The sequence below is a fragment of the Notolepis coatsorum genome, assembly GCF_963971535.1.
Source record: "Notolepis coatsorum genome assembly, chromosome: 10".
NCBI classification, from domain to species: domain Eukaryota; kingdom Metazoa; phylum Chordata; class Actinopteri; order Aulopiformes; family Paralepididae; genus Notolepis; species Notolepis coatsorum.
In genome coordinates, this window is record NC_140174.1 from 96,617,043 (window position 1) to 96,738,938 (window position 121,896).

Genomic DNA, 121,896 nt, shown 5'->3' on the forward strand with positions numbered 1-121,896 from the left:
CGGGGAACAGAAAGGTCCGGCTTAAGTCAGGCTATACTGGAAATTATCCGGCTAACTCAGTTAGCCAGGTACGGGGAACGGGGCCCTGTTTGGCCGACGAGACTCTAAGAAACAGTTGTTTTGTTGTTAGGCCTTGAAAAAGGAGGGCAGGGTTCGTTTGTTTGAGAGAGTAGCCATTATGAGTGATACAAGATGGCCGCAAAAGGGGCCACGAGGAGGATGATACAAGATGGCCGTGAGCGACGAGGAGAACAGATAAGAACCAGGAAGTGACACGTCAACTAAAACACCATCGAGGAGGAGTAGGTCGCCACCTAGTGGCGGAGGGGGGGTAGTGCTGGGGAGTTTTCATTACCCATAGGGGAATATTTAGATATAAGTCTGTACTACCATCTAGTGGCGGAGTGGGGGAGTGATTCAATAGTCAATCTACTGCAGCACAGAGAGTGGATCTATTATAATAATAATATTGATATACAGGTTGATTAAATAGAGTTTAATCATACAATGGATTACATAAGAATTGCACAGACAGAGGAGGTGCAGTTATTTGTATGGGTCAATTATGGAATAAAGAGGGAGTTTGAATTCCAGTGGGGCCTTCTCACACCTGATAGATAGGCAGGGTCTTCAGAAGACACGTCACCAGAAGAACTGGCGCGCGCTGGGGGTCAAACTGGGATGAAGAGTTGCGCGGAGTGGGTATCGGAAACTGCAAGTGTCACGCCGGAAGACAACAAACAGGGAACCGCCCTGTAAGATGGATAATAGGTGTGGAGAAGGTGGTAGACTAATAGCAAAACAAGGGAAGTCGAATGTACAGACGACTGCCGGTGTTGTGTTTCTGCTTTCAAGGGGGGAATGACACCGACAGCGATGGAGATGACCAGGAGACAGACTGGAGGAGGAGGAAGCCGCAGGGGCCAGGCACCGCAGCCTGGGACACAGATCATCCGCGACGAGAGAGAGGAGACGGCGGCGGTGGAGGAGCAGATGTGGAGAGGACAGCCAGAGACACTGAGCAGGAGCAGACCAGGGGAGACATTTTTGCCTAGGGGACCGCGCCCTGGGAGGGCGACCAGCTCAGGAAAGGAGCCGTCACTGAAAGGGGCCCTTGCCCTAGAAGACGGGACCGGCCCAAGATGGGAGGTGTACTGTAAGAGGGAAGGGAGCGCTCTGATTTGGACGCGGGGTACCTAATAGGGGGGCCGAAGGGTTTTAGGTGGGTCGTCTGAAAAGTTGCAATCTGTGTTTTTCTCTGTCTCTCTCTCTCTCTCTCTCCTCCATGACCGTTGTTTATCCTTTCTGGTTTGGGTGTGATGCGGGCAAAAACAGCAGACGGCGGGGCCCTAATTGTTATGAGTCTATTTTTTGTGTATAATTAATTGAAAAACCAAGTAGTCTGTTGATTCTGAAGGTTGATTAAGAATCAAAGGGGGGAATGAAGGATTTGGGGTGCTTTTTCAATGAATGTGATGTATAGATTGGGGGGAGTGACCACAGCTAAAAGGGTGCCGGGTCAGAGAGGTCGAAGTGCATGCGGACGGTGGAAGCAGGAGACGGTGGTTCAGTAGAGCAGGGTGATTGTTGTGAGCCACACTGCCAGCGAGAGAATGTTTGTTGACATTCCTTGGAAGAACATCTGAGATAAGAGCGAGTGTCTCCCAGAGCAGGAGGGAGAGAGGTTCATCTTAATGAAACGTTTAATGGTGTGAAAGGTTATTAACGCAGTTGTCATGACAACGCGGCACATGACAACCAGAAAGGGGTGGGCTATCGTTGCTATGGCGAGGATCTATAAGTCGAACGGTGTTTCCGGGTGTAAGGCAGACTAGAATCTGACCAAGAGCGAGTAGGACTGAGATCACACAGAGGACACTCTCTCCTCTCATTGAGAAGGGGGGGAAGGGGGGGAAGAATGCCACATCATCTTTAGCTTCGGCTAACGCGAGGAGGGTTAGGCTAAAGACCAGGCCTGAACACTATTGGACTGAATAACAAAAGGACGATAGACGAACACACCGAAAGATCATTAGAATAGACTCTTCAAGGACGATACAATTTGATAACATCTGATAACATCTGATTATGAGGTTCTGTTTATAGCAATAAAACAACGCTTTTCCTCATAAGGTATTTCACGGTGTCGAAGTGTCGAATTCTTACGGAGGTGGAGAATTATTATGGTTTATGGATTGCACTAACGGGGGAGATAGGATCTTATCAGCCAGTGTCGTAGACGTCAGGACCATTAAAAGTACACAACGCAGAGGAATTGGATGGAGAGCCAAACAGACGAAGACGTGATACTGGCCAGTTTGATCAGGATCTTACAATATGGAATTACTTCTTAGTCATTTTCCTTAATAGTTCTTTAGATATTTATTAGATTCCATTGGAAGTGGTCTTAAAAACGTCTTAAAAAGTCTTAAATGTAACCTGATGAAACTCGCAAGAACCCTGTCCGTTACCTTCAGTGAGACCATAACACCTGCCCATCATGAAGATGACGTGTCACCCACCTCTGCAAGCAGCAGTATCACCATCACCACTAAAGGTTTGACCTCACAAGACCCTGCACTATGGCCAAGTGTCATAGGCCATACAATGTGGTATCAAGGTGACCAATAGGGAGGTGTAGTCTGACGTCACTGGTTGTTCCACCCGTATAGGGATTTATCATTGGGAAAATGGATTATCGGCTATTGTAACAATTCTGCCGCATGAACATTGGCAAGTTTTCCATTTTTGCACAAAATGAGTTCCCTTCTACCACTAACATGATTGTTTAAGCATTTTTGGTTGAAAAAAAGGTAGTTATAAGGTTTTTAATTTGTTGTAAAAAAAGAACTACACTTACCACTAGGCAGCCTGTTGTTCAGTACACAGCCGCTATTGGTCTGTTAGGCTGTCGCCTTATCCCCGTCACAGGTCATAGTACCAAGCTAGCTAGCTAACGTTAGCATTATGTCTACTGTCGTGAACCATTTTAAATCGGGGCATGTAGAGGAGTTTCGGGAATGAGTCAAATGTGCAGGTCCTCTTCTCAGACCTGTGGGGCAAAGCACTGCACGCATCATGCCGGCTAGCAAGCTAGCTAGCTACACGGCCCGTTGATAGCACGATAGTAGCCCCTTTCGTGACTGTGATGCACTCTGTGCATCACAATCACGAAAGGGGCTACCACGATAGCTAACTAACGTTAACGTTACAAGCTTAAACACCTTATAACTACTACTACTGTCGTGTCCATAAGTTCCCTGGCAGAATACTTTGTTTGTGAGGAAAAAGGTATACAAAGAGGAGAGAACCATTTTAAATCGGGGCATGTTAGGAGTTTCGAGAATGCCGGCTAGCAAGCTAGCTAGCTACTAACGTTATAAACTATACACAATATGTACAACGACACTGATTTACATGAGTATTTACAGTGATTTAATATGCAGCGAAATAACGTTATACGATTTAAATTATAAATACAAATATGGTAACGTGGTTGTGGCTTTTATAAATAGTGGTTAGCTTTAGAGATAAATGGCTATGATCACAGAGCACTAGTGTTGGGTGAAACAGATACTAGCCACAAATTCAGGGTCAGTTATTTTCCCATTGTACGAATTGTTAAGCTTATGGAATGTAAGGGAAATCTGATCCTAGGTCTGTGACTAGTAGGCAGGAGGCTACGCTGTGGTGACGTCAGTTAGCAGCGCCAAATAGCAGTGTAGCGAACGAAAACAAACGTTGTTATTTTGCTACCTTTACGATTAATTGCGAATATTTTCATCTTGAGCTATAGATTGTGGATAAATACGCACAGAAAGGTACACCATGCCAACGTTAATGCTTTATTGATCTAAAACGAGACGATTTAGAAATGGTCAATGGGGAAATACATTGCATTCCACAGAGGGTGGAACAGGAAAAAAACGAAAATGACGTAACCACTACACCTCCCTATAGGCCTACAGGTCAAAGATATTGTTTCCTCCCCAAAATACAGCGAACATGGCTTCTGTATTCGGTTAGCACAGACTCAGTCTTCTGTTTGATATTATAAAAAAAATTAATGATGAATAAATGCCTCGTAGTTAAAAAAAGCTTGAATTTCTGACTTCTTTATTACATTTATTTTTTTATCTCTCCCGTCCACTCCAATTTTTAACTAACCAGCCACCACTGACACACAGTGGGGGATGTTTTAAAAATATAATTGTCTACTGTCTAACTGTATCCATGCATGTTTGACTGTGCCTGCAGGTGAGAACTCATCAAGAAGGTGTGTCTCAAGTGTACCTACACAATCTACAGATGGACGACAGCACAGTCTGCAGCACGTGAGCCCACAAAGGCAGCATATATTGACCCAGAGACCTCAGACAGCCACAGCTGAGTCTGAGAGCCCAATAGCAGAGACCACTGGAGGCCAGAGCAACCATGATCGTTCACAGGTCAGAGCCGGTATCAAAGAGTCAATTATAGGCACAACTCCCAATATTATACGTGTACAAACACTGTGGGCTAGATCCACAAAGAATGGATTGCATGAGGGCGGCTACGTGGCGTAGTGGGCAAGGCGCTCGCCACGAAATCTGGAGACGCTGGGCTTGCCTGTTCGAGCCCAGCGCTCCACATTTGCTTTCAGTTTAGCTGGTCGTCCGTACTAATACACATTGGCCGTATTAGGGGGTGGGAAACTGATGGGTGGGGATCGGGCGTTGTGGACAGCGACTCCTACAGGTCGGTTGGTGCGCCTGCGCAGTAGAATCAGGAAGTGTCGGGGGCAGCGTGAGCCTCCCACGCGTTACTCCTCGCCACTGAGAGATCGAGCTGCGCAGGTGAAAAGATGCGACTGCTGTTACCTCAAGTACCGGAGGGGACTTGTGCTATGTATGACTTAGTCCACATTGCAGCCGGCTTGTGGGAGGCAAGAAACAGCGTTCGTGACAGGGGAGGGTTGAATTGGATGATACGAAATTGGGATGGGAGAAAATATATAGAAAATGGGAGAAAAAGTGGATAAAAAAAAAATAATAATGGATTGCATGGTGCTAATTGCACCATTACTTACAATTCATCATGAATTGAAAATGGGGGACCCTGATGTAAACAAGACGAAAGTCTTTCTCTGGTCTGCATCCCCTTAACAATTGTGTGTATTGATCCGTACTGTATTGTACCCATTCTGCAATCTGTTAATAAAATGTCCAATCAATCACAGCGCAGGTGATTGATTGAATGAACATTTTATTAACAGATTGCAGAATGGGAACAATACAGTACGGATCAATACACACAATTCATTCTTTGTGGATCTAGCTAACTTTACAGTGTTTAATGCGAGATGGTAGATTCAATACACCAAGCTAACTTACTGTAGCCTACACAGTTGAGTGTTTAATGAGAGATAGTGGATCCAATACACCAAGCTAACTGTAACACAGTGTATAATGAGAGATGGTAGATTCAATACACCAAGCTAACATACTGTACACAGTTGAGTGTTTAATGAGAGATAGTGGATCCAATACACCAAGCTAACTGTAACACAGTGTTTAATGAGAGATGGTAGATTCAATACACCAAGCTAACATACTGTACACAGTTGAGTGTTTAATGAGAGATAGTGGATTCAATACACCAAGCTAACTTTACAGTGTTTAATGAGAGATGGTAGATTCAATACACCAAGCTAACTTTACACAGTGTTTAATGAGAGATGGTAGATTCAATACACCAAGCTAACTTTACACAGTGTTTAATGCGAGATGGTAGATTGAAACACCAAGCTAACTGTAACAGTGTTTAATGAGAGATGGTAGATTCAATACACCAAGCTAACTTTACACAGTGTTTAATGAGAGATGGTAGATGGAAATTACTTCTATGTTGCGATAACTTCTCTGGATCATGTTTAAATGTGTTTGGGGGGGAAATGTCCAGGCTGCAAAGTAAGCAGTATGGTAATGGCCAATACATGGAATTACTTATTAGTAATTGTCATTAATAGTTCTTTGCTGGTATGGCAACATATTAGATTATATTGAAAGTGGTCTTAAAAGGTCTTAAATGTAACCTGTTGAAACTTGCAGGAACCCTGTCCGTCAACATCCACCTTCAGTGAGACCATAACACCTGCCCATCATGAAGATGACGTGTCACCCACCTCTACAAGCAGCAGTATCACCACCACCACCACCACTAAAGGTTTGACCTCACAAGACCCTGCACTATGGCCAAGTAGGCCATACCCAACAATGTGGTATCAAGGGGACCAATACAGGTCAAAGATATTGTTTTCCCCCAAAATCCAGCGAACATGGCTTCTGTATTCGGTGTACTCAGTCTTCTGTTTGATATTATAAAAAAAAATTATATGATGAATAAATGCCTTGTAGTTAAAGAAAGCTTGAATTTCAGACTTCTTTATTACTTTTAATCTCTCCCGTCCTCCCCAATTTTTTAACGCACCAGCCACCAATGACACACACATTGTGGGATGTTTTAAAAATAAAATGTTTGCTTCACCAAAAAATTTGGTCAGCAGCCGCCACTGCACATCACATATACCATTTATATACATAACGGATGCATAAACATGCAAGGGTGCCTTTTTGCTGAGTGTAGGTTAATTATAGTCCCTTTTGAGCCATGTCTTCAGGCTGGACTTGAATCTAACAGCATTGACTACGATTTTCAGGTCACTGGGCAGACTGTTCCAAAAGACAGCTGCAGAATACAAAAATTACTCCTTCCCCATACAACTCCTGTATCTGACTGGCACAAAGTCAGTTGAGCTACGCCTAGTTGGGTATGCATGGGTGTCCCTGATTCGGTTGAAGTAGTTGTTGAAGTACACTGGCACTACCCTGTGTATGATTCTGTGAACTAGGCACATCCCTATTTGGTTGACTCTGTCTTCCACCTTTAGCCATCTCATGTTCTCAAAGTGTGATGGGTCAAGGTGGGTTCAGGCAGGTAGCCTTAGTATTAGCTTGTTTTGTGATGTCTGTAGTTTTATTTTCTGACTTTTGGGGTCGCTGTTGTACCAGGAGCCACACGCATAGTCATAGTGACACTGTATGAGTGCTCCAGCAAGAATTTTCATCGCTGACTGATAAAAAAAAAAGGGGAGATTCTGGCTAGGCATCTAGTCCTGTTATTGATCTTTGTAAGTACTTGTTGAGCCATGCTTTCCCCTGATAAGCTGTTTTCCAGGACGCAACCAAGATATTTCACAGATGTTTTGTCGGTGAGAACAGTATCTCCTATTCTAATGTTAAAACCTGGCGATTTTCTGAGCCTGACCTTTGACCCGAATAGGATGGACTCAGTCTTCCCCACATGGAGGGACAGCTTGTTGTAGCCTAGCCAGTCACTAACCTTCTCTAGTTCTGCACTCAATATCTGCTCAACCACTTGTTTGTCTTTATGAGACACTAGTAAGACCTCTGTTTACTGTATTACATGGTCAACAATTGTGGTTATAATTTCATTTGAGACGGATGTTCTTCTGCCTCCTTGGCCACGACCCCGTCCATGACCCTGTCCTTCGTTGTGCAACCTCAGCTGCACCAACTTTCTCCATGTTGCTCCTTTCTTCAGATTTATAAGCAGCTTTTTATGTAGTGGTGAAGATATTATCAATTGTATTGCAATGATACTCACCTGGGCAAGGCTGTTGAAGGTAATGAGACATTAGTACAAACACCTGTTGGAATTGATTTAGTGATCTGCCTGTGTAGCAATAAGCAATTGAACATTGATGTAGTATTAATGTAGTAAAATTATGTAGTAAAACCAAGGAGCTGATCGTGGATTATAGGAGAGGACAGCAGGAGACACACACACCACTGATGATTAACGGGGCTACCGTGGACAGGGTGAGCAGCTTCAAGTACCTGGGGGTCCACATCTCAGAGGATCTGACATGGTCAACACACATAGACACAGTAGTAAAGAAAGCGAAGCAGCGCCTCTACCACCTGAGACAGTTAAGGAAGTTCAGAGTATCGGGGAAGATACTCCAGTCCTTCTACTCAGGAGCTGTAGAGAGCATCTTGACCGGAAACATCACTGCCTGGTATGGGAACAGCACGGCACAGGACAAGAAGGCCCTACAGAGAGTGGTGCGCTCAGCCGAGCGTACCACGGGTATTGCGCTACCTCCCCTGCAGGCTCTATACAACAAGAGGTGCAAATCCAGAGCCTGCAGGATAATGAAAGACCCCCACCACCCCAATAACAGCCTGTTCCAGCTGCTGAGGTCAGGCAGACGCCTGCAAACCCCAGCTACTAGGACGGAGAGGCTTAGGCTAAGCTTCTTCCCCCAGGCCATCAGAGCCTTGAACAATGAACATTGAGAGACACAGAAACTGAACTATCCACACACAAGCACACACACGACACGCACGCTGAGCACGCTCACACACTAGCAGCCACTTTAACACTCATGCCGCACACACGCACACTTATGGCCAGAGGAAAGGCCACTTTAAACTAGTAAAACAACAGGAACAGTGTATTGCACTACTAAAGCTACCTAGCATGTCCTATATGCTCTGTAAATACTATGTACAGATACCGAGATGGCACACCATGTTACCTGTTTATTGCACTGTTGTTTTTATTGGATTCTATTATATGTTGTACCACTGTATTTTATTGGATTCTATTATATGTTGTACCACTGTATTGCACATCGCCGCGGGCAAGACCAGCCGCATTTCATTGTATACCTGTATGCCGTGACAATTAAAACTCTTGACTTGACTATTAGGTGGCTGTATTCTGAGACTGGAGCATATGATTTAGAGTTTTGCACTTTATATGTAAGCATAGCATTTAGTATCTTAGAGTATGCATTTTTAAAGTCAGTTTAGCAATTAGCATTTTGAGTTTTGCACATTGAAACTCTGATGTGCAAAATGCGTCAAAGCAGTCGTAAAAAACTGTAACAAGAGCCCCAAACAATGGAAGGTAGTGTATTGTTTTTAATTGATTGTATGTTATGTGCAGTGCCTAACAGTGGTGTTGATAGTATGCCAATGAACATAACATAGATCATTTTGTTTGGCCCCCCCTCTTCCACCAAAACACTCTCCAACAGCCTAGGACAACTCTCTACCCACCTCAAACCCCACGTCAAGAGCCTGGGTGTAATCTTTGACCCAGAGCTCAAATTCGACCGGCAGGTAAATGCCGTAGTCAAGTCATGCTTCTTCCAACTCCGCAACACCAGTAAAATAAAAACAATCCTTTCACCCGTCAACCTGGAAACAGTAGTCAATGCATTCATCACATCACGCCTTGACTACTGCAATGCCCTCTACACCGGCATCAGTCAGGCAGCCATGTCCCGCCTCAAAATGGTCCAGCACTCTGCAGCTAGGTTCCTTACCGGCACCAGAAAGAGAGAGCACATCACACCACTCCTAGCCTCCCTACACTGGCTCCCAGTCCCACTAAGAATAGATTTCAAAATCCTCCTCCTCACCTTCAAGGCACTATCGGGTGCAGCACCCATATACATCACCGAGCTCATCACCCCCTACGTAGCACCCAGGTCACTAAGATCCTCCAACCAGGCTCCAACCCCCCCCCCCCCCCCCCACCAGACTAAAAAAGAGAGGCGATCGCTCCTTCAAGGCCGTAGCCCCCAAACTATGGAACCAGCTTCCCCTGGAGATTCGATCTGCCCCTACGCTGGAGACATTTAAGGCCCATTTAAAAACCCACTTTTATTCCCTAGCCTTCGATTAATCCTGATTCTCGGACACCCTAACCCACACACTCCCATGCAATTTTATCCTGCCCCCTCCCTCTTGTATCTCTTCTTGTGCTCCTCTGTCCCCGGTGTGCTATACTGTACTTTGTGCTCCCCTATCCGCTTGTCCTTTTGTACTGTCCTGTCCTGTTGTGCCTTTTTGTATTTGTGTATTTTATAGGACATTGATTTTGTGCTTTGACTGTACTATACAGCACTTTGGTTGGCTCTCGAGTTTTTAAATGTGCTCTATAAATAAATTACTTGACTTGACTATAACCTGTATACAGCCTGATGGGATCCAGCCTTTCTAAAGGGTCTAGAGACATGATTTTAACTGCTAAAATCATTATATTTGTTTGTTAACACAAAAAAAATAAAAAATTAAATTCCTCCCCCCCATGGGGACCGGTGGGGGAGGGATTTCAGGTTTTTTTTTTTTTGAGAGTTGGGAAAATGTCAAGTGGTTTTTGTGTTAACAAAAAATTCAAATGATTTTAGCAGTTAAAATCATGTCTCTAGACCCTTTAGAAAGGCTGGATCCCATCAGGCTGTATACAGTCATGTGGTCCCCATGAGGTAGTATAAACCCGTAGATATCATGTTGAATCAATTGTTCACCTGTCAAAAAGTGCATGCACACATTACACCATAATCCAGTTACTGGGGATACACTAAAATAAGTGCCATTGCTTAACTCTTTCTGCGCCATACCCAAGAAAAGTCGGGGTTCACCGCCATGCGTTGAGATCCTTTGATCTTTTTCCTTTGATCCCCATTCTATTCACTCCCCCGGAGGAGCTGCCTAGGTCTCCCTGGCTCATCTGCCTACGTTAGAATTGCAATGAGTACTTGGAGTACTTTCTGACTGAGGTAAGGTCTATCTAAGGGAACCTGCTGGTATTTTTATTACGTAAAACATGCTTCTGTACCGATCACAGTGTCGTGTTTTACCAGACGTAAAACGACAAACTTCCCTTCTGCCACTCCCCGTCACTTTAGAACTAGCACTCAGGTGTTAATTTCCGGGGGCTGGTGGCTGGGTCTAAACGTAAACAAAGGGAGGGTACTTAACTTAAGTGCTTCCACAGGGAGGCGGTCGGGGGCTACTGCCCTCTGACCCCCAAGATAATTTGTATATGGGCAGTCTGACTTGGGGTACTGACCATATATTAGTGTTGCAATGCATGATAAATAAACAGTGAAAAAAGCTAAGAAATCGGATGGGGCTGGGACATTTGGGACGAATAAAAATGTAAGATGAAAATCTCCCCAGCCTGTGGGAGGTGTGAAATCTGGCCCGGTCCAGAACAATAGGAGTCACAAAATAAGTTTGGAGTGGAGTGGTGGAGTAGTGGTAGAGGAGCAGTAGAGGCTTGATTTTTCAGGGCTGTATCTGTACTTGTCCTTTCGGACAAGTTATGTTTTTGTCGTTTTTTATTGGGTTTTTACTACCGGGCAGTCCGGTAGAGAGAGAGAGAGGAGAATAGGGACACAGAGCAGGGGAAGACATTCGGCAAAGAACGCCGGGTCTGGGAATCGGGCGCCCATGATCGCAGTTTCTAGTTAAAACGACCCCCCCCCCCCCTTGATGATTTTGTGAAGACACATATGTACATGGTATATACCTTTGATTTGGAAGTATTTGGGGTTTCAGCCGATCAACCAGAACGATTTGGGCATATATGATATTGCATATAACACGTCAAATATAGGTTCCCATATTTTTTTAAACCTTTTTTAGGACCCTAATGATGTACACCAGTAGAGCCCTAAAAAACAGGTCAAAAAAAATGCCATGCGTGTACATGAGAACCTACAGAATTTATATTTAACTATATTTGCAGTATATACAATTATATTATGGTATTATATTGTATATATCATGTACTATATATCTCATATCACATTATATATGTGCTGTATACACTATTATGTACTATTATATATACTATTATATACTGCAGGTATACTATACTGTAATGTGTACTATATGCGTGTACTATATGTACAGTATGTACTATGTATGTATGTATGTAAATGAAATCAAAAACAAACAAAAATTAAATGAAACGTAAGTCTTCAGGGGTAGGGCCCGACAAGCCTAGTGCTTCTCCCTAGCCCTTTTCGGACAATTGGACAATGCTGCAATAGCAGCTGGTAAAACTTTGGCGATTTATGGAATGACCGTTGTGTCCAAAGCCTGAAATAAAAAATAACTGGACTGAACTGAACCTACAGTATTTATCCTGCTAAAATAAGATGGAGGTCCCTGGGACAAAATCAAATGTGGGTCTGTCGCGGGTGGGGGTATGTGTGTGTCTGTATGTATGTGTGGACCCTGAGAGGAGGACACGCCCAGTGATGGTCCTGATGAGGACCTAGATGCTTACCTGGCCGTTTGAACAGGCAAGTGTAATTCCGATGAACTGTGCTATAAGGAACTTTGGATAATACAAACTGACATTACAATTGAAGAGAATTGAGAGCACTGAGTGCTGAAACGCTGCTACTATTAACATGGGCCCGCTCGTTGGCGCCATTTGACTAACAAATGAACGTAGGAGCTCGACGTGTGTAATTAACTGTGCTATTTCCTTGCCGCCAGGAGGACACTACCGCATTACCCTGGTCTGCTCTGTACTAAGAAGTACCCTATTCCCCGGTCCCAGTCGGAACGCTTTTCAGCCCGGGGCCGTGGGAGAGAGAGGGAGGGGGGGAGAGACCCTCCCCACCGACGCGCCTCCGGGCCGCGTTATATCCTTTTTGTCGTATTGTCTCCCAACTATGACCAGCGCTTTTCAGTGCCCCAACCTAGGCTAGGATGTGGGAGGAACATTCTGGCCCCAGACCTAAACCTCGTAGCACCCCATACCCACTACCCTAGACACGCCCCCTTATCTTTGCTGTGTTCCACCAGTGTGTATTGTTCCTAATAGTACTTGATTATGTGCAGTGACTCCCTGAGACCAGATGTGTGGTATTTATATTCTCAGGCTATGTTTGTAGTGTAGTGTGCAGTGTGATTCTGGATTAGTTCGTGACCATTTCCCACGTGTGCAGTGCTTCAGGGGCAGAACAGATAGTGGGGGTGGGAGTAGCAGCTTGGGGTTGGCCTACAGTGCAGAGAAGCGCTTCCTCTTTTATTCACCCTAGGCCTACGGGCACTGGTCTTTTAGATTAGATTAGGTTAGTTAGTAGTTATTTATCTAGGTTTATGAACTTGTATGCTATATATATATATTTCCTGTAATAAAGTATTTCTTATTGTTTCTTGAACATTCTCCCGTGTCCGTTTGTGGTCTTGGGGAAATTCATGTGTGGAAGGTCAGCTGAACCCTTTGGGAAGTGTATCCATTTACATTTACATTTAGTCATTTAGCTGACGCTTTTATCCAAAGCGACTTACATGTTCTGTACGACAAGCCATCAGGAAGGGCACAACTCTATCAGCTGAGCAACAATGTTCATCAAAGTGTTGAGTGCTACAGTGTAGGTTAGTTTATTAGGACAAGTGCATGACAGTAAGGTTAGTTCGTTTTTTTTAGTTCGTTTTTTTGAGGGTGTGTAGTTAGAGACCATTGACCGGAGGTAGGCGGGAGCGGTTCCCTTTGCCGCACGGTATGCTAGGTCAAGGGCCTTGAAGCGGATTCGTGCAGCAATGGGGAGCCAGTGCAGGTCCCTAAGAAGTGGGGTGACATGGGCCGACTTCGGTAGGTTTGAGATCAGGCGGGCCGCTGCGTTCTGAATGAGTTGAAGAGGCTTAGTGGCAGTGGCCGGGAGGCCAGCGAGCAGTGCGTTGCAGTAGTCGAGGCGGGAGATGACTGTTGATTGGACAAGGAGTTGGGTGGCTTCTTTTGTCAGGAAGGGGCGGATCCTTCTGACGTTGCTCAGGAGGAATCGGCAGGTTCTGGTTGTCGCTGCGATGTGAGCAGAGAAGTTCAACTGGTCGTCGAGGACAACACCAAGGTTCTTGGCGGTCGGGGACGCGGTCACAGCTGCATTCTCGACTGTGATGGAAAGGTCGGTCAGGGCGGAGGATTTGGCCGGCAGATGGAGCAATTCTGTTTTGCTTAGGTTCAGTTTGAGGTGGTTGGATGTCGGACAGACAGGCCGAGATCCGCTCAGAGACGTGGATATCTGAGGGAGGGAAGGAGAGGAAGAGTTGAGTATCGTCGGCATAACAATGGTAGGAGAAGCCATGAGACGTGATAGTGTAGAGAGAGAAGAGAAGGGGTCCTAAAACCGAGCCCTGGGGGACACCCGTCCGCAGGGGGCGGGTGGCCGACAGGGTCCCTCTCCATGACACTTGGTAGGAGCGGTCATTGAGGTATGATGACAGCCATGTCAGCGCAGAGCCAGCCACTCCCATTCCTGCGAGGGCCGCGAGGAGGATCTGGTGGTTGACTGTGTCGAAGGCTGCAGATAGATCTAGGAGAATCAGGACAGAGGAGAGGCCTTTCGCTTTTGCTAAGTGAAGTGCCTCTGTGACCGCAATGAGGGCTGTCTCTGTGGAGTGACCAGTCCTGAAGCCTGACTGATTAGGGTCTAGGAGGTCATTCTGTAAGAGATAAGCAGTAAGTTGGCTGGATACAGCACGTTCAAGTGTTTTAGAAAGGAAGGAGAGAAGAGAGACAGGACGGTAGTTGCCTATGACGGTAGGGTTCAGGGATGTTTTTTTTTATGAGGGGCGTGACTCTGGCTTGTTTTAGGGAGGTGGGGACCACCCCTGAGTTGAGTGAGGAGTTGATGGTTGCAGTTAGGAATGGGAGGATGTCTGGTGCTATGGTCTGGAGGAGTGGGGAGGGTAGCCGGTCCAGCTGGCATGTAGTCGGACGGTTCGACGTTACCAGGGTCAGGGTCTCGGCTTCTGTAATGGGAGAGAAAGATGACAGAGTGAAGGATGAGGTTCTCGATTCAGCATTTGGAATGGGTGGGGGTTGGGAGAAGGAGCTGCGGATGTTCTCCACTTTTTCCTCAAAGAAGATCTTCGGCAGAGAAAGATGAGGGAGGGGGGGGTGGGGGGGGAGTGAGGAGGGAGGACATGGTAGCATGCAGTTTGCGTAGATTCTTGGCAGAGGCCTTTATGGTGAAAGAAAGAAGCGTTATCCGTGCGTTTGCACACTTTAACCCTAGATCTGGATACTTCCCATGGGGGTCTGGTGACAGGTCCTCTACATGAAAACTGATGAGAACCACTGGCACGGTGATGTCGTCGCTTCATCTAATAATAAGAGCATCCGCACACTCACATCTGTGCAAGAATAATTTATTAGCAAGCTTTAGGACAGCTCAATTCATAAATAAATATGATTAAATAAATATGATTCTTGCAGATTTGAGTGTGCTGGTGCTCATTCAGTCCGCTCCAGCACCTCAATAAAATAAGGCTACTACTGCTTCAGAAAGTACTGACTAGGGGGCGGTCAGGTGGCGTAGCGGAGATTGCGTTCGTCACCAACGCCGGAGATGCTGGATTTGCGTGTTCGAATCCAGCTCCCGGCGTTGTCACCAGCTTGGCTGGCCGTTCAGCTTGGTCCTGGGCGTTGTGGACAGCGACCCCTACAGTTCGGTCGGGGCGCCTGCTCAGCAAGGGTAGGATCTGGAGAGAGGTAGTGCGGCCTCCCACACGTTACACTCTCCCAGTGAGAATCTTGCGTCGGAGGAAAGCATGTGAGTCTCCGGTCTCTCGGACCAACAGTAGGGGAAAGTGCGCAAAAACCTGGAAGGGTGGGATGGGAGAAAAATCGGAAAAAGAAGGAGGGGGAAAAAGATAATAAAAAAAATAAAAAAGTACTGACTAACACAAAAGACAGCAAAACACATTCATTTACATTGTTAAGTAAAGGTTTTATATAATAATGGTGTACATGATTTAAGAATTATGTTAATGTCTCACAGAAGAAATAGTATCATACACATGGACAAGTTTTACATGGGATTTGCCTTTTCAACAACTTATTTCACATAGTGCAGCCGGTTTCAAAGACACTTTTAAAAAGGGAGACAGTACTTTCGTAGGAGTGTTAGACATTTCCTGGATAATTTTGTATCGCCGGCTCCAGCAGTGCCTTGTAGCCGTGTACAGCCTGGCCAACTGTTAAGATTTCATGACATCATTTAAAACTGATGAGAGACCTCATCAAAACACAACAAACTAAAGCTTGTGAGGTATCCTTCGTTCTTCTCAGCGAGTGCAGTCAGTGCACTCACCGCAGCCCCGTTTCTGTAGTGTTTCAAAAGTTTCAGCATAGAATCCTTGCTATAGCTAGGGAAATAGATTGAAAGAGAGGGGGGGTGGGTGCATTGATATCTTCCAGATTGATTTGTCAGAGATATATATAAAAAAAGATTCCAGTTTGTGTAGATTTCAGTTACATGGAACAAAACCACAGTTAGGCCTATATTACATTTTATACATCGATTTCGATTAGAAATTATACTGTGTATTGTGTTTAGTTAGAGCCTAATATCAGTATCGGTTAGAGAGATAGCAGTTATGACCGTCAAGGTAGACGACTAGACGTTAGTCTGGGGTGCTTACTAATAGTACAGTCATAGTAATTCACCACTCACATACGATTTTTGCATAATACAGACAGTCAAATAGGCTATTATGTTGCTTGTTTAAAGCCCTAAACCAGAATTCTAGGTATATGTACATATGCCATTGACTTGTAGATGGAAAATATGCTTTTTGAAATGTTCTTAACCCATCATAACTCCAAATACAGTTCAGCTTTACACCAATGTGCAAACATTTCCCATGTAAAAGCTTTTAGTTGTCATATCAAGAGCTCACAGCTCAAATCTTCCTTCAATACCGTACGTGGGTTTCCAGTGGTAGGGATACCTTTTGTTTATATGTTGATTGAGGATTAGGCTTTTATACCCGTTATATTCCTATAAATGTGTCTCCTCTCTAGCAATCAATTTAAACACCTTTTCAATAACTAATTATGTAATATTACCCTGTTTAATGCAACATTCACCAAAAAAAGGGTAAATTTCACCCTCATCTCCCTTTGTCAAAAGCCAAAAACAAGAGCAGAATTGGCTGTGCAAGAGAATACGATTTTTACAGAGGGGAGGGGGGGGGTGGGGGGTGCAGTCAAACAAAGCAGTCCGATTCCGTTCATGAACCAGCACATGACATCATGTTGAGGATTTTCTCTGCCTCCAGTTTATTTTTTTCCACATGCCTTCAAAAGTCCTCAGAATTGTGAGAGCATCCTTGTTGAACTCTCCTTGGTGGTTGTTGTTGTTGTTGTTGTTGTTGTTGTTGTTGTTGTTTTTATTATTGTTATCCTTTGACTGCCGGAAAACGCTTTAGAGCGTCATTCCCGGCCATGCTCAAGTTGCCGGAGGACGCTGTACAGCGTCCTTATATCAATATTTCAAAAATCTGCGATCGGATTCATATTTCCCCTCCGCTGGCCTGAGATCCACCAGGAGGACCCACTGAGCTCTCTGGCGGTTCAGGAGCGCCATCTGGTGGCCGATCGGCGCAATCGCCAAACAGGAAGTGCTATGGAGGTTGTGCTGGTCGACCATATTACTTCCGGGCACTCTGTTTGGCTCACGGGACTCGATCTCGACACAATACATAGCGATCGATTGCCAATAACTCGATAAACAACATGATTTGGACATATATACTATTATACAAGCTGGAAATGGACCCGATATTTCTACATACCATAATAGGTAAATGACTGTTCCACGCTCATCGCCCAACGGCCCGTGGAGGATACGGTAAGATTCAGCGTTATTTTTGATCGCATTCCATATAAACTGTTATGATGAACATATCACCCACACTAGATGAATGATATAACGCTGCCCACGGAATTATAAACGATCCCCCGCCCATCCGGTCATCATCAGATCATACGTAGATCATTCTAGAAGTACGTCCAATTGAAATTTTTTATATCGCCCCGATTGCCATCAAACTGTATTTCATCATCAATATAATGCATTTGGGGCTATATATCACGTTCTGGAGAAAGCTGCAGAAAGAGATGAAAACATACTTATACATTAGACCATACTTTACTATGAATATGTGAATGAAAAAGTTTAACGTTGCTACACAATGAACAATACATATAGGACTTTGAATGGGCCCTAATAATGGCAATGTAGCAATAGAATTAAAAAAGTTATAGCCATGCAAAGAAGGGGTACTTCTCCATAGACAAATAGAGCCGGCAACCTATGGTATATAATGAATTTAACCCATGGCACCCAAAGTGTTAACACTTTGATCGCCGGGGTTAAATTCATAATTTACCATCCCTCGCCAGCCATATTTAACATGGAGAAGTTCCCCTTCTTTGCAGGGCTATAACTTTTTAAATTGTATTGCTAAATTGACATTACTATGGCCCATTCAACATCAAGTATCTATTGTTCAGGGTGTAGCAACGTTATACTTTTTCATTCACATATTCATACTAAAATACGGTCTAAAGTATAAGTATGTTTTTATCGTTTTCTGCAGCTTTCTCCAGAACGTGATTTATAGCCCTAAATGCATTATATTGATGATTGTATACAGTTTGATAGCAATCGGCGCGAGATAAAAAATTTCAAATGGACGTGCTTCTAGAAGTTACTACTTATCATCTGATGTTGACCGGATGGGGGGGGGGTCGTTTATAATTCCGTGGCCAACGTTAGATGATTCATCTAGTGTGGGTGATATGATCATTAGAGCAGTTTGTATCGAACACGTTAAAAAATAACGCTGAAACTAACCGTAGCTTCCTCGGGCCGTTGGGCGATGAGCGTGAAGCAGAAATATTCCTATTATGGGATGTAGAAATATGCGATCCATCTCCAGGTTGTATAATAGTATATACGTCCAAATCATGTTGTTTATCGAGTTATTGGTAACGGATTGCTATCCATTGTGTCTAGCTCGAGTCCTGGGACTATTAGCGAGTGATCGGACCGAATTGGAATGAGCACCAGCTTCCGTTTCCTGTTTCCGGTTTGAGCGATCCGCCAATCGGCCACCAGATGGCGCTCTTGAACCGTTGGAGAGTTGAGGGGATCAACAGTAGATCTCAAGTCTCCGGGGGAGAAATATGATTGCGATCACAGATTTTTGAAATATTGATATCAAAGACGTGGTACGGCGTCTTTGGCAGAATGAGCATGGCGGGGAATGACGTGGTAAGGCGTTTTTGGCGACCATAGTGTTAATAATAGTAGTGGTAATACAGTAGACGGGAGTTTCATCTCTCTCTTCGGAGCAGGAGCAGATAAAGAGCCGTGTCCTAGTACCTTGCCCCGTGTGTATGGCTTGATTCCGAGAGATGCGGTTACCGTGGTTACACTTGAAAGACAGAGAGTCAGATGTGGGACGGCGAGGGGGGGGGGAGGGACATACATGAGGCACTCAGGATTCTTTGAAGGTGTAGTGAGAAATCTTCCCACTTGTAATTAATATAAACAGTGACAACCTTGCAGGGACATGTTGCATCTGGGTACGTGCGATGAGGTTGTACTGGACACCTCAAAATAATACTAACAGACTTCCAGTTCTATCTAAAAAAAAGATGATAACAGCAAGTGATGGGGCATTTTTTTTTGTCTAAAGCAGAGAAACAAACAAACAATTTTTGGGTGATGAAATATGGACACGTTTTAAAATACATCCTCAGCCGGGGAACAGTAGTGTGGAGAGATAGACTGAGGTCCTCCAGGGATCGACTTCCTTAATCCATATGGGGACACGATGTAATCAACACAAGACCACCTCTTATGATTCAGTCCTCCTTCATGAAAGACAGACAGTGAACATGAAGCGAGAGATTTGTCTTCTCTTCATGAAGGCTGCATCATGTTCATCAAGGCCTTATCAAGACGCGTCTACTAAGGGCTGATAGTCGCTTGGCTAAGGCGGTCCGAGTTGTTATGAATAACAATGCGCCCTCTTGGTTTCCGCTCAAGTGAGTCAGTCACGTGTCTAATGGCTTGCATTGCATCTGTATTGCTTTCCAGTTCGCTTGACAGTTCGCTTGACAGAGTGTTAGATCTGAGAATCACTCTTGTTAAGCCTGAGAGATAGTTGAGATCTGGCTGTTATGTTTCAGCATTAAATATATGACGTATTGGATTATGGGGGAGTGGTAGAGGAAGATCATGAGAAATCTAATCCAGCTGCGAAACCAGCATTCCCTTCTTTGTTTCTCCAGAGCGGAATATATGATGGCGGATGCTCAAAAAAGAATGGGGGGGGAATCACATGGGCTGGAAAAGCCTTCGATTGGCTGGACCTTCCAGGCATACTGGACTTAAGTTGAGTGGAACTAATCTGGATCCCATTAGCAGAAACGAAAGGAATGCATTATGGTTCCTTTACGATTGCCCTTTTGTTTTGGCGACGCTCCACTGATTTGACGGGGGGTCCGGTCCAGGTAAGCCCGGCCCATCGCTCGGCTCAGGGCTGCACTGACGAGGCTGTCCCGGCGCGGCCGCGCTAGGAGAGCTCGAAGCCTGTGTTCATGCTGATGGCGTAGCGTAGCTTGTCGCGCAGGATGCTCTTCTTGCTGTAGTTGGGCAGCTTAAGCAGGTTGAAGCAGGTGGACGAGGTGGGCAGACGGCCGCCGGGCTCCTTCTTCCGGATGGTGAAGAAGCCCCTCAGGACACTCCCGAGGGTGTCTCCGGTGTCCTGGACACGGGGAGCAGGACGGGAAGTGGAACGTGGTTATTAACAGGGCGGGGCGATATCACGCCGATGTTTACTGTTTATCATCTCTCTTATTGTACAGTGGGGACTTTTTGATATTGTGAATTGTGATAAACAATTTAGCTGTTTAAATTAATTATAAATATATATGTAAATATATATGTGTGTGTGTGTGTGTGTAACTATATGTTAAAGGGAACAAATTCTGTGTGTGTGTGTGTGTGTGTGTGTGTGTGTGTGTGTGTGTGTGTGTGTGTGTGTGTGTGTGTGTGTGTGTGTGTGTGTGTGTGTGTGTGTAAATATATATATTATATATACATACAGGTGCAGCTCAATAAATTAGAATGTGGAAAAGTTATTTTATTTCAGTAATTCAATTAAAAAAGCGAAACCCTCATAGATTATAGATTCATTACACACAAAGTGAAATATTTCAAGCCTTTATTTGTTTTAATTTTGATGATTATGGCTTACAGCTCAAAATTCTGTATCTCAGAAAGTTTGAATATTACATAAGACCAATCAAATAGAAATATTTTTAATATAGAAATGTCGGCCTTCTGAAAAGGCCGACATTTGTATTCACTCAATACTTGGTTGGGGGTGGGGCTCATTTTGCACAAATTACTGCATCAATACAGCGAAATATATCGACTTTTCCACGATATTCTAATTTATTGAGCTTCACCTGTATATGTGTGTAAATAAATTACAATATATTTTATATTGTAAAATAAAAAATATTTTTTTTTACATATCATCCAGCCCTAGTCTATCAGCACAAACATAAAACATGGAAACATAAGCAAAAAGAAACAAAATGTTAGTCTACTAAATAATAGTATAGTGATGACATCCATTCACAACTCAAATATTTTACACAGGAAGGAAGCCATCCGCCTTAGCATGCCACATGTAACATCTCTATTTGCAGTCAATGATGTCCTCTTTTCTCCCTCTTACCTGATCGTCTGAAACCTCCACACAGCGGATGGAGAAAGGTGGTTTGAGGTAGGCAAAACCTAGAAGAGGTGGCCTTGAGCAGCTGGTAACAAACTGTCGGGACACAGGTACACAGAACACACAAGTTTAACCCTTTCACTACCAAAGGGTTAACCCTTTTACTGCGACAATACAGAAGGTTAATCCTTTCACTACCACACGACAAAGGGAACCATCTGTAGTGTGTTAGTGAAAGGTTAACCTTCTGTAGTGTGGTAGTGAAAGGGTTAAGAGTAGGGATGTCCGATATTATCGGCCTACCGATATTATTGGCCGATATTGGCATTAAAAGGTAATATCGGAAATTATCGGTATCGGTTTTCAATTTTTTTAATTTATTTATTTATTTATTTAACTTTTATTTACCCAGGCAAGCAAGTAAGAACAAATTCTTATTTAATTTATTGTCAAAAGTATGCATAATGTTGTGTTAATTCCACGACAAGATATATGTAATGTTAATTACCTGAAATGATTCCGTTTTTTTGGGGGGGAAACCCAGCATATATCGGTATCGGTTGATATCGGTATCGGAAATTAAGAGTTGGACAATATCGGTATATCGGATATCAGTAATAAAGAAAAAAATTAAATTAAAAAAAAAGCCAATATCGAACATCCCTAGTTAGGAGACTAGTTTTCGTCTTTCTAATCATATTTATAGTCTTTATTGTTATCATGCTTTCCATGTGCCCTGTATGTGAGGTGTCATTGTCTGTCGTACCGCATGTCTTTTCACCACATCCACCACAATACACACTCCTTTACACGCATTGTCCAAATAGAGAGGTATAGCAGTCGTCTGGTAATCTGGAGGTTTCCTGTGCGATTCTCGGCACCTTGCACGGTTGCCTCCGCCGTCGGTGTGTGAATGTGAGGAATAAAATTGTAAAGCGCTTTGGATAAAAGCTGCTATATAAAATGCACCATTTACCATTTAAATATAGTGTTAACCGTCTGTAGTGTGGTAATGAAAGGTTAACCTTCTGTAGTGTGGTAGTGAAAGGGTTAAGACAACAGGCTGTCCTGTAGAAAACACTGCACTCAGTAAAGCTTTATGTAGTGTAAACGCTTTCGAGGCGGCTCTTATTAAAAGCCTGTCGACTGTTAGACGTAAAAAGAGCTCAGCTTACCTTCAGGAACATAGCCCTCTCTTCAGCGGTGAAGTCACTGGACAGGATGTCCCACAGCCAGATGATGACCCGGTGGCTGCTGTGGAATCCTCCGTAGTACACAGTGTGTTTCCTGGAAAAGAGACCGCTTTAATGAGTGTCTTCATCTAGTGTATCGTCTTCTTATACACTTAGTTACTGTACGTGAAACATAAAGGGAAACAATCGCACTGGAAGCCAGGAGCAAAAAGGTACCATTATGGAGGTTAGTGATCAGCCGTTAGGATACTGATTAATGGTGAATTAAGGCGCCCGATAGCCGATATATACTGTATAAGACTGATATTAAAAGGAGTTGAGGGAATGAATATTGAATATGGCAATGCCGTTTTTTTCTGTACTTTGAAGCAATATTTAGTCCCTTTTCCGGTAAGCTAGCATGACGAGGTGGGTATCTACGGATTCCTTGAAATCTCAGGTAATGTTTTCTTATTTCAAACCTTTATTTTAACTCAAAAGACGGTTAGGCTACACTGGCACACCTACTTCCAGTGAATGACGCTAAGCTAGGCTAACGGTGCGGCTGTTCCCTAAGCCTAATCCATGCACAGAGAAGAAAAGGGTATGTATCTGCTTGTCTAACTCCAGGGTAGATGGCAAATAAGCTAATGTCCCAAAAAGTTGGCGTGTTCCTTTAAGGCCCGATGAGCGGATATATCTGTCAAACCCTAACATGGTGATGATGGTAGAAGATGAGGAGCTCACGTACTTGAGGTCGTCCAGGTCGATTTCAGCGTTGTCCCCCGAGACGAGGCGCTGGACCTCCGGAGTGGAGAACATGTGCAGCCACTCATGGTTGATGATGCTGCGAAACCCCCGGATGAAGGCCGCCGTCTGCTCCTTGATCTGGGTGTGCATCCGGAAGTGAGCCATGAGGTGGATGTAGCTGATCCTGTGAGGGAGGAGGTGAGAGGAGGTCAGAGGTCAGCGGGGAAAAAACACTAAACAACACGTTTATTATTGCTTCTATACAATAGAGAAGATTTTCACAGATTTTACCCACTTGTTTTCATTTGTGACCAGCATAGTTTTCCCTCCAGGTATCAACTCGTGACAGACCAGCTGTGAGGGAACATTAACACAAACTTAACACCCTGGAAGAATTTCATGCATTTAATGCTACAATCCGAAATTAACCCTTTATTCGCCAATGACGTGTTACCACGTCATTCTCCGCCATGCGTAATCTGCCAATGACGCCGTAAGGCGTCTTTGAGATCAATATTTCAAAAATCTGTCATGTCAATCATATTTCACCCACGGAGACTTGAGATCTCCTGTTGATCTCCTCTCAACTCTCCAACGGTTCAAGAGCGCCATCTGGTGGCCGATCGGCGGATCGCCCAAACATGAAATGAGCGGCAGGAAGTGGTCCTCATCCATATTCGGTCCGCTCGACACACTGGATAGCGATCCGTTGCCAATAACTCGATAAACAACATGATTTGGACGTATATATTATTATACAACCTGGAAATGGATCGCATATATCAACATCCCATAATCGCGAACTTTCTGCTCCACGCTGACCACCCAACGGTCAGAGGAAGCTGCGGTAAATTTCAGCGTGTTTGCTTATTATGATCCATATAAACTGCTGTGATCTATGTATCGACTTATAAACCCCCCCCCCCCCCCCCCCTCCAGTCACCAGCAGATGATGAGGCATGACGATTAGGACCTTGTACAATTGAACATTTTAATCTGACGTCAATCGGTATCAAACTACATTTGATGATGTAATATATGTATTTATGGCTATAAATCACGTTCTGCAGAAAACGATAAAAACATATTTATACTTTAGACCGTATTTTAGTATGAATATGTGAATGAAAAAGTAGAACGTTGCTACATCCTAAACGATAGATACTTGACGTTGAATGGGCCATAGTAATGTCAATTTAGCAATACAATTTAAAAAGTTATAGCCCTGCAAAGAAGGGGAACATCTCCATAGACTTACAGTACTGGCAGACAGTGGATTAAGATCAGAATAATCCCTGGCAGATAAAGGGTTAATGTTCTTGAAAATCCTTTTTCTTTTTTACTTTCTTAACACATTGACTGCCAGCCATTGTACTCATCAAAGTACCCAGTCTGCCACCATTGAAAGCCTATGGAGTGGCTCACCTTCTTTGCAGGGCTATAACTTTTTAAATTGTATTGCTATATTGACATTACTATGGCCCATTCAACATCGATTATCTATCGTTCAGGATGTGGGAACGTTATACTTTTTCATTCATACATTCATACAAAAATAACGTCTAGAATATAAGTATGTTTTTATCGTTTTCTGCAGTAATTCCTAGAACGTGAGTTATAGGCCTAAACGCATATATAGATTATCGATTGCGGTTTCTTCCCTAGACACGCTATATTAAAAAATTATGCTTCATCATGCGTGAAGGAAAGGGGGGGGGGGGGTCGTTTATAATTCCTTGATCGTCACTAACTGCTTTATGTAGTATGGGTTGATTTATTGATCAGATGGTTTATAAATAAAGAAATGTACAATTGGGCTGAAAATAACGTTAGTGTCCTCCTACCGTGCGTCAAAGAGACTGGCGGTGAAATATCCCAAGTATAGGACGTCGATCGCCTAGGTCCATTTCCGGTTTGTATGTCGCAATAAACGCCGAAATCATATCGATTATTAAGTTTAGAAAGTGATCCATTATGTACATTGTGTCCGTCGGGAGCCTTACAACGATATCCGACAGCCGGATGAATTTAATCCTGTTTGCCAGTGTAACTCGCCCGACCATCCACCAGGCGGCGGTATTGAGCCGTCGTTGCCTTCACCTTTAGGGTCCAGCTGGAGCGTTGCGGGTGTATATATGAATTATGTACAGCAAGGTCTGGCGGTCAAAGCATGGCGGGCAATAGCGCTTTAAAGCGTTTCCGGCAGTGGATGTGTTAAATGTTATGTTTTTGTAGGTTTTTATTGTTTTTTTTGCTACCAGGCAGTCCGGTAGAGAGAGAGGAGGAATGGGAGATAGATCGGGGAAGACATTCGGCAAAGAACTCCGGGTCCGGGTCCGGGAGTCGAACCCGGGTCGGCCGCGTTGCACCGCAGTGCTGTATGCGGTGCGGCACTCGGGCGCCCCTTCTTTTTACTTTCTTAAAGGTGCTATAGATGATATCTTTATTTAGATTAATCACCTTTTTAAAATAATACATCCACAGAGCTTTCAGAAAGGTGTGGAATAAAAGTATTGCTTCTCGCTCCAAAAAGATTATTAACAGTTTGAGTGCCAGCCATTAACATTGGAAACATGGTTAAATGCCACCACCCACTTCAATGATAGCGTTGTGAACGCATAATCTCTGTTTTACATTATGGCTATGTGTCTAATCTGCCTGTCGCTTATCAATGACTTGTTTGCAGTCAACATTGTCGAAACGTATTGTTTTTTAATTGGTTCATTTTCGTTTTATAGCATTTTGAAAAGCCCTCGTTTTCAAGGAAAATATATAGATTCTGTGATAAAAGGCATTTAATAATAATAATACATCTATTTTATATAGCGCTTTTCCAGGTGCTTTACTGGAATATTCTAGCATACACAAAAACGTTGTCATTTTTCGGCCTATTTATGAATCGTTTTCAAATAAACGCTAGATTATCGATAGTATATGTGTACTTATGCACGCTATAGAGGCGGGCTGAAAAATCGATTCTCTCATTTCCTCATCAGCGATCACACACGCATAGGGCAAAAGCTTATATCTCTTTGAAAACAGCTCTGATTATCCTAAGACTGGTAAAATAAATTCCTTACCTGAGATCAGATGTTATCCAAAAAGATTATTCCAATTCCTGATCGCCATTCCAAATATCGATCACGCTTATTGATTACAGTGTTGAGTCCTGTAAATACATAATCCACGCGTTTTCCGAGCCGGTGAGCACAATCGATCCTTCAGATGCCTTGACGGAAAAGTTAAATGAGCAAACTGACCACTCCCCCTGCATCAGTGTAAAGTAATGGGGTGCAGTTACACAGGGAGAGACGATAGGGGGCAGTATCTTCCCAATTGAGCTCAGAGAGACTCTAACCCGAGGCTCGATTGATGAAATATGAATTCAAATCGCCAATAAAGTAAAAAAAAATACAAACAACCGCTATTTAGCGTCTGGGGCACTCACAGGTCGGCATGAACTAACGACAAAAAGCGTCCATGGCACTCAATGTGTTAATTTATTTATTTATCATAAAAAAAAGTGCAGGTCCAAAATGAATGTTGTTGTTTACATGTATCCCCCCTCCCTACTTCCCATTTCCCCACAGGTGCGAACAAAAGAACAAAAGCGCGAACAAAAGAATGCAGCACAAACTTGAATGTAGCATTAACCCTTACCTGCCCCATGACATCCTCGTCATATGATAACGACAGTCCTAGATCTCCCACATCCCCATCATAACGCTGAAAGAAACAAAACACACACAAAATGGAACACGAGCCATAAGAAAAGAGAAAAGCAAAAGTAATATAAAACTCAATAAAAAAAAAACTGTTTCGGCAGAGGTGAATTATCATTACTGACCTTGATGGAGGTGAGGTTCTTGTAGAACTCGGAGTCGAGTGAGGGCAGCTCGTCGATGGAGCTGTAGAAGGTGCTGTGGTGGTGACCCAGAACCTGGCTCAGGAAGAAGGAGGCGAAGGGGACATCCACCACGATGCCCTGAACACACAAGCACAACAGACCTCTCTCAAACCCGCCCTCTTTTCTTGATCCTCCCATCACACGCAGTGTGAAGAAAAGAGGGGGCGGGTTTGAGAGAGGTCATACCAGGTCCACAAGATGGCTACTTTAAAAAAAAAAAAAACTCCCAGAATACACACTGAACTAGGAAGGACAGCTTTTTCTCGCTTCACACCTTGGGTATGGAATGGGCTACAGGACCATATCCACTTAGATATCCTGGTCTCTCTTACTTACTTACTTAGGCCCATCGCTCCCAATGGAGCATAGGCCATCTACGACTTTTCTCCATCCAACACGGCTTTGGGCTGTCCTTTCTGCCTCCCCCCAGGTAGTTCCTTGTCTCTTGAGCTCCACCTCAGTGTCCCGCCTCCAGGTGTTCTTAGGCCGCCCTCTCTTCCGCTTCCCTTGGGGATTCCAAGTCAGGGCCTGGCGTGTAGTACTGGTAGCCGGTTTCCTCAAAGTGTGTCCTATCCATCCCCACTTTCGTCTCAGGATCTGCTTCTCCACTGGTTCCTGTCTTCCTTTCAGCCATAGTTCCTCATTCTTGATTTTGTTTGGCCACCGGATCCCAAAGATGCGTTTCAGACAGCTGTTTATAAAGGTCTGTATCTTCTGCAATGTTCTTTGTCATTTTCCAAGTCTCTGAACCGTAGAGAAGGATGGATTTGACATTTGAATTGAAGAGCCGCACTTTGGTTGTCATGGCGATGTCCTTGGATGACCAGATGTTCTTCAGAATGATGAATGCTGCTCTGGCTTTGCCTACTCTTGCTGTGACGTCGCCATCTGTGCCGCCCTTCTTATCCAAGATACTGCCTAGGTAAGTGAAGGAGTTGACTTCCTGTATGGATTCATCACCTACTGTGACTGTGTTGTTGGTAGAGGTGTTGATCATCATTAGGTTGGTTTTCTTCCTGTTTATTCTCAACCCAGTCTCAAGGGATGTAGTTGCCAGCTTGGTTGTCTTGTCCTGCATCTGGTTGTAGTTGTGTGACAGGAGAGCCAGGTCATCAGCAAAGTCGAGGTCATCCAGTTGTGTCCACAGGGTCCACTGTATGCCGTTTTTATTTCCTTTTGTGGTGGTCTTCATAATCCAGTCTATGACTAGGAGGAATAGAAAGGGCGATAGGAGGCATCCCTGACGCACACCGGTCTTGATCTCTCTTGGCGAATTTAAATCTCTGTTACATAAGAAGAATGTCGCTGCTTTCAGTCGGGTCCCCACTGCAAAATTACTGTATTATACTGTGATACACTTTTAATATCATGTAGACTATTCTGTTTTTGTGTTTTATGTGATGTATTGTATATTGTATACATGCACATTTTATTGCTGTGTGATGTATCGCAAATGTTATTGCTGTTATCTTGGCCAGGTATCCCTTGGGACTTCCTGGTTAAATAAAGGTTAAATAAATTATATTTTTTTAAGTAGTAAAAGAGATGGAGAGATACTAGCACTCCACGAGATGCTTCTGTCAGACGTCACACACGTACCTCATACATGGCCTTGCCGAGCATCTTCCCCACAAACTCAAAGAGATGCAGGTGGTTCTCGTGGATGTAAGACGTAGGCGAGGGATACAGCCTCTCGTTTCCACTCGTAGTCTACGGGGGACACAAAACTGGCCGTGAGGATGATTCATTCAGATTTCCTTTATTGTCATGTATTTCAGTACCTTACACCAAAGAAAGGGCTAAATTCAATTTGTTGTGGTCCCTCGACCATAGCAGCTTCCAATAATATAAATACAATAAAATTAGCATAGAATAAGAATAAAATAAGATAAAATATGACTAAAATAAAGATGACTATATACAGTTCTAAAAAGGTTGCAGTGTAGATATTGATAACAGGATGTAGATATTATACTATATAAAATGTAAATAACAAAATGGCTATGTATGTTGTGTGATGTGCAATGAGCAATGTGCACATTTTTAGCAGTGTGTAAAATGCAATGTGCAATACGGTTTTATCAGCCGCAACAGTGTTTCTCAAGTGTAGTCCGGGGGGGATTAGGGGGGGCGTCAATGGGCTCTGTTGACGAGTCTGATCATAATAACCAACATGACCATTATCAGCAGCAGAAGCAGCATGGTTTAAAAACTAAATTCTTATCTGCCTGAATTACCTTAAAGAGGTTGAGTGCAGGGTTGAAGACTTTCTTGATGATCTCCTCCAGGAACTCTTTGAAGACGCCGTCCTGGTCGATACCGGCCTCGTCCACTCCCAGGTCGTTGACAAACTTCACACGGATTACACCTTTAATGGAGTTGGGAGGCAACCGGCGGAGTTGGTCGTATCCATCCTTCAGAGAGGGCATCGACGGGCATTATTGTTGGGTCACTGTCATTATATACTTCTTGGATTTATTATTGTTTTTTTTTTACCATGCCAAAAATTTTATCAACCGCCTCCATACCTCCAACATCCGCGATCGGCGAATGGTAATGTGGGTGACATGTGGAGAGGCGGAGCTTGTTTCCACCAATCCTAGACTCTCCTTCTCCTTCGTAACAATGTTCCGGAATAGCAGCACCCTCTGCATGGGGAGGAAAATTAACCATAGACTGAATATGGCGGTTCAGCATTTATATAACTGAACCTTTGAGACAGAGAAACATAAGTCCAGCTTAAAGGTCCTCCACTCAAAAACATGTTTCTACAGTTAACTCCTCTTTGGAGGCATGACTTTGACTATACAGATTGTTATTTGTGCAGAACCTGTCACCAGGGAGCCCTTTTTCACATTCTTCCACTGGAGGGGGAGGAGCTTCTCTGTACTTCCTCATCCAATCGTAGCCGCCTGTGTGACGCAACTAATCCTGGGAACCTATCATGGTTCGCTATTGCCCAGCTGGCCACACTGTCATCCAGGAAATGCTAACTGCTAATGTGAAATGCTGACGTGAAGCTTGCATTATAAGTTGATACATCTAGTGATGCATGAAAAAAAAGGTTTCAGCTCATCTCTTATTTATAACAAGATTGTGTTAGCTAAGAAGTGTTGTGATTGGGTGAAATACATTTTTGGTGAACCGTTCAGGTGGAAAAATAGGAAGTTTGGAAGAAAACGTTCTCAGTGAGGGCAAATGTGTAGTGATGCTGCTAAGCCAGTTTCCAGTAGTTTATTGAAGATTTTTGGTGGATAACCCTTATTAAAAATGTAGTTTTCAGATAAACGCTTTCAAAGTTAATTATCTAAAGATGTAAGTTGGAGTGTTGTGTACATTAATAGTTAAAGACAGTAGAGGTCGAGTACTTTCAGATGATGTATCACGTGCACCCTCTAGGTCAGTGGTTCTCAAACTGTGGTACGCGTACCACTGGTGGTACTTGGTGGTACTGCTGGTGGTACTTAAAAAAATATATATAATAATAATTACTTTTTTTTAGTCAGGCCACTGAACTTAGAAGCAGGACAGGCCGAGTCTATTCGAAGCCCAAACAATTCGTGCTTCCGCGTTCGAGTTTTGCGCTCTGATTGGCCACTGACCTACGCTATTACGCCCCCCTTATCTACGCCAGTTATCTACGCCACAAATAGACGCTACAGGGCAGCGTGGGGCTCTGAGAGTCACAGGGCAGGTAGTGGCAGGAAGCAGAGAGCCTTGCTACTACTAGCCGTGGAGCTAGTCTTTGTTTCACCTAACACTATTGCTCCGTGATCATAGCCATTCATCTCTAAAGCTAACCACTATTTGTAAAAGCCACAACCACGTTACCATATTTGTAATAATGTAAATCATTGTGTCGTTGTACATATTGTGTATATAACGTTAGTAGCTAAGTTAGCTAACGTAGCTTAGCTTGGTAGCCAGCATTCTCGAAACTCCTAACAATGCCAGATTTAAAATGGTTCTCTCCTCTTTGTATACCTTTGTCCTCACAAGTATTCTACCAGGGAACTTATGGACACGACAATAGTAGTAGTTATAAGGTGTTTGAGCTTGTAACGTTAACGTTAGTTAGCTCATAGCTATCGTGGTAGCCCGTTTCGTGACTGATGCACCGAGTGGGGCTGCGTCTATTCGAATCCCAACCGGTTCATGCTTATCAACATCGAATCCCAACCGGTTCATGCTTATCAACATGCCGTGACGTGTAGCTTGCTAGCCGGCATGAATGGCCGATTTAAAATGGTTCTCTCCTCTTTGTATACCTTTGTCCTCACAAGTATTCTACCAGGGAACTTATGGATACGACAATGAGAATGCTGGCTACCAAGCTAAGATAAGCTACGTTAGCTAATTTAGCTACTAACGTTATATACACAATATGTACAACAACACAATGATTTACATTATTACAAATATGGTAACGTGGTTGTGGCTTTTACAAATAGTGGTTAGCTTTAGAGATGAATGGCTATGATCACGGAGCAATAGTGTTAAGTTCACTTCTACTGCAGCCTTTACGGTAATCTGTTAAAAGGTGAATGGGCTCTGTTGTTGGGTGTGTCTTGTTTGGGACTGGAGGAAGGCTGTGGCCACTACGCTGTGGAGAGCGTGTAATAAACATGAATGAAAGATAACGGTTGTCTTATTTGCAACTTAACATGGTAGCAGAGGATGTCGGCCTCTAACGTTACTAACTACAGGCAGCCGCCTGGACTGGACGAAAAGACGTCTTTTGAGAAGTGGAAGAATGAAGTGGAAATGTGGAGTCGGGTGACGGATTTAGCCAAGAAGAAACAAGCGTTGGCTGTTGCTCTATCGTTGACGGGTAGGGCGAGGGATACTGCGTTGGAAATACCTGTCGATGATCTAAATAAGGATAATGGAATGGTAACTTTGATTCGGGAACTTGACAGGGTGTTTTTGAGAGAAGAGAAGGACCGGGCTTACGAAGCCTATTCGGAGTTTGATCAGATTTCGCGAGGAGACGGCGTCTCTATGGTGGACTATATTGTTGATTTTGAACAGAAGTACAACCGGATCAAGAAATTCGATATGGTTCTACCTGACGCTGTTTTGGCATTCAAACTGCTGGATACAGCAGGCCTCGACATCAAAGACAAACAACTGGCATTGACTGCCTGTGGTAAGCACACCTTTGTTGATATGAAGTCAGGACTGAAACGTATTTTTGGAGAAAAAACGGAGAAAAAGGCAGGGGGCATTACTGTGAAGCAAGATGCAGCTTTCTACACAGATCAGAGACGAGAGCAGCAGAGGCGGGAGCAGCCGCGATCTCAAAGTGGACAAGTTAGAGGGCCATTCGCAGGCACAAATCCGCTTGATAAATTTGGAAGACGAACGAAGTGTGGGATTTGTCAGAGCACATTCCACTGGGTGAAAGATTGCCCAAACAAAAAAGAATATGTAAAGGTGACGGAAGAAAATGAAGAACCAGATGAGTGTAATATAACACTTTTTTCTAAGGAATCAGATGCAGAAATATTCATGGTTGAGGCTCTGGGAACGGCTGTCATTGATACGACATGCACAAGGACTGTATGTGGTGAAAAATGGCTGGATAACTATGTTGGGGGACTAAATGAGAAACAAGTCAAAGGGTTGGTTAGCACAGAGAGTAGCAAACCTTTTAAGTTTGGGGATGGGCGAGTTGTACATTCTACAAAAAAGGTCAAGATACCAGCCAAGATAGGAGACACAAAATGTTGTATTGAAACAGAGGTAGTCTCATCTGACATTCCTTTACTGCTCAGTAAAACGTCGCTAAAGAGAGCAGGAGCTGTGTTGAACCTGGAAAACGATACAGCTATAATGTTTCAGAAACCAGTAGCTCTGGAGTTGACTTCATCTGGACACTACTGTCTGAACATACTGGATAAAGAGTCCCCAAGTGAAGCATATGAGAATGTGGTCCTGGCCATCACAGATAATATGACCAATGTGGAAAAACACAAAGCTTTACTTAAACTTCACAAGCAATTTGGACATGCATCAGTTGATAGACTAAAGAAGCTGCTGACAAATGCTGGAAACACGGATGATGAATGCATTGCTATTCTAGGGGAAATAGTAGGAAAATGTGAGATATGTCTCAAGTACAGCAAGGCTAAGCCCAAGCCTGCTGTTGGTCTGCCCATGGCCTCCAGGTACAACGAGACTGTGGCAGTTGATCTACATGAGCTAGAACCAAATGTGTGGTACCTACACATTATCGATCACTTCACTCGCTTTAGTGCAGGTAGCATCGTGACCTCAAAGGAGCCAAGTGTGATAGTGAACAACTTTGTACATTCCTGGATCAGTGTCCATGGTCCACCTGAGCGTCTCTTCAGTGACAACGGTGGAGAGTTCAATAATGAGGAAATAAGAGACATGGCAGAGAACTTCAACATCGAGATCAAGACGACTGCTGGCTACAGTCCATGGAGCAATGGTTTGCTGGAACGCCACAACCAATCCCTTACAGAGATACTACTGAAGGTAAAACTTGACAAAGGACTTGACTGGAAAACGGCTCTTGATTGGGCACTCATGGCAAAGAACACAATGCAGAACGTGCATGGCTACAGTCCACATCAGCTGGTGTTTGGACAGAACCCGAACCTTCCCTCTGTGTTTGTTGACCAGCCACCTGCTTTGGAGGGAACTACAATGAGCGCATGGGTGGGAAAGCACATAACTGCATTACATGCAGCAAGGAAAGCTTTCACGGAGGCAGAATGCTCAGAGAGAATCAGACGAGCTCTTCGAAAGCAGCTTCGTCCAACAGATGAGAAGTATGAAACAGGAGACAAAGTGTTCTACAAAAGGACAGACTGTGTTGAATGGAAAGGCCCTGGGGTTGTGATAGGGCAAGATGGGGTGGTGATTTTTGTACGTCATGGTGGGACATATGTCAGGGTTCATCAATCTAGGCTGCGAAAAGTGCACCCTGGGGAAAGTAATACTGTGGGCAATATCGATGTATCTGTTAGTGATAGTAATGTGCCTGTTACTGACAATGATATGAATAGTAACAGTGGGGACATGCCCGTTACTGATGGTGATATAAATGGTGACATGAATAATGACGTAGAGGCAGCGGGTGTAGCAAACCAGGATATAGATAACCCTCATGGGATCAATCAAGACAATTATCACCAGACCGGCATAAAGGTAAAAACCGGTATAAAGGTAAAAACCGGTCAGACAATCAGCTTTGTGGATAATGTAACAGGGGTTCCTCACACAGCTAAAGTGATGGGACGAGCAGGAAAGGCTACAGGAAAACACAGCAACTGGTACAACCTACAGTACTTAGAACCTTTTGACATCACCGGGGGTCAGTTAATCTTACTAAAGTAGACAATCTTCAGGTTAAGCCACTAGATGGTGTAGAACTAGATGGTGTAGAACTAGATGGTGTAGAACTATGCTCTGATATGCAGGAAAATGATGTATTAGTAACAGAGGGTGTATCATTTGATAAGGCTAAACAAGATGAAATCAGTAACTGGAGGAAAAATTAGGTGTTTGAGGAGGTGAAAAATGTGTGTCAAAGACAGGTGTCAACGAGATGGGTGTGTACGCTTAAAGAAACCCCTGATGGTATCATACCCAAAGCACGGCTAGTGGCTAGGGGTTTTGAAGAATTTAACACTCAAGATCTACAGAAGGACTCGCCTACATGCTCATCAGAGTCCCTTAGATTACTCATGTCAGTTCTGTGTCAGAAAAAATGGACATTGAACTCTATGGACATAAAGTCAGCTTTTCTTCAAGGAATGGAGCTGTCTCGGGATATACACATCCGCCCTCCTCCTGAGGCTAAAAGTGACGGGACACTGTGGAAGCTGAAGAAGTGTGTCTATGGACTCGCTGATGTCTCTCTCTACTGGTACAACAGAGTAAAAGCAACGATGATCAAAACAGGGGCCACTATGTCACAAGTTGATCCTGCTGTATTCTACTGGCTTGATGAAAACTGTATTGTGACTGGTGTTCTTGCTTTCATCTGGGGTGGCTCACACGCATTTGCCACGACGACCATCCCCCACCTCAAAACAGTTTTCCAGGTGGGACGTGAGGAACAAGACAACTTTCGCTACGTGGGGATGGAACTCTCTACAGTAGGTGGAGAAGTGCTTGTGCAACAGGAGATCTACATAAAGAACCTTCAGCCCATTCTCATAGACCCATCAAGAGCGTTGCACCGTGATGCTCTTCTCACAGAGTGTGAGACTGACAACCTAAGGTCAAAAATAGGACAACTCTTGTGGGTGGCTAGACAGAGTAGGCCAGATATCATGTTCGATACATGTGTCCTTGCAACCAATCTAAAACATGCTACTGTGCAAACTATGCATGACGCAAATAAGGTAGTACGAAAACTGAAATCAAATGTCACCCTGAAGTTTCACAACTTAGGAAAGGAGGACTCTTTGAAGCTTGTTGTTTTCAGCGACGCATCCATGGGAAACCTCCCAGATGGGGGAACACAAGGAGGGCATCTCATCGTTCTGATGGGTGAGAAAGGACGATTCTCTCCAATCTGCTGGAAATCAAAAAGGATCAGAAGAGTGGTTCGGAGCACGCTGGCAGGAGAGACACTAGCCCTGGCTGATGGTATTGATAATGCCATATTTTTGTCCTCCCTCTACTCTGAACTTACCACAGGTATGGTCAAACAGCGCACCCTACCTGTGATGTGTGTTACAGACAACTTCTCCCTTGTGGAGGCTATCAAATTCACCAAGTCAGTGACTGAGAAACGACTGAGACTGGAAATAAGTGGAATCAAAGAACTTATCCAGAACAAAAGGATCCAACGGATTCTGTGGTCTACTACAAAGGACCAGCTGGCAAACTGTCTGACCAAAAAGGGAGCATCTTCCCTTGTGCTGCTTAAAGCACTGAAGGATGGACAGTGGAAGCTAGATGACTGAATAACTGGTTATGATGACTGAGTTTATTTATTTTTGTTTTCTTGAAATATCCTTGCAGTCTATTTTTTTTAAGAGAGTGAGATTTGGGTTTTTGTTTTCTTGAAATATCCTTGCAGTGTATTATTTGTTTAAAAAAAGAGAGTGAGATTGTTAAGTTCACTTCTACTGCAGCCTTTACGGTAATCTGTTAAAAGGTGAATGGGCTCTGTTGTTGGGCGTGTCTTGTTTGGGACTGGAGGAAGGCTGTGGCCACTACGCTGTGGAGAGCGTGTAATAAACATGAATGAAAGATAACGGTTGTCTTATTTGCAACTTAACAATAGTGTTAGGTGAAACAGAGACTAGCTCCGCGGCTAGTAGTAGCAAGGCTCTCTGCTTCCTGCCACTATCTGCCCTGTGACTCTCAGAGCCCCACGCTGCCCTGTAGCGTCTATTCGTGGCATAGATAAGGGGGGCGTAATAGCATAGGTCAGTGGCCAATCAGAGCGCAAAACTCGAACGCGGAAGCACGAATTGTTTGGGCTTCAAATAGACGCGGCCAGGCCAGTGTTTCTAGTTGCGGCGGCGCGATAGTTAGATAACCTAGGTGGGGAACAACCAGGAGATCACTGTGACAGAGAGTAATGCAGTCTAAACAGTCATAAATCTTTTATTCAACTTCAGCCCTGATCATAACCATTTTTATTTTTAGATTTTTTGTAATGTCAGATAAAAAATGAAATACTCCCACCTTTCTGAAAAGAGTTGTTAAATCTGACATTACAAAAAAAAAAAAATCCATCCAAATCTGTGTTGTTGCTAATCATTGACACATGCCTAGCCTGTAATAATCCCCCCCAGAAAAATGTACTTTGCATTTGATATATTGAAAATATTTAACTTTTTGTGTGTTTTTTTAACAATAATTTGTGATGCCATCACACAAACTGGCATTTAAAGGGTTACAATTAGAAAATGTATTGAATGTGTTTTTTCTTTTTTTTTTAGCACTTTGATCGCCATGGGTTAAATTCATAATTTACCATCCTATTTGTCTATGGAGAAGTTCCCCTTCTTTGCAGGGCTATAACTTTTTAAATTCTATTGCTACATTGCCATTATTATGGCCCATTCAATGTCCTATATGTATTGTTCAGGGTGTAGCAACGTTAAACTTTTTCATACACATACTAAAATATGGTCTAAAGTATAAGTATGTTTTTATCGTTTTCTGCAGCTTTCTTCAGAAACGTGATTTATAGCCCTAAATGCATTATATTGATGACCAGATACAGTTTGGTAGGAATCTGTGCGAGATGAAAAATTCAACTGGACGTACTTCTAGAATGATCTACGTATGATCTGATGATGACCGGATGGGCGGGGGATCGTTTATAATTCCGTGGGCAGCGTTAGATGATTCATCCAGAGTGGGTCATATGTTCATCATAGCAGTTTATATGGAATACGTTAGAAAATAACGCTGAATCTTACCGTATGTTCCTCGCGCCGCTGGACGATCAGCGTGGAGTAGACCTTTTCGATTATGGGATGTTGATCCTGATGAACCATTTCCAGGTTGTATAATACTATATACGTCCAAATAACGTTGTTTATTGAGTTAGGGCGAGCGATTGATCATCCAGCTCCGGAAAGGAAATATGATTTCGATGACAGATTTTTGAAATATTGACATCAAAGACGAGTTACGGCGTCTTCGGCAGAATGAGCATGGCTAGGAATGACGTCTTAACTCGTCATCTGCGATCATAGTGTTAATGGGAACTATTTTAATATTTCTTTCACTATTTGGGCACTTTTACACAATTCCTGTGAGTTTATGGAACACCTCTGTAATTATTTTTTTTAATTCTTTGTTTTGTATTTCTAATCAAGTCCTCAAAAACAGCATTTTTCTACCTCAAGATCTCGAGCCGTTTTGAGGCTGGGCTCCTAAACCACTGTGTGGCCTGGTGGCATCTGCCACATTATCATGCAGCTGAGTCTCTCTGACATCACAAATCATCACATTTTCAGATGACTCAGTTCAGTGAGGGTGAATATGTGAGAGGAGAATTGGAAGAATGCACCAATATGAGAATTAGAGACATAGATCATATTAATATAAGTCCACATAGCTAAGAAACAATGCTAAACACTGAAAAAGGCCATTTATAAGATAGTTCCCCTTTAATATAATTTGTGATGCCCATCACAAACACTGGCATTTAAAGGGTACAAATTCTGTGTGTGTGTGTGTGTGTGTGTGTGTGTGTGTGTGTGTGTGTGTGTGTGTGTGTGTGTGTGTGTGTGTGTGTGTGTGTGTGTGTGTGTGTGTGTGTGTGTGTGTGTGTGTGTGTGTGTGTGTGTTGTGTGTTGTGTGTGTGTGTGTGCCTGCCTGGGTCATGTCCATAAGTTGGGTGTTAGAGGCCTTCAGTTGGCCGGTCTTCCGAAGAGAAGAGCCAAACAATTAGCAAAATATTGCTCAGTGTCAGCAATTATTGGCAGCCGGGCAATCTGGAGAAGACGCTGCTATCTGTACCCATGAGCTGTGTGTTGATTGTCAGGTTCATCATCCGTGTGAGTCTGTAACTTTGATTGCCACTGTGGCACGATTGTATCGGAATAATCCCACAATGTACAAGTGCACTGTTAATATTTGTGTCCTTTAAACTTTGTCTTTATGTGGACATAAATAAAATATTCTAAATGTGTGCGTGTGTGAGAATGAAGGACAATTGCTTGCTTGCTGTGTGTGAGAGAGAGAGAGAGAGAGAGAGAGAGAGAGAGAGAGAGAGAGAGAGAGAGAGAGAGAGAATTAAGTACATTTGCTGAAATACAGATAATTTTCTCTCTTGCTATGTGAGAATGTTAGTTATTATGTTCTCAATGCCCCTTGCATTGTATGAGTTGTGTGGAAGCGTTTGCTAGTTCTAGTGCTACCCCTTTGTACATTGTGGCTGTGTCTGACAAAAGTTAACAATAAATAATGGTATTAGGAATACATTTGCCTCCTGCGTGAACTGTGCATAGCTGAATAGACTGTATTTTAACGTCGGTCATAGTCAAGTCAAGTCAAGTCAAGAGTTTTATTTGTCACGGCATACGGATATACAATGAAATGCGGGTGGTCTTGCCCGCAACGATGTGCAATTGGTACAACATATAACATATAATAGAATCCAATACAAAAAAAATGTGCAATAAAATTGTGCAATAACAGGTAGTAGGTAACAATAAATTTGTGCAATGACGGGTAACAGTTGACAGTTAACAGTAGTAGTAATAGTAGTGCAATACACTGTTACTGTTGCTAATACTAATTTAAAGTGGCCTTTCCTTTTGGCAATAAGTGAGGGTGCGTGCGGCCTGAGTGTGTGCCCGCTCATGCTAAAGTGTTACAGTGGTACTCAATGTTCATTGTTCAGGACTCTGATGGCCTGGGGGAAGAAGCTGAGCCTAAGCCGCTCTGTCCTAGTAGCTGGGGTTCGCAGGCGTCTGCCTGACCTCAGCAGCTGGAACAGGCTGTTATTGGGGTGGTGAGGGTCTTTCATTATCCTGGTGGTACTTGGAGAGCCAGCTACGTTCTCAGGTGGTACTTGGTGTAAAAAGTTTGAGAACCACTGCTCTAGGTGATGTGGATTAACGTTATAACTGTAAAGATTCAAGACAGTTCACTATTGAAGGCAAATGCACCACAGCTGGTAACTCACGTTCTTATGGGGAATGACGTGAGGGATGTATTGCAGTAGAAGCTGAGCTCTCCTCTTGCCCTTCTCCAGCTCCTGGAACAGGAGGCTGGGCTTCATGTCCCTGGATGCAACAACACACAGATCAGCAGGGGAGTCCTTTTAAGTGTCTTATTACAAAGCAGTCAATCCGCAAAACAACAGGGCCCCATGCAAGGCTTTGGTCAGGGCCGACTGTTAGTCCTTCGGTCAGGGCCGACTGTTAGGCCATGTCCACACGAAAACGATTTTGGTCGTTTTAGGCAAAGTATTTGATCGTTTGCATCGTTCTGTCTTCTACTGTGTATCCTTATAGACAAAAGCGCCTCCGATAAAGCACCCAAAGAATTCCTTACCACAATAGCAAAATAAAGGCACAAGCCTGTAGTATGTTAAAACAGTGTTCCATGATTTCTTTCCCTGATAGTAGTAGTAATAATAATAATACAACTTTATTTGTATAGCACCTTTCATACAGAAACTGCAGCTCAAAGTGCTTCACAACAGAAAAAAATATGTTGTGAGCACATAAAGACATATAAAATCACAGTTTTTCACATTACATCCCAACAGGCCACCTTGTTTATGGTTTGATTCAGTTATAAAAAATAGTCAATAATAAAAAGAGTAAGATAGAATAGAATAGTAAAATAGTGCAATAGTGCAGTGCAATAAGTAGTAGAATAGAATAGACATGAATGCATGAATGCATACTACATAATGTGCAGACATATAAAATCACACTTTTTTTTAACAGTGCAATAAAATAGTTCTGGATTACTGTTTAACAGTTAGTAGTAGAACATGCCAATTTTCTATCTTTGATTGAACAACATGTTGACATATTCAAACATAAGGCTATTTCGTTGTCAAGACATGAATCATTTTCTAATTTGCTTGAGGTTAAAGCAATAAAGTTTTATTAAAATTTAAATAAAACATTATTTCCCATTAGCCCCACTGGGTACTCACTTGCGCAGCCAGTGGTCATCAGGGGAGAACCTCCGTCTGCAGTCCCGTTCATAGAGCACCATCTGCCAGCCATGGACACTGTGGAAGAGCTCCAGCTTCTCTCCCTTGGCGTTCTCTGATAGGGAGACGGAAACAGGAGTCAAGTTACACAGCCGTCCCGTCAACTCTGTCCCTCAAAAGATAAGAGCTTCATTAACTTCACACTCCAAAGTCTTACCCAGATGGACGGTTCCTATATTTTAAATAAATATTCAATCACTTGTGATGTTTTGTCATTTTATTTGCTAGGCATGTCCATGGTTTTGTCCATTTTTTCCGGCGTGGTGTTGGCCGCAAGCCGTTTAGAACAGGGGTCGTCTGTATGTCTGTCTGTCACCACAAAAGTAGACCAATCACAGCTCACGTGGCTACATGCATTCAGCAAAGGCAACACGTCAGCTAGCTAGCGACGTACATTAGCCAAGCTAAAGTTATCATCGACACAGGGAACGCACACCGTCATTAGACTCTGCCTCTTGTTGTCCTTGAAGCCGGTAGCACTGAAAATCCAAACATTGCCAAAGATGTTTCCCCATCATAGCTTTGAATAAGATGGCGAGACGACCCACTCACCTAAGATACCATCCCAGACCATCTTGTACACAAATGTGTTGAGAAAAGAGGAGATGGTGATGAGCTCTTCTATCTTGAAAGAGATCTGCTCCTCGTAGACCTCGATATCATCCAGAATTCTATAAAAACGGGGAAACAAGAGTGAGTCATAAAAAAGGCTAGAGTTATAATACTTGTGGAATATGTTCAGGAAACATCGATGAGCAATATTACAACAATGACGACCAACGGTATGCTTTCAAGATAGTCTTGTCCCTCAAAGCCCACTATGTCAGTCATGTTGATTTCATCCCAGTTGACAATACATTTGCCTACTACATAGTACAGGCAATATTCCCCATTGCCTCAAAAGGTTGCCCGATCCCCATATTCCATCAGCTTTAGTTTGTCAATATTCCCGCCTGTACAATATGTCACGTGACAAGTGTGTCTCTTTACATCAAGCAGTCAAACATACGTGATGAGGTGCCGCGAGCAGTCACAGAAGAGCATGAGCATGGCCAGGAGCTGCTTGCTCTCCTCCGTGTCGTTGTTCAGACACTCCAGGAACAGCTTCAGGCCTCCCTGCGGCCCCAGCTCACAGATGAAGGCCCACAGCTTAGGCAGCAGGTCGTCGAGGTGCGTCAGGCCTGAGAACAAGACGACCGACACACAGTAAGGAGAGAAAGCACACGCTAGTGTGATCACACACACACATCGATCGTCCATAGCAACATTATATTATCACCGTCATCCAAGAAGGGAGATCCCCCGTTGAACGGCCCTTCTAAGGTTTCTCTCCTCCACATCGCCTGTGGTGCTTTTTTCCTATTGTTAGGTTTTTAGTGAGTTTTCCTTACCTTTGCTGGGATATGTCTGGGAGTGTTGCATTTATTTAGGATTTTATGGTGGTTTTTGTTCTTGATTTATTGTGACGTTTCTTCTTGACTTGTTTAAAGAAGACTTGTCCAGCCCCATGGGGACATTACCTTGTGATTTCGGGCTTTACAAAATAAATTTGATTTGATTTTGTGCAAGCTAGCAAGATTCCGTTCATGTTTATGCTGTAATCTATGTTCTATGCTAATTCTATTACGGTGGATATTCAATTGATGAATAAAGAAACCCGGAGGGACTGACCGGTGAGTATCTGCAGGCGTATCTGGGTCAGTGTGGACAGAGCGGTCTGGTAGAGCACACAGATGCTGCACACCTTCTGGACCTCAGCGGAATCCACACGCTTCCCGCCCACGGGCTTCAGGATGTTCCGTACGGAGGCCGACTTCTGGAACGCCCTCTTGAAGAGGTCTGTCACGTAACCATGACAACCAGGGGCACAGAGTGAGATGTCGGGGGGAAAGGAATAGGGCATTCAAATATGATCTCTAATTACAGGAAGGCAATGCCGCAAGATGACATACAGCACATCCGAGTTAGTAGTACTGACTGACTCTGAGTTAGTAGTACTGACTGACTGAGTTAGTAGCACTGACTGACTCTGAGTTAGTAGTACTGACTGACTGAGTTAGTAGTACTGACTGACTGAGTTAGTAGTACTGACTGACTCAGAGTTAGTAGTACTGACTGACTCTGAGTTAGTAGTACTGACTGACTGAGTTAGTAGTACTGACTGACTCTGAGTTAGTAGTACTGACTGACTCTGAGTTAGTAGTACTGACTGACTCTGAGTTAGTAGTACTGACTGACTCTGAGTTAGTAGTACTGACTGACTGAGTTAGTAGCACTGACTGACTCTGAGTTAGTAGTACTGACTGACTGAGTTAGTAGTACTGACTGACTCTGAGTTAGTAGTACTGACTGACTGAGTTAGTAGTACTGACTGATTGAGTTAGTAGTACTGACTGACTGAGTTAGTAGTACTGACTGACTGAGTTAGTAGTACTGACTGACTGAGTTAGTAGTACTGACTGACTGAGTTAGTAGTACTGACTGACTGAGTTAGTAGTACTGACTGACTGAGTTAGTAGTACTGACTGACTCTGAGTTAGTAGTACTGACTGACTCTGAGTTAGTAGTACTGACTGACTGAGTTAGTAGTACTGACTGACTCTGAGTTAGTAGTACTGACTGACTCTGAGTTAGTAGTATTGACTGACTGAGTTAGTAGTACTGACTGACTGACTCTGAGTTAGTAGTACTGACTGACTCTGAGTTAGTAGTACTGACTGACTGAGTTAGTAGTACTGACTGACTGAGTTAGTAGCACTGACTGACTGAGTTAGTAGTACTGACTGACTCTGAGTTAGTAATACTGACTGACTCTGAGTTAGTAGTACTGACTGACTGAGTTAGTAGTACTGTTGTTTTTTGGGATGCCGCCTTCCCAGAATACCTATGAATACTGAGCGGAAATGTGACTCACTCTTGACCGGTAGCACATTGTTTTGCGACGTGCTGGGCTGCGGGGGAGGAGGAGTCGGCTCCTGACTCTCCAGCTTCTTGGAGAGGACGTCACTGAAGAGGGTTCGGATCACGGACACACCCCAGAGGTACTGCAGCTGTTTGGTGACCAGCGGCATGGACTCGTTCAGGCTGAGGAGAGCGGTCAGGGGGGGAGAAGGTTGAGTCAGTCAAATGAGCATTTTATCATTTTATTATGGTTTCCCATATGTAGATTTGTGGCAGCACACCACAAATACAATTCCCCAACCGATACACAGTTAGAAGAAGAAGAGTATTTTATTGTCAATGTACACAAGGCAATTGAAATTATTATTTTCTGCATATCCCTCCTACTAGTTACACACACACAGTCCCCTACACATATGCATCTCATCAGAGAGGTCAGAGCGCAGTGCAGAGCCGCAGTGCAGCGCCCCCTGGAGCAGTCTTGGGGTTCAGTGCCTTGCTCAAGGGCACTTAGGCAGGATGGTGGGCACTGTAGATATAATACCAGCCACCTCTAAGTCATCCTGCCTCCCAGTAAAGTTAGACTTTATGTTTCATGTATTCAGTCATCCCCACAGTCCCCACTGCTCCGCTGTGTATATCAGCCAAACCCAGATTGCCACCACTAAGATCTATTCAGGTAACGGAGACATCTCACTGACCCGTAATCTACGGTCTGAGAGAACCAGCCTAGGACCGGGTGCCAGTGGGTGAGGTTGGACTTCTTCTGGGACACGTATCTCTGGCAGTAGGACAGCATGTCAGTCAGGTCCTTCACAAAGTGGTTGGCTTCCTCCTCCAGCACCTTCTCGGTGAGGAAGCCCAGGTGAATCAGGTTACCTGCAGAGTCAAAGGACAGACGTGGTCACGACAAGAGACCAAATGTGCATTGCATTTATATAGCAGCTTTTATCCAAACTTATGCTTTACAACTTATGCCTCACGTTCACCCATTCACGTAAACGTTCACACACTGATGGCGGAGGCGACCATGTGCCAAATCGGGAGAAGTTAAGAGGTTAAAGGAACACGCCAACATTTGGGGAAATTAGCTTATCGTCTTCTACAGAGAGAGACAAGAAGATAGATACCAGTTTCCTCTCTGTGCGTTCAGTAGAAAGCAATCTGGCTGCACGTTAGCCTAGCTTAGCACAATGAATGGAAGCGGACATGACAGGTTAGCCTTCGGGAGAGTGGTTAGTTGGACAATGCCTAGGCTACCCGTCACTGTCCGCTTCCATTCATTGTGCTAAGCTAGGCTAACGTGCCAATTCCCCCCCTCCCCTACCTGGCTGCTGTATGCATGTTCTCCTACGAGTCGGTAGAAGGGCGTCCCGAAGCCGACCGCACGCTTCCTCCGATGCGTGCGGCGAATGCCAGTGACGTCTTTTCACTTGGCAGCGAGGACTCTCATTGGTGAAGTGTAACGCGTGGGAGGGCACGCTATCTCCACCAAGTCCTGCCCTCGCTGAGCAAGCGCAGAGACCTGACCTGTAGGCGTCGCTGTCCACAACGCCAGATTCCCACCCACCAGCTTCCCCACCCCCTAATACTGCCAATTGTATTAGTATGAACGACCAGCCAAGCTGGTAGCAACGCAGAGAGCTGGGCTCGAACCCAGCATCTCCTGCGTTGGTGACGAGCACAATCTCCGCTACGCCACCTGACCGCCCCTTGGCGTGTTCTTTTAAGTGTCTTGCTCAAGGACACTTCAACACACTGCCGGGAGGAGCTGGAATCGAACCGGGAACCTTCCGATTACCAGACGACCGCTCTACCTCCTGAGCCACTGTCGCCAAGTAATTCCAATTCACTTCACAGGCATTTTGCCTAAAGAAGACCTAAAATAACTACAATTAATTGGCTAGATAGTTAAAAACATACCCAGTAAGCAGAGAGTGTGGCTTCCTTCCAGACAAACACAGATGTCTAGACACTGCTCTTCCCGGCTGAGGAACAGAATGAACTTCCGCAACAGGCCGTGGGTTTGGATGGAGGCCATGCACTGCCAAAACAAAGCAGATATTCAGAGACAGTGTAACAAGAGCCACATCCCTTAACAGTTCCAAGTTATTACCGGCATATGCTACATGTCTAGGGCTGAACAATTAAAACAAGATCGAAACGGATTTGTTCAATATCCAAATGGCAGGAGACTGCGATATTTGTTAAAGGTGAAATGTGTGTCAAAATACAATTCTAAATTGAGTATTGTGGTGCTGTCGAGATGTCCCGGCCTATGGATTTAAGAAAACGTCCTTCTTTGATACAGATCCCCGCCAAACACCAGGATTATTTCAATATGTGTTTCAGTGAAAAAGAGAATAATGACACAATAATAATCATTCCCTCTCATATCATGAATCGTATCACAATTAAAATTGTTCAGCCCTACACATGTCTAGTCTGTAGGTAGAGTTAGGGTTTTTCAGCCCTACACACGTCTAGTCTGTAAGTAGAGTTAGGGTTTTTTCAGCCCTACACACGTCTAGTCTGTAGGTAGAGTTAGGGTTTTTCAGCCCTACACACGTCTAGTCTGTAGGTAGAGTTAGGGTTTTTCAGCCCTACACACGTCTAGTGTGTAGGTAGAGTTAGGGTTTTTCAACCCTACACACGTCTAGTCTATAGGTAGAGTTAGGGTTTTTCAGCCCTACACACGTCTAGTCTGTAGGTAGAGTTAGGGTTTTTTCAGCCCTACACACGTCTAGTCTATAGGTAGAGTTAGGGTTTTTCAGCCCTACACACGTCTAGTCTGTAGGTAGAGTTAGGGTTTTTTCAGCCCTACACACGTCTAGTCTGTAGGTAGAGTTAGGGTTTTTTCAGCCCTACACACGTCTAGTCTGTAGGTAGAGTTAAAGTTAGTCTAGTAGGTAGGGTGGGGGTTAGTCTAATCTAGTAGGTAGGGTTAGGGTTAGAATCTAATCTGTAGGTATGGTTAGTCAAGACTAGGAGGTAGTCAGGATTAGTCTAATCTGTAGGTAGGATCAGGGTTAGTCTAGTCAGTAGGTAGGGTTAGTCTAGTCAGTAGGTAGGGTTAGTCTAGTAGGTAAGGTCAGGGTTAGTCTAGTACAGGGGTCAGCAACCTTTACTATCAAAAGAGCCACTTTCCCCCCTCCCACAAAATAAAATGCTCAGGGAGCCGCACAACCTATTTACCCTTAAAATGAAGATAACACAGTGTATAACGTTTTATATATCCCCAAGCATAGCCCACATTTAGCATAAAACGCCTGACAATTGCATACCCAAAGTAATGTGATTTATTATACTTATAGCACACAGTTTGTTGCATTAATGGAATTATAAAGCAACAAAAAGAAACATTTTGACTTTTTATTGCTGTTTTTACCTGTTATAACAAAGGAAAACCTCAAACTCTTATGAAGAGGAGAAAAAATACTGGCTGTGTAGACCTATTTTTAAATAAAACACAGAAGAGGAGACAAAACACTGGTGTCTGTAGACCGTCTTTGAAATAAAACCCTGAACTATGCAGCTCTATTTGAGTCCTTCCCTTATTTGTGGAAAATCTATAAAATAAAAAGTAAATTTTTCGTTGTTCGCAAATTTCGCACCACATATCAGGCATACAGGTAAGCCTGCATCGTTAGTCGTGAAAGCAAATTAATCTGTCCACGCTGAATTAAACCCTCTATTTTCCTCAGACTTTCCTTTTTTTAGATTTATCCATGGTTAGCTGGGGGGTCGGAAACTCAAGATTAGCCACTTGCAGACGGCAGGGAGAGGCACGGGGTGTGACGTACTGTATATTTTAGTTGATGAAATATTTTTGTTGACTAAATATTTTACTTGATGAAATATCTTTTCATTTCAGTGTCACAGTATGTCATCGATCTCCAAAATAAGAGAACAAAAAAAAAAGTAATTTTTTTTTTACATTTATTTTTTATTTTTTTGGCCAGGGAGCCGCAGCTGATTGGCTAAAGAGCCGCATGCGGCTCCGGAGCCGCAGGTTGCCGACCCCTGGTCTAGTAGGTAGGGTTAGGGTTAGTCTAGTAGGTAGGGTTAGGGTTAGTCTAGTAGGTATGGTTAGAGTTAGTCTAGTAGGTAAGGTCAGGGTTAGTCTAGTAGGTATGGTTAGGGTTAGTCTAGTAGGTAAGGTCAGGGTTAGTCTAGTAGGTAGGGTTAGGGTTAGTCTAGTAGGTAAGGTCAGGGTTAGTCTAGTAGGTAGGGTTAGGGTTAGTCTAGTAGGTATGGTTAGGGTTAGTCTAGTAGGTAGGGTTAGGGTTAGTCTAGTAGGTATGGTTAGAGTTAGTCTAGTAGGTAAGGTCAGGGTTAGTCTAGTAGGTATGGTTAGGGTTAGTCTAGTAGGTAAGGTCAGGGTTAGTCTAGTAGGTAGGGTTAGGGTTAGTCTAGTAGGTATGGTTAGGGTTAGTCTAGTAGGTAAGGTCAGGGTTAGTCTAGTAGGTAGGGTTAGTCTAGTCTAGTAGGTATGGTCAGGGTTAGTCTAGTAGGTAGGGTTAGTCTAGTAGGTATGGTTAGGGTTAATCTAGTAGGTAGGGTCAGGGTTAGTCTAGTCTAGTAGGTAGAGTTAGTCTATTCTAGTAGGTAGAATTAGTCTAGTCAGTAGGTAGGGTTAGAGTTAGTCTAGTTAGTAGGTAGGGTTATGGTTAGTCTAGTCCAGCGGTTCTCAAACTACGGGTCGGGACCCAAAGTGGGTTCGCGGGTAGGTGACAGTGGGGTTGCGCATTGGCAACTAAAAAGAAAAAAAAAGATCAAGCGAAAATCCGACAAGCCCAACTAGGCCTGCCACGATAACACATTTTGCTGGGCGATTAATTGCCCCCGAAAATATCGCGATAAGCGATATTATTGCGACCGGTTAGAGAATTTTTTTGAGAAATTTATTTCCCAAAACTTTTATTTTGAAGCCCACCGCTCCGTCTTTTCCGGTGTTTAAGACTTTTATTTTGAAGCCCACCGACCGGACCGGAAGTATTGTTGTGATTATCCTAGCCGACAACTTGACTCGTCCGGTTCTGTGTTTTTTAGTTTTAACGTTAGCTACTAACGTTAGATGCAGCTACTACAGGCAATCAACGATGAGGAGGAAGCGTCAAAGCAGTATTATAATAGAATAGCTGTGGTGCGTAGGCACTGCAGCACGACTCGAAAACTACCTGTTATAATAAATTAATTCATGTTTAACTTGTCCCCGTCTCCAGTCCTTTGACTAGCCCCACCCGTTCATTGTAAACAATGATGAATGTAATTGTATTAACGTTATTCTGTGTTATTCTAACGTTACACTACAAATAACGCTACTTGGTTAAAAGGAGCAACACTATTGAGAAATGTAGTTAAGCTATGTGGTGTTGCCCCACGGAGCTCCTGTGCTGTGCTGTAGTAAAGCCAGCGGCCCGCCTCCCAACACGGACAGTGACTGACAAGGGGCACTGGTTCCGCCTCATTAAAACAAACGCGCAAATAGCAATTAATCGCGCCCGTCAAAATCATTGCATTCATTTTAATTATCGCGGCAATTAATCGATTTATTGCTTATCGCGGCAGGCCTAAGCCCAACTCAGATCGAGTTTTCCACCTGGCAGTGTGTATTTGCCATGTCTCGCCCCTTCATCAACGGTATTCTAATACACATCTCACTACATCCTGTGCAGGTATAATCGCGGAGCAGTGACGTACGCAAGCGTGCGTGACAGCCCATAATGAGGGCTGCCGAACGTTTTAGGATACACATCTCACTACATTCTGTGCAGGTATATAGTCGCAGAGGCCACGTCTGGCCTTAATACGTTGAATCTGGGATTACAAGGTCGGCACACAGACCTGTTTGGACGGAATGGACGCACAGCAAAAATGGAGAGCTGAATTAAAAAAACTCAGTTTGTGGCACTCCAAGATAATCAACAGAGATTTTGTGGTGTTTACTCTGCTTGATGGCTTTTTGGAGAAACAGAATGTAGCACACAATGATTTGAAGCCCATCATCTGTGGCCACATTGGGCTCATTGAACAATTTCTGAACTATTTTTCTGAAAGAAAGGGCACCGACAATTTGGACAAATGGATCCAAGATCCGTTCATTACGCAGGACGCAACAGGCTGCCAGACACAGATACTGTCTGAGCAGGAGGTGCGCATTGATCTTTCTTGTGACAAGCTACTGAAAGTCAAGTTCACTGGACAGGCCCTCGCAAAGTTCTGGATATCAGTCCGGAATGAGTACCCAGTGCTGTGTAATGCTGCGCTGACTAGAAAGCTTGTCCCCTTTGCACAACGCAGCCATGTATCATGGAACTATGTTCAAATGTACAAGCACACCCTTCCCATTAACTCATTGGGGGCCAAGAGCAGAGGGCGCTGATGGCCCGTCAGTGCCAGTGCTTTATCCAATGTAGGGATAGCTTTACTTGCGAGTGCTTAAATATATGAAATATTATAGCTATGGATCTAATGAACACGTTGATTGTCAGTGAGTTGCTTCCAGTCAACATGGACAAAACAGATCATTCTTTCATACATACATTTCCGTTTCATACCGTGGTGAATATGAATATATTTCTAGAGCGTTCTGTCTAATAATAATAAATTATTAATAAAATAAACTCCAGCAAATCGAGCTTCAATATATTACCTTAGAAATCGTGCCATTTGTCGCTTGATTTATGAATCGTTTTCAAATAAACGCTAGATTATCGATATATTATATGTGTCATCATGCACGAACAGAAGCAGGGTCTGAAAAATCGCTTCTCCGTACTTTGGTCGGCGCGAACCGCACACACACTCCGATGGCGGTGAAAGAAACATCGGATTAACCCAAGATTCGTAACATCGAGTCCTTACCTCACATCTGATGTCCTGCAAAAAGATTAATCCAATTCCTGATCGCCATTCCAAATATTGATCGCGTTTATTGATCTAACGTTATATGCCCAAAACACATAATCCACGCTGCTCCGAGTGTCCCTAGTCCATGTGTTATAAACGTTACTCTTGCCCGAGAAGTAAAACCTGGACCGGACTTCTTAGATCGATGCACAGCCCCAGCCAGAGGGATTCCAATGATGTGCAATACCGGCCGGGAGGCGTTAGGCGGCGGTATTTGCCCTTTGCGAGCTCAGACCCATTCCCAATGATAACATCAGGCTGGATGGATGAAAAATGTATGGATATAGCTAATAAAAGAAATAACGATTAAAACCCGAGATTTCTCGGGTTTGGCGCCCAGCGCATGGCGAGTTAACCTGAGATATCTCGGGTCTGGCCCTGAATGTGTTAAAGGTGATTATAAATGGCTTTTTTCAGTGTCTAGCATTGTTATATTAGTAATAGGAGTTAGTATCAATGTGTCTGTGTCTCTAAATACCATATTGGTGGATTGCTCTCATTCAGGTGAGAGCATTTCCTGCTCCAGTTAATTAGGTCATTCTGATTTGACTCGCAACGTGACGACACGATGTGCTGGTGGAGTATTTTCATTGTAACCCGACACTTCTCCAAACAGGGTTTGACAGGCAGAGAACAGCGAGAGGGAGAGAGAGAGAAAGATAGAGAGAGAGCTTGACTGCATGTGTGTCGGGGACGTAGGCATAGTGCAGGGGTCGGCAATAGGCGGCCCGCAGGCCAAAATTGGCCCGCCAGCAATAATTTCTGGCCCGTCAGTTTATTTTGAGAATATATTTATTTTATTTTCATCATATAATTTTTATTATATGCATACTTTATGTTTTATCCATGTTGAGAGTGAATAACAGGTATAGGCAGTGAGGTGCAATGTACCATATATATAGGCTTGCTCAAAGTGAGGTGGACAGCGCGTGGTGCTGAAATGGGAAACACGCGTCCATGAAATAAAAACACCAGTTCAGTAAGTCATTCAAGCTTTATCTTTACTCATGACTGACGGCACCACACATGCATGTGAACAATAATGCGATTAAAAACAATGGAATTAAACTTTAAACAAGGGCGTAGCGGAGATTGTGCTCGTCACCAATGCAAGAGGCTGCGGTCTCCGGAGAGTCAGCATTGCCTTGGCTCGGGCTGACCGCTATACTAACTCGTTTGGCTGAGTTAGGGGGAGGGGAGCCGTGGGTGGGTCCTGGGCGTTGTGGACAGCGACCCCTACAGTTCGCTCGGGGCGCCTGCTCAGCAAGGGTAGGATCTGGAGAGAGGTAGTGCGACCTTCCACACGTTACACTCTCCTGGTGAGAATCAGCGCGGCCAGGCTGGCTGCCGGCTGGCTGCACATGCGTCGGAGGAAAGCATGCGACAGTCTCCGGCCTCTCGGACCAACATTAGGGGAAAGTGCGCAACAACCACGAAGGGGGTTGGGAATTGGCATAAAGACTAACAGTGGGATGGGAGAAAAATCGGAAAAAAGGAGGGGGGAAAAGATAATAATAATAAAAAAAAAAAAAGTGCTTGAAGAAGCTCCTGAAATGATGACGCTATAGGTATTTGAATTACGAGACATTCGTTAACTAAATAAAAAATACAATTTGGCATTAAACAGTAATGGAATTAAAAACATTGCAAAAACAAGGCAATTAAACTTTAAACAATTTGGCAATAACAGGCTTAGTATTCACTTAGTGTGAAAAGTGGCATCTCCCGTCGGTCACTATTCGCTGGATATCTGGTGATATGGACGTCACTTTAATCCGCAGGCAGTTCTCAAGGCTTTTATGCGTCAGTCGGTTCCTCTGAGTTGTCTTTATCGCATTCATTGATGAAAAGGACGACTCGCATACATAGGTGGAAGTAGTGATGCACCGATGTGAAAATTGTGGCCGATACCGATAACCAATATTAATATTGCTGTTCTGGCCGATACCGATATTTACCGATGTCGATATCTCTGTATAGAAAACACTTTTTTATGATAATCAAATAAAGAGCTATTTTCCAAAACGCATAATTTTTACTTTTGTAACTTATTTTCAGAAATTACTGATATTTTGAAACTATTTAAGGCCAAAACATGTCAAAAGAAAAAAAATATATAAATAAAATATATATATATATTTTTATATCGGCCGTATCTTGATATCGGACCGATACCGATGTGTAAAAAAACTGCCATATCGGCCGATATTATATCGGCGGCCGATATATCGTGCATCACTAGGTGGAAGGGAACATTGTGAGCACATACAATGCGAGTCTCTTGATGTTGCTGTACTCTTCTGAGCATGCTACCCAAAAGGCACTCACAGACTCCGCACTCCGCAACGCGTCGCTGACAAGGGAGGTTGTTTGGAAGTCCATTAGCTCCATTTCCAGTGCAACCTCATCTAACAAGGGGATCATTCCTTGTGATTATAACAGACTGCTGTTTAATGTCGGGCCGACTGCCCACAGACGGACTTTCGGAACATTCATTTGGGAGAAATAAATAATACGTTTAATAATAAGTATAATAATAAGTAAGACAACGGATACGTTTAACGAATTCCATATAAATCAATAGTTTTAACATTAAACATTCAACATTAAACCGGTCCGTGGCCGTCAGATAGATGGTTGCGCGTAATGTAGGATAGACCGATAGAGAGAAGCGCTTTATAATACAATGGAAAAAAGACAAAGGTATAATGTTCAGTGCAAACATGTATATGTCGTTTACAGTTAAATTAAATTAGCCATTGTTTTTGGTTCTGGCCCGCCATACAATGGCTTGGGGAAAAATTGGCCCGCGGCCAAACCGAATTGCCGACCCCTGGCATAGTGTAACCAGACACTTCTCCAAACGGGGTTTGACAGGCAGAGAACAGCGAGAGGGAGAGAGAGAGAGCTTGACTGCGTGTGTGTCGGGGACATCTCTCTCTCTCTCTCGCTCTCTCTCGTATGCATCACGCTGCCACTGAAAGTGCTTATGGGCGGAGCACAGCCAATAACAGGCTGTTATATTATCATACTGGCCAATCGTGTCTCGCTCTTCGCCATTATGAGATATCTCTAATCTCCTAGCACATAATGTGCTCACGAACAAACAAATGCACGTGACCAGGCCACGCCCCCGCGTCCCACTATATGACGCCGGACATGGTCACACTCTACCTTCCTCTTTCTTGTTTCCAACACGGAAGTAGCAGTGCACTCCGTGAACGCAGGGAGAATTTACACAATGTTGGGTATTCACCAGAAGTTCACCAGCCCCTGGAATCTTCTCGGCACATCCTAAACAGCGCAACGGGCCTGTCCTGGGTTTCCTCCTCTCGTGACAGCGGACTGAGGGACGTCGCGCGACGGTTAGCAGTCGAGCTAAGTCGTGCACAGGTAGGGCCTGCGTTGTCAGGCATTGATACTAGCATGAGTAATACTGCTCGTTGTCCCGTGAGACAGCCGAGTTATGTATTGGCGCGAGGGGCAGGATATTTGGGAAAACATGGTCGTCATGACTCTGTTTTGGGTGTTTTCCCAGCTATCCTAGAGCGCGCGGCTAATGCTAATGCTACAATGATAGGACGCCGTTCCTTTGTTCACCGCAGAGGGCTGTCTTTACTAAAAGGTCTTCCCTCCTCTTAACCATTCATGCTGACGGTCAATCAGTGTCTAATGTTGGGGGTTTAATGGGGGCTTGTTTACCATTTACATGGGTGGATGGGCTGAGGCTCAGTGCTGGTGTGCTTTTTGTGAATCTATGAATTGTGTGGACGGGACTGGTGTTTTTCTCTGATCTGCATCCCCTTAACAATTGTGTGTATGGGCTAGCCCATTCTGCAGTGTGTTAGTGGAGTTTTCGTTAATTTATTAATTCTTTCTCTGCCACGCTTATATCCATCCTTATACCATCCTCTGCCAGCTCTATTTGTCTATGGAGATGTTCCCCTTCTTTGCAGGGCTATAACTTTTTAAATTGTATTGCTAAATTGACATTACTATGGCCCATTCAACGTCAAGTATCTATCGTTTAGGACAGGGGTCTCAAACTCAATTTACCTGGGGGCCGCTGGAGGTAGAGTCTGGGTGAGGCTGGGCCGCATCAAATATTCCACAAAAAAAGGGTTTCAAGTATTAAAAAAAAAAAGTACAACTGATCCAATCTTCTCAATCTTATCTTCAGGCTTCTCAGTGGTGTCAGTGGACTCATCCACAGCTATGGAAATGCACTATGCCAGTATTTCAGTTATTCTGGTTGCTGTGCGATCTGAGGGGGATTTGCTTTTGTTTGCCTTCAAACATGGTCTCCATCACTTCAGTCATACATTATCTTCAAATAGCTACCGTTTCTTGGCATATAGTCACATAATTGGTTTGGTGCTGGGACCAGGGGAGTAGCTGGGGGGGGGGGGGTTAGGATGATTCCAAGGGCCCAGCAAATGCCCCAAATTTTTTTATAGATTGGGGGCCCCATATTTTTTAATAGATTGGGGGCCCACAAATTAATACTTTCATGGGGCCCAGAATCTCCAGCTACGCCCGTGGCTGGGACTCAGGATGAACGGATATTTTTCCGTCCATTCACCTTTGAATTGCAGTCGACTTTTCTTTTACTGACCATCTTTGAAAATGCCATATTTTTCTGCTGGCTGCCTGCTGGCGAAAATAGGCTAATAGCTACATTTATCTCACAGAGATAAAATTGGGAGCGAGTTTACTCTAGATGCGCTGTCAACTCTGCTCCGACTTGAACTGAAAGAGAGAGACGACATGCAGTCCGTGAAGACCCGCCCTACTCCCCTACTCTGCCTCTGATTCGCAGACTGTGGCTGAGGGGGAAAAACGCTGACAAGACGCGTATGTGATTGGACCAGACTCGTACACAGACAGACAGTGGCAGTGCAGCAGAGGAGAGAGATAGCGAGGATGCATTTGCTTCCACTTTACTTGATATCACTCTGGAATCACGTTTCAACCAAGTCACTAACATAACGTTGCTGTCATGAGCCTGGGCTATGGTAGCCTACAAGTTATAAAATAAATAAAACTTCCAACTCTCGCGCAAAGACTCGGCAAACAGTTGCGTGCGGGCCGCATTAACACTAAACGTTGACGTCCAGTAGGGGGCCGCAAAATATCATCCCGCGGGCCGCAATTGGCCGGCGGGCCGCGAGTTTGAGACCCCTGGTTTAGGATGTAGCAACGTTCTACTTTTTCATTCACATATTCATACTGAAGGATTTGGGGTGCTTTTTCAATGTATGTGATGTATAGATTGGGGGGGGAGTGACCACAGCTAAAACGGTGCCGGGTCAGAGAGGTCGAAGTGCATGCGGACGGTAGAAGCAGGAGACGGTGGTTCAGTAGAGCAGGGTGATTGTTGTGAGGCACACTGCCAGCGAGAGAATGTTTGTTGACATTCCTTGTAAGAACATCTGAGATAAGAGCGAGTGTCTCCCAGAGCAGGAGGGAGAGAGGTTCATCTTAATGAAACGTGAAATGTGTGTAAAGGTTATTAACGCAGTTGTCATGACAACGTGGCACATGACAACCAGAAAGGGGTGGGCTATCGTTGCTACGGCGAGGATCTATAAGTCGAACGGTGTTTCCGGGTGTAAGGCAGACTAGAATCTGACCAAGAGCGAGTAGGACTGAGATCACACAGAGGACACTCTCTCCTCTCATTGAGAGGGGGGGGGGGGGGGGGGGGGAGGAGGAAGAATGCCACATCATCATTAGCTTCGGCTAACGCGAGGAGGGTTAGGCTAAAGACCAGGCCTGAACACTATTGGACTGAATAACAAAAGGACGATAGACGAACACACCGAAAGATCATTAGAATAGACTCTTCAAGGACAATACAATCTGTTAACATCTGAGCTGAGGTTTCTGTTTATCAAATAAAACCACGCTTTTCCTTGTAAGGTATTTCACGTTGTCGAAGTGTCGAATTCTTACGGAGGTGGAGAATTATTATGGTTTGCGGATTGTACTAACGGGGAGAGATAAGGATCTTATCTGCCAGTATAGGAGACGTCAGGACCATTAAAATGACACAACGCAGAGGAATTGGATGGAGGGCCAAACAGACGAAGACGTGATACTGGCCAGTTTGATCAGGATCTAACAATACTAAAATACGGTTTAAAGTATAAATATGTTTTTATCGTTTTCTGCAGCATTCTGCAGAACGTGAGTTATAGCCCTAAATACATATATTAGATCATCAAATGTAGTTTGATACCGATTGACGTCAGATAAAAAATTTCAATTGTGCAAGGTCCTACACGTCATGCCTCATCATCTGCTGGTGACCGGAGGGGGGGGGGGGGGGGGGTTTATAAGTCCGTGGCCGACGTTAAATCATTTATGTAATATGGGTGATATGTTGATCAGAGCAGTGTGTATGTATAATAATAATCAAACACGCTGAAACTCACCGCAGCTTCCTCGTAGCATTGGGCGATCAGCGTGGAGCAGAAAGTTCGCTATTATGGGATGTCGATCTAGTTGGTCCAGTTCCAGGTTGTATAATACTATATACGTCCAAATCATGTTGTTTATCGAGTTATTGGCAACGGATCGCTATCCAGTGTATCAAGCTGGAGTCCCGCGATCGATAGCGAGTGGCCGGACGAAATATGGGTGAGCACCACTTCCGGCCACTCACTTCCGGTTTTGGCGATTCGCCGATCGGCCACCAGATGGCGGTCTTGAACCGTTGGAGAGTTGAGAGGAGATCAACAGCAAGTCTCAAGTCTCCGTGGGTGAAATATGATTGCCATGACAGATTTTTGAAATATTGATCTCAAAGATGCTGTACGACGTCATTGGCAGATTAAGCATGGCGAGCAATGACGTCTAAAGTCGTCCTTGGCGATTAAAGGGTTAATTTTCCCCTTCATGGGTGCACACCACAGTGGAGGTTGCTGCATGCCTACTAGTGAGGCAGTGCTTCACTAGTAGTAGACTTTGGTCTGCAGCCACCACTGGTGTTCCGTGCTTGTGAAGCAGGTGGCATCAGTCCTTTGCCTCTGACATGGTGGAACGGTGTCCCGCCCGCCCGACGCCATGAGGCGAGTCGGCCCGGCAGGTGGCTGGTGGGCTGTTAAAGCCTATACCGCCGCGGTATAGAATTAGCAGCGACTGGCAACATTGTTCAAATTGCTGTTTTTTTTGTTAAAAATGGTGTCGGGTGGTGGGGCCTTAGGGCCAGCCGACGTCAAAACATTGCGCAAGGTTTTGAGGTTATTCAGCTTTTAACCTGGCCGCAAGCTATAACCGCAGGGAGGGCTAGGATGCTGTCAACGCTTGTTCACAGACATCTTTGGTTGGAACAGTCTCCCCTTGAGGAGGAGAGAAGATTTTTCCCTCCTCTCCCCTCTCCGCAGAGGGACTTTTGGTCTTTCCGCAAGAGCGCGGGCGGTATTTGACCTAGGCCCCACACCGCGCAGCCAGAGGTGACGGCGCGGCCTCGCCAGCGGCTGTGGCGCGTCTCTACAAATAGTAGCTCCAGTTCTGCAGACCCCTCTCTGATTGGTTGAGCTCCATTTCTGCAGACCTCTCTCTGATTGGCCGAGCGCGCGCATGCGCATGAGCCGCGACAAGCTCCTCTAGCCAGGAGTCGAAACTCCGTTAAGCTCCAGAGAGAGAGGCTGAAAACCCACAGTTGTTGCCCGCCGGATGGGAGCCGAATCTCGGATCCGAGTTTTCTGATGAATAGCCCCAAAACATGGAGGTTGCGAATGCAATTTATACGCATGGAAGTATTGATTACGCCATAACGAATCATTAAAAAAATATACCGTTAACTGGAATATGTTGTGTGTGCCTTTTACACATATGTTGGATAGGATTATGTACTTGGTTTGTCATTAAAAACCAATAATAATTGCTCGCCGGCTTCGCTGACCAGAGCTCTCTCAGATTCAAAGTTTTAATTGCAGCCTGGCTGGAACATACATGTTTCGGAACCAATGTGTAACTAGACAGTTACAATATAACATTTATATTAATTAACCCAGTTAATGCCTTAAGAGAAAGAGTCTGGTGGTCAATTGCTACGGAAATGTTGTGTCTTACTAATAATAACTAATTCCTTGGTCAATAGAAGTCTCTGTGATACTTTCTGAATATGATTTGGGAACATCAAATGGGCAGGCCGCGAAATAACATAACGTTACAATGTACAATAACTTATGTACATATACCGATATGCCCTACTCTGTTTACTTGTTTTATTGCACAATGTCGTTCTATTGGATTCTATTATATGTTATTACTATTGTATTATGCACATCGTTGCGGGCAAGACCACCCGCATTTCATTGTAAACTTGTATGAAAATAAACAACTTGTGACAAATAAAACTCTTGACTTGACCACCAGCCTCTCTCTCTTAAGGCATTAACTGGGTTAAATAATCTAAATGTTATATTGTTAACTGTCTAGTTAGGCATTAACTGTGTTAATCTAAATGTTACATTGTAACTGTCTAGTTAAGGCATTAACTGGGTAAGTGGGGAGTGCGTCATGGTACAGTTTCAGTAAGTGGGGAGTGTAAACAAGTTGAACGCGTCACGTGAAATAACGTTACGTGAATAAACATATAACTTTACAATGTACAGTTTCAGACAGCTGGCTGTGTTGTGAAATGTGCATAACGTTATGAATAAACCGCGAAGTCACGCGAAATAACGTTATAAACGCGAATCTGGTAGTACATTTATTTTTATCTTCTTGAGATGATAACATAACATCCGCCTTTTACCACATGACGAGCTAAACCAATCAGAGAGGGGCTTCGCTCAACCAATCAAAGAGGGGGCTGCAGAAATGGAGCTCAACCAATCAGAGAGGGGTCTGCAGAACTGGAGCTACTATTTGTAGAGACGCGGCTGTGGCGGGGCCCCCAACCAGCGGCCATGTTTCACCCGCCTGAGGTACCCTGGGCACAAAGACAACAGGTGATCACAAGGCCGCGTCTGTGTTTGGTGAGCCTGGTATTGTGTCCGTCAACGACGAAGGTTGTCAGCGGGGGAACTCGAGGCCCAGGAGGTCGCAGCGTGAGTTCCCCCAGCCCTGCCCTCGCCAGGCCGGGTATCACGTTAGTGCCTCCCACGGCCGGAAGACCGGCGGTGGTCAGTCAGGCACGCGTGATTTGGGTGATAGTAATATCACTGCAGGGCTACAGTGTGTAGGAACCCACCCTATCGGGCAGTGTGGGGACCACACGCCTTGCATGTCCAGCTGCAGAACAGATCCTCAGCAGTCCATGCCGGGGAGATATTCAGTGGGGGAGCTTTTGTCACCCAGTGTGATGTCAGCTTCCCCTGTATCAAACCGGCCCTTTCTGTCGGGGTCCCCCCCTTGGGTGCGATTGCCTCATTGGTAGTGTCAGGGTGCGATATCCTGGCTCCGCGAGATGCCCTGCTCGCGCGGTTGGCGAGACCAGGGTTGGCAACGCACAGCGGGTGGGACCGGGCCGCCTATCTACGGTTCCTTGCAGACCAGCGCCAAGTGTCGGCGGGTGCGCTTGGGATTATCATCACATGGCTACAACAGTGCCATATCTCGAGGTGGATGGAGAGAACGCTGAGGCGGGGACTTGTGTTGCAGTTTGCACAACCCCACCCTCCGTTTTCAGGTTTGGTACAGACCCTATTGTCAGGGTCAGCAGCAGTGACAGCTCTGGCCGACGAGATCCAATCTCTGTTAGCGAAGCAAGTCATCGTCGTGGTCCCAAAGGAGGATGCGATGCGTGGCGTTTCCTCCCGGTATTCTCTGGTGCCCGAGGAATTGGGGGGGGGGGGTGTCAGACCCATACTGGACCTATCTCATGGAAGGTTCAGAATGTTGACCGTTTCCCGCCTGTTAGGCACTGTCAGGTGGGGGATGGGTTCACCTCCATAGACCTGTAGGATGCGTATTCGCATCCCGATCTTCCATCCTAGGGCTTACCTACGCTTCCTTTGCAGGGCTTAGCGTACGGGTACCAGAGGCTGCCGTTCGGCTACTCTCTGGCTCCCCGCATCTTCACCAAGTGCGTGGAGACCGCGCTGGGGCCTCTGCGTCGTCGGGGTTTACGAATTTTATTCTATCCTGGACGACATTCTGGTCCTTGGCCGGTCAGGGTAGATCACCAGGTCTCATACCAGGCAGGTGGTGCCTCACCAACGTCTCGCTTGGGCTCTCCACGTCCCCGGCAGGGAGTATGTGGGTGTAGATGTGATGTCGCGGGCGGTCCTCACCCTGACGAGTGGGGACTACGTCCAGACAGTCAGACAGGTCTGGGACCGATTCCGTGGCCGCCCGGGATTTTGTACGCATTCCCCCCCTTACACCGGAGCTCAGCTGCTGGGGCAGGTACGTCGGGAGCGCGGGACTTGATCCTGGTCGCGCCGGGCCGGGGCTCAGCTGTGTGGTCCCCGGCCCTGATTCAGCTCTTGGTGGCCCCGCCGTGGCCTGTTCCGTGGTCACCGTGGGCCCTCTCTCAGGCACGCGGAACTCTGTTCTGCCTCCTGTTCTGGGGCAGCCTCTAGGCTTGGCTGCTGACAGTGTGAATCTGGTGGGGATGCGTCTTGACTATTCTGTGGTTGACGCTATCCGGTACACACACGCTCCGTCCTCTACCGCGGCTTACGCTGGGGAGTGGCGTATGGTCGAGTGTGGGGGCAGAACATTGTTCTGCCACCCTCTCGTGAAACATTCCTGCTTGGCGCTCGGCGTCTCAAGCCTGTGGAACGTTCTCTGTCTCCGAGTGGGGCCTCCAACTGGCCCTGGGCCGGTTGTCGGAGGCCCTGTTTGAGCCTCTTGAGCAGGCGCCATTGGATCAGCTGTCTTAAGACCGTGTTCTTTTTGGCCATCACCTCCGCTAAGCGCGTGGGTGAGCTGTGTGCTCTCTCGGTGCGGCCTGAGTGCCTGTCTATTCGGCCAATAGCGGTGCGACTCTGAGGCCTAATCCAGTCTTCGTGCCAAAGAATATCCGGAGCTCTTTTCGCTCCAGGGATATTGTGGTTCAGGCGTTCGTCCGCCTCCTCACGCTAGCGAGTTGGAGGCGGGCCTTCACCTGTCGTGTCCTGTCCGTGCACTGGGGGGTTTACCTCAGGACTCGGGCTCTCAGGGCTTCCGTTCAACTTTTTGTTTGTTACGGTGGCCCTTGCGCGGGTGAGGCGCTGTCCTAGCAGCACCTGTCACATTGGTTGTGCAGGGGCACGTTGGCTGGACAGGTCCCCCCTCGGGATGCTGCCCTGTTAGGGGGGGCCTCGGTGGAGGACATCTGTGCTGCGGCCTTCTGGTCCTCCCCGGGTCCCTTTGTTAGGTTTTACCTCGTGGACGTGACTGGGGGTTCTGTCTCCCAGGTGGTTCTGAGGTCTGGGACCTCTCCTGCGTCCCACCATTTGGTGGGCTAGCAGGGTTGTGTGCCACGGGGTGCTGTGTCACACGTGGTCCCGCCTGTGCTGTGCGTTTTCAGGGGTGTCTGGTTCCCCCTTTTTTAACACTTTGGTGGAGTTGACTGCCTCCCCCCCTTCGTTAGGACGGGCGGGTGGACGGGACTCCCCTCCTCCCTGGTTGGGGCTTATGGGCCCTCAGGGGGTACACTTGTCGGGCCACACGTCTGCTCTGCCCCATATCTCATAATGGCAAAGAGCGAGACGCGATTGGCCAGTATGATAATATAACGAAAGGTTATCCTATAACCTAGTTATATGTATACTGGCTGAGCGTCTCGCTCTTAGCGCCCTGAGGTCCCTTGGTTGGGTTTTCAGTGTTGGAAATCTTTCTGAGGAAGGTAGAGTGTGACCATGTCCGGCGTCAAATAGTGGGATGCGGGGGCGTGGCCTGGTCATGTGCATGCGAGTGCATTTGTTTGTTCATGAGCACATTATGTGCTAGGAGATAAGAGATATCTCATAATGGCGAAGAGCGAGACGCTCAGCCAGTATTCATATAACTAGGTTATAGGATAACCTTTCAAAATCCTGAGGCTGGAAAATGATGCTTTTGAGTACTCCATTAGAAATATAAAACAATGATTTTTTTTTTCTTTTTTTAAATAAACCTTACAGATGTCTTCCATAGACTCACAGGAATTGTGTAAAGTTGCCCAAATAGTGCTAGGAATAGCAATGCATGTCCCCTTTAAGTCTCGATTTTGTTTATTATTGAAAAGCGCATGTGAATGCATTTTCTTTTATTTTTTTTATGTTCTGGCAACATATTTTGGCTAAATACGCCTCGTTTTATAAATTTGTATACAGGAACAATTCCGTTGCTTTTGTTGATAATATTAATTAATTTAATTGATAATTGTGCTGTAATTTAATTTTGTAATAAATAGGCATGATCAAGTTCAACAACGTGTGCTTTTATTTAGATATTCTTTATTTCCACATTGAAATTACGCAATACATTAAGTGTGGGTCACCAAAGAAATTCCTAAATAAAATGTGGTTGTGGTAGAAAAAGTTTGAGAACCCCTTGTCTAGTCAGTAGGTAGGGTTAGTCTAGTCTAGTAGGTAGGGTCGGGGTTAGTCTAGTCTAGTAGGTAGGGTTAGTCTAGTCTAGTAGGTAGGGTTAGTCTAGTCTAGTAGGTAGGGTTAGTCTAGTAGGTAGGGTCAGGGTTAATCTATCTAGTAGGTAGGGTCAGGGTCAGGCCATGTGAGCGGATCGGAGCGTGAGCGGCGCGGGGCGCGGAGCGGGCTGTTTTGACGTGAGCGAGGAGTGGGTTTTAAAATGAGTCGGCGCGACGTCCGGAGCGAGAGTTCTCCTCCGCTCCAATCCACTCCAGGCCGCTCACAGTGGTTTAACACTGTTGATGTAATATATACATGCAGTACAATGCCAAAGCAACAGATGGCGATGTACAAACATGAAGGCCATTTTCAACCAATGAGAAGGGTTCAGGCTTCGTCACTGTAGAGACGCCCACCATAGATATCTATGACGCCCACACTCACTCCTGTTAAAAAAAGTATCGACGCCATTGTTGTTGACATTAGCTTACATGCTAACGTTAATGGCAGCGACCATAGCATTGTGGCTCGGCTAGCCTATCATCGCTTAATAGAACTAGTGAATGGATAAACAACGTTATTTAACATTGCAGAATGGCTACAATTACAATGCGGCTCAATACAAACAATTGTTAAGGGGCCCAGGGGGTGTAGACTGTTGTAGTTTGAGCTCATTTACACCATGCTCCAAAAAAGAAAAAGAAAAACTGCCGAGCGATCTGGCGCGGGGAGCGCTCGATTCAAGGTGAGTGGGGAGCGAGCGGAGAGCGACTTGGGAGCGGGGTCAACATGAGCGATTAGCGGAGCGGACCAAGCTTTAAAGAGCGAAGAGCGGATTTCTCGGCCGCGCCGATCCGCTCACGTGGCCTGGTCAGGGTTAGTCTAGTCTAGTAGGTAGGGTTAGTCTAGTCTAGTAGGTAGGGTTAGTCTAGTAGGTAGGGTCAGGGTTAATCTATCTAGTAGGTAGGGTCAGGGTTAGTCTAGTCTAGTAGGTAGGGTTAATCTAGTCTAGTAGGTAGGGTTAATCTAATAGGTAGGTGTTTACCTCTGGGGTGAGGGTGTTGAGGTGGGATATGACTGCAGGAACTGACATGATGTGAAGAAGGAAAGACCTCAGCAGGTTATCGGAGAAGTGAGCAGCAATTACAGGTCTGGAAGAATAATAGAGGCTTATTTAGAGGGACAACAGCAAGCAAAATGGACAGAGCTGAGTCTAACAACCTGCTGGAAATGAGTCTGTTCACTTCACGCTAATACTCTGAATGTTCACATTGACAATGCAACCGTGGCCATTTTGTCAATAAGGTAGAAATCGCATTCAGTTGCTGTCAGTATGAATCTTTCCTCCCTGCTTATGCAGTTGGATTTCATGAAATGTAGTGGAATAATTTGACAGTTGAAAGCTAAATTAAATGTATCCAATTAATTTACTGACTCTTATCTGCTTTGATGCAGTGTGCACATGCCTACATAATGTGATAGAGATGATGTTTTGATTCTATACACACATACACACACACTTCAATAGTTTTTTAACCATCTCTCAGTTAGCATTCTTGGTGGTTTCCCCTGGAGGTGTGGATTTAGTGGTTTTAAGAAACTGAAACGGTGCTTAAAACATGCAAATCTGGATGCTAACTTAATGTACTGGAGCTGGAAACTGAATCATTATCCTGCCTTCAGATGGTGATTAAAGATTACCTCAGCTGACAACTCACCTCAAGGACAAAGTGAATATTGCTGTCAGAGTCCCCTTAGACAGAGAAGGTCTGGAGCGAGCTAAGCCATTAGTAAGCAGGATCTGTCCGGGAAAAGGAAAAGAAATATCAAAATCATGTACATGGCTCGGGAGGTAGAGCAGTCGTCTGGTAATCCGGAGGTTCCCGGTTCGATTCCCGCTCCTCCCGGGTCGAAGTCGAAGTCCTTGAGCAAGACACTTAACCCATAACTGCTCCCGATGAGCAGGTTGGCACCTTGCATGGTTGCCTCCACCGTTGGTGTGTGAATGTGTGAGTGATAAGGCTGTCCCCGAAGCCTGTTTTTGGGATTCGAACTTCGTCAGGGTTTTACGAACGAACGTTCGAACCTTCGTTTTTAATTAAAAAAAAATAAATAAAAAATTCAAAGTTAAATTTTTTTATAAATTTTTTTTAATATCCTCAAACTAAATCCTCAATTTGAATAAAGTGATTAATCTGATTAAATGAGTCTCTTTTTTATTAAATCAACTTTCTTTAATGAATATAACGTTTTTTTTAATACTATAATATTAGTGTAGCCTAATATTTATCTGCAACTGTGAAGAAACCCCATATTGGTTCAAACAGAATGAATAGACACATAAAAGAAACATATAAAAAAAGAAAAAAAAAAAATCTTTTTTATTAAAAATAAAAAATTCGAATTTTGATTTAGAATTCGAATGTTAACATAACAAACGAACGTTCGAACGTTCGAACATTCGGGCTCAGCCTTAGTGAGTGAATGGGTAAAATGTGAGGAACTAATTGTAAAGCGCTTTGGATAAAAGAGCTATATAAATGCAGCCATTTACCATTTATGTACAATTTCAAGAGTCAAAATAATAAATAGTACTACAGAGTCTAGTGCTAATCAGATGCATGTACAGACTTGTAGTATTAATATGTACAGTGATACAGGTATAAAGACACTATGGTAGTAATAAGTCATACTGGCCAGCAGCGTAACAAGTAAAAGTAGGTAAGGGATATGTACAGATATAGTATCTACATCTACAGATGTGTAAAAAGGATTATATGCAGGTATGTACAGACAGATGAGGATATATATATATACACACAGCATTATTGTACATGTCATCAGGGCCGTCTCAAGGGGCGTGCGAGCAGTGCGGTCGCACAGGGCCTTTTTTTTTTAAATAAAAATATAAATAAATAGAATGTTAACAATCACTTTCCATCACAGACCTAAAATCTAGTTTTGCTTACATGCTTATATATTTCACATTAGACACGTTTGTAGAATAGCGTTCCGGGCTCTGCAGCTCTGCAGATATACTATTGGTTTCATTCAATGACCCGTTTACTTTTTTGCAAAGCATCGTGGGAGGACTAACACTAGGGGATCGGTCTGGTAGTCGGTAGAGAGATGTGAAGAAGACCGGTATTATCCACGAGGGGAGGGGGTACAGGTACGGGGTCTATTCGGCGCTATCCACGGGAGCGAGTGGATGTCTTGGCCAAGAGCATCCTACTTTTGAAAACCAAATGTGCAGCATCGGAGCAGAAGAAATAACGCTGCGTGCCGTAAGCTTATCAATACCAAGTATAGTGATTAGGTTATGCCAAGACGAAGAGGACATTCGGCAGATGGACTGAAGATGAAAGTTGTTGCGTGTTAGAATGTTCAGTCAGGCTAGCCATGTCGGCTTAGCTAAAGGCAGGGACAGCTAACTAGCGTTAGCTACGTTATCGAGTGCTAACGTGTGGCAGATAAACTAGGAACAGACTCCCAAGTAGGGGTGGGCGATATATCGAGTATACTCGATGTATCGCGGATTGTTCTACCCGAGATGTAGTACTGTACTATATCGCGAACATCGAGTATTTAGTTTATATGGCGCCGCCCGCGGCCGAGAGACACTCGCAGTGCTTTCCTCGAGAAGGGACGGCGGAGCTATAGGCTAACGTTAGTGTAGTCAGGGCTGTACAGTGCGATATAATGTTGTGGTTGTAATTTCATTAGACAGACCAGCGCGGACCTTTAATAACATGTAATTTAATTGACACGAGCAATGAGCTAACGGTAGCTGCTAACCAAGGTATCCATTAGGATTATGCTAAGCTAACTAGCGATAGCTGCTAACCCTGGTAAACGGTCAAAGCGGACTCAACAAGACTAGTTCCATTCGTGAGGAAATGGGGTGGGTTATATTGACAACGCTTGACAACAGCAGTTTAAACATAACTTCATATTTATTAGTTATTCGTTTCTGTATATCATTCAATTTCCATCTCCGTGTGTCTCCATCTCCATCTCTTCCTGTTTACATTCGAGTGTGACGTTATCACCTACGGCAGCTTAAGACGATCAAAACGCGAACCTAGAACAAACCCCGAGGGGGGGGGGGCTGGCTCTCTTGTTCATTCTCGCCCCCTCTCTCTCTCTCTCTCTCTCTCTCTCTCTCTCTCTTGCTCTCTCTCTACATTCAATGATTTAAAGTAGCCAAACGTTACAGACAGTATAAATACTAACTGGATAGTTGATGATATAAACATTTAATTTCATTATCTGAAATATTCTAAAATCATTAAGTCTGCTATAAGCCATTATACCTTTGTGTGTGATTATTATTTTCTCACAGTAGGGTGTGTATATATATAGTTATATACATATATATATATGTGTGTGTGTGTTTGGCTAAAGTGGATAGAAAACACAGTACTGTGTAAAAGTCTTAGGCACCCAAGAGTTTTTATATAAATTGTCTTAGATGTAAATAAAAAATTGTATTAGTGTGTCAGTAGACTACTCTTAGTACATTTTCATTAAATTATTTTTTAAAGCATCTTCATGGTTTAATAATGCAAACATATGTTGCAGGGACTTATTATAATCATCATATTGGCGTGACTGTATGCATCAAAGGGTTAAATCAAGCATTTTTAAGTGATTTAGACTTTAGAGGAAATGTAAAAATATTGCGATATATATCGTGTATCGCGATATAGCCAAAATATATCGCGATATCATTTTTGGCCATATCGCCCAGCCCTACTCCCAAGTTCATCCCAACGGGGGGGACAATATGGACTGGTGAACTTTGTCATCTCCACGGTTGTCTCCTTCCTCTTGGACGTTTGGTGAGTTTTTAATGCAATCTATTCTGTTCCCGCCGTGGAGATCTCTCTCTCTCTCGCTCTCTCTCTCTCGCATCATGCAACAGGGTCTGCTCACACTGTACTCGTGCAGTTTGTGACGTGTGTACTAAGCTTATAGAGTTCAATTCAAATAAGGCAAAACTGCAAATCTGCATGTCGTGCTTGAAAAATTAACCTGGCTTTAAGCTTGTTTATCAGGTTCCAGGGGTGTTTTATGCATTTTCCCTGTTACTGCCAGGTGTACGACTGTACAGGTGCATTGCCACTAAGCCTCGGGCAGTGCTATTATTTAAGAATACGTTGACTGTATCATATGCCCAGCCTCGGGCAACGCTATTATTTAAGAATATGTTGACTGTATGCCCAGCATCGGGCAGTGCTATTATTTAAGAATACGTTGACTGTATGCAAAAAATTAAATAAAATGTGTATTAATAAAAAATAAAAATAAATGTATATACATTTTTTTTTTACCTTTAGGGGGGGGGGGGGGCTCGCGTTTAAATCTCACACAGGGCCTCGCATTTCTCCCAGACAGCACTGCATGTCATCATACAGTTATATGCAGGTGTATAAGTAGGTATATAGAACAATTATATGCAGGTATATTCAGACAGATATATATGCTTTAAATATATCAATGTATATATATATATACGGTATATACAGCACTATTGTACATGCCATCATACAGAGCTTTATGGATAGACTATAGACTGTATGAGGTGGGTAGTTATGATTAAGGTTACCTGTAGCATGGAATAGAATCCCTTTTGATTCAGATGGCCCATGATATTTTCACAAATCCTTGTCAACGCAGGTCTGAGTGCCTCTCCTGAAAGGAAGAGGGTAAAACATGTCACGTGTCTGCATTGGTACAGACAATCACAAGTTAGATGATGCAATCAATGTTCATATTGGTTTGCATGGTAATGGGGAGTGCGATACAGTATCAAGCTGAAAACAGGAATTTCCAATTGACATTCTCAAATAGCTTACAAATAATTTTGTGAGAAATATGATTTGCTTTTAATCATTAATTTAGACAATATTGTGTATCACAATTCAAAATGTGAAATAAAACACACTCTACGACAACACAGATAGACAGCTGAATGATAAATATCTATACGTTTCCCACTGCCCAGCCCCATGTTTTCATTTCCAGAAGGCACACAGCATGCAGTAATGAAAGATGTGTCCAATAACACCACTGGACCCAAGACTGACCTTTCCCTCTGACTATCCTCCAGGTTGATGTGTCTGTGAAGGTCACCAGCATGGTGAGGTACAAAGTCACCAGCTTATTGTCTTGAAGTATGTCAGGCTGCAATATTAGATAGAGAGGAGAGAAAGTATAGCATTGATACAGGCTAACAAGCACGTAGTAGACAGACAGCACAAGGTTGCACGACTTACCTTTAGGTTTTTCAAAAGTTGACAGGAGACCCACAGAACATCCTTAATCTGTTTGAGCCAAGGAATGGTGAGGTCTTTGGAAAGGGCCAAGGACGCATACCAGACCTGATGACCAAGGACAGAACAATCACTGAGACAACAGTGATATCACAAATGTCTTTTGTAAAAGAAAAGAGATCAAACTTAACGCACCTTGGGTTCGTTTTCAACCTCCATGCTGGCCAGTATAGCTCGACATAGCTTCTCGAACCTCTGTCAGTACAGAATTTTAGTGTCTCAGTTAAAAACACAGCAATCATAAAAAAAAAAAGCTAATGTTTTATGAACAGGACTGAGTTTTATTTTAAAAAAGAAAAGAAAAAAGAATTATGTTCTACAATATACTAAAACAACAACCAGTTATATACTCTTCCAGAAAATGATTACACTGGAAGAGAGTACTAGCTTATTTGTATAAAGAAATAATAATAATAAAGTTATGTTATCAATCATGAATCTATCTAAAAGCATAACCCATGATCAGTCACTCACCAACTTATCTTCTGGACGATAAATAAATAGCAACTTCCGAGCTATTTTGAATATTGATAGTGCATTTCTTTTCGGCGTCCCCGGCTCAGAGGCTTGGAAATAGTCGTCAACATCTTTCCTGGTGAGACAAGAAATACAGGCATGTATTATTACTAATTATTACATGGCGTTTTAACATTCGCCGAAATGCTTGATTGTGATTGGTCAATAGCGCTCGTCAGAGGTCCGTTATTACTCGTTATTACATGGCGTTTTCACATTCGTCGAAATGCTTGCTTGTGATTGGTCAATAGCCCCCCGACAATAATGACCGCTGTGGGACAATAATGACCGATGTGCGCAGCTGTTCGCAATCAAGCCCACATCAGTGCAGCAAATCAGACACACCTGCCGCGGCTGCACTGACAGCGGAGTGTGTGTGACGATTACAGCGGAGCCAGAACAGAGGCTGCCCGCGATAATAATAATCACTTTATTTGGGCTGACAGAGCCACAGAACTGCGATTTGTCAAATGAATTAGGTATATTGTTAGTAAGTTAGCCATGTAATAAGCGGGATAATGTATAGCTTTACTCGGTCATCATCGCAAAATAATTGACCTTCACTGACGTTTAACACTATGGGTGCCGGCCAGAAATCCGGAAAATGACTGTGGATTGCCAGCGCTATTTGTCTATGGAGAAATTCCCCTTCTTTGCAGGGCTATAACTTTTTAAATTATATTGCTACATTGCCATTATTAGGGCCCATTCAAAGTCCTATATGTATTGTTCATTGTGTAGCAACGTTAAACTTTTTCATTCACATATTCATAGTAAAGTATGGTCTAATGTATAAGTATGTTTTCATCTCTTTCTGCAGCTTTCTCCAGAATGTGATATATAGCCCCAAATGCATTATATTGATGATGAAATACAGTTTGATGGCAATCGGGGCGATATAAAAAATTTCAATTGGACGTACTTCTAGAATGATCTACGTATGATCTGATGATGACCGGATGGGCGGGGGATCGTTTATAATTCCGTGGGCAGCGTTATATCATTCATCTAGTGTGGGTGATATGTTCATCATAACAGTTTATATGGAATACGATCAAAAATAACGCTGAATCTTACCGTATCCTCCTCGCGCCGTTGGGCGATGAGCGTGGAACAGTCATTTACCTATTATGGTATGTAGAAATATCGGGTCCATTTCCAGCTTGTATAATAGTATCCAAATCATGTTGTTTATCGAGTTATTGGCAATCGATCGCTATGTATTGTGTCGAGATCGAGTCCCGGGAGCCAAACAGAGTGCCCGGAAGTAATATGGCCGACCAGCACAACCTCCATAGCACTTCCTGTTTGGCGATTGCGCCGATCGGCCACCAGATGGCGCTCCTGAACCGCCAGAGAGCTCAGTGGGTCCTCCTGGTGGATCTCAGGCCAGCGGAGGGGAAATATGAATCCGATCAGATTTTTGAAATATTGATATAAGGACGCTGTACAGCGTCCTCCGGCAACTTGAGCATGGCCGGGAATGACGCTGTACAGCGTTTCCCGGCAGTCAAAGTGTTAAAACACCTCGCCGAGGCGGCTCGGTATTTTAAACTACGTGTCGGTCAATTATTTTGCGACAATGACCTCGTAGCTATACATTATCCCTTACTTATTACATGGCGTTTTCACATTCGCCGAAATGCTTGCTTGTGATTGGTCAATAGCGCGCGTCAGAGGTCAGTTATCAGACAATAATGACCGCTGTGCGCAGCTGTTCGCAATCAAGCCCACTGACACACACTGTTTCAGTGCAATTAGACACTGCCGGTGTTCTGCTGCCGGCGATGACAGGGGGCGGAGCGACGAGCAGAGTCAGAACCAGTGTTGCGAGTCGATGTAAAATGAATTAGGTATATTGTTAGTAAGTTAGCCATGTAATAAGCGGGATAATGTATAGCTATACTCGATCATTGTCGCAAAATAATTGACCTTCACTGACGTTTAAAACACCTCGCCGAGGCGGCTCGGTATTTTAAACTCTGTGTCGGTCAATTATTTTGCGACAATGACCTCGTAGCTATACATTATCCCTTACATATACTGCCATTCATGTGAATGTAATACAAACATTCAAAGTAATAATTTCTAACCATTCTGCCTAACGATGTTCATGGCAAACAAATTGAGATTAAGGCTATCCCATATTATCATTTCTCAAGATGACATTTGATTACTATAAAATTACGAACTCTGACAGAACAGGTCTACCTTATTTGCTTCTGGAGTTTGCCACGACAGAGAAACCTCCTTACAAGGGCTTGGATCTGGGTAGCTGCTCTCTCTTTCTCCTTATGCCCTTTCCTCTCCTCCCGCGCCAACCTGGCTTTGTCCAGGAACTCCGACTTGGAACTTTGTGTTGCACTAAACATTGTGCACCCTAAAAGAAAAAGATAAACCAGTTGTTGCAGGTAGTAGGTTATTAGCTGTTGCAGATGGTAACAGAATATTAAAAAACGGAATTAAAATAAGATGACAGTACATTAAGTTCTAGTAAATGGTATACTCCTATTATTTTCAAATCTTCTGAACAATTTAGGACGTTATTTACATTCTAAAGATTGATTGATTGATTGATTGATTGATTGATTGATTGATTGATTGAAAACTTTATTAACAGATTGCAGAATGGGTACAATACAGTGCAGCTCAATACACACAATTGTTAATGGGATGCAGACCAGAGAAAGACTTTGGTCTGGTTTACATCAGGGTCCCCCATATTCAGTGCCAGCCTCAATCTAATTTAAGAGATATTCTAGATTTGGCTGTATACAATGGAACCCGTCTACTATAACCTAGAGACAAATGATAATAAAAACAAATCAATAGTAGCATAGGGATCAGAACTCGCCGGGTTAGAGGCCAGTGGCACTTTTCTGCATGACATCGTTTCAACACACCTTAGCTGAAATGTGATTTCCAAATGCCACGCTAACGTTAACTAACTGAATGTATTTACCTGCGATATTTTCCAATTATGATGTTGTCTGGGCCTTGAGGCTCATTTGGCGCTATGCCTGTCCAGTCATTTGGATGTCCTTGAGATCCAAATATCAGGAAAGCCAAGCCGAAGCTGATGATCAACTTGTCATCCCTGAAGAAACGGGCGACAGTACAGATATAGCTGTTTTAGCGAGCACAAAGAACTAGCTCGTCACAAATCACTGTCATAGTGTTGTAGAAAGAAGCTTATTAATACGATTCAACGATAAGTAACATTATTATGGGATACGCGTGGGTCCGTTGTCAAAACCGATGGAATATACCGTTTCAAAATGTAAACAATAACAGAAGATCCGAACATTGACTGCAGCCATTAATCCCCTGTGTCGCACTCAAATATTCCGGGTAGTGTGTGTCTCTTGGTGTCTCTCTCAGAGTGGTGAGATAGCTATGCTTTCGAATCGATAAACAGCATGTTAAAAAACTTAACTAGTTGTGCTAATGTTGAAACAATTGGTATCAGAGATAACAATATCCGCACGGAAATGGTGTTGGGGGAAACTTCTTATGAGGGGGATATGATGTGTTGCTCCCTCAATGGCGGAAGTGGGCTCCCGACAAATTGACAATTAAAGCCGCGTTCAGTAATAATTTGGAAAGCAGTCAGAAATTATGTGGAGTGGGGGTACACAGCATCTTAGGCCCTACTACCCCACTGGTTTGCATTATGGAATTGATCTCCTATTGTTTTAGAGGAGATGCCCTCATGTGATATAATCATATCTCCATCATCAAAGAGTTATCGTGTGTCGCGAATCGATGACCGAACTGTACCTTTAAATAGGGGCTCTAACCTATTTGATAGGCACACAGGAAAATAGACGTCATGTTTAGAAGTACGCACTGCAGTTTGGGGCAGGAAGTGGGTGTTAGCTGGCTAACAAGCAAAAATTCAGAAGTCTGTTGGGGGTTCTATGGTAAATAATATGCATATATCTAACGCTAACTTATTTGAAATCATGGTAAATTATTACGAAGGATAACCTAACTATATGAGAACAGATACAGTTGTAGTGTTAGGTTTCCTAAAAATATTTTGATATCCTTTGCTGTACTTCTGCTATTTGCTAGCTATCATTAGACGGATGCATGCTAACTTAAGTTAGCTAGCTAGCCGTGTCAAGAAGACTAACATCATTTGCCGACATTCTGTGAGGGGTTTGAGATCAAATGCTTAATCGGGAGTAGTAGATTAGAAAGACAGCAGCAATCAACGTTAACATTGTTAATGGTAGCCGTCAGCAGTCTAGTTGCATAGTTCTCTAGAGTGAGTAGCAGCGTTGGTTTAACTTGGTTATGGGCTGGTTGTTGTCGTCTCTGCTTGATCTCATCCTGGTGTATGCATACTTCTAACTTCCCCAGGAAGAGATGTCAGGAGAGAGTGTTGTGAGCTCGGCCATGCCGGCAGCTACAACCCGGACCACCTCGTTCAAGGGCTCCAGCCCCAGTTCCAAGTATGTGAAACTGAACGTAGGCGGGGCGCTCTATTACACTACAATGCAGACATTGACCAAACAGGACACCATGCTCAAGGCCATGTTCAGTGGTAGGATGGAGGTCCTCACAGACAGTGAAGGTATGTGCCGGTGTATTTATTTTACAGCTGTACAGATTTGATGGGATGTCCTGCCTTTGCCGTCTCAAATCTGTCATTAATTGAACCTCCACTTTTTCATACCCAGGCTGGATCCTGATTGACCGATGTGGGAAACACTTTGGGACAATTCTGAACTACCTCAGGGACGGGGCAGTCCCACTCCCAGACAGCCGACGAGAGACGGAGGAGTTGCTAGCCGAGGCCAAGTACTACCTGGTCCAAGGCCTGGCTGATGAGTGTACAGCTGCCTTACAGGTACAGTAGCCGGGCCATCTTCTTTATTGCAACAACTTTGTTGTTGAAAGTGACCTTTGAGCCTCTGTCCATGCATGTCGATTACATTGAAGCCAGCTTCTGGGTCCTGGAAATGGAGGAATGCACATGCTGATGAACTACAATCCATGTGTCTCTCTCTCTGGGGGACTCTGGGCTCCTTGCTGTGTGGGGTGGGGGTTGGTTTTTTCATCACCCACTGTGTGGCACCCGACCTTGGGCAGCGCAAGCCATGACAATATCCCATCCAAATACCTCAGACTCAGCAGCCGCCATCACCCCAGTCATCACACACATAATAAACCTCTCCATAAAACAGGGACACATACCCAAAGACTTCAAAATTGCGAGAGTAACCCCCCTGCACAAAAAGGGCAGCAAATTAGACCCAGGCAACTACCGCCCTGTTTCTATTCTTACCTCCATCTCGAAAAATAGTCTACGAACAGGTCGAAAAGTACCTTGCGGAAACAAATCTAATCTACAAATTCCAATCTGGCTTCAGAACATCCCACTCCACTGACGCATGCCTTCTCTATTTGAACGACCACATCAAACAAGCGGTGGACGTGGGCAGATACTGCGGCATGGTCATGCTGGACCTACAAAAGGCCTTAGACACTGTCAATCACTCCATTCTGATTGACAAGCTAAAAGCAATTGGTTTTGATAGCTTATCAGTGAGCTGGATGCAATCCTACCTGGAGGGGAGAGAACAGATGGTGGAGGTAAACGGTACCCTACCCCCCCCCCCTCCCAGTGAGCTGTGGTGTTCCACAAGGAAACATACTAGGACCGCTACTGTTCCTAATTTATGCAAATGACATGTCGTCAGCTTGTGACTGCAACTTGTTCCTGTTCACGGACGACTCAGCCCTGCTGGTCTCTGATGAGAACAAGTTACAGGTTGAAAAAACCCTCAGCTCTGAACTAGGCAGAATCTGCACCTGGCTTGCTGATAACAAACTATCATTACACCTGGGTAAAACGGAGTCCATTCTCTTCGGTTCAAATAACAAACTCAGCAAGACTGACGGCTTCTAGGGATGCACGATAATTATCGGCCGTTAATTATCGGGCCGATATCAGCAATTATGACGTCATCCCGATAAACCCGATAACGTTATTGATAGCTCCGATAATATAATATATTTTTTGGTAAAAAAAAAAATGCGGTGTGGGTGAATTGGGATGAAGGGCGTTTGTTTTTACTGTAGGCTCCTCCCGTTTTGCCAGTACAGTGGTATGACTGATAGCGTGTGGTTTAGGAAGAGGGCGTTTTACACAAATCCAGCGCTCTCTTTCTTGGCTGTGACGTAGCCACGTAAATTTCTGAAGCAGCGCGGATGTAAACAAAGATGGCGTCAGTAGTGTGGGAATAGTTTCAGAGGAAAAAAAGTTTGCTTGCTATTTGTAACGAATGCAATGCAGAAGTTCCACAAGGAGGGAAAAGGGCAACAACTTATAATACAGCCAACCTACTGTAACAAGTCACCTGCAACATCACCACCGCTACGATGGTGTGTGAAAAGCCTACGATGACGCGCGAGCAGCTAAAGCTTATTGCTCCGTAGTAGCCAGGTTAATTTGCACCACCAAGCACTGCTTAAAAGCTAGCGGCTTGAGCCCTTGGGTCATTTCTGTCAAACTTCTTTAATTTAGCAAACGCCTCGTCAATAGGTACAAGCGCCGCGGGTTCCTTTGTAGCTGGCTTTGGATTCATAGCAGCTTTAGCTGCTCGCGCGTCGTCGTAGGCTTTTAACACACCATCGTAGGTTGGATGTATTATAAGTTGTTGACTGATTGTGAATTTTCTGATTCAAATTATATTTATTTGGAAATTAAGGAAATTAAGTTTTTGTAACAAAATAATTGTGTGTGTGTGTGTGAGAGAGAATGACGGACAATTGCTTGCTGTGTGTGAGAGAGAGAGATGGAGAGAATTAAGTACATTTGCTGAAATACAGTTGTTCTTAATTTTCTCACTTGCTATGTGAGAATGTTAGTTATTATGTTCTCAATGCCCCTTGCATTGTATGAGTTGTGTGGAAGCGTTTGCTAGTTCTAGTGCTATCCCTTTGTACATTGTGGCTGTGTCTGACAAAAGTTAACAATAAATAATGGTATTAGGAAAACATTTCCCTCCTGCGTGAACTGTGCATAGCTGAATAGACTGTATTTTAACGCCGGTCATATGGTGGTACTTGGAGAGCCAGCTACGTCCTCAGGTGGTACTTGGTGTAAAAAGTTTGAGAACCACTGCACTACACGACTAAGGCTGCGGTTACATTAGGGCCAGAACGATTCGTTTCATTTAGCTTTTCAGAATGCTGCGTATTGGCAGGCAAGTTAGAGTTAAGTTAGACGTCGTTGTGTCTCGTGACCACCGAGTGATGTATATACATGTAGTACAATGCCAAAGCAGTAGGTGGCGATGTAGTTCAAACATGAAGGCCATTTTCAACCAATCAGAAAGGTTGAACGAGTCACTCCACATCCTGCTCAAAATCTCAGAAAGCCACCATCTTTAAATACCTCGCATGAGCCATTTAGCAACATAGCATTTATTTAAAGAAACAAAGTGCAATAAACAAACTGATACATTCACTGTGTGTTCTGCCTCATTTGTTGATGATTTGTTGATGAAACAAAACTAACATCAACACAATTGACCACCAAGAGCGGAGTTTAGTCTCACAAAAAGATTGCAGATTTAGTTAGCTTACGTGCTAACGTGATTTGGATATGCCATTATAACAGTATAGCATTGTGGCTATCGTACATTAACCTAGTAATGAATGGATGAAAACGTTATTTAACAGATTGCAGAATGTGTACAATACGGCTCAATACAAACAATTGTTAAAGGGATGCAGACTGTTGTAGTTTGGACTGGGTTCCTTTTAACAATAACTTGACAACACATGATCTTAGTTAGCCGCAGCTACAGGCAATCTGAGGAGGACGCAGCTGATATCCTGTATAGGTCCAGCCAGGGGAGAATTTGGCGTCAGTGTTTACTACTGCGCATGGGCGTTGGGTAAGAACGGCTCCGTATCCGGCTCGCGCAAATTACATGGCACTGTTGTCGACGAGTTTCCAAAACGAAAACACCCTTTCAGCGTTGCCGCTAGGAAAACGCGTGTTCCTGCCAAAACGGCGTTTCCTTTTAACTTGGACATGCAAACGTAATCATTCGAAAATACAACGTTGCTGTTTTTCCCCAGTGTAACCATGGCCTAAGGTCCCATGTACATGTCAAAATACTTCCCAAAGGTCCGTGAATACCACGACCACAAGGGAGCTCCACAATTCATGTTAAACCCAGATTCGGCTCAAACAAGGGACTAAACACGTTTCGCAATTATGCCACATCAATGTAGGGGTGGACGGTAAAAACGGTATGAATTTGCTCTACGGTATGGATTTTGACTATACCTTGTAACCGGTAGAGCAGCTCTAAAATAGCAATGACGTCATGTAACCACAGCGCGACTATTTCACTCGCATTTGCCCCTAAAAATAGATAGAATTAGGTAATGGCTAATGTATAGCTACGAGGTCATTGTCGCAAAATAATTGACAGACAGAGTTTAAAATACAGAGGCGCAGCGCTGAGGTGTTTTAAATGTCAGTGAAGGTCAATTATTTTGCGACAATGATCGAGTATAGCTATACATTATCCCGCTTATTACATGGCTAACTTACTAACAATATACCTAATTCATTTTACATCGACAAGACGAGATCAAATGCAGACGCAGTTCTGTTCTGGCTCCGCTGTCATCGTCACACACACTCCGCTGTCAGTGCAGCCAGCAGGTGTGTCTGATTGGCTGCACTGATGCAGTGTGTCAGTGGCCTTGATTGCGAACAGCTGCACACAGCGGTCATTATTGTTCCACAGAGGTCCGTTATCGAGTAATATCGGACCTCTGACGAGCGCTATTGACCAATCACAAGCAAGCATTTCGGCGAATGTGAAAACGCCTTGTAATAATCATAGATAATAGAACTGGAAAGTTATTTAGGAGCACAGAGGCTTCGCGCAGTGGGCGTGTCAACACGCAATTGTCATTTCATAATAAACACAGAAGCAAACTAGCTCTTCCGCCCTGCGTTTGAAGGCTGTGTGACAACTTCTCTCGCGAGTCGCGCAGTTTCTATGTGTAATGTAAACTCTGCGACGAGTCCAATGGTCTAACATGCTTTGCATCCTCGCTATTCTGGAATGCCCACATTGCGCTAAAACCTTATGTAATGTTAACTGTCGATGTACTAGTAGCCTCAGCAAGCTAACGTTAGCTGGCTCCACTAGCAGCATCGATGTACTAGTAGCCTCAGCAAGCTAACATTAGCTGGCTCCACTAGCAGCATGTCGATGTACTAGTAGCCTCAGCAAGCTAACGTTAGCTGGCTCCACTAGCAGCATCGATGTACTAGTAGCCTCAGCAAGCTAACGTTAGCTGGCTCCACTAGCAGCATCGATGTACTAGTAGCCTCAGCAAGCTAACGTTAGCTGGCTCCACTAGTAGCATCGATGTACTAGTAGCCTCAGCAAGCTAACGTTAGCTGGCTCCACTAGCAGCATCGATGTACTAGTAGCCTCAGCATCGATGTACTAGTAGCCTCAGCAAGCTAACGTTAGCTGGCTCCACTAGCAGCATGTCGATGTACTAGTAGCCTCACGTTAGCTGGCTCCACTAGCAGCATGTCGATGTACTAGTAGCCTCAGCAAGCTAACGTTAGCTGGCTCCACTAGCAGCATGTCGATGTACTAGTAGCCTCAGCAAGCTAACGTTAGCTGGCTCCACTAGCAGCATCGATGTACTAGTAGCCTCAGCAAGCTAACGTTAGCTGGCTCCACTAGCAGCATGTCGATGTACTAGTAGCCTCAGCAAGCTAACGTTAGCTGGCTCCACTAGCAGCATCAATGTACTAGTAGCCTCAGCAAGCTAACGTTAGCTGGCTCCACTAGCAGCATGTCGATGTGCTAGTAGCCTCAGCAAGCTAACGTTAGCTGGCTCCACTAGCAGCATGTCGATGTACTATTAGCCTCAGCAAGCTAACGTTAGCTGGCTCCACTAGCAGCATGTCGATGTACTAGTAGCCTCAGCAAGCTAACGTTAGCTGGCTTCACTAGCAGCCTCCTCCCTCTCACTCTCTCCCTCTCTCTGCTAACAATCCTGATTCGATTCTTGAACCTATTTAATTAAAAAGGAAGATATTGATGGACATTAGCTATAGTATAGCTAAGCAGCTGTAACAGAATAACAGCTGCCATACCAGTGTTTTACCCCTTCAGAAGCATTTATAGACATTTTAAGATAAGTTAATATACCGTGATATATACCGTTACCGTCTATGCTTCAAATTATACCGTGATATACATTTTAGACCATACCGTCCAGCCCTACATCAATGTGGAACGCCCTACCCACAGCTGTAAAGGAATGTGAATCACTACCCACTTTCAAAACCACTCTCAAATAGCACCTACGGGAGACTGCAATTCGATACTGGCCCCTGTAAATGTCCTAACCCAACCCCCTCCAATGTACAGTTACCCCGCCTATGGGGGACCCTGATGTAAACAAGACAAGTCTTTCTCTGGTCTGCATCCCCTTAACAATTGTGTGTAGTATTGAGCTGTATTGTACCCATTCTGCAATCTGTTATTAATCAATCAGGCGCGGGGGCCCACATTGCTGGCGCCAGGTGCACATCAGAATTAGAATCGGAGTCAGAATTTGACTTGAATTTGACAGTAATTTGACTTAACATATCAGCATGACATATTATGTCAATACCAGGAGCTCACATTTGAACCATTTCCTCCTGCACCATTCATTGAGCACTTATTCTTATCACTAGGGCACAAGTATCTTGTGTTTTTATTATAAGAAAAAAAACACTAGTTTCCATTTCTGGGACCCATAAGCTGGCTTCAATTTATTCAATGCGCACATGGCGAAATTACAGTGGCGCTACACATGTTCATGGATCTTTTGCTGTGGTCGGCCATCATTGGTCCCGTTTAGTGATGCACGATATATCGGCCGCCGATATAATATCGGCCGATATGGCCGTTTTTTTACACATCGGTATCGGTCCGATATCAAGATAGGGCCGATATTAAAAAAAAAAAAAAAAAAAAAAAAAAAAAAAACATTTAAAATTTTTTTGTTTGTATATTTTTTTTAAAATTTTTACATGTTTTGGCCTTAAATAGTTTCAAAATATCAGTCATTTCTGAAAATAAGTTACAAAAGTAAAAAAAATTATGCGTTTTGGGAAATAGCTCTTTAATTGATTATCATAAAAAAGTGTTTTCTATACAGAGATATCGACATCGGTAAATATCGGTATCGGCCAGAACAGCAATATTAATATCGGTTATCGGTATCGGCCACAATTTTCACATCGGTGCATCACTAGTCCCGTTGTATACCTGTAATAGCATGCTCTAGTTTTTGTATAATACCTCTATGGAGCTATATTTGGCACTGTCTTCCACCAGGTGGCACTGCTACTCAGTAGAAATCAATGACACAGAAGTTGTCTTTTTGTGTGTCTTTCACCCTGCCCTCTTTTCTTGATCCTACAAAATGGCTCGAAGCAACAGTTGTGATTGGAGGATCAAGAAAAGAGCGCAGCGCTTGATTGATTAATTGTGTCCGACTCCAAATTCTTCTTCTGTTCTTTAGAACAAAGACACTTACGAGCCATTTTGTAAAGTGCCTCTGGTGACATCATCGAAGGAAGAGCAGAGGCTCATTGCGACCTCTAATAAGGTACCACCTCTTTACACCTGGACATAATAACATATCGGTGATCAGCATCTGCTTAAACGTGCCTATGCCATCATCACAGGCTACAAAGTCATCCTTGTGTTTTTTTCATAGCCTACTGTCAAACTTCTGTATAACAGAAGCAACAACAAATACTCATACACCAGGTGAGACTTTTTAATGTACTATAATCAGCATGTGAAATAATGTCTGAACATAAAGATGTGTGTACTACTAACTACTAGGGATGCCCCGATCGATCGGCCACCGATCGTTATCGGCCGATACTCGGTATAAATATGCAATCTGTGAATTCCAATAATGAGTCATATTCGCCGATCGCGGAAACCGATCAAGCGAAGCTCTCACTCGCTGTCTGTCTCAGACACACACAACCTGCAAACTGCCGCTGCTCCTCCTCCCTAGCCCCGCCCGCCCCCGTGTAGAGTTTGTAAACAAAGAGGACTGAGAGGCGGCTCCTCTGCTCGAGTCTGTAGTGCATTCGACCTGCGCTAACGTTAGCTACCTAGCTATCGTTACTGTTTAAACAAAATTACCCAGTCAACTATTCACGTTTAGTAGGCATTGTCTAACGGTATTTAGCCGGCTAGCTACCGATAGCTCCTGATATCAACAAATGATCCAGAAAGTCTAGTAGTCCATGTTCATACCTCCGTTAGCTTGCGTTAGCTTGCGTTAGCTGACGTTAGTTTACTGTTCAAAACGAAATGTCCCATTGAACTAAAGTTCTGTCTTAACGTCATCTAGCCGGCTAGCAGTAGCTACAGATAGTTCTTGATATCAATGTCTTATAACATTGATTTAATGCGTATTCGAGCTGAGGGCTTGCTGAATGTGAAATGACCAAAGCACAGTAACGTTACCAATAAGGTCCCGCTGCAGCGCCAGAGAATCCTTTTTGGAGCTGGAGGCTACTAGAGTACACACAGACAGTGGAGCTGTTTGCAGATAGCGAGCATTTTGACTTGTTGCGTGGTGGCGATGTCTCGCAGATAATACAAGTACAAGTCTAATTATATAATATATATATTTTATAAAAAAAAAAAAAAAAAACGTTATATAAAATAAATTTTAATTTCTTAACAATCGGTATCGGATCGGTATCGGCCGATATGGCTCACGACGATCGGTGATCGGTATCGGTGGCAAAAAACGTGATCGGGGCATCCCTACTAACTACCAAGGTAAGTGGCCATACTGTGCTATTTTACAGCGATGTTCTCTCTGTGCAGCAATTCTGACGACAATATGCTGAAGAATATTGAGCTGTTTGACAAGCTGTCTCTACGGTTCAACGGGCGCGTGCTCTTCATCAAAGATGTGATCGGAGACGAGATCTGCTGCTGGTCGTTCTACGGCCAGGGCCGCAAGATCGCCGAAGTATGCTGTACCTCCATCGTTTACGCCACAGAGAAGAAGCAGACAAAGGTAAAACAACGTCACCACCATTATGACCACGATGAGGGATGTTAGAATATCCATTTGTAATGAGCTGATTAAAATGTCACCATATACTATGTCTTATCAGTTTAATATTTCACTAACCTCTGTGCCTCTCTCTCTCCCCCAGGTGGAGTTTCCTGAGGCCAGAATCTATGAGGAAACCCTCAACATTCTCCTGTATGAGTCTCAGGACGGCAGGGGTCCAGACAACGCCCTGCTGGAGGCCACAGGGGGCGCCGCAGGACGCTCCCACCACCTGGACGAGGACGAGGAGAGGGAGCGCATCGAGAGGGTTCGTAGGATTCATGTCAAGCGACCCGACGACCGCACACACCACCACCAGTGAGCCACCTCCTCCCAACCCGAGAGCCGGCCTTGCCCACCGGGCCCGTGTCTCCTGACCCTGGACAGTCTTTGGACCACGCTTGTGCCTTACAACACCCAGCACCTCTCTTTCCCTCTCCCCCCCCCACTTCCACTCTTCACCTTACTCTCCAGGAGTCTAATGCTGTGGGGAATAGGGTCATACCTTAGCTTGAAGTGGTGAAGTGATTTTCTTTGCAAGTGTTTGTTGCCTGTCAACGGATGTGTTTTGTGTAGGGCCCTCCTAGGCCTTAGTGTTTTGTTCTTTGTACGTCAGTCATGATGACTATTTCTGTCACTGTTCTTTGTTAGTACACAGACGCTCAGAGGTCGATGTCCATGGATGGTGACTTTTGGCACCGCAGGAGACCATGTTTTCTACTGTGAGTGAATGTGACATAGCAAATGACAAACGTAAGAATTGTAATTGTGTTGTTTAGTATCGCATTTGTTTGTGGTCCTCATTACATAATGGTCAGAAGAGCAAAAAGCTATATTGCTCAACGTTTTGTTCATGAATTTAGGTTGTTTTTATTGCAAGTGTTTTGGGAGGTTCAAGTCAACAGAGTGAAACGGGTGTTATACAAGATGTGTCCGCAAGGTGGCAGTGTTTCATTCCTATAAGATGCCGGTGTTGAAAGTCTAAAGCTATTAGAAATTAAACTTTATTTTCTCTTTATGACACATTATGACAACAGTTCAGTAGCTCCTCCACAGCGACCATTTTATGATGAGGTTTACTGTAAATCCCATGTTTCATTCCATGAAAGTGATCGTTTTGAAAGGAGGGAACTTGAGCTATGACCCGAGGTGTTAAGTGTACTGGGCGGATTGAATGATGGATGCTGCGTTTGAATTGAATGGCTGTAACCAGAGACCCCCACCGCAGGTAGAGAGCCCTTCCTCGTACAAGCTTTTTAACCGGAGAGAAATTAGACCTGTCCTTCATCATAGCATTCATCAAAAGAATGTACTGTTTGCACACAATAGGCTTAAATATGTCTCTTTTAAACAATCACAGTACTTGTAGAAAAGGTCTGTTGTACAGATGTGAACATAAAATGTTTTACAGATATTTATACATGCTTTATCACAAATAAATTTCTACAAAGAATTTTCTTTTAGCTTTTGCCGTTTTCTTTATTTGCTAATTTTCTCCATAGCAGTCCCAAGTATAAAATTATGATACATATGGCTTCATTGTTGTGAAATCAATAAATCATCCCAGAGATGTCTGATAGTGTTCATGAATAATATGGTTAAATACTTTATCTCTTTCACATATGAGATTTGAATTTTGAGAACTGTGCAATGATTGTCTCAATGCTAAAATAGAATATTACAACGGTTATGAGTTTTATTCGTGGTGTTTTACCTTCTGGCCCTCTTTTCAGTCCCACTGCAATCATTTATTCCAACTTCAGCAACTCTGAGGAACCAGAACCTGAAACCAGCCTATACAACAGTACATAACCACTTTCCTCCGTAACGAATTAAGCAAACTTTGAAAACTGGCATCTCACTGGATCATTTGTGTTGGGAAAGTACAGTAAATTGTGACCAACAGATATACGTTATCGTGTGTGCAATACAAGGTTCCTTTACATTTACATTATCACTTTAATGGGGAAAAACAATGCTGATTTATTTTGCACATAAATCTCACGTGCACCCAAAAACAAAACGGTTTGACACATTAATTTAGTTAATGGTGTTAAAATATGGCCACCAGTGATGTTACAGCTCCCATGAAATGATGTAGATGAAAACACCTTGTCTTATAGAGACTGCTATCGTAAAATTTGATTGAGCTGTAATGAACTCATTCTCATTCGAACTCATTTACCCTCAATAACTTGTCAAACTAAGTGAACGTGTGCAAAACTGAGTTTTTGGATGTGTGTGAGATTATGTATACATTAGCATTGTTCTTTGGTGAAGTGCCCCTTTAAGGCAAAGAAAAGGTGCTGATGTGTGTGCTCAGCAGGTCCTGTGAGCGTGTCCGTCCTCCCGTCAGGGGTCTCTTCCTGATGAAATATGCAGGGGCGTCTTGTGTGTCAGTGCTCGGACCCTGCGCAGTTCACCGTGTCCTCGCCCGAGTGGACACCTGCAGTGACAAAGACCATTTCATGCAATCTGTTTGCCTTGCCCTGCACCCAGACTCTCCACCAGAAACTTGTCACAGTAGAGAGAAATGTTTCCATATATCCTTCAGTTCCTGCTTTCAGCTATCTGTGTCCCAAGGTCTCAATGAGGAATGCTGAAAATGTTAAATTTTAAGAAAACTGAAGGACAAATTTAGAAACTTTTCCCCCACATACTAAAATTAGGACTAACATTCTAAATATCAAAGTATCCTTTTAATACACCAATCCTCACAGATAGAAGTATCTTTTTAATACAATCCTTACAGATGGAGGTATCCCTTTAATACACAGATAGAAGTATCTTTTTTAATCCAATCCTTACCAATATAGGTACTGTATCCCTTTAATACACCAATAGAAATATAATAATAATAATTCATTTAATTCATATAGCGCTTAATGATCCCTTTAATACACCAATCCTCACTGATAGAAATATCCCTTTAATACACCAATCCTCACAGATAGAAGTATCCCTTTAATACAACAATCCTCACTGATAGTAGGATGTCACTCACCACCATGAGGTGTCCATTCTTGGCCTTGTACGCCATGGGTTCCTGGCCAGAAGTGAAGTCCACAGCACTCTCCTTTCCTGCCTGGATTTCAATCTTGATGCTGAAAACCAATACAAAATGTGAAGATTGGTGCTTCTCCTTGCTAAATCAAACCCCCAGAATGCTGCAGTTTAGAGATGAGATCCTGCTCAGACTCACCTGCCTTGAACCACTTTGATGGCATTCTGTTTGTTAGCAACCACACTGAGTTTGGTCAGGAACTCAAAGAGGTGGTCACACTCCATTACTAAGTCACCCTGAAACAAACCATGGAATAGAATTAAATCAAATAGTAGGGCAGAAATACACATTAATTACACTAATAAAATGTGGCTTTTTATAGACCATTATATTTCTTATATTGTATGAATGGGCTTTGAATTGACAACATTTGTAATGTCTTATTCGTTTTTGTAATTACACAGTTAAATCATCACAGACGATCACTGTTTTCAGAGTGACATTAGCTGTAGAATATTACTTCTGGGATATTGTCAAATCTTTGTCTACTTCTAGTAATAGAAAATGCAATTTTTGCTCTTTCTGATGTCAATAGATTCTTGCTCCACAGCTCTGTAATTTAACATGACACTTCTTGTACCAGTTTTGATTTCAACAAATTGATTAGCTGGCTAAAATATGATATTTTGACAAGCATGGTCCAGTGGACAGGGTGATAATAACCTCAGCGACCACTGACCATTGGTTAAAGGAACACACCAACATTCTTAATGAATGGAAGTGGACAGTGCCGGTTAACCTAGGCATTGTCCAACTAACACCTCTTCCGAAGGCTAACCGGCACTGACCGCTTCCATTCATTGTGCTAAGCTAGGCTAACATGCAGCCAGATAGAGGAAACTGGAATCTTCTTGTCTCTCTCTGGAGAAGACGGTAAGCTAATTTCCCAAAATGTTGGCGTGTTCCTTTAAGGGGGCAACAATGCCGATTTATTTTATACATAATCTCACAGTTTTGCTCACATTCATTTAGTTTGACTGTTGAAATTTTATAATTAGATTTATTGTTTTGGAACTGTAACTGCTTTGTCATCATGAGACAGGTTTGCGTACAGCTTTTTATAGCTTATAATTGTAGCTCTCTTTGTGAGCAGATACGAGAAAGACACATTTAACAGGCTCAAATATTGACTGTATGGGCGGCACAGTGGTTAGCACTGCTGCCTCACAGCAAGAAGGTCCTGGGTTCGAACCCCAGCAGGGGGCCTTTCTGTGTGGAGTTTGCATGTTTGCAGGTGGTTTCCTCCCATACCATGAAGACATGCATGGTAGGCAGGGACTACAGATGAAAACATACGGTTATCCTATAACCATAGTTATATGAGTATAGCGAGCGCTCTGCTCGTAGTGGAACATATCCCATAGCCAGTCTAATACTGAATACATTTCTTCACATGTACACACCCATCCGCTCCTCTACATAAGCGGGGATGTGGCCATACTAACAGCTCCTTCCCAAGTCTTTCACCACCGAAGGCGAAGACCACGGGGTCCTCAGTGAGTCCGAGCAGAGCGTTCGCTATACTCATATAACTATGGTTATAGGATAACCGTATGTTAGGGCGGCTACGTGGCGTAGTGGGCAAGGCGCTCGCCATGAATGCGGAGACGCTGGGCTCGTCAGTTCGAGCCCAGCGCTCCACATTGCTTTCAGTTTAGCTGGTCGTTCATACTAATACACATTGGCCGTATTAGGGGGTGGGAAACTGATGGGTGGGGATCGGGCGTTGTGGACAGCGACTCCTACAGGTCGGTTGGTGCGCCTGCGCAGTAGAATCAGGAAGTGTCGGGGGCAGCGTGAGCCTCCCACACGTTACTCCTCGCCACTGAGAGATCAAGCTGCGCAGGTGAAAAGATGCGACTGCTGTTACCTCAAGTACCGGAGGGGACTCGTGCTATGTATGACTTAGTCCACATTGCAGCCGGCTTGTGGGAGGCAAGAAACAGCGTTCGTGACAGGGGAGGGTTGAATTGGATGATACGAAATTGGGATGGGGGAAAATATAGAAAATGGGAGAAAAAGTGGATAAAAAAAAAAAAGGATAACCGTATGTTATATATCGTATTAGCTTACGCTCTGCTCGTAGTGGAACACAGGAGCTGAGCTCCCACACCACTTCGGGACAAAGAATGGATGTCATCTGGCTATCAAGCCGAGGCACCCCGTCCTTTAGTCCCTGGACCAAACCCGCCACCCGCGTGGCGGGGGTAAGGCCAGTGATGCGGGAGATTACCTGTCCCTGTTTCACGTAGGCCTCCATTGACGGGAAGAATGGGCAGACAACGCACGTCTCTCTCACAGGACGACGTTGCCAGAGATTACCTATCATGTCATCAGGAACAGGTGCAGGCAGAGGCTGCGGCAACGCCACGCCATTAGTGGCTGCGGCGGCCGCCATGAGCTCGGGGAACAAGGCACGCAACTCCCCTTGCGCACCTCCCTCCACGTCACTCACGTCCCTCACGTACGGGAGGCTGCCATGTCGGGCGCCACCATCCGACGCGGCAGATAGCTGGGCATCTTGTCTCAGGGTCGGAGGTTCTAACCCAACACGGAGAACAAGGGACCCCAAGGAGACGCAACACTCCCTGCCACACCCCGAGGGGGAGAATGATACGAATCCATTGGGGCATCAAAACGGAGACAGGCCAAGAGCACTCTCGTTCGGCTCCAGTACATCCCCAAAGCCAGGCCGTTCGCCCCTGCAGCTCGCCGCCCTACGATGGGAGCGAGCAGAGGCGAAGAGCCTGCGTCGCAAATCCCCAGGCACCAGAGGAGCTGTCGGCCTGTCGGCCGACCATCCACTGGCGGGGGAACCAGGGCCGGAACTAGGCCATCTCACGGGTAACGGCGGCTCAACGGCCCCTCGGAGAGGCAGACTCACCACCGGGCGCCGCTCGGGCGTATCTGACTGCCACGACCGTGGAGTCAGAGCAGCCCCACGACGCACGGCGGACGCGGCAATGGAGAAGCGCTGGTGAAGGGTGACGTTGTGAGCGTTCGAACCCCCCGAAGGTGCAGACATATGACTTAGCTTTTCTCGAAAATTGGCGAAAGAGAGAAAAAATAAGATACAATGTCCACATAGCTCCTTTCCAACAACTATTTCGGCACTAAACTCAAGTGGTGTATACAGACACTTGTCGGTGGTGAAAATAGGGAAGGAGCTGTTAGTATGACCACATCCCCGCTTATGTAGACGAGCGGATGGGGGTGTGGCCGGGCGGATGGGTGTGTACATGTGAAGAAATGTATTCAGTATTAGACTGGCTATGGGATATGTTCCACTACGAGCAGAGCGTAAGCTAATACGATATATAACTAGCTCATTAGCTAATTCTGGCAAATTTACATTGATGTGGAAACTGAATATGTTGATTAATGTGCACTGTCCCTGGGTAAAAAATAATATGAAATATGTTTTAGATATACAGTATCTACATACCTTCTGTTTAGGATCTTCACATGTTATGTGGAACACGATGAAGCCGTCAGCTAAGTTACTGACGGAAATACCTGCAAACCAACCAAATATCAACAGTTGTTAGTACGACATGAGAATGGCAACTGAGATCACCACTCTGCAGTATTATGCTGACCTTTCAGAGACGTGTACAGCACTCTCTGTTTGATCTTGGCATCTTCGACCACATAGGCGGCTGTCTGTGTGAGGACCAGCTGTCTTGGCCTGGGTTTGAAACCATTCCTGTTATACTTTGTCACCGGGACGCTGTACTGCAGAGGCAGAATAACAGGATGACAAGTTTTATTTTATGTTTTTTTCCCTCATATTGGTTTGTATAATTGGTCTACACAGGACACCTTTAATAATTACCTTTATTCGCTCATTCCGAATCATCTGCAGGACCTTCCCGCTTATGTCTTGGTCGCCTGAAAAGGTAAAACTTTGTGACATTCTTGCTTCAAAAGAAAATGGCAACACGCAGGAATATACGCAGCAGCTGCACTCACTGATCCTGGTGTCCACAAAGGGTTGAGCGATGCTCTGTGGATAACTGTCCTTCTTGCCCTTGAAGATGGCACTGGTGATGGATTTCTGTTGAAACTGAAAGGTAATTCAATATAAATGTGAAAACCTAATAACGGTCCATGCTGGGTGGGTCGTGTTCAATAGATAACTATCATAAGTAGTTAGGGTGTTACCTGGGCCTTCCTCTGAGGTGTGATGCCTCTCACATACTTCCTCACCATCAGCCGGCCGTAGAGCATTCGCAGCATCGCAGACACCTTTGCGACACAAAAGCGATATCACCATTTACCATTTTACCATTTAAAAAGAGGTACATTTTGAGTGCGGAGATCTTCACTTATCTTTTCGGAGCATAAAATCAAAGGAAAATGACAGCTGAGCTGTAAACCATTTAAAGTAAAAGTGAGGTGGATGAACGTCTTACCTCCGTCATCACCGGTGGAGGGGTTAGCCAGGTGGTTTTATCCAGGACCGTTTTGGGCAGATTATTCTTCAGTCTGTTGAGGTAGCTCTGCCTCACAAACTCCAGGTATTCCGATTTATCTGTAGTCTTTGCATCCCCCCTGGTCATGTATCCTTTGATGAATCTGAGGGTTGGGAAGGTCGTTTTCAAACTGGTATAAATTATAACTGATTGCGTGCTTAAAAACGTGATAAAAGGAAAACTGTGGCTGGAAAAGGTGTTGCTTGCTGTGGCACTTTTATGCTTAAGTCAGAACCTCATTAGGTGTGTATGTTGAATTATTGAATAATCGAATTATATTAATTCAGTCATTCAGTAATGTAATCTACCTAAAGTAATCTGATTACATTCAGTTATTCCATGATTGCTTTGTCCACAAAGTCCAATCAAATCTGCAGTTTTGCAGTGATATTCCAATTTGCAGTGTTATTCCAATATGAACCGTTATTACTAGAAAATAATATTGACCATTATTTTAACCTGTTAAGCTCTAGCCCTATTTTCTGAAAATCCACCTGAAAGTACATGCCCAAGTAAATGGAAGATTGCTCCACTTCTAAAAGGTCAATTAGCATGTTCTTGGTATCTAGGAACATCTATGGAAATTGTGATGAAACGGAGGAGAATATAAATCATCTTCTTTTTCTTTTTTTTCTTTTTTTCAGCATTTTTACAGCTTTATTGGTCACGCAGGACCGACAGAGGAGAGGGCGAACGGGAGGAGAGGTGGGGAGGACATGCGACAAATAACGACGGGAGCTGGGATCGAACCCGGGTCGGCCGCGTAGGTGCGCGAGGCACTATGGTATGCGCCACGAGGGCGCGCCAATCATCTTCTTTCTATAAATCTTTCTTTGCATCTTTCTTTTTTTTTAAACTTTGGCCATTCCCCTGGCTCTTTTTTTTTTTTTGCGTTTATCGCATTTATTCTGGTCAAGGATGACCGACAGAAACAGGCTGAAAGGGTTCAGATGGGGGGGAAGACACTCTGGGAAAGGCACGGCTGCAGTCCGGGATTCGAACTCGCTAAACCCCAGATCCGTGACGAGCACGGTTGTCCCCGGCGCCGAAATAGCGCTCGAGGTACGTGGTGAGCTACTGGAGCTCCCTCTTTGCATCTTTCACAGGGAATAACACCATGCTAACATTGTGGTTGGGCAGATTTCTCTCACTGAGCTCATTCAGCACCTTCTTGAGATCAATGATACATAAAATCTAAGCAAATGAATAAAAGGGAAGATGATTAAACAGAAGGATACAGTACTGAATTATAATCCATTTGAATTATACATTCAAAATTGAATTATGCACTATAAATGACCATATTATGGCCAAGTCATACATCTATGGATAGGGAAAAGGCTCATCTTTCCAATGGCAGTGTTAAATCTGGATTTAGCCATTCCCTCGCGTGTTTACGATAAAAGAGCGATAGAATTCACATTATTCCGATAAATTCTTATTTTGGGGGAAATTGTAAAACATCGGTAAACAAATGTAGTGCTGAAAATATACTCTTTGACTGCTGTTTTGATAGGGTTAGGGTCTTTACTCTTGGCTACATTTGAAGAAACACAACATTAATCAATACGGTCTGTATTGGTCCATTTATGAGAAAACATAAATGGGATAAAATCACAATCAGAATAATGTTTCTCTTTTGAACATGCTTTTGAGTAATCCAAAAAGCACTTTTATTTATTTTCTTCAAAAGTATATGTACTATAGTCACTGTAACAAATTAGTTACCATTTTTTATAATCAGATTTGCAATTTGTTACTCCCCAACCTGAATATACAGTAAGTGCTACAAAGTGGATGAATCTTGTGTCTTATTGATATGATGTATATTATAATAATGTTCCTGTCTTACTTCTTGATAACTTTGACAGCCCAGGCTCTCCTCTCTCTCTCCTTCCTTGCCTGCACTCCTCTCCAGCAAGTCTCGATCTTAGTGGCTAAGGGATGGGAAACACGTCATACAAGACATTTTCCTTTACTTCCGAAATTCTGAATTTTCAAGGTTATACATTAAATTCACTCTCTGTTTGGTGACCATGGTGGGCCATGTAATACATTCAGTCTGTAGTTCCATAGTACAATTATTTATAGGCAGTGGTGGACAGTAACTAAGTGTACTGTACAATTTCGAGCTACTTGTACTTTACATGAGTATTTTCATTTTAGGGAAATGTATACTTTTACTCCACTACATTTATGAACTACTGAACCCATCAGTTACTAGTTACTTTGAAGAAAAAGATTCTCCATAGAAAACATGGGGAAAAAATGTATGAAGATTATATACTTTCACATTTTAAAGTATATAATGTCTTCAATCTGGGTATTTCTACTTTTATTTAAGTAAAGGAACTGTGTACTTCTTCCACCACTCTTCCATGACTTCCATAGTCATGTTAGACTTTCTTTTGGCAATGAGAGTTGGTTTCTTCATTGAGTGCTTATCCTTATCATTAGGGAACAAGTATCTTGTGTTTTATTATACATTAATTCAAACCTATATCATGAATATCATGAATGAAATCATTTACCAGCTTCTTTCTGCCTTCTGAATTCTCCCTTTGCCTTGTATCCTCTATACTTGGCCTGGAGTTTTGATGCTGCAATTACAGAGTACAGTATGGTATTAAAATGACTATACACATCAAAATTACTGAAACATATAAAATCTTTGCACTCACCCAGTTCATGTTTGCATTTTTGAAAGGCATCCTCTGTGGCAAAAAGTGTCCTAGGGTGACGGATAAATATTTTGGTTCTGTAGCAAAAGGAAAATTAACAATAATTAGTGTTAGAACGTACAGGTACCTGTACATATTTTGTTTGCTAGTTCCAAGAGCAGTCAAGTCACCTTACCACTCACTTTACTCACTTTAGACACTTTAACACACTTTATATTTATCTATTATTAAATAATTGGCCACATCCAGCTTGTCTGTGATGAGTGTTTTCTGTCTTAATGTTGATGTTTGTAAATCTGGTTTTGAGATTTGAGATTTGCACTACATTCATACCTCATTTGCACCCTACCCTAAGTTTTGTACCGCATCTCATTTCTGCATTGTACCTCACTGTTACTCATTTTACTCTGTATTGTATATTGTATATATGTACTGTATATTGACTGAACATTCCTTTACTTACTTTTTACTTACTTCTTAATAACTTTAATTTTTTACTGTATGTAGCACACACGCAGGGGCTCACAGAAACAAGCATTTCATCATAAAGTATTCTGTATTTTGTTGTGACAAATAATAAACAAACTTGAAACTTGAACTTGAAGTCAGGAGGACCAAGCTTTTACCTTCCCATCTTGTACTCATTAGGCATGTAGCCCAGGTGTTGAACTAGCACCTCCACTCCGTCTGAAGGTTCCCCTCCCCACTGGGGCCAGGTGGCTGGACACAGGGGCTTGTACCTGTACGATATAACCAATCACCAACAAGTTAACACATTTAAAAAGGACTGGAAAGGAACCCATCGCACTTAAAGGGGCAGTTCACCCAAAATTCACACCAACAGTTTTGGTGTGATTTGCTTAGTTTTGGAGATTTCCGCTGTCACTCCAGTATAATGGAGCTGAATGGCACTCCCCCTGTGGCGCTCAAAGCACCAAAGAAATACATTTGAAAAAAAAAAAATCTGTTGTTACTCAAGATAGTTCCTTGTTGTGAGCAGTTTCATGTAGGAACTACATGCTAATGAAATACACCCCAATGGAGCAACAGCAGACTACAGCAGATATCTCCAAAACTAAGCGAATCACACTGAAACGGATGGATAGATTTCCTCTGGGTAAGGAGGAAAATAAGTTAACATTTTTATTTTGGGTTAACCGCCCCTTTAATTTACCTGGTTAGGTTCACTACCGTCCGTTTATGGGTTTTTTTGGGGGAAGGGGGTGGGGGGGGGGCTGCAGTCTTGACACAGTGAGCAGCAGCACTGGAGCAGTTGGCAGTAAAGTGCCTTGCTCAAGGGCAATTCAGTGGTAGTTATTGAGGGAGGGTTTAACTCATTTGCTTCTCCCTCCCAGATTTCAATAGAACAATAGCATAATATGCTATATAATATAATATACAGATTATGAAAACCTTGACCCCCCCCCCCCCCCAAAAAAAGAATACAAATATTGACAAACAAACATAAACAAAACACCTCTTGCATGCAAATGAGCCACTGGATCACATTATGATGTAATAAAGGGACGATACCTCTGTAAGAAGACTTCGAATCGTCTTCGATAAGCGAAACCCGCTCGTCTCACTCTGAGATGTTCTAGCAGGCCGAGGTACTTCACCTGGTGCCTGACCAGCGCTTCATCAAACCCTCCTGTGTGTGTGTGTGTGTGTGTGTGTGTGTGTGTGTGTGTGTGTGCGTGTGTGTGTGTGTGTGTGTGTGTGTGTGTGTGTGTGTGTGTGTGTGTGTGTGTGTGAGAGACAATAGACAGATAAACAAAGAGAGAGAGAGAGAGAGAGAGAGAGAGAGAGAGAGAGAGAGAGAGAGAGAGAGAGAGAGAGAGAGAGAGAGAGAGAGAGAGAGAGAGAGAGAGAGAGAGAGAGAGAGACAGGCAGATGGACAAAGGGAATGGCAGAGACAAAGAAAGAGATTATGTGTGTTGAGTGTGTGTGTGTGTGTGTGTGTGAGAGTGTGAGAGAGAGAGAGAGAGAGAGAGAGAGAGAGAGAGAGAGAGAGAGAGAGAGAGAGAGGGAGGGAGAGAGAGAGATTTTAATGAGAGGTTATTCATCAACCAACCATTCCTACCAACTGTTAATGATATCACGGCAGGTTCTCTCCCAGTACCTGGCTGCTTGGTGTCGTTGGACTTGAGGCAGCGGATGTACCAGGGCTCCTTGGCCATCAGGATGTCTGTCAGCTTCAGCAGGCTGCTCTTGAACTGACTCGCCACCTACAGACACACACACCGGGGGGGTCATAATCCCTAACAGTTTATCTGTCAAATACATATGGCTGATGAACGAGACAAGACTGCCTCTGACAGAGAGAAACCTCTGTTCTGAAAGAGGCTGCTGCCCAAACTGGCCAACATGTGACAACTCAATGAATTTAATAAATTGATAATTAATACATTATCAATAGTGCAAGATGTAAGAAGTCCAACCTTTTGATTGGTGATATGCTGCCTTTGGCTATCAGACAGAGAAAAACATTTGAGTACCACAGAACCACATAACCACAGAACCACAGAACCATATAACTCTGTTTTAAGTATTCAAATGAATAATGTTTTCACGTTCAACGTTATTATCTAAAGATGAGTAAGTTAGAGATATAGATGCTAATTTAAACTACTAATGAGTCGGTCGCAGTCAACCAGCACCTGCTAACAGGTCTGACCCTTTAGCTCAGCTGGTTAGTGGGGCCGCCTGTGGATCTGATGGTCCCAGGTTCAAATCCACTCGGTTACATTGGTGACAGAGGTTGGATCTCACTGCCCTGTGAATCTTTATCCAGGTTCATGTAGCAATGAGGGTGGGATCTCAGTGCCTTAACCCTGGGAAAGTGTGCATGTAGACAAAAGAATGTGCAAGGACGCACTTCTTGAGGGGGAGGATGACTATAAACTATGGATGAGTCAGTCGCAGTCAACCAGCACCTGCTAACAAGTCTGACTCTTTAGCTCAGCTGGTTAGTGCGGCCGCCTGTGGTCCTATGGTCCCAGGTTAAAATCTACTCGGTTACACTAATGTATGACATGAACAATGTTAGAGGTCTAACAGAGACAGGTAGATGAACAGTCTCTCTCTGTTACACAACTAGCATAGAGAGATAGATGAATAGTGATAGTGGTGGAACAGAGAGGGATAGATGAATAGTGATAGTGGTGTAACAGAGAGAGAGATAGATGAATAGTGATAGTGGTGTAACAGAGATAGAGATAGATGAATAGTGATAGTGGTGTAACAGAGAGAGATAGATTAATAGTGATAGTGGTGTAACAGAGAGAGAGATAGATTAATAGTGATAGTGGTGTAACAGAGAGGGAGATGAATAGTGATAGTGGTGTAACAGAGAGGGAGATGAATAGTGATAGTGGTGTAACAGAGAGAGAGATAGATGAATAGTGATAGTGGTGTAACAGAGAGAGATAGATTAATAGTGATAGTGGTGTAACAGAGAGAGAGAGATAGATTAATAGTGATAGTGGTGTAACAGAGAGGGAGATGAATAGTGATAGTGGTGTAACAGAGAGAGAGATAGATGAATAGTGATAGTGGTGTAACAGAGAGAGATAGATTAATAGTGATAGTGGTGTAACAGAGAGAGAGATAGATTAATAGTGATAGTGGTGTAACAGAGAGGGAGATGAATAGTGATAGTGGTGTAACAGAGAGAGAGATAGATGAATAGTGATAGTGGTGTAACAGAGAGAGATAGATTAATAGTGATAGTGGTGTAACAGAGAGAGAGATAGATTAATAGTGATAGTGGTGTAACAGAGAGAGAGATAGATGAATAGTGATAGTGGTGTAACAGAGAGAGAGATAGATTAATAGTGATAGTGGTGTAACAGAGAGAGAGATAGATGAATAGTGATAGTGGTGTAACAGAGAGAGAGATAGATTAATAGTGATAGTGGTGTAACAGAGAGAGATAGATTAATAGTGATAGTGGTGTAACAGAGAGAGAGATTAATAGTGATAGTGGTGTAACAGAGAGAGAGATTAATAGTGATAGTGGTGTAACAGAGAGAGAGATAGATTAATAGTGATAGTGGTGTAACAGAGAGAGAGAGATAGATGAATAGTGATAGTGGTGTAACAGAGAGAGATAGATTAATAGTGATAGTGGTGTAACAGAGAGAGAGATAGATTAATATTGATAGTGGTGTAACAGAGAGAGAGATAGATTAATAGTGATAGTGGTGTAACAGAGAGGGAGATGAATAGTGATAGTGGTGTAACAGAGAGGGAGATGAATAGTGATAGTGGTGTAACAGAGAGGGAGATGAATAGTGATAGTGGTGGAACAGAGAGATAGATGAATAGTGATAGTATGGAACAGAGAGGGAGATTAATAGTGATAGTGGTGTAACAAAGAGAGATAGATGAATAGTGATAGTATGGAACAGAGAGGGAGATGAATAGTGATAGTGGTGTAACAGAGAGAGATAGATGAATAGTGATAGTATGGAACAGAGAGATAGATTAATAGTGATAGTAGTGGTGTAACAGAGAGAGAGAGATAGATTAATAGTGATAGTGGTGGAACAGAGAGGGATAGATGAATAGTGATAGTGGTGTAACAGAGAGGGAGATTAATAGTGATAGTATGGAACAGAGAGGGAGATGAATAGTGATAGTGGTGTAACAGAGAGGGAGATGAATAGTGATAGTGGTGTAACAGAGAGGGATAGATTGGGTCAAACTGGATGGATCCTCACTGTCTCTGGTCTCCTCCTGCTGTCTACGTCCGCAGTGGAGAAGCACTCTCTGAGTATGGCGTTTTTAGATTGATGCATCATCTAGGAGAAGGTGAGATAACACATACATTAAAACAAATAAATAAATAAGGATCTAAGGATCTTCACTGGATAATCGAAATGTTGATCTCTCAATAAACATAGTGGGATAACACACACACACAGAACGATACATGTACAGTATATATATATATCATGTATGTCACACACACACACACACACACACACACACACATTCTCTCTCTCACACTCTCTCTCTTTCACACACACACACACACACACACACACACACACACACACACACACACACACACACACACACACACACACACACACACACACACACACACACACACACACACACACACACACACACACACACACACACTCTCTCTCTCTCTATCACAGACACACACACACACACACACACACACACACATTCTCTCTCTCACACTCTCTCTCTTTCACACACACACACACACACACACACACACACACACACACACACACACACACACCTACACACACACACACACACACACACACTCTCTCTCTCTCTATCACAGACACACACACACACACACACACATACACACTCTCTCTCACACACACACACACACACACACACACACACACACACACACACACACACACACACACACACACACACACACACACACACACACACACACAAGACACAAACACACATTACTGTATAAAGTGGCTACTCAAGGCTCATTTGTCAAATTTACTACATTCCCCTCCTGTATTATTTACAATAAGTCTAAAGGATGCTTAATAATTAAGGAACCAATTGAAAAGAGTCCCTCCTCACGCCCCAGTAGCCTAGGTACTTGTCTCAAATATGACGCAGATAGAAACTTCCAGACTCACATCTATGATGTTTCTGTACAGCAAATCGTTGTTTTTGTCCAGGAAGCCTAGAATGTAACCAAAATACAAGACAGGTTCAGGACACATGCAGGGGCCACGAGTTAGAGAAATGTAGATCATTTAGATTCTGAGCAAATAGGCCTCGGATGACTGTGGTGTCTTTTACCCACGACGCAGTAGGTCACCTCCCCGGCGTAATGCAGGAGGCGGAAGTCTCCCCTGTCCAGAGTCTTGCGTGTCACCTTGTCAGCCAGCCTGTGCCTGCAGTCAGTTGGGTGGAAAATAGAGACAAAGGGATGAAGAGTGAGAGGCATTGAGGACGGAGCCCGAACCTACTTCACTGTCAGCCCACTGCGGGCGAGACAAGACGTCAATCGGCAGAACGCTTACGGGTGGAGAGTTCGCATGCTAAAGAGGAGGTGGAGAGTTTTCAATTAAGTGTTTGATTGTACTGAGGTGGGCATCATATTGTATTTAGCTAAAGTGGCATGTGCAGGGCCGCCTCAGGGGGTGTGCGAGCAGTGCGGTCGCACAGGGCCTCGCGGGAAGGGGGGCCTAGCAAAAAATAAATAAATAAAAAATAATAATAATTATTATTTTTTTATTATTTCTTTTTCTTTTTCTTTTTTTTTCTTTTTTTTTGCGAGGCCCCCCTTCCCGCGAGGCCCTTTTTCATCACAGACCTAAAATCTAGTTTTGCTTACATGCTTACATATTTCACATTAGACGTTTGTAGAATAGTGTTCCGGGCTCTGCTGCTCTGCAGATAGACACGTTTGTAGAATAGTGTTCCGGGCTCTGCGGCTCTGGGTTTTTCTTTTGTGCAAAGCATTGTTGGAGGACTAACACTAGGGGGAGCCGAGCTGGTTGGCGTCAGTCTGGTAGTCGGTAGAGAGATGTGAAGAAGACCGGATCCACGAGGGAAGGGGCTACCATAGATATATATAGAACACTAGATAGCTTACCCGCGCTGCCGGCCAATGTAGAGCGACATCGTCGTAGGGTGGCCATCTTGCCCCAGGCAGCTCAGCTACTGATAACATTACTGTCTATGGTGCATGTACTATTTAAATAACCATAGATTGCTCAATTATTTACCGATTTTCAAACAGGTTGGTTTGCTATAAACATCAAAGATGTAGTTATGATACTGCATACTTATAAAAAAATGTTTTTTTTAAAGATGTTTTTTTACAAACCGCTTGAATCATAGCCACGTTAATAATGCTTGTAATAAACCAAACCGTTTGTAAATCCGTCAATATTTCAGCGAGTTATGAGTATTTTTGTCTGTGCAGATCACCCTCACTCAAGGCTGACTGGGGCAAGATGGCGGCGGTTCAGCGACGCTGGTGACTCTGCCTTAAGCTATCTAGTGTTCTATATATATCTATGGGGGCTACAGCCAGGTACAGGATCTATTCAGTGCTATCCAGAGGAGCGAGTGGATGTCTTTTGAAAAGCAACATGGAGCAGAAGAAATAACACCGTGTGCCATAAGCTTGTTATCAATACCAAGTATGATTAGGTTATGCCAAGACGAAGAGGACGTTCGGCAGATGGACTGAAGATGAAAGTTGTTGCGTGTTAGAACCTTCAGTCAGGCTATAGCTATGTCGGCTAGTAGCAATTAGCTAAAGGCAGGGACAGGTAACTAGCGTTAGCTAACGCTAGCTAGCTAGCATTAGCTAATGCTAGCTAACTAGCGTTAGCTAGCTACGTTATCGAGTGCTGTTCCGGGGGGACAATATCATGGATGGGACTGGTACTTTTCATCTCCACGGTAGGAAAATGCATCGACGTCGTCTCCTTCCAACTTTGCCATAGAATCTGCGTTAGGGTGAGTTTTTCAAGCAATCTATTCAGTTCCCGCTGTGGTCTCTGTCTTTAAGTTTAAGTTTAAGTTTCTTTAATAGTTGTCATACAGAAGTACAGAATACTTTCATACAAAATGCTTCTTACTGTTACGCTCCAGAGACTGTGCTAGACAAGATAGTATCAAATAACATAGTATAGCATGGAATTTAGAAGTAGAAAATGAGGTCACAGTGTTCAGTATAGACATATGTACAATGTTCGATGCAGAATAGACGTAACTGAGTTACCATATAATATACAATACTATGCAGTGTACTAATGTACAGTACTATATAGTGCAAAGCAGAAATGGGATGAGGTACAATTTAGGTACAATTTACAGTAAGGTGTACGAGTTGTAGTGCAATCCTTCATCAATAAATATAAAGTGTGGGGAGTGGGTGCTACAGTGTGTTTGTTTAAAGTGGGTGTGTGCTATAAAGTGTGTGGAGTGGGTGCTACAGTGTGTCTCTCTGTCTCTCTGGTGCTGCACCCACCCGCCATGGTGTGTGTCTCTCTGTCTCTCTCATGCTACACCCACCCGCCGTGGTGTGTGTCTCTCTGTCTCTCTCATGCTACACCCACCCGCCGTGGTGTGTGTCTCTCTCGTGCTGCACCCGCCTCATTATGAGTTGACAAAAGGGTCTCTTTGTAGGTCTCTCTCTCTCTCTCTCTCTCTCTCTCTCTCTCTCTCTCTCTCTCTCTCTCTCTCTCTCTCTCTCTCTCTCTCTCTCTCTATTCAATTCAAAAAACTTTATTGGCATGAAATTTCACAAATGTTGCCAAAGCACAATTATGACATAAACAGCAAACAACATAACAATATAGGATCAAAAGAAATAAATGAGATGGTGCGGTGAGTAAAACATGGTACATGTATATACAATATATGTGTCCTACTGGTTGTCCCTTTTCTTGTGACATGAATTGACATATTTTGCAGCTAAAACTGCACATTCTTTCTGTTCCCCCAGGAGGAATGGCAATTTCTGCACTTCTGTCATACTTTGGAATTCTGGGGAAATTATTAAAATGTTTGGAAAGAATTCCTCGAGTTTAAATCTTGCACAGGGCCTCGCATTTCTCCCAGGCGGCCCTGGGCACGTGGACGGCCAGTGGTGTGCAAAGCCAACTGGGGCAGAGAAGTGATGTAAATAGTAAACAGACTGCATTTATATTGCGCTTTACCCAAAGCGCTTTATAATTTACGCCCCACATTCACCCATTCACTCACAGTTGGCAGAGGCAACATGCAAGGTGCCAACCTGCTCATCGGGAGCAGTTAGGGGTTAAGTGTCTTGCTCAATGCCAACCTGCTCACCGGGAGCAGTTAGGGGTTAAGTGTCTTGCTCAATGCCAACCTGCTCACCGGGAGCAGTTAGGGGTTAAGTGTCTTGCTCAATGCCAACCTGCTCATCGGGAGCAGTTAGGGGTTAAGTGTCTTGCTCAAGGACACTTCGGCATGCCGCCGGTAGGAGCCGGAATTTAACCGGGAATCTTCAGATGACCAGACGACTGCTCTACCTCCTGAGTCACTGTCGCCCCCACACTCGCGTGAAGTGGAAGTGTGTGAAGTGGGGTGGTAACTGGTCAATCATCTTCACTCACGTAACAAAGTGAGGGTGGTTTCCCATCTGCTCCTCCAGTCTCTCCAGGAAGGTGAGGTCTGTGGCGTCTCCCGGCCTGAGACACTCCTCGTCCTGCGGGAGAAGACAGTATTCTCCACTCACTGATGATTGATTGATTGAATTCATTAGACAATCTAAAATCACATACAATACTGGTACACAAAATGTACAGCCATCACATATAATTTAAAACAGTCGAGGTTTGAAACACAATAAAACCTTATACGGTTTATTTCCATTGTGGTCCTCAATGACGAGTATGCACAAATAAGACATGCACAAAATCAATTTCCAAGCACTATAAATATATAAATATGATGAAAAAAATGCAATAAAACAAACAAACACAAAGTCAACAGCGCATCTCCTGCATATATCTTTCCTTATCCTGAGCGATTTCTTCAGAGCCTGTTTAAAATGTCTATCTGACTCAATACTTTTTATAGAGACTGGCAGTTTATTCCACTCACAGGCTGCTGAGAACTGAAAGGTATTTTCCCCCATTGAGCGCTTGAATTTGCACAGTTTAATGTCTGTTAAACTGCCCCTGGTCGCATATGTGTGGGTGTCCCTAAAGCACATAAAATAGTTGGACAAGTATGAGGGGACCCTATTTAACTTAATTTGAATAACCCACTTTTCCACTGGGAGCCAGTTGAGTTGATTAAATATAGCTACATCCAAGTGAGTGTGGGTAGTGAAGGATGTCTATGTTTTTCAATGTGTATATAATGTAAAATATTGGTGGATGACAACATCTACTCATAGTCATCTCAGAGGAGGAGGATAACAGAGAGAGAGTGTGTGTTAGGAGCAGACTAACCCCAGCAGATGAGGCTGTGCTGTTATCATCAACAGCTGATAGCCACAGCGTTTGTTTGGGGTAAGTTAATATCAACATCACCGCTGCCATAGTGATTTGGGTCAAAAGACAGCGTGTCACATAGCAACGAGAAGAGGGGCCGGGCCTGTCGTTGCTATGGCGAGAATATTATAATATTTCCTTCCGGGGATGTTAGATTCAGATACGACGCCCAGACGAGAAGAAGCTTGATCAGAGACTTTGAAACGATTCCCCCCCCTTCCCTCGCGGGGAGGAGTGGAGGGAAGGACTGAAGTGCCACAACGACAGGCTTTTGGATAACAGCTAGGCCGCGACGACCACCGAGCGGGGTAACAGGAGATCATTAGAATAATGAATTTAGTTTCTTCCAAAGACTTTTCAAGGACAATACAGAACTGGTTTACATCTGATGACGAGGTCATGTTTATGAAAATAAACATGATGATCTGAGGAAAGAGATCACGTGCAGTGTTGTTTCTTCTGATTATGGATGTACTAATAGGGGTTGCAAGAAAAACACAACGCACAACAGAGAGAGTCACGAAGGAGATGATGAGATGAGATTGGCTGATTGCCAAGAATCCAACAACTTGGTGCCTTACGCCGGATTTTGATTAAAGACAACAACAACGGAAAAATACTTTTCAATGGGGCGACAGTGAACAACAGCCAGCGTGTGGGAGGATCATGAACTCGAGCCAAGCCGGCAAGCAAGGCCAGCCATGGGGTTGAGTCGAGCGGTCATGGACCACAGCCAAACAGCGCCGTGGAACCCCAGCTGTGGAACCAGATGTGAGTTCACTGGCACGCACGGTTATTGTTATTGATCTTTAAGCCAAATAAAGAATGGTGCATCCGTAAACATAATTAGCGACAGAGAAAGCCAGCTTTGATGTAAACATTTGAGATGAGAGAATGTGCATAAAACAGCTGTGATGTGTATTTTGGGAGAGCAGCAGCGGCAGAGATGTCTTATCTGAAAGGGAAACACAACAGCCACAGATGACTAAGGAAAGCAAAATAAAGCAGAATGAGTGTAAATGCGAGATGAGGAGAGAGGAGGGACAGCTTCGAGATGGGAAAGACTGTCATGGCAGGAGACGGTAACCTGAGACGGCTCACCTTAGACTGTGCGCTGTGATTTCAGAGAGGACCGGAACTGTCCTGACAGGAGAGATAAGGGCCCGATAAGGTTTACCTTTAAGTGCCTAATATGTTATCGGGCAGGAGTGGATATAGCATCCCCTTTGTAGGTAGATAGGACGACGGAGATTAGAGAGAACAGCTGTGATTTTTGGGGCTTCGGAACAGAGCTTTAGTGTCTTATCTACCGGGGAATGTCAAAAAGAGCCACAGACAGCAGAGAGAGCAGTGTGGCTGCGAGTGAGTAGGCACAGAGACAGGGGGCAGAATCGCATGAGCGAGATAGTATGAGAGAATGACATCCACAGAGACAACACAGACAAAATGGCCGCAAGGAGTGATCTTCCACGAGGAGGCTAATGAGGAGAGATAAGAAAGAACTAGAGATATGGGAGAAGTCAGCCATTAGGTGAGGGGGAGACACGTCAGCTAAATGACTCTAGCCTTAGAGAATGAGTCGGCCACCCTCTAGTGGTGGGAGGGGGTAATGCAGGGAAAGTATTTAAATATAGGTCTCTGCTACCATCTAGTGGCGGAGTGGGGTAGTGTGGGGAATTATGAATAAATCATGATAGAGAGAGTGTGTTGGAACTTCATAGAGAGATGGGGTGCAGTTAATTAAAGAGTTTAATTTGGAAAATAAAGAGGGAGTTTAATTTCCAGCTGCTCCTTCTCACACCAGGTAGGGCCAGAGTTTTCAGAGGACACAGTCACCAGAAAGAACTGGCGCGGGCCGGGGGTCAACCATGGGACGAAGATAGGGTTGTGGAGTGTGTAGCTGCTGCGTGTCACGCCGGAAAACGACAGGGAACCGCCCTGTAGGACAGATATGGGTGTTGAGAAGGTGGTATATTAATAGATAACGATAGCGCCATGGGCTGTACGACACTCACAACGTCTACACAGCCTAAAAGGGCGTGGCCATGGGAGGGGCTTGCAGGAAAAATATATATAGAGAACCGGAGATGACAGTATGGAATGAGCTGCAAGTCCAAGGCCATAGTATAATGAGCTCCCGGGGAAACCCAAGGGGTAAAGTTGTGTACAGAGGACTCCTGGGTTTGTTTTTCTGCTTTCAGAGTCCGGAGACGACTGATAGCGAAAGGGAGGACCATCGACAGCGAGCGGGGAAGACGGCCAACGGGGCAGAGTCCAGCGGTCGCAGGCGGTGTTGCCCAGGGGAGGACGAGGCAGACACAGGGGGGCTTTCCTGCGGAGACGCTGTTTCGAGGCGTTTGAAACAGAGATCATGGGCGGGTTTATTGTTGAATCATGAACAAACAGGGACTTCCTTCCAGAGTCAATCAAGAGATCAAAATTATCATGATAATGATTCACAGAAGTATGAGAGATATTGAAACCCTTATCAGAGGAGACAATTCCCATAGGGGAAACCGCATTGTAAGATGGACATTGCAATGGGTGGGTAAAAACAACAAGATTGAATTATGGACATCACTGTGACGACAGTTGAGGTGTCACGTAAGAGTACGAGTAAGAGTAAGCGTAAGAGTTAAAGTCATGACTTGCCGAGTAAGAGTAAGTAAGCACCATGGTTGTCATGTACGAAGGTCTAAGGACCACACAGAATAACACTGGAGCTGACTGCACATGAGCAAAAGCAGCCTCTCTCAGTAAATGCTTTCAAAACAATGTCCCAGGTAGGTAAAAAAGACACAACACAAGACGTTTTCCAAATAGTAAATCATGTATTTAATGGAGGTAGGGATTTAAACCTCCTCCATGGTGCACAGGGGAAAAGGTAGGGGAGGACAAACAAGATATACATATAATACAAACAACACTTAACAACTAACACAACCACGTGCCCCTCCTAGGACACCACAGCTATGGGGATCAATCCACACTCATGTGATCAACAAAGGCAACCTCATACACGGTGGTCACTGGGAAGTGACACAATGAGGCGCCCCGACGTGTGTGTGCTGTCAGCTACTTGTGCACCCGTCCCTCTCGATGTGATTGCCATCAGCTGTCACTCATTAGGCAATCAGCACCCTTCAGTGTAGGGACGGGCAGCACCTGACAGGAAGAGAAGAAGAGATATCATTAGCTCTCATGTTCACACACACACACACATACAAATGATACTAATCTGATGTTCACATGGTCTTCCAAATACAGTAATAATGATAATGACCAACCCACGTACGTCACACCTCCCCCCATAAGAGCGAACCCGCAGGGTTAGCAAAACATTATCACTTATTATCAACCAACATCCGATTAGCACCAACAGAACAGAAATAAATAAACAACACCCTCCCAATACCACATGCATCAGCCGTCAGAACAGGGCCGGTGCATTCCTCCTACCGAGGCCATAAGGGGAACAAGACAGGCACCGCCATTACGTTCACCCTCCTGTAGCACAAAAAGAACGGAGAGACACATTAGCCATGGGAGTTAGAAGGCAAGGAGAGTCCCAGGGACCATGGCCAATTGAAGCTAGCCCCCTTTTTCTTTCTTTTGTCAGGGCACATAGCCACTCTCCCCACGACCTCCCTCATCGCCACCGGACCCCGACACGCGAACCGCTTACCGGGGTGCGCACTCCCAACATCAGCACTATGCGTCCTGCAAGGCACAATAGAACACACCCCAGCAGAGGACATTTAAAAAATTTAAAAAAAGAAAAGGAAGTGGCTGTGAGGTTGCCTCTGGGTGTCGTTGGGTGGATGGACTGCAGTGTGTTCCCTGGTGCCATGGGAAATGCATAGTGGGCATCGACTAACGAGATCACAGTTTTGACGGGATGCTGTCTCCCTTCCTCTGGCACGAGGGAGGGGGGCAGTGTACGTTAAAACGACAGCTGAGTATGATTGAAAAACCAAGTAGTTTGTTGATTCTGACGGTTGAGTGAAGAATCAAAAGGGAGGAATGAAGGATGTCTATGTTTTTCAATGTGTATATAATGTAAAATATTGGTGGATGACAGCATCTACTCATAGTCATCTCAGAGGAGGAGGATAACCCCAGCAGATGAGGCTGTGCTGTTATCATCAACAGCTGAAAGCCACAGCGTTTGTTTGGGGTAAGTTAATATCAACATCACCTATGCCATAGTGATTTGGGTCAAAAGACAGCGTGTCACATAGCAACGAGAAGAGGGGCCGGGCTTGTCGTTGCTATGGCGAGAATATTATAATGTGAGTTTCCTTCCGGGGAAGTTAGATTCAGATACGACGCCCAGACGAGAAGAAGCTTGATCAGAGACTTTGAAACGATTCCCCCCCCTTCTCTCGCGGGGAGGAGTGGAGGGGAGGACTGAAGTGCCACGACGACAGGCTTTTGGATAACAGCTAGGCCGCGATGACCACCGAGCACGAGCGGGGTAACAGGAGATCATTAGAATAATGAATTTAGTTTCTTCCAAAGACTTTTCAAGGACAATACAGAACTGGTTTACATCTGATGACGAGGCTATGTTTATGAAAATAAACATGATGATCTGAGGAAAGAGATCACGTGCAGTGTCGTTTCTTCTGATTATGGATGTACTAATAGGGGTTGCAAGAAAAACACAACGCACAACAGAGAGAGTCACAAAGGAGATGATGAGATGAGATTGGTTGATTGCCAAGAATCCAACAGTAGGAAGCTTCATCACTACTCTAACCATTTTATGAGCAACAGCTCCACATGCTATTATTTCCTAGAGTAACATTGTTGCCACTGCTTTCCTGGTTTGAAGTCCTATTCCCCCTCGTTGCTCACCAGTATTGATACGATGCCCCTGTGCTTCTCCTCAACCAGATCACAGATGATCTTGTTGTTGAAGAATTGCACCGGCTCCCACTGGAGGAAGGAGAAGACGATAAGGATGATGATGATGATGATGGGAAACAATAGTGAACGGATCCATATTCGATAAACACAAGCATACGCATTCTCAGTAATGCATGCAATCTTTGAAAAGAGGCCTTTCACAGAATGTTTAAAATGCTATATTATTATAACATTAACCTTATTATATATTAAAAAAAATTCTTTAACATTTTTACTGACCAGACATTTTATTATGACAGTTTTTAACTTCTGTACTTCATTGTATTTATTGCTTGGACTATCAACATTGTTGTGTTTTTAGGACCTTTTACATGACAATACACCTGCACCTGTGTTCTTAGCAGCAGACAGGAGTTTTTATCTTTTCATGTGGACATTCCAATAAACTTGGGCCTATATGTATCTGTGTTATATTTGTTTTGTTTATGTCTTGCTCTGTCTTTTGTGTTATTGTGAGGGGTATTTTATGTCATACAGATACTGTACATCAAGTCAAATGCCTGTGTATCCATTAGGATGGATTTGGCTAATTAAAGTGATTCTGAAATATATCAACAAAAATCTTGTAAATTGGTGTCTTATTTCCTGGATCTTGTATTAAAAAGTGTTTAGGTTGCAGTGCAACAGTAATATCCTACATTTCCAGTGTTTTACCTCCACTGTACAGAAATCGTTCAGCACTTTCTTTCGAAAGTGGTTACCAATGGTTACAGGCAGCCATGTTGGAAGAAAGAGAACTACACAAACATTCTGTGCAAGACGTCCATTATGGATCCATGGAGATGATATCAAGGTACCTCAATATTCTCCGCCTCGTACTCCTCCTGCTCAGCCTTCAGCGTCAGCTGGATGAACAGCTGCTGCAGCTTCTCGTTGCAGTAGTTTATACAGAACTGCTCAAAACTGGAAGGAAATCGATAAATACAAAAAGATTCTCATTAATTAAAGTGATAAAGAAGTTTCAGGAGATGGGATTCATGATCAATGACCATCAGTTCACTATTTTCCTTCATCTACGAGCCAAGACTGAATTCATTCTCACATTCAAATTAATTCTCACATTCTCACAAGTGCCTCAACCACTAACCCAAGTCCAATGAGCAAATTCTCACTCAAATTACCAGATTCTCACATGGGCCCATTACCTCCTACGATTATTCTCAGGTGTTCACCTCTGATTACAACCAGCCTCCGCCCCTGCTGCCAGGCCCCCTTTAGGCCCCAATGACAGCCCTCCTACCTCCAGGCCCCAAAAGCAACTTCCATTCAGCAGGTTGCCCAGCCATCGGCTTATTGAAATTGAGACGCTGCTTCCCTCCTGCCACGCAGGCCAGGGACAAGGCTCCCCTTCCCTGGGTCCAAAAGGAGCCTGGAGGGCCGTGCCTGCTGGGGATCCGCACTTCCTGCCATGCAGGCCAGGGACGTGGCACCCATGCCCTGGGTCTTGCTTGGAAAATACCATGCCCACCGGGGGCTCCCCTTCCTCAGATCCAGGGGCCTTGTCCAGGAGGGCCATGCCTGCCGGGGCTCCTCTCCTCCTGCCATGCAGGCCAGGGACAAGGGGCCAATATGCCTAACCCGCTTTCCCGCTTCCAGGCTATCTGTACTAGGGGTTCGGCCACACAGGGGGGAGTCAGTTCTCCTGTACACAGCCTGTACGTTCAGCGGGCTCCACCAAGGGGAGGATGCACCACACCCCCAGCAGGTGTCCATACAAGCATCCTCCCCTCATCCACGCCAAAGATCCTGAGTACATCAAACCATCCTTCTAGACATTCTAGAACACACAACCTCCTCCATGACTCCCCAATCATTCACTGAACTTGTGAATATATTATCTCATAAACTATAAGGAATGAGGGATGCCTACCTGTTTACATAGAACACCTCAAAGCCATATATGTCTAGAAGCCCAATAACCATCTTCTTTGAAGAGTCCTGAAAGAGAATTATACCAAGAGAGGACATAGAAAATCAATGGTTATACAGAGGCAATACATATCTATACTCATTGACTGGGATCCAGTGCAGTCTTACTTGTCCTAACCTTATTCTCCAAGGAATCATTGATCCGATTGACCAGCCAGGTGAAGGTCCGTCCATAAATGGCTTTAGCCACGGCATCCCTGACGTAGATGGCATGATCTGACGTGAAGGGGCTGAGGACCTACAGTATACAGTGAGAGAAGACAAATAACTGACAAATAATGAATATTTTATAAGCCTAGTTTTTTATCAAAGTGTGATGGGAAGATGTATTTGTCATTATTAGTGAAGGTCATGACCATTTTAACTCACCTCATCTGTTCTGGCTTCTATCTTTCTGTATGTTAGTCCTTCTTGGAGGGTTTGAGCACTGATTCCTAGTAGCTACAGAGGAAATCATGCAAGGTTAGCATTTGGGAAAATAACAGAGACCTGAGTATTGTAATTCTTATTAAAGGTTAAGTTCAGAATGTTGGGCCCATACTGACCAGTGATGTTGCAGAGTTCTTTCTCAGCAAAACCCAAGCAGTTCATACTGGATACCTGCAGGTCCGGCTAGTTAGCCACCAAATCAATGCAAAGTCAATGGGGCCATGGTCCAGTCTGAAAAAGCCCAGAAATAAATGCTCAAACCTACTCCAAGTGTTTATTTAATTTTCAGGGCTTGTATACAGACTGGAGTGTGGCTCCATTGATTTTGCATTGGTTTTGTGGCTAACTAACCAGAGCTGCAAGTATCCATTATGAAAAACAGCAATGGATCTCAGGACTGGACTGATCGACAACATCATTCTTAAGTAGGGGTCCAAAATTCTGAACATAACCCTTTAACTATCAGAGAAATGACAATGCTATAGGCTTACTGTTGAGACCCAGTGCAGCTCTGGGCTGTTGTTCGTCGTGGCATAGCCTTTACTGTCCAGCTCAAACTCAATGTTCCCTAAGTGGAGAACACTTGCAATGATGGCAAACAAGTTCTGCACAGAATGAAGATTAGTAAGAAACTGCAGACGTGGGCAATTGTGATCAGTTTGAACTGAAATAGTGACAGCGATTGACCATATTGACACAGTGGCCATTTTGCTCTTATGTCATGCTCAGGTTGGGATTCAGCAAGACATAAGAGCAAAATGGCCGTCTTGTGAATAACGGTCAATAGCCTTCAACTTACATTAGTGTTACTTTCGTCAAAGTCAATGATCTGCAGTGCATTTTTAACTGACTTCCAATCATCTCTATCGTTGATGGTAGACACTATGGCACACTCCCCCTGCTAGTAAGAGCAAACACAGAAACATATGTTATTGTGCCGTCTGTCTGTACTGTATGTGAGTTGTCCTGTTGTCATTTACAGTACCATGTGTGTCTGTCATACTGTGGAATCTAGACGTTTCTATGCCTCTGCATTATTGTCACCAAGACAAAAATAAGTAAATTTGGCACAGAACATTTTTAAATTGCAGGACTGTCACGTTGTAAAACGTAGCTCAGAATAAGAGGCTCATCATGATATGTTGTCCATACTTGCTTGAGGTAGTTGTAGTGCTGGCAGTCTCTCTCCTCCAGACCCAGCCGGTGCAGCAGGCCCTCATCCCCGCCCTGCAGCAGTTGGTAGAAGATGTGAAAGTTCCTGTCGCCGTGGTTCTGATGGACCACTCTGGACTTCTCCAGCAGGTAGATCAGAATGTGACCTCCCACAGCCTCCCCCTGCGGAGACAAACAGGACCGTGAAGAGGGCAGCTCTTAACAGCTCCAAGTGGACTTCTCCAGCAGGTAGATCAGAATGTGACCCCCCCCCCCACATAGACAAACAGAACCGTGAAGAGAGCAGCTCCAACAGCTCCAAGTGGACTTCTCCAGCAGGTAGATCAGAATGTGACCCCCCCCCCACATAGACAAACAGAACCATGAAGAGAGCAGCTCTAACAGCTCCAAGTGGACTTCTCCAGCAGGTAGATCAGAATGTGACCTCCCCCCCCCCCCCCCCCCCCACATAGACAAACAGAACCGTGAAGAGAGCAGGCCATGGTCTCCATCTTCACCTCGCTGTCAAACTGGATGTCCATGTATTTCCCGAAGCGACTGGAGTTGTCGTTCTTCAGGGTTTTCGCGTTGCCGAAGGCCTGCGAGGAAACACACACACATCAGAGTGACACACGTGGCGTGTTGGCGAACGTGTTCCTGTGTAGTCGTCCTGTCATTGTGTTTTTTGTTTATCAACTTTTTTTATTTTCAACTTCAACAAACAACAATAATAATAATAATAATAATAATAATAATAATAATAATAATGATAAAACAATAAGAAATTATAAATATGTAGGCGGCTGGGTGGCGCAGCGGACTAAGCACTCATCACCGACCCGGGGGGGCACTGGTATCGAATCCGGCTGTCAGCGTTGCCTCCGGCTTGGCCGGCCGTCACATTTTTAATAATAAATATGTGTTATTTATAAATCAAGACTAATAATACCAAATACTAAATAAAAAATAAAAATACCAAAAATACCAAGTAAAAATATAAAGACATCACAAACAACACAAAAGACATGTCGTCCTGTCATTGTAACGGTGAGACAGCATGAGAGACCCCGAGACCTCTAGGACGGGGTTGGACTGCAGCATCTTGTCCCGGACGCCGTCCAGCAGAGAGTGGCGCGGACAGCTGACGGCGTAGAACTGCAGGATCTTCTTCGAGGCCTCCGTCTTCCCCGCTCCGCTCTCGCCGGAGATGAGGATGAAGTGGTTGTTGAACTCGGTCAGCATGGTGTGGTAGGCGTTGTCAGCCAAGGCGTAGCTGCAGGGAGAAACACAGGTCCTAAAACCAACGCTTTAAGGAGATCTTTTATTTTTAGAGCATTAACTCTTTGGAATAACCTGCCTCAAAACCTCTGCTGCATTTACAGTATTCACTTTTAAAAATAATCTTAAAGGGGAACTATCTTATAAATGGCCTTTTTCAGTGTTTAGCATTGTTTCCTAGCTATGTGGACTTATATTAATATGATCTATGTCTCTAATTCTCATATTGGCGCATTCTTCCAATTCTCCTCTCACAATATTCACCCTCACTGAACTGAGTCGTCTGAAAATGTGATGATCTGTGATGTCAGAGAGCATGATAATGTGGCAGATGCCACCAGGCCACACAGTGGTTTAGGAGCCCAGCCTCAAAACGTCTCGAGATCTTGAGGTAGAAAAATGCTGTTTTTGAGGACTTGATTAGAAATACAAAACAATGAATTAAAAAAATATATAATTACAGAGGTGTTCCATAAACTCACAGGAATTGTGTAAAAGTGCCCAAATAGTGAAAGAAATAGTAAAATAGTTCCCCTTTAAATTGTTTTTAACACTGTAAAGCATTTAGTTTGTTTTGTTTTGTTTTTCTGTGCTTGCATGTAATTTTAGCCATCTTAATTGTTTGTTTCATTATGCATTGTGTGTTGAGTACTGACTTTTAATAATTTTGTTTTTGCAATAATAATTGTTTTTGTATGTTTTTTTTGTGTGGACCCCATGGAAGACTAGCTGGTTGCTATGGCACCAGCTAATGGGGATCCTTAATAAAATCAAAATCAAATCATGCTGGACAATCGAGCACTTGGGTAATGACAGATAATGTGTCTGGTGTGTCTGTGCTCATAGGAAGTCAAACACACATTTGAATGGTCTAGTTATGTCCATATATATTATCAAACAGGCAAAGGGACATGAGCAATATATATTGTATGTATTCAGATATTCTAATGAGCATAATAACATACAGAATCCATTCCACACTGTGTGGCTGTCAATATATAATATAATAATGCAGGACCTGTTGCAGAGGTCTTTATTCGGCATGAACGAGACTCAATGTTTTTTTTTTTTTTAAACTCAATTTTTATTTGCATTTTTGTATTACAAGCATACAAACAACATCATATTTGAATATTATTATCCTCTCAGTCGGTCTTCCAGGTACATATTATATAGACATAATGTACAACACCGTTAAACAGACAAATTATAAAGAAAAAAAAAGAAAAAATGTAATACCCAAAAACAGAAATAATAAATACCGACTTAAGCAAAAGTTCCACAGACATAAATAATAAATTGAAAAAACATAAAGCAATCGTCCTACCCAAATGATAGAGATAGAGAATACTAACTAAAGCAAAAATGTGTGACATGGGTTCAGAGACCCTCCTTGAACCTCTGTCCTCCTTTACCCTTCTCCCTCTTGTGTTGCATTTGTTTCTTCCTCTGTGATGTCGTTTTCGTTCCCCTTATAGTCCTCCCACTTTCCCCATCTTTCCCCAAATTTCTCTTCCTGTAACCTCAGCATGTGTGTTATCCTCTCCATATCCTGTATCTCTTCCACTATTCCTACCCATTGTGCTATTGTCGGTGGGTCTTCCTTGTACCACAGTCTCGTTATTGCTTTTCTGGCCGCTATCAACATTATCTTTATTAAATATTTGTCCCCCCCTTGTATTCCCTCGTGTGTCAGGTCTCCTAAGTAAAGCACCAGTCCTGTTTGTGGTAATCCGTATCCTAGTATTCTGATCATTGCCTCCCCTATCTCCTCCCAATACCCCTTCAGCTTCTGACATCCCCAGAATATGTGTGTGTGATTTGCCCCCTCCTTCCCACACATCCTCCAGCAAGCTCTTTGTGTTGGTGCATATTTTCCCTTCAGTTCTGGGGTTATAAAGAATCTGATTATGTTTTTCCATCCAAACTCTTTCCATATCCTCGATCCTGTTGTTGAATGTTGTATCTCGCATATGTTCCCCCATTCCTTCCCTGTTATTTCTATCTCTAGCTCTCTCTCCCATTTCTCCCTTATGTAATCGGTCGTGTGTCCCTTGCTGTTCATTATAGCCTGGTATATTGCTGATATTACTCTTCCTTGCCCCCCTTCGTATGCCCATACTATCATCTTTATTATTCCATTCTGTTCTTCGTCTTTGGCCCCCCTTATTTCTTTGTTGTAGTAGTCTCTAACCTGTAGATATCTGAAGTGGTCCCTGTTTTCTAGTCCAAATTTCTCCTTTAATTTTTGTAGTGTCTGCATTTCCCCCTTCTCTATCATTTTGCATATCGCTGTTGCCCCCCCCCCCCTCTCCCACCTTCTGAATCCATGGTCTAACCTCCCTGGTTTGAATCTCTTGTCATGTGCTACCCATCTCAGGACCCCTGACTGCTTCTCCAATTTGTGTGTTTTTATTACTCTGTTCCATATGGTCAAGGTGTATTTGGTGATTGGATCTAATAGTCCCTCTTTTTCTTTAAATAGTTCCCTATCTCCCACCAGAGCTTGTACCTTGTATCCCTCCCCTTCTTTTTCAATGTCTTTCCATCTTGCCTCATACTTGTCGTTACACCAGCACGTCACTGCTCTCAGTTGTGCTGCATAGTAATAATCTTGTAGGCTGGGTACTGCCATCCCTCCCTCTTCCTTTGGTAGTTGTAGTGTTTTATATCTGACCCGTGGTCTTCTCCCCACCCATATGAACCTCGATATCAGTCTGTCCCACTCCCTGAATTGATTCTGTGGTATTTGTATTGGTAGTGACTGGAATAGGTACAGTAACCTTGATAGTATGTTCATTTTAATGACCTCTATTCTTGAATTGAAGTCCAAGGGCATTACTGTCCATCTCTCTAAGTCTCTCTTGATGTTCTGATTTATCTGTGTATAGTTCGCCTCATATAGTTTCTCCACCCCTCTCGTGATGTTCACCCCTAAGTATTTAATCTTGTCCATGTCCCATCTTATCCCGTACTGTTCCCTAATTTCCGTCGTTGGGGTATAGTTCCATGCTAAGGTCTGTGTCTTTGTCACGTTTAGTTTGTAACCTGAGTAGTGGCCATATTCCTTCAGTAGATCCATCAGTGCCGGGAAGCTCTTGTCTGGTTGCCTCATGTATACTATCACGTCGTCCGCAAATAGGCCTAGTTTATATTCCGTTCCCTTTATCCTTACTCCCTTAATGTCCTCGGTCTGTCTGATCAGTTGTGCCAGTGGTTCTATGAAAACGGCGAAGAGCGTCGGTGAGAGACAACATCCCTGTCTGGTAGCCCTCTCTAATCTGATTCTATCTGTCAAGCTGCCATTCACCTTAACCCTCGCTGTCGGTTCTTGATATAGCGCCTTGATCATCTTCATCGCCCTCCCGTTCAGTCCGAACCTCATCAATGTTTTATATAAAAATTTCCAGCTCACACTGTCGAATGCTTTTTCTGCATCTAGGCTAATCAGTACCGCGCTACCTCCTTGTTTTTGTATCTCCTCTACTATGTGTAATGTCTTTCTCACGTTGTCCTGTGTCTGTCTCCCTTTAATAAATCCAGTTTGATCTTCATCTATAATGTCTGGCATAAACGTCTCAAATCTCTTTGATATTATCGATGTATACATCTTGTAATCCACGTTGAGTATGGACACAGGTCTGAAACTACTACATAATTCTCTATCCTTTCCTTCCTTCGGTATCGTGGTGATTATGGCTTCCTTCCACGAGGGGGGGGCATTTTTCCCTCTTCCATCGTGTGTCTGAACGCCGCCCCTAACATGGGTGCTAATTCAGTTCTAAATGTCTTGTAGAATTCCGATGGGAATCCGTCGCTCCCCGGAGACTTGTTGTTTTTAGCTCTACTAATTGCCTCTTCCAGTTCTCGTTCCGTAATTATTTTATTTAATTCTTCATTCTGTTCTTTCCCTATCGATGGTAGCTCTAGCTTCTCCAGATATGCTTCTATTTCCTCTTCTCCCGCTGCTTTTGGCTGTGTGTATAGTTTCTCATAGTATTCTCTAAATGTCCTCTCTATTTCCGCTGGGTCTCTCAATATTTCATTAGTCTTTGTATCCCTTATTGTGTGTATCGTGTTCAACTTCTGTTGCGTCCTAATTCTCCTAGCCAACAGTCTGGTCGCTTTTGGTCCCCCTTCATAGTACGTTTGTTTCATGAACCTCGCTTTCTTTTCTATTTCCGTCAATAATTCCCTATTTATCCTGGCCTTTACTTCTTTGATTTCTCCGAGCGTTCCCTGTTCTTTTGATATCTGGTGTCTCCCCTCTAGATCCTTCAGCTTCCCTATCAGATTGTGATATGTCTCCGTTCTGGCTTTCTTCAGCATTGCTGTCTTCTCCATCAATTTCCCCCTTATCACCACCTTCAGTGTGTCCCATAGAATGTTCGGGTCTACCGTCCCGTTGTCATTTTCCTCCTTATACCTGGCTATCTCCTCCTTGATCTGACTCACCACCCCCTTGTTATTTAGTATTCCTGCATTTAGTCTCCAGATCGTGTTCCTCCGTCTCCCTTCTAGATCTACTGTCAGATATATGGCACTGTGATCCGATATGTCCGCTACTCCTATTCTGCTCTCCCATACCCTGTAACTGTCCCCCGTCGTCATCAAAAAATAGTCTATTCTCGCATATGTCACGTGTGGGTGTGAGTAATGTGTGTATTCCCTGTCCATGGCATGCATCCCCCTCCAAACATCTGTAATTCCCATTTCCATCATCTGAATATTCATATATCTACTGATGGGTGCTCGTCCTTTTCTAGTACTCGTGGTGTCTAGGTCGTGATTCAGTACTACATTAAAATCTCCCGCGCATATCAATATCCATTCTAGTTCCATCACTATCATATCAAAAATGGTCTCATATAAATCCCTCTCACTCTCTGGGGGTGCATAAACATTCACTAACGTAACCATTTGGCCCTCCATTTTCCCCTTCACCAGAACAAACCTTCCCTCCTTGTCTCTTACTTCCTTGATCAATTCAAATTTGACTGTGTTTTTGATTAACGTGATTACTCCTCTCCTCGGGTTCCGTTTAAAGGAACTATAGTATGCATTTTCATATCCAAATCTCTTCAGTTTCTCATGATCCTGTGCTACCAAATGTGTCTCCTGCAGAAAAATCACTTCCATCTCACTTTTTTTACATTTCAACATCACTTTGCCCCTCTTTATCGCAGTATTCATTCCATTAACGTTTAACGACATCATTTTTATACCTTTAACCATTGTCATCTTTCTTCTTCTTTCGTCTGTCAGTCCCCCCCATGTCACATTCATTCCCCCCTCCGGTTGGAGCCTCCGCTCTCTTCACCGAATACATATAATGATTAACATAAATAAAAAACATATACTTTACATAAAGTGCTCCCAAGGCGTTCGGGGGGTCCCTGTGTCCCCCCCTGTCCCCTGCTGGTGGGTGAGGAGTAATTGCTCTCCTAGCGAGAGGCCTCCTCCTGACGGCTTGGGGGTTTGAAGCCTTTACCCCCAACCGCTCGTCATATTTGTCCAGCTTTCTTACTGTTTTTTTTGCTGTCGAGCTCCTGGTCAAAAGCGCTCTGTCCTTCATTCTGACCAAAGACCCTCATTTCCTAGGTCCCTCTCAATGTGTCTCATATGTTTCAATGTCCCTCCTTCCTCCCAAACCCGTGTGTGGTGTCTCCTGTGTACCCCTTTTTACTTTCTTTTCCTCCCCTCTATTTTCTATGTGATGTCCATTTATCCCCTTAATCCCTTCCAACTGTGTTACTCGCAGCGTGTGTCTATGTATTTGTTTCAGTATGTTCTGTGTCTCGTCTATCATACCTAGTTATATTTCCATTTATTTCCTCCATCAGCATGTGTATTATGTGTCCATGTATACGTTATGTTCATTTCTATATCCTGCCTCTACCTGGGAATGTGTGTTTATGCATATGTTATTTCAGTTTCTATATTTTGTCTCTATTTGGATAGTTTTTCCAATCTCTTGTGCGTGTACTCATCCGTTCGCCTCCTCCCGCCTCCTCTCCCCTCCTTCTCCGTCTCTGGCCTCCTCGTCCGTCTCCGCCCTCGGTCTGTCACGTTTCACCTCGGCCTTCTCCTCTCTCCTCCCTCCTCTCCCTGGTTTCGGTCTCCTACTCTGGTCCATCTGCGTGCCCCCTCCAATCTCTGCTGCAGGCTCCGCGTCTGGTCCTCCTGTCTCCTTCCTTCTCCGTCCTCCGCCATCTGCATCCCCCGTCGTCTCATCTCCTGCGCCGCCTCCCGTGCCGTCGCGTACGTCAACGTCCCTTCCTCCCAGTGAATCCTTAGCGAGGTCATGGGTGATTGGAATCTCATTACGTTTTCTTTCAGAATTCTCTTCAGTCCCGCGTAGGACCTGCGTGTTATTGCTACCGCTGTCGCGTAATCGTGATCAAACGATAGTCTTTTCCCTTCGATTTCTATCTTCTTGGTCCACGCGGTTCTGAGTATCAATTCCTTAATCTCAAATCTCAGAAAGTTAATAATCACCGCTCTCGGAGGTCTGTCCGGTTTCGGTCTCGGAGCCAACGCTCTGTGGGCCCTCTGAATCTCCATTTTTTCCAGTCCCGTCTCCTTCAATTGCTCTTTGATAAGCTTTTCTACATATTGGGTCACCGATTCCCCTTCGACTCCTTCTTTCAATCCCCATATTCTGATGTTATTTCTCCGTGACCTCCCCTCCATGTCCGATATCTTTGTCTCCATCTGTTCTTGTTTCTGAATCGCACATGTTAATACCTCGTGTATCTCTGTGTTCCATTCCTCCGCTTGCGCCGTTCTAGTCTGTAACTCGGTCACGTTTCTGTCCTGTTCCGCCATCTTCTCATCCCCCCTTTTGAGTTCTGTATTAATTTCACCTCTGAAGTCCTCCTGTTCCTTCCTCAATTCCTCCCGTAGCTTCCCAATATCATTCCTTATCGTGTCCGTGTTCAGTTTTATCGCCGCTGTTATGTTCTCCAATATCCCGGCCTGCATGACCACGGCCCATCCTGGCATTCCCGTGTCTGCCTCAGCGGGACCTCCCCCTTCTTCCGCCTGTCTCTTCTCGGCTTCGCTTCGGGGACTCTGTTTCTTCAAATTCTCCTCTTCTCGTGTGTTCTCCATTTCTCTTTCCTTCACAATCGTTGTCTCTTCCTTACTTCTCGTGTGCATTTTCATTTTTAATCACTTTTCGGGTCCTTTTTTATCCGTTTTTTCGCTCATTTGACCAGGAGCTCTACCGCACGTGTGTTACCCGTCTGCTCTCATACCGGAAGCCTCCACTCAATGTTTTTAGTGGTACACACAGTGGTTCGTTTTTAGCACACACACCGGAACACACACGCGTGCATTGTCTCTTTAGAATCGCCGATGCGATTCGTCTCTGCGATTAAGCCATCCCGTCGTCCTTCCCCCCCAAGGGCAGCCGGGAGCAGACAGGCGTCAACGTGAGCCGCGCCAGGGGACCAATCCAAGTGCTCCTGTCCGTCTTCGTCAAGGACGCCACAGCGTTAGCGATCTGTTGTTGTGCATGTTTTTCCATTGGGTTTATCTTATCGGGGGGGAAACCCTTGCGAGCACGGGGAGAACATGCAAACTCCACACAGAAAGGCCTGGGAGATACCCCACCTGGGTACCTGGCATCATGGAAACCTGGTCCCCAAGCGGGAATCGAACCCTGGACCTTCTTGCTGTGAGGCGGCAGTGTTAACCACTACACCACCGTGCCGCCTTAGTATGACAGTCATACTAAACAATGCCCTGATATGCGCTCTCCTCCAGACACACAAATTCACATATTTTACACACATATACTCACTCACTCACTCACTCACTCACTCACTCACTCACTCACTCACTCACTCACTCACTCATGCACTCACTCACGCACGCACGCACTCACTCACTCACTCACTCACTCACATGTGTGGTGGAAGCTCAAAAAAGTTGACGCCCATGTAGAAAGCCATCTGCTTTTTGTTGTAGATGTCCAGCTCTTTGTAGGGGTTGACAGACACTAGCAGAGTGCCAATATAGGTCTACGGAAACAGCAGAAGACAATTAGATGGTAAAAGAAGACACTAGAGTTCTTAATATTTCCGGTTTCGATCAAGTCTTCTCGCGGACTCACGTAGATCAGGTCCCCGCTGAATCGCTTCTTGAGGTTGCCGAGGAAGGCCGTCTCCGTGGTCTCGTCCAGGAGGACAAAGTCCTGCAGGCCCACTCGGTCCCGGGCGGTCAGGGCCGCCTCCATGTTCAGCTGACCCTGCTACACAAATAACACGGAGGATGTTGAAGATGATACTTGCAACTAAAGGCATTTGGGTTCAACATTGGGGGGGGGGACTTTAAGCAGGGGGGGGTCTGGTGGTCCTCCGCCAGGACATTTTGAACATCAAATACTGCATTCTGGTGTACTTTTATTACTGTAACCAATTTGTGCCATTTCTGCATCAATTCATGGTGGAAATGTCTTTATTTATGTAAAGGAAAATAAGGAATATAATGCTCTCAGGCATTCTGTATTGCTTTCAAATATTTATTCTATAGTTACAGACAGGCCCGGACTGGCCATCGGGAGCATTGGGAGTTCTCCCGGTGGCCTGGCCTGCACAGATAAAAAAAAAAAAAATTTAAAATGATATAAAAAAAATGATATATTTTTTTTATTATAATTATTATAATT

The 121,896-nt window shown here is 44.0% G+C and overlaps 3 protein-coding genes across 3 annotated transcripts; 1 reads left to right on the forward strand and 2 right to left on the reverse strand.

Moving 5' to 3' along the window:
• Nucleotides 1-18,823: 18,823 nt before the first annotated feature.
• Nucleotides 18,824-73,513, reverse strand: ube3b (ubiquitin protein ligase E3B). Its single transcript, XM_084322826.1, has 28 exons — nucleotides 73,390-73,513; nucleotides 73,083-73,217; nucleotides 72,332-72,500; nucleotides 70,079-70,196; nucleotides 69,740-69,799; nucleotides 69,548-69,652; nucleotides 69,359-69,455; nucleotides 68,878-68,963; nucleotides 64,985-65,067; nucleotides 64,312-64,417; nucleotides 45,766-45,886; nucleotides 44,544-44,721; nucleotides 43,856-44,025; nucleotides 42,613-42,780; nucleotides 41,951-42,122; nucleotides 41,494-41,612; nucleotides 40,882-40,996; nucleotides 39,895-39,994; nucleotides 29,783-29,902; nucleotides 29,492-29,668; nucleotides 28,854-28,964; nucleotides 27,195-27,332; nucleotides 27,008-27,073; nucleotides 23,643-23,701; nucleotides 23,349-23,531; nucleotides 22,601-22,712; nucleotides 21,429-21,521; nucleotides 18,824-20,447 (listed from the first exon to the last, which is right to left on the reverse strand). Exons 3-28 carry the CDS (start codon nucleotides 72,490-72,492, stop codon nucleotides 20,256-20,258), a joined length of 3,210 nt encoding a protein of 1,069 aa, XP_084178952.1. The 5' UTR covers nucleotides 72,493-72,500; nucleotides 73,083-73,217; nucleotides 73,390-73,513; the 3' UTR covers nucleotides 18,824-20,255.
• A 449-nt stretch (nucleotides 73,514-73,962) lies between these two features.
• On the forward strand, nucleotides 73,963-84,816 carry kctd10 (potassium channel tetramerization domain containing 10). Its single transcript, XM_084323424.1, has 7 exons — nucleotides 73,963-74,043; nucleotides 74,489-74,702; nucleotides 74,809-74,978; nucleotides 81,704-81,790; nucleotides 81,902-81,954; nucleotides 83,041-83,236; nucleotides 83,379-84,816. The coding sequence occupies exons 1-7, from the start codon at nucleotides 74,041-74,043 to the stop codon at nucleotides 83,595-83,597; spliced, it is 942 nt and encodes a 313-aa protein (XP_084179550.1). The 5' UTR covers nucleotides 73,963-74,040; the 3' UTR covers nucleotides 83,598-84,816.
• An 878-nt stretch (nucleotides 84,817-85,694) lies between these two features.
• On the reverse strand, nucleotides 85,695-121,473 carry myo1ha (myosin IHa; the record flags this gene model as incomplete). Its single annotated transcript, XM_084323312.1, has 31 exons — nucleotides 121,342-121,473; nucleotides 121,134-121,249; nucleotides 113,019-113,217; nucleotides 112,463-112,543; nucleotides 111,945-112,127; nucleotides 111,592-111,690; nucleotides 111,284-111,397; nucleotides 110,733-110,804; nucleotides 110,482-110,601; nucleotides 110,305-110,372; nucleotides 109,232-109,337; nucleotides 108,363-108,443; nucleotides 102,618-102,709; nucleotides 99,319-99,413; nucleotides 99,153-99,199; nucleotides 98,220-98,300; nucleotides 95,618-95,723; nucleotides 95,029-95,146; nucleotides 94,122-94,235; nucleotides 93,496-93,572; nucleotides 93,346-93,414; nucleotides 92,667-92,751; nucleotides 90,755-90,917; nucleotides 90,504-90,587; nucleotides 90,312-90,405; nucleotides 90,175-90,230; nucleotides 89,939-90,074; nucleotides 89,785-89,855; nucleotides 86,478-86,575; nucleotides 86,280-86,379; nucleotides 85,695-85,721 (listed from the first exon to the last, which is right to left on the reverse strand). The coding sequence occupies exons 1-31, from the start codon at nucleotides 121,462-121,464 to the stop codon at nucleotides 85,695-85,697; spliced, it is 3,075 nt and encodes a 1,024-aa protein (XP_084179438.1). The 5' UTR covers nucleotides 121,465-121,473.
• Between the last annotated feature and the right edge of the window lie 423 nt (nucleotides 121,474-121,896).

Excerpts from the sequence above, each read along its gene's own strand:
- ube3b (XM_084322826.1), bottom strand. The coding sequence starts at position 72,492 with ATGTTTAGTGCAACACAAAGTTCCAAGTCGGAGTTCCTGGACAAAGCC. Across the intron at positions 65,068-68,877 it reads GATTCTATTCCATGCTACAG|ATCCTGCTTACTAATGGCTT; the intron begins GTAACCTTAATC and ends TTTCCCGGACAG. Across the intron at positions 39,995-40,881 it reads GATGACCACTGGCTGCGCAA|GGACATGAAGCCCAGCCTCC; the intron begins GTGAGTACCCAG and ends TGTTGCATCCAG.
- kctd10 (XM_084323424.1), top strand. Across the intron at positions 74,703-74,808 it reads GGTCCTCACAGACAGTGAAG|GCTGGATCCTGATTGACCGA; the intron begins GTATGTGCCGGT and ends TTTCATACCCAG. Across the intron at positions 74,979-81,703 it reads AGTGTACAGCTGCCTTACAG|AACAAAGACACTTACGAGCC; the intron begins GTACAGTAGCCG and ends TCTGTTCTTTAG.